At 36.0% G+C, this 144179-nt stretch overlaps 4 protein-coding genes across 7 annotated transcripts; all 4 read left to right on the top strand.

Moving 5' to 3' along the window:
• The first annotated feature begins 85676 nt into the window (after nucleotides 1–85676).
• LOC122723255 (zinc finger MYM-type protein 1-like) lies at nucleotides 85677–86972 on the top strand. Its single transcript, XM_043955037.1, has one exon. It carries the CDS (start codon nucleotides 85677–85679, stop codon nucleotides 86970–86972), a length of 1296 nt encoding a protein of 431 aa, XP_043810972.1.
• A 4-nt stretch (nucleotides 86973–86976) lies between these two features.
• Nucleotides 86977–88240, top strand: LOC110602063. Its single transcript, XM_043954708.1, has 2 exons — nucleotides 86977–87503; nucleotides 87588–88240. The coding sequence occupies exons 1-2, from the start codon at nucleotides 86979–86981 to the stop codon at nucleotides 88152–88154; spliced, it is 1092 nt and encodes a 363-aa protein (XP_043810643.1). The 5' UTR covers nucleotides 86977–86978; the 3' UTR covers nucleotides 88155–88240.
• A 14323-nt stretch (nucleotides 88241–102563) lies between these two features.
• On the top strand, nucleotides 102564–113808 carry LOC110626383 (transcriptional corepressor LEUNIG). 4 transcript variants are annotated; one of them, XM_021772229.2, is made up of 19 exons: nucleotides 102564–102722; nucleotides 102973–103079; nucleotides 103728–103825; nucleotides 103954–104063; nucleotides 105512–105940; nucleotides 106039–106124; nucleotides 106495–106573; nucleotides 106651–106726; nucleotides 106952–107001; nucleotides 107187–107498; nucleotides 107604–107813; nucleotides 108530–108760; nucleotides 108847–108988; nucleotides 109850–109959; nucleotides 110215–110364; nucleotides 111076–111231; nucleotides 112383–112499; nucleotides 113014–113220; nucleotides 113434–113808. In XM_021772229.2, exons 2-19 carry the CDS (start codon nucleotides 103048–103050, stop codon nucleotides 113575–113577), a joined length of 2739 nt encoding a protein of 912 aa, XP_021627921.2. In that variant the 5' UTR covers nucleotides 102564–102722; nucleotides 102973–103047; the 3' UTR covers nucleotides 113578–113808. The 4 variants fall into 4 exon arrangements, with proteins under 4 accessions (XP_021627921.2, XP_021627922.2, XP_021627920.2 ...); XM_021772230.2 differs by having other exon boundaries at nucleotides 108515–108760; nucleotides 108874–108988; XM_021772228.2 differs by having other exon boundaries at nucleotides 108515–108760.
• A 2342-nt stretch (nucleotides 113809–116150) lies between these two features.
• Nucleotides 116151–130852, top strand: LOC110625846 (coiled-coil domain-containing protein 93). Its single transcript, XM_043955141.1, has 9 exons — nucleotides 116151–116560; nucleotides 116650–116766; nucleotides 116863–117042; nucleotides 125803–125882; nucleotides 128242–128281; nucleotides 128396–128503; nucleotides 129671–129751; nucleotides 129939–130061; nucleotides 130615–130852. Exons 1-9 carry the CDS (start codon nucleotides 116423–116425, stop codon nucleotides 130660–130662), a joined length of 915 nt encoding a protein of 304 aa, XP_043811076.1. The 5' UTR covers nucleotides 116151–116422; the 3' UTR covers nucleotides 130663–130852.
• Nucleotides 130853–144179: the final 13327 nt, after the last annotated feature.

The raw sequence follows: 144179 nt of genomic DNA, 5'->3' as shown, positions 1-144179 counted from the left end.
GGAGGCTCATAATGCAAGATACAGCGTTCACCCCGGAGCCACCAAGTTGTATCAAGATCTGAAGAAGGTTTATTGGTGGCCAGCTATGAAGAAAGAAGTGGCACAGTTTGTGTCAGCCTGCGAAATATGTCAAAGGGTGAAGCTGGAACATCAGAAGCCGGCTGGAATGCTTAACCCGCTACCTATTCCAGAGTGAAAATGGGAGAATATAGCTATGGACTTCGTAGTGGGATTACTGGCAGCGTCCAACAGATTGGACTCCATATGGGTGATTGTGGACAGACTCACCAAATCTGCTCACTTCATTCCTGTCAGGAGTGGCTACTCTGTGGACAAGTTGGCGCAGGTATATGTGGATGAGATCGTCAGGCTGCATGGGGTTCCTGTTTCAATAGTGTCAGATAGAGGGCCCCAGTTCACCTCCAGGTTTTGGCGGAGTCTGCAGAATGCTATGGGTACTAGGTTGGATTTCAGTACTGCCTTCCACCCCCAGACGGACGGACAGTCCGAAAGGACCATCCAGACTATCGAGGATATGCTTAGAATGTGTGTGCTGGACTTTGGCGGTTCTTGGAGGCAGCATCTACCTTTGGTAGAGTTTGCCTACAATAACAGCCATCATGCTAGCATCGGGATGGCTCCATATGAAGCTTTATATGGGAGGAAGTGCAGGTCACCTGTTTGCTGGGAGGAAGTTGGAGAAAAGGCCTTGGCAGGGCCTGAGCTAGTAGAGATCACCAGCAGGGTGGTACCCATAATCAGAGAGAGAATCAAGACTGCTGCGAGCAAACAGAAGAGTTATGCAGACATCCGCAGAAGGCAGGTAGAGTTTCAGGAGGGGGATCTGGTATTGCTCAAGGTGTCTCCTATGAAGGGAGTGGTTCGCTTCGGGAAGAAAGGTAAACTAGCCCTACGATACATCGGACCCTTTGAAATCTTGCAAAAGATTGGGAATGTGTCGTACAAGCTAGATTTACCTGCTTCAATGGAAAGAATCCATCCTGTTTTCCATGTTTCCATGTTAAGAAAGTTCGTGTCAGATCCGAGCAAGGTTCTTAGTGAGCCTGATGTGGAGATCCAAGAAGATCTCACCTATGTTGAACAGCCAGTACGGATCATAGACACCCAGATCAGGAAGCTGAGAAACAAGGAAATTCCGATGGTGAATGTCCTATGGAACCACCACAATATGGAAGAATGCACTTGGGAGACACGGGAGTCCATGCTCCAGCAGTACCCTTATCTTTTCTGAGGTTAACCCCCTGTGAGTTTTATGTGTTTTGTATGTATGTTAGGTGTATGCCTTCCTATGTGCTAGTTCAGAAACATTCGGGGACGAATGTTCTTAAGGGGGGGAGAATGTAATACCCGGCTAGAATCCGGTATCGGAATTCCTACCGTCCGGTGGAATCTCGGATGTCGGAGACCTCTAGAAGGGTAAAACCATGTTTTCATAAAATATTTTAATGTGTTTTATGTTTTAAGCATGAACGGGAATGAGTTTTTGAATGAAAACAACCTTGGAGGAAAACACAGGTTCGGCCGCCGAAACTCAAAGTTCGGCGGCCGAACATGCATGCATTTCGGGTGTGCCTTAGGCCCTCGAAGGCATAAGTGAGGGAAGTCCAGGTTCGGCCGCCGAACCTCAAGTTCGGCCGCCGAACATGGCATGCATGCGGAGGCACGTTCGGCCCCCGAACGTGGCCTGGCCAGCCACTATAAAAGGGTCCCTTAGCCGAAAACGGGCGAGCTTTTCTCCCCATTGTCGGCCAAGGTGAGCTCTCCACCGTTCCTCACCAATCTTTGAATTTTTCCTTCAAATCTTTCACGATTTTCACAAGTTTTCATCTTATTTTGAAGATTTTCAAGTTTTGAGCAAGTTTTGGAGCTGTGAGGTTCAAGAACTCAAATCTCTCCCATCTCCGAGTTTAGGTCGTCTCTCTCTCGATCTTCAAGAGGTAAGAGCCGATCTTAAGCTCATTGCATGTTTTAAGTAAGTTTTATGTAAGATCTATGAGGTAGAATGCATGTTTAGCTTATGGTTAGGTTTATGAGCTTATGTTGTGATTTTGAGCAATGTGTTGTTGTTGTGTGTTGTAGTTGGGGTTTAAGATAGTTTGAAGCCCCTAGGAGCCAATGTATGTATATTTGCATGATTTGAATGAGTTATATGCATGTTGGAATGAGAAGGAGAGGTTTTGTGCAAAGGGAACCGAGTTTCTGCCCTTTGGCAGAAACCAGGTTCGACAGCCGAAGGACTTTGGGTCGCCGAACCTGCCTGGGAGGCAGGGCTTTCGGCTGCCGAAGTTACCCCCGAAAAGAGACTTTCATCTCTGTCTAGGACTTTCGGCCGCCGAAGGTGCCGCTGAACCTGCCTGGGTTTCGGCTCTGGAGGGACTTTCGGCCGCCGAAGGTGCCGCCGAACCTGCCCTGTTCAGCCTTCCTTTGCATGTTTTGCATGATTGTTTTAAGGTGTTTTAGGGGGTTTTTAGGGGATGTTTTTAGAGTTATGTTCTAGTTGTTTGGTCCCTCATTTGAGTCCACCTGTGTAGGTTCGGACCCGAGGAACCGAGGACCTCAGCAGTGAGTCAGCTGCTTCTGTCAGTGTCAGAGCTAGCCAGAGGTGAGTAGAACTAAATTAAGCCTTTTATCTTACGAAATCAAATGCTTAAAGCATACTCATGCATCATGTTTATATATAATAGGTTGATTGCATTAGTCACACGAATATGTTGCATTGCATAAAATGTTTTTGATGCGGATGAATGTTGAATGATCCATTAGCCCTCATATGTTATGACATGATGATATGATATGGAAGTCCAGGTGTGGCCTGCACTACGCCCCTGGCACTATGTAAGAGAAAGACCGGACGTGGCCTGCACTACGCCCCCGGCACCATGGATTATGTATGTTATGTTATGTATAAGAGAAAGACCAGGTGTGGCCTGCACTACGCCCCTGGCCTGATTGGAATATGTAGAGGGCTAAATGGTGACAAGTTCATCCTTGATATGATTAAGTTGTGATGCGATGCATTTCATGTTATCATATTTTTAACTGTTTTATTATTCTGCTCACTGGGCTCTTGTAGCTCACCCCTTTCCCAAATTCCCCAGGTTTTCAGGTACAGGGTAGACCAGGAGGTCAGCAAGAGTATTGAAGTCATTTGTATGTAATAGATGGAATGTGGACATGATAAAATGTAAAGTTATGAATAGTTATGTTATGTATAATGATATTGAGGTTTAGAAGTGTGCTTGACCATAGTTTATTGTAATCCCTTGTTGATACATGATCTTAATGTTTATTGATGATTATGTTTAACCAACTCAACACATGTTATGCCCCCATTGATGAGGTCCCACAGAGGGATCAATGTTTATAGTTATGTCTATGTTCAGTGCATGCACAGGTTGAGTTTGTTGTATGAGAGAATGAATGAAAGAAAAGTTTTAATTTTTATGTATGATTGTTGATCATGTATGGGATTAAACAGGTTTACAGGTGTAACGACCCGAAAATCGGACCGCTACCGGCGCTAGGATCCAGGTCGGCTTAAGGCCGCTGGGACCCGTAGCAAGCCTGACATGCAACCTGTAAACCTGTTTAATCCCATACATGATCAACAACATACATAAAAATTAAAACTTTTCTTTCATTCATTCTATCATACACCAAACTCAACCTGTGCATGCACTGAACATAGTCATAATCATAAACTTGACCCCTCTGTGGGGTCTCATCAATGCCCCCAATGGGTGGCATAACATGTGTTGAGTTGGTTAAACATAATCATCAATAAACATATAAGATCATGTATTAAAAGGGATAACAACATCTATAGGGTCAAGCACAACTTCAAATCCTCAATATCATTATACATAACATGACTATTCAACTTTACATCATCTTACAATTTTTCATGTCCACTTTCTAACTATTACAATTACAAGACTTTACTCTTCTTGACTTCTCTGTCTAGCCCGTACCTGCAATCCTGGGGGATTAGGGAAAAGGGGTGAGCTACTAGAGCCCAGTGAGCAGAATAATAGAAAACAACATTTAAAATCTCATGCCATCATGTAATGCAACACATCACAACAAATCACATCTCGGATGGTATTGTCACCAATAGTCCTCTACATTCCAAAGTGCCGGGACGTAGAATGGGTACAACCGGTCTTTCTCTTAACATAACATATCATACATACCAATGTGCCAGGGACGTAGAATGGGTACAACCTGGACTTTCTCTTACATAGTGCCAGGGACGTAGAATGGGTACAACATGGACTTCCATACTATATCATGCCGTAACATCATCATACCATATAAGGACTAAAGGATCATCCAATAACCAATCCACATCAACATCATAAATGCAATGCAACATATTCGTGATTTCTAATGCAAACAACCTAATTCATCACATGGCATTCATGATGCATGAACATGCTCAACTGTATAATTCATTTGCTTTAAAACATAAAGGTTTATTCTACTCACCTCTGGCTGAAGCTCTACTGACTCAGAAGCAGCTGAACTCACTGCTGGGGTCCTCGGTTCCTCGGGTCCGAACCTACACAGGTGGACTCAAATGAGGGACCAAACAACTAGAACATAACTCTAAAAACATCCCCCAAAAACCCCCTAAAACACCTCAAAACAATCATGCAAAAACATGCAAAGGAAGGCTGGACAGGGCAGGTTCGGCGGCACCTTCGGCGGCCAAAAGTCCCTCTAGAGCCGAAACCCAGGCAGGTTCGGCGGCACCTTCGGCGGCTGAAATTCCCAGACAGAGACGAAAGTCTCTTTTCGGGGGCAACTTCGGCAGCCGAAAGGCCTGCCTCCCAGGCAGGTTCGGCGGCCGAAAGTCCTTCGGCTGCCGAACCTGGTTTCTGCCAAAGGGCAGAAACTTGGTTCCCTTTGCACAAAAACCCCCCCTTCTCATTCCAACATGCATAAAACTCATTCAAATCATGCAAATATACATACATTGTCTCCTAGGGGCTTCAAACTATCTTAAACCCCAACTACAACACACAACAACAACACCTTGCTCAAAATCACAACATAAGCTCATAAACCTAACTATAAGCTAAACATGCATTCTACCTCATAGATCTTACATAAAACTTACTTAAAACATGCAATGAGCTTAAGATCGGCTCTTACCTCTTGAAGATCGAGAGAGAGACGACCTAAACTCGGAGATGGGAGAGATTTGAGTTCTTGGACCTCAAAGCTCCAAAACTTGCTCAAAACTTGAAAATCTTCAAAACAAGATGAAAACTTGTGAAAATCGTGAAAGATTTGAAGGAAAAGCTCAAAGATTGGTGAGGAACGGCGGAGAGCTCACCTTGGCCGACAATGGGGAGAAAAACTCGCCCGTTTTCGGCTAAGGGACCCTTTTATAGTGGCTGGCCAGGCCACGTTCGGGGGCCGAACGTGCCTCCGCATGCATGCCATGTTCGGCGGCCAAACTTGAGGTTCGGCGGCCGAACCTGGACTTCCCTCACTTATGCCTTCGGGGGCCTAAGGCACACCCGAAATGCATGCATGTTCGGCGGCCGAACTTTGAGTTTCGGCGGCCGAACCTGAGTTTTCCTCCAAGGTTGTTTTCATTCAAAAACTCATTTCCTCTTTACTGAAAATCATCAAAACACATTAAAACCTTTTATGAAAACATGGTTTTACCCTTTTAGAAGTCTCCGACACCAGAGATTCCACTGGACGGTAGGAATTCCGATACCGGAGTCTAGCCGGGTATTACAACAGGTTACATGTCAGGCTTGCTACGGGTCCCGGCGGCCTTAAGCCGACCTGGATCCTAGCGCCGGTAGCAGTCCGATTTTCGGGTCGTTACATTAATGTTTTACTATTCTGCTCACTGGGCTCTAGTAGCTCACCCCATTCCCTTAATCCCCCAGGTTTGCAGGTACGAGGCAGTCCAGGAAGTCAGCTAGAGTAGGAAGTTTTATGTATGTAATAGCTAGTAAGTGGACATGGGAAAGAATATGATGTAATGAATAGTATTGAACAGTCATGTAATGTAATGATGTTTATTGAGGTTTAGAGTTGTGCTTGACCCTAGCATGTATGGTTAATCCCTTTGCGTATACATGATCTATGTAATGTGTTAATGATGTTTATGTAAACCAAGCTTAATGTATGATAGGTTACCCCATTGGAGCATTTGATGAGGGCTCTAGTGTGGGGTTTAATGTTTATGATTATGAGTTGTGCATGCACAGGTTAAGTTTGGTGAATGAAAGAAAGAAAATTTAAAGTTTTTATGTAAATGTTGATCATGTATGGGATTAAACAGGTATACAGGATGTATGTTAGGATTGCTACGGGTCTCGGCGGCCTTAAGCCGATCTGGATCCTAGCGCCGGTAGCGGTCCGATTTTCGGGTCGTCACAGATTGGTATCAGAGCCCTAGGTTTATATGGTTGGACCTATAGTGTGTTGGGCTTATACAGGTTATAGAAGGGCAAGGACAATATGAAAATCATGTCCACTAGGATAGGATGTAGAGTCCTGTCTTGAATAATAATGTGAAATGCCATGATATTATGCATGCGCATTAATGATATGCTATGTATGTGATATATGTGATGCGGGTTCATGTGTTTCCACATGAACCAATTGATGCTAATGTTTTATGTGATGTGTGCTGTTTTTCAGTAAATAGGATGAGAGGAACTCGTCGATCTGCACGATTGACTGGAGTACCACCTCAGGATGAGAGCACGGATGCCCGTCCTCCTGTATTGCCTAGGGTAATGTCCTGCAGGTCTAGCAGGGAGAGAACGTCAAGGGACCCTAGAAGGTCTTTTGATATGAGCAGAAGAGGAACAGTTCAAGGTGGAATGTCAGAAGATGTGGAGGATGATATGGATGTGGATCAGAGGAGGGATGGCAGTCTTGGTGTGAGCATGTCTAAAGAGGGCATGGGAGAGTCTTAAGAAGGCACTCAGGCCTCGGGGTTTGTTCAACCACCCCAATACCCACCCTTTTCACAGAATCCTGGGTATTCGATGGGAGGTACATCGGATTACCCTAGTTTTAACCCTTACCCTTCTCACATGCCATACCCACCTTTCTACCCACCATACCCGCAGTACCCTATGTACCCACCCCCATCTTTCTATCCAGGTACAGCAAACCCCAACCCGGGGGATGTTGCACCTCCTCCACCACCAGCAGAACCTATGGTCCCAGAAACCCAAGCACCTAAGCCTAACTCTTTTGGAGGGAGCAAGGTCAAAATGACTGACTACTTGAAGTTGGATGCTCCTAAGTATAAAACAGGTGATGACCCGTTCGAGTACCTCAGGACGGTCAAGATGATTACAGATGAGTTAGGAGCTGATGATAGTAGAGCCATTCAAATGGCTGGGTTCACACTGAAGTGTAAGAAGGCCCGATAGTGGTTTAAAAATTATATGAACCCTAGGGTGGATAGTCTATCATGGGAGGAGTTTGCTAATGAGTTTGCTGGATGGGCTTTCCCTGATAGCTCAAGGGAGCTGAAAATGATCGAGTTTGAGCAGTTGAGGCAGACGGAGGAAATGAGTGTAGATGAGTACACATATAGGTTCTTGGAGCTGTTGCCGTTTGCATGGCAAAATCTGGATTCTGATCAGAAGAAGGCTAGGAGGTATATCATGAGGCTTCATTCCAGGTATTCCTCCTTGATCCAGTCAGCAGAGAGGGAGAGTTTCCATGCCATAGTGGATATGGCCCGGAGAATGGAGGCTAGTGCAATAATCGAAGGAAAAGTCAGGCAGTCAGTGGCACAGCCTTCTGGTTCCAAGACTCCCGGCGGGGGAAGGTTAGACTCCTCTTCTCTGAATGCAGCAGCTTCAGGTGAAAAGAAAAAGTGGGACAGAGGCCTCAGGAAGTCTAAGAAGAACAAGTTCTGGAACAAGATCAAGTCAGGTCTGGGATTAGGAGGTGGCTCGAGCTCAGGTGCAGACAGTGTAGTATGTATGAAGTGTGGGAAGCTGCACAAGGGAGTATGTCGGTTTGGGATGACAGCCTGCTTCAGATGTGGGCAGGAGGGACACATGGCACGGGAGTGTCCTAGAACAGCTTTTATGGCACAGTCCCAGCAGACAGCTTCTGGTAGTGTGGCTCAGCCAGCAGCTCCAGCCTCGACTCAAGCCAGTGGCAGAGGCAGAGGGAGAGGGGCAGCCTCTTCTTCAGTGGGTTTCAAGGGTGAAGGTCCTTCAGCTCCAGCGCGGATCTTCACCATGACACAACAGGAGGCAAATGCATCAAACACCGTGGTGTCAGGTAATCTCGTCATTGGTTGTTCAGATGTTTATGCCTTAATGGACCCTGGTGCATCTCATTCTTTTATTGCTCCGAGAGCCGTCGAGAGGTTGGGTTTGATGGTCTCTGGGTTAGAGAGTCCCCTATGGGTCAGTGGACCCAAGTGTGACCCGTCAGTGGCAGAGTCAGTCTGCCAGTGTAGTCCAGTTTTTATGGAGAGGAGATGCCTTTCAGCCGACCTTGTGGTTCTAGATTTGACAGATTTTGACGTCATTCTAGGGATGGATTGGCTATCTACCCATGGTGCTACCTTGGACTGCAGAGACAAGGTAGTCAGGTTCAGAGGTTAGGATGGGTCAGAGGTTGTCTTCAGAGGAGACCGGAGGGGTACACCTAGAGGTTTGATATCAGCCCTACAGGCTCGTAGGTTGCTCAGGAGGGGTTGTCAGGGTTTTCTAGCTCATGTGAGAGAGCTGGATAGTCATGTTAGAGAGCCCGCCTCAGTGCCCGTGGTCAGAGAGTTTTTAGATGTCTTCCCAGACGAGCTGCCAGGTTTACCACCTACTAGGGAGATAGAGTTCGAAATTGAATTGATGCCTGAAACCAGACCGATCTCTATCCCTCCCTACAGGATGGCACCAGCAGAATTGAAGGAGCTTAAAGAGCAGTTGTAAGAGCTGGTAGAAAAGGGCTTCATCCGACCGAGTACCTCGCCTTGGGGTGCTCCAGTTCTGTTTGTGAAAAAGAAGGATGGATCTCTTAGACTTTGTATCGACTACAGGCAGTTGAACAAAGTCACTACCAAGAATAAGTACCCGTTGCTGAGGATCGACGATCTATTTGATCAGCTAGCAGGAGCAGATTGTTTCTCCAAGATAGATCTGAGATCTGGGTACCATCAGCTGAGGATAAGAGAAGAGGATGTGCAGAAGACGGCGTTCAGAACCAGATATGGGCACTATGAGTTCCTTGTGTTGCCGTTCGGGTTAACCAATTGTAACAGCCCGGAAACCGGTACCCTCTCTGTAACGGCCCAAACTGCTCGGCACTAGGATCCAGATCGGCTTAAGGCCGCCTAGACCCGTAGTAAGCCTCTCCTGAACTCTGTGTATCTGTGAAAATCCCATACATGATCCGACTGGACTATTAACTGATAAAACTTTACTTTAAAACTACCAGACTTAACCTTTAAAACACTCTCTGTAGGTCCAATCATATGAACCAAAATGCTCAGATATACTAATCTGAACTAGCCCTCGGGCTATCTGTAATACACCAGTGATGCTCTACCAAGTAACCTCCATGCCCTATGCGCTGTGTCATATAACCCACTCTGTAAGGGTCAGCATATCATAAGTTAACTTGGCTACCACAGAGTCACAGGAATCAAACCTGGTCTTCTCTAATGGCCTCTCTCTGTGGATCACAGGAATCAAACCTGGTCTTTCCTATGCACTGGTCTTGGGTCAAGGGGATTAAACCCTATCTTCCCTCACAGTTATTATTCACTGGGTTTTCGAAACACAACAACATATAGTAAGTCTGGTCTGACTCATTTCTCATCAAGAAACTGTAAAACAGGATACATGCATACACTAGGGATTAACATACACTAGACAATAGGCAAAAGCACATTCTAACTCGTTTATACATTAACTGACTAACTAGTACATCACTTTTACATATATCTCTTTATATACATCATTATACATCATGTCCATACTAACTATTACACAAACATACTGGAGCCAACACTCTGATGCTTCTGACTTCCCAGCTAACCCTGTACCTGCAAAACTGGGATTAAGGGAAAGGGATGAGCTTCTAAAGCCCAGTGAGTAGAAATACTAAAACAGTTCATTCATACGCACTATATATGAAAATGCATCACCAAACAAACATCTCAATATATCTTTGATTAGACATGACCCCAAAACTCCCTCGGCGGGCTAGTGAAGTCGCCTTGGTCCAATCTCCACTAAGGTAGACATGACTCCAAAAATACCCTCTGTCAATACTGGCCCCCCCCAAAGGAGCTACACAGGGCAAACCAACATGTACTTGCCCAACTGACCTGACACAATGACAGGAGCCGAAGCTTAGGCTATTGGAGTCGTCTGGGTCCACCTAACCTCTGATCAAATAATCAACAATAATATGCAATGCTTCATATTCGTGAGTCTAATGCAATCACCCTAATACATAGCATAGCATTCATGATGCATGAACTATGCTAAAGCACTATGTTTCTTTAATAAAAGATTAAGTTTAGTTCTACTCACCTCTGCTCCTCAAGCAGAAACCTGACTGACTCTGCAACTGCTAAACCTGACGACCTCCCTGAACTGTCGGGTCCGATCCTACACAAAAGGACTCGATTGAGGTGTCAAATATACTCTTACAAACTCTTAAACATCTTCCCAAAACCCCTCTAAAAGCTCATAAAACAATCACTTGAACCATGCAAAGGAAAAGCTAGGCAGGACACCTTCGGCGGCACCTTCGGCGGCCGAATGTGCAGGACAGATCCGAAAGTCCATTCTTTTGGAGTCAACCTTAGGCAGCCGAAACTACCTTCACAAGGGGTTCGGCGGCCGAATCCTCCCTTCGGCGGCCGAACCTGAGTTCATCCAGAACTCAGCTTCGTGCACAACCATCTCCTGCCAAGCACCAACACCACCCCAACATGCATAACTCCTTTTTAACTTGCATATACTCTGGTATATGCACAAAGGGGTCCAAAACTACCTAGTAACCCCAACAAAACAGCAACTATAACACATAATCATGCTTACACCATTAAAGCATCAAAACTAAGCTTTAAAACCTAAACATGCAACTCTACCCTTAACCATTTTAAAAGCTGTGAAAACTCATTAAAACAAGCTTAAAGACTTCCCTTACCCTTTGAAAAACAGAAGAGGAACAGCCAACTCAACTCCTCCTCCAAAACTTCAAACCCTCACAACTCTTCTTTTCTCTCAAAACCGTTCCAACCCTGCACAAATGACCAAACCCTCTGCATAAGCTGATTAAAGCTTGCAGATGAGTCAAAGGGAGACGTGGCTTACCCTCAGATCATGATCTGGAGGTAAACACCTGGCCAAACCACGGACTGCGGAGTGTGCACAACGAACCGACCTCCTCAGCTTCGGCTGCCGAAACTGCATGCAAAACCATGCAGCTTTCGGGGGCCGAACATAACCTTCGGGGGCCGAACATTGGGCACTTTCGGCGGCCGAACTTAACATTCGGGGGCCGAACATGACAGAAACTCCTTTGGCCAATTCTCCACAAAACTCAACTCTTTTCTAAAACAACACTTTAAACACTTAAAAGCATTTTAGAAAACCTTCACTCTTACCCTTCTAGAACCTCTGACATCCCTGAATTCCACCGGACGGTAGGAATTCCGATGTCGGATTTAGCCGGGTATTACACCAATGCCCCTGCAGCATTCATAGACCTCATGAACAGAGTTTTCAGTCAGTATCTGGATCACTTTGTTATTGTCTTCATAGATGATATCTTAGTGTATTCCAGGAATGCAGAGGAGCATGCCCATCATCTGAGGTTAGTCTTGCAGACCTTGAGGGAACACGGCTTGTATGCCAAGTTCTCCAAGTGTGAGTTCTGGTTAAGGAGTATTTCATTCTTGGGGCATGTTGTGTCAGAAAATGGAATCGAAGTGGACCCCAAGAAGGTGAAAGTTGTAGCTAACTGGCTGATAGAGCATAATTTAGTCCATTTTATATTAATATTATTGATGAATATTTACATAATTTCTGCTTAATTTATTGCTTTTAATATTATTTTGCAGAAAATGGTATAAAAGGACAATTTGGAGAAAATCCCTCTAAAACTGCCTTATTTGGAGCAAAAGAGAGCAAGCGCTCCACTTGGGTCCACACATGGACCAAATTCAAGCGACTTTGCAATCATGGATCAAGCCCATTCTTGCATATGGCCCACCTTCGTCATCCACGCACTCGGACAGCCCACTCACGCAATAGACTCGCCAACGCATATGGACCAAGCAGCGCACACTCACACCGCTCATTGTGCTTCATCACCCATGCACATGGACTCCAACACATGGACCTGGCACTTGACACATGGACAGCCCATGGACCAAGCACTTCACAAGGGCCCGCCACTCATGCTCAACACTCACGCAGCCCATTCCCGCACTTCAACTCCAACGCACGGACGGCAAATTCAAGCGCACAAGGGCCCGTTCTTGCACGTGGACCTGCACCTTCACTCCTGCACATGGACCACACATTCACTCTCTCACGTGGCTAGCAATTTTCATCCTAGGGCGCACTCCTCTGCACTTATTTAAGGAGCCTTAAGTGGCCAGAAGAATTCAACTTCCAATTTCATCTCTCGGCAATTCCACAGCCCGACGCAAGGAAGAATTCGGTTCTTCTTTCTTTCTTTTTTTCTTTCTTTTATTTTTCTGTTTTTAATTCAGCCAATGAGTGGCTGATTTCTTTAGTCTAGTTGAATATTGGTTGAAGCTTTAGTTGATTAATGGGTTGTGAGACTTGATCAAATATTGTTTAACTTTTGGGAGTTTAATATTTATGCAATTTCATACTTAATTTTTATATTATTTTGTTATTGAGATCTACGTTGATTTTTAATTGCAAAATAATTATTTGTTAGTTTGAATGATTTAAGTCCGTAATTGCTTAGGTTATTCTTACATAAGAACACTTGGCATAAAAACCAAAGAAGTTGCATGATCTAGCGTTATCTCCATACGTTTGGGTAGCTAGGATTTGATCTCTCTATTTCTTAATGCAATTAACAGTTGTTTGTTGCCTAAAACCCAAGGACGTTCCTTGGCAACTTGTTGATTAGTAATTGATTAGAGGACGTTCCCTAATTAATTTAATAATAAGGAGAGACATAGTGGTGAGAAGCGTCTTCCATCTCCATAACTAATCTATTGGGTCAACCCAAAAGAATAAAGTGTCTGTGATCAATCCCAACAACTAAAGTGGATCCAATACTTCAACTAGAGCTTTCTCATTATTGATTACTTTTTATTTAATTATTTGCTTTCCATTATTATTCTCATTATTAGTTTACTACAATCAATCTCAAACCCCCCCTGTTATTTTGTTGACAGTTTTGATCCCAATTTTCAGTTTATCTCATTTGATCCCACTTTCAGTCTTTTATCTCGTTTTAGTTTATTTCTCTTTCAGTTTATATTTGGTTTCAGTTTTATCTCATTTCAGTTTTATCTCGTTTCAGTTTATCTCGTTTTCAGTTTTCTTCTTTTTCAGTTTATTTTTGTTTCAGTTTATTTTATTGGTCTTGATAAGGAAAATAGGTAAGTTCTCAATTCCCTGTGGATTCGATCCTTTCACCACTATCTGCAGTTGTAAATTGTTGAAACTGAAGAGAAGGGACAATAGGGTTTGCAGCAGCCACTTAAGGTGTCTTTTTATAGAGTTTAGATGCTGCCCTAGGTCATACTTGCTGCCCAAGTTGTGTAGAGGCTGCCCAAGGTGCTGCCCATGCAAGACTTGCTGCCAAAGTTGTGTCAGAAGAGGAAGGGCGCGCGGCTTATGCTTCAGAAGAGGAAGGAGGCGCGCGAGATGAACTGCAGAAGGGGAAAGATATTTTGTCCAGTCTTTCCTTTTTAGGTGAAGCCTTCGTTTGAATTTTGAATATTGAATGCAGAAGAGGCAAGTGCCTCTTTTTGAAATCTTGCTGCCTAAATAGGAAGATATGACTGCTGCAGTGTGTGCACATCATTGAACAAGAAAAGAAAGATCTGCATTTTGAATTTCAAATAATCTTCTGACTAAGCTTTCCTTATTTGCTTTTGCTTCTGTACTTTCCTTATTTGAAAACTTTCCTTTTCTAAAAACTTTCCTTATTTGAAAACTTTTATTTTTTGACACTTTTCATATTTAGCACTTTTTGGCAGTTTTAAGAGCATTTTCTCCAGATTGTCTCTTTACACCTAATATCTGCAAAACATGATTAAAATCACAAAATTAAGTAGAAAAGATGTAAATAAACATCAAGAACATAATGATAAAATGGGCTAAAATATGCTCTATCAAATACCCCCACACCTAGCCTTTTGCTTGTCCTCAAGCAAATAAACATAGTCAAACAAGCTTTCTTTGCTACTTGATTCTTTTTTCCACTTAAGATCTTACTCTAGATACCTATTTTGAATCATTGCAGTGAAGAATATATGCATCAAGATTACTCACCTTCTTTCCTTGTTTCCCTTTACTTACCATGGCTAGGATTTGTTTTACTCAAGAGAGAGATTACACATGCACATGTTCTTTGTGATACCTAAGATTTTTTCTAGCTTTCAGAGTGATTTGCCCTTACCTTGAAGTACTATATTCAGCCTTTTGCAATTAAGTTTTGCTTGAAAAAGTCACCAAGCTTTTGACGTGAAGATACATATTTGTGATACCTACCCCCAATTACTTAGTTGGTCACCTGTCCAAGTGGCTACTAGCTCTGTTCATAGTCTTTCAACCATTGGAACAGTTTTCAATTCATGAAGTCTAAGCCATTGCTGAATTTCTTTAATCAATGCATTGGGCAAATCAACACCAATTGCTAAAACAAGTCATGTTAAGTTCATTCAGATAACTTTCGATTCATTCTCTCTAATGAATGTCATCAATATATTTTTCACCATAGCAAGCTTAAAGATTCAATTCAAAAGGCAATTCTCAAACATGAATATAACTCACTGCAATTGATTCAAAATAAGTTTAAAGAGTCATCACATTAATGGGGTCATGGAAAGAAGAGCTCATTCAACATAGTCTATCAGTTTGAGTAGAGCAAATAAAAAAGAAGAAGATTGTGGTTGTGTGTGTTATTGAAAACATAAATGAAAACAAACTAAAAGAACTGAAGGGAAAAACGCAAATCTGAAAGGAAAAGAGAAATAATTTTTGCAATTTTGAAAGGAAAAAGAAAAATTTTCGCAGAAAACTGAAAGAAGAATGTAAATTCGCAGAACTGAAAGGAAAAAAAGAAGAAGGAGAAGAAGAAGAAAGAAGAAGAAGAGAAGAAGAAAGATATGCACCCCCACACCTAAATCATGCATTCTCCTCAATGTATAAGAAAATAAAAGAGCAAAGGAAACTGAGTACTCCCCTGGGGTGTGGTGTGCATGGTGTGATCCACTAGGCAGATTGAGATGGATAATATAGTGGAATTTTTTCCACCACTTGTACTACGAATCCTTCAAAGTAAGGTTTAAGGCGATGGCCATTCATCTTGAAGATTTTTCCAGTCTCTATGCTGCATATGTCTACAGCTCCATGGGGATAAGCATGCTCTACAATGAATGGTCCAATCCACCTAGATCGTAGCTTTTCTGGAAATAATTTTAAACGAGAGTCAAAGAGTAAGACTTTATCACCAACCTCAAATTATTTTCTTGAAATCTGACTGTCATGGGAGGCTTTGGTTTTTGCTTTGTAGTTCCAAGAGGTCTCATATGCATCTCGTCTTATTTCCTCTAGCTCTTGCAGTTGCAACTTGCGATGGTGTCCAGCTTCCTTAAGGTCCATGTTGCAATTCTTTACAGCCCAATATGCCTTGTGTTCAAGTTCAACTGGAAGGTGACAAGCTTTTCCATAGACCAATTGATCAAACATAAATTAGCCACATTTTTATTATCTTTATCATTGCTTATTTACACATTTTTCAGCTTAATTTATGATTTTTATCTTGTTTTTACAGAAAAGGAAGAAATTGGAAAATTGGAGAAAAAGTGCAGAAAAGGCTGAAAAAGTGATTGGGTCAAAGTGATTTGGCCAAATCACTCGCAGAGACTGGCCAAATCACTCGCAGAGACAGAAAGCTAAAAACTGGACTGACTAACAGAAAGCGATTGGGGCAAGTGATTTGCCCAAATCACCCGCCCCAATCACATTGACAGCAGAAACTGACAGCAGAGCGGAAAAAAGGGAAAAATCATATTTAAAAAGAAAATAAGTCCAAATCCACCTCAAACACCACCAGCTCAATTCCAAAAGTCATGAGGATGTCCTTCTACCAAGAGAATTCCATCTACAACAAAATTCAAAGACAAAAGAGGAATTAAAGACCACAAAGACCAAGTCAAAATAGGGATTCCAAACCCTAATTGAACTTAGACTCTCCAACTATAAGAAGGCAGCCTCCAGACCAGCAAAGGGGGCATCTCTCACCTTCGAAAATCTGCAGAATTCAGCAGGAAACCTGCGGCAGTCCCTTCTTCTCTTCTTTTCTCTTTTCTTTTGTGATTTTGTCCACCATGAGTGGCTAAATTCCATTCCTTTCTAGTTGAAATTGGGGAAATTCAGATTTGTGATGAATTGGGAGATTTAAAACTCCATTATTAAACTCCTATTTGCTTTCAATATTTATGCAACTTGATCTTTCTATAATTATTGCTTTGCTTTTGGATTCAATTTAGGCCTATTGCTTTTAATTGCTTGAGTAATATATTGTTTAAATGATTTAAGTCCGTAATTGCTTAGGTTGTTTAAACACAAGTGTAATCGGTTGTATAATCTAAACTTGACCACGTGGTTGGCAAGGTTAGAATTGGATTTCTCTAAGTCTTAATGCAGTCAACATTAGTTCGATACTAAAAGCCCCAAGGACGTTCCTTGGCAACTTGTTGACTAGTGTTTGATTAGCGAACGTTTCCTAATCAAACTAGAACTAAGGAGGAATTTGGTTGTGAGAAGCGTCTTCCACAACCAAAACTAATTTATTGAATTAAAATAGGAGTATTAAATAATCAATGATCAATTCTGAACAAACTGAAATAGATCCATATTTCAACAAGAATCTTTCCCCCATTGAAATTCTCACTTATTTAAATTATTGCTTTCTCTTGCTTTCTAGATTTAATCCATCAAAACAAAACCCCCTCTTTTATTTATTTGTTATTTGTTTGCCTTAGTCTAATATTAGGAAAATCTTTGGTGTCAAATCCCTGTGGTTCGACCCTATTGCCACTATCTACAAGTTAATTGTTGATTGTTTAATAGGTTTATTTTTTACGGCTTCGACAACCGCTATCACCAATCTGTAAGGAGACATACCTATGGGAGTCTTGTAGGTTGTTCTGTATGCCCATAAGGCATCTTTCAGGCGTGCACTCCAGTGCTTTCGGTTGGGGGACACTGTCTTCTTGAAATCTTGCTGACTAAATAGGAAGATATGACTGTTGCAGTGTGTGCACATCATTGAACAAGGAAAGAAAGATCTGCATTTTGAATTTCAAATAATCTTTTGACTAAACTTTCCTTATTTGCTTTTGCTTCTGCACTTTCCTTATTTGAAAACTTTCCTTATTTGAAAACTTTCCTTATTTGAAAACTTTCCTTTTCTGAAAACTTTCCTTATTTGAAAACTTTTCTTTTTTGGCACTTTCCATATTTAGCACTTTTTGGCAGTTTTAAGAGCATTTTCTCCAGATTGTCTCTTTACACCTAATATCTGCAAAACATTATTAAAATTGCAAAATTAAGTAGAAAAGATGTAAATAAACATCAAGAACATAATGATAAAATGGGCTAAAATATGCTCTATCAGTACTAGAAGGAGTAAGAGGAAAACTATGGCATGGACAATGCCTCGCCCTTATCAGAAGAAATCTTAGCATAAACTTTTCCAGCCAAGTTGAAGCTGACAAGCTTGGACAAATATGATGGAACAACAAATCCTAGAAGTCGTTTGGTGATCTTTAGGATAACCATGCAGCTTCAGGATGTCAACGACTTCATGTTATGCCGAGTGTTTATGTCAACACTCACAGGTTTGGCTCAGAAATGGTACCGGCATCTGAGATTGGGTAAACATCACTTAACCATTTTAGTTTAAAGAGTTGAACACTCCTGCGACTGATGAGAAAGAGTCTTTTCCCAAAGAGGAAAGAGGATTGTGAATGACACCCATGTATAGGTTATTGACATAGGATGACTTGTCGGCCGATGAGTTGTTGGCTAAACAGGTAATAAGAAAATCTTCTAAATATGTGTTAATTGATGGTTGGTTGTACAGGAGGTTCTCAACTCAACCATGGTTGTGCTATGTAATGAAAGAGGAGGGCTGAGAAATCTTAAAGGACATTCATGAAGATGGTTGCAAGAACCATGAAGGAGCTCGAATGATCGCCTTGAAAGCATTCAGACAATGATACTATTGGCCAATGATAATGCAAGATGTGAAGTAGCTTGTTTAGAAGTATTGAAGGTGTCAAGTACATGTGAGCATTCCAAGAACCCCGAGAGAGATGCCAGTAGCAATTAGAAGCCCCAGGCCTTAATTCGGGTGTTAGTCTCGCTAAACAAGGCATTTTATGCCAAAGCCACAAGACGGATTCCACCAGGCCATAATCCAGGTGTTAGTCCTACTAAATAAGGCATCTTATGCCAGGGCCACAAGGCGGGTTCCGCCAGGCTATAATCCGAGTGTTAATCCTGCTAAACAAGGCATTTGATGCTAAGGCCACAAGATGGGTTCTGCCAAGCTACAATCCGGGTGTTAGTCCCACTGAATAATGCATTTAATGCCAAGACCACAAGGCAGGTTCAGCCAAGCTACAATTCGAGTGTTAGTCCCACTAAACAAGGCATTTGATGCTAAGGCCACAAGGTGGATTCTGCCAGGCTAAAATCTGGGTGTTAGTCTCGCTAAAACAAGACATCTTATGCCAAGACCAGATGGCGAGTTCTGCATCTGGGTGTTAATCCTGCTAAACAAGGCATTTGATGCCAAGACCACAAGGTGAGTTCCGCCAAGCCATAATTTGGGCATTAGTCTCGCTAAACAAGACATCTTATACCAATAATCTAGGTGTTAGTTCCGTTAAAGGCATTTGATGCCAAGGTTATAAGGAGGATTCCGCCAGGCCATAATTCTGATGTTAGTCCCATATAAAAACTTCTAAGGTATTTTATGCCCAAACCCCAAGGCAAGTATCTGCCATGCTTAGTGGTTGAGTGTTTGTCCCATATAAAAATTTCTAAGGCATTTTATGCCCAAGCCATAAGGCGAGTGTCTGCCAGGTTCAATGACTGGGTATTAGTCCCATATGAAGGCATTTTATGCCCAAACCAGAAGGCGGGTATCTGTAAAGCTCAACAACCCGGTGTTAGTCCCATATAAAAATTTCTAAGACATTTAATGTCCAAGCCACGAGGTGGGTATTCGCTAGGCCATGGGACCAGGTGTTAGTCCCATGTTATAGAAATTTTTCTAAGGCATTTTATGCCTAGGTTGTAAGGCGGGTATCCACCAAGCCACATATCCGAATGTTGGTCCCATTTTGCAAATTTGCCAAGTCATTTATTTTGTGGCCACAAAGACGCAATAGTTAGACCAGAGATTGGGTGTTACATTAGTATGCTTATGTTGGATCATATTTTTTCAAAGGCAATATTTACCAGGTTTTTTGATTGGGTATTAACCTCTTAGCCAATTTTTCAATAATTGTTTAAGTCCTAATTGGACGAGGGTCCTGGACGAGTCAGTAAAGATAGTAGCAAGAATTGCAAAAAATATATTTCATTAACATAAGATTACATAGGAGGAGGATTATCTTCAGTTTCCTCCTCTCGAGTCTCTGTTACATCTACATTCTTTACATCTATTACATTTTCCATAGAGACTCGGTCAAGGTCTTCAATCATCTCCTCCTCTTGCTCGCTCGTGCCCTCTTCCTCTAGGAAGATGTCATCTATCCAAGCAAAATCCTTAGAAGGAACCTGCTTCACCAACTCGTTCTTGACCAAGTCTTGGCCCTCAATGAACATCTCTCCTTCTCAGGCTACAGTCTCCTAAAGTTCTACTTCTAGCTCAACAATCCTAGTAAAGGTAGCCAAAGCCCCTTCAACTTGAGACTGGAGCTCCTGAACTTGGCATTGAAGTATGGCCACTTAGTCCTCGACATTCTTTGCTCGATTTTCAAGGTCAAGCTTGGAAGCGTTGGCCTCATTCAAGTCCGCCTTGAGCTTGTCTACCGATTCTAGATTCTCCTTCATCACGCCCTCAACTTCGACAACCCAAGTCTTCAGCCTCAAGCACTCCTCCCATAGGAGATCTTTATCCATTTCTTATGCCTTGAAATCCCACCTCAGAGCCTTATTGCGCTCCTTGGCCATGTAGGCATAGAGAGCACTCTCTATGGCGGAATGCATAATGTTGTCATAGAGGTGATCAGTCTCGAACTCATTCAACCGGTAGCAATCCTCGAGCCTCAGAGCACTCTTGGTGATTAGAACAGATAGGCGGGGCTCCTTGAGAAGCAAAGTGGAACAAGTCAAAGACAATGCCAGGTGCTAGATACCCCAAGGCCATATGGCTCTAACATTAGCTTCTTGCGGAGCATCAGTGTGAGTGGGGATTGCAGGAGGACTACCCTTTTCAAAAGACTCGAGCTGAGTAGGAGCTGATTATTCAAATACATGAGGGGGAGGGGGAGGAGGAAGCAGGATGACCTCCTCGGTGCGACGAGTACGCTTAAGTGGAGGCGCAATCGCTCCAACAATGACATTGTCTTTTCGGTCAACACGTGCAACTTTGGCAAATCTGTTCCTTGACTCGGCTATATCTGCATAGAGCAAAAAGTGAGTAAGTAATGTAGTTTGAAGAACAAAAGAAGTTATAAAGAAAAATACCCTGCACAATAGCCAAGGAGGTGCTTTCCCTAAGGCTGAGTGGGTGAGGACCCCAAGCCTGGCTCGCCTAAAGATGGCTCTGTTAAGACAAAATGGCACTCCTCACCACCTTGTTGTGTCCTTTTTTTGAGATGTGGCCATCATTTGGAGGAAGTCTAGAGCCTCTTCCTCTTTCCTCCGGGACTGGACCTCGTCCTTTCTCAGCTCCACCCATAGGTTCTAGCTCATTCGAAGGGGACCAAAACCCCTAGATACCCAGTGGTGGAGGATAAAAACTTATTTTTCCATCATTGTAGGGAAGAAGATACCCAATCAAACAGTTTCTGGCACTTTCTCCCACTGAAAAATTAGAACTCTTGATTTCTTGGAGTGCTCAGCTGGTACAGCTAAGAGAAAAGGACCATGCTCAACTCAATGTTGTTATTGGAACAAATGAACCAAAAGGCCACCAAGATTCTCCAATTATTGGGGTGTAGCTGTGTGACTGAAAGCTTATGGAATCAAAGAACCTTAGTGAAAAACGGGTCCATAGGAAACCGAAGTCATACCTTCAGCTGCTCTTCGTAGGCTATGAGGGTATCCTCTGCAAGGATTTGGTCATATGCGCGAATGCTCGAGAATGGAGCAAAGACGTAGAAGGTTTCTCAAGAGATTTGGTATTTGTCGAGAAGACGATCCACATCTTTCTCTATTAACATGGATGGGATGTCGCTAATCAGGCTACCTTCGCTTTCGTGAGCCGTCCTCAGTGGAACGATTAGGAGTTGGCAGCAGATGGGGCCGTTGGAGGAGGAGCTTGAGGCAGAACTTTCACCAGAGGAAGAAGAAGAGTAGGAGGAAGTATTCCTATTCATTTTTAAAAGGAAAAGCAAATAGGGATTACCTTGAAAGCAAGGGAGTGTGAACGATAAAGAGGAGTGACTGAGTCTTTCCTGAAGCAAAGATATCAATTGTGAGCAAAAGTGATATTTGGAGAAGAAGAAGGGTTCTTATATGGCGGTCTTAACGGCAGGCTTTAAATGCGGCTCAAAAAATAGGGCAGTCATCATTGATGGGCAGGAGCAGGCGAAGCGAGTGAGCAGGAAAAGGCCAATCTCAACGTGCCACATGCCCTAGATCGTGAAGACAACTATCACCTTTAAACCTTAAGAATTGAAGACCAGTTGAGGGACCTCTGATGTAACACAATAATCGTCCAAAGTAAACCATGAGCTGTCACCATAAGACAGGGCCACGTGGCAAGAGTCTGGTAAGCCGATACGTGGTCTCACCTGCGAAAAGAAGGACCTGGAAACCGTAGCACCCGACTCTTCATCAAGACTCACCCTCCTTTGAAAATTTCGAGTCTTTATATAAAGTTATTGTTAGTAGACATAATCCAAGAGAGCTCCATTACGTCTGTAATTGCATGATCTCTGATCAATTAATCAGCACCCGCCGAATTCTCAAGAAGTACTATAATTAACTTTACTTTCTTACAGTATAAAAACTAATGACCACATAGACAAAGGTATATAATTCTTATACAACTACTCTTAAATTCTATACAATTTCTTAAATTCATCACATTCTTCAGTTTATTGACTTGAGGTCTGGAGTGACTGTCATACGCACTAACCACCTTACTTTCTCTTTCTTGTAGGATTGACCAATCGCAGCATAACTCTATTTCGAGCACATCACATATCAAACAAGAGCTATAAGAATTATTTTTGTTTAAAATATATTGAAACGAAAATCTAGGATGAGAATCTCTAAACCTAGCTCTCATAATCAAATAAAATAACTTATATACTTTTAATTATCATAATTTAGAGAATGTTATTCCAACTATATTCTAAAGTCTTAAAGTAATTAGATAATATATTTATACAACTAATCAATAAAAACTTAACCATTATGACAATTATATATATATCAAACTGATTTTTTTTTCTATATATCTTCCCCTCGTGAAACAACTGAAGTCCTTAATGAAGTTTTAATAATAATAATAATAACAAATGTAGAGAGTGTACTTCAAAATTGTGTTATTTTCCAAAGTCTAAAAGAAATTTGCCCTCTAAGGCCCATAATCAGGGAGCCCACAAATGCTAGATAGTGTTTTCATTTTTAATATATGTTATTTATAAATTTAGGGATGTATATTTAATGGACAGTGATTAGTGAAAATTATAATTTACACTGAGCACTAAATAAATTAAAAACTTGTCTTTTTTATTTAAAGAAAGTGAGATTCATGTACTTGTTAGAGAGAATGTGCTGTAACAATACCTACCCCCCATAATCCTTGATGATTACATCAGCTATTATTGATATGCCATTAGAATTTCATTAACGGCAATTATTACTTAAATTGATATGAATCTGTAATTTAAATACATACAATTTTATATAATTTTACTATAATTTTATATTTACAGATTTATATATATTTATTTTTTGATAATTACCATAATTTAAAATGTGATTTTTATCCTAATAAGCATTTAATTATTATTGAAATTTATTATTATTATTATTCATTATTATAATTAAATATTGAAAAGCAACGTAAAGAATTATTCCTGCAGGTCACTGCAACACCAATCTGCCAAGAAAGAAACTTCCAGGTGTATGCTCAGAAACTTTTCATGAGCACTTGCAAGACACACTTGCAATCTGACAGTTGCATGCTTCTATCTTTTTTTGTTTTAAAATAAAGAGACACATTTCCGGAGAGTGAATTTTAACCACAATTATTATAATAAATTTCACTAAAAAATAGGTGCTACTTTATTTATTTATTTATAAGATCTTCTGTATATAACATGCACAGTGTCGTTTATTTTAAGAAATGTTAACGGAAGGGCATGCAAATTCTTCTTCTACGTGATGATTACCGCGTGATTACAACGTGCGATCCTGGGGAAATTAGGCCCCAGCTTCTGATTCCCAGAGAATATTTTCTGGGACTTTGAGCTGTTCCTTAGATACTCTGGCCTGCCATGGCGATGAGGAATATGCTTTCTAATCGAATATTGATCAGTGAATAATGAATTCTTCTAGCCTAGACTCTCGTAGTTTTAGGTCTTTACACTACATGATCTCCTAGTGGCTGCAGCTTTCTTTGGTGCAATCGATACTGTGATTTATCATATCTACGAGACTATTGGGTCAATTATTACTATTATTTTCTTTATTCTCCTTATCATTATTCAAATATACTATCATAATAAATATTCTTGCAACAATCATTTGTGCACGTTTTATTGTCTACACCTCTTGAAAGAACCCACATGCAATGCAAGTTGCTTTGGTAATATTCTTGTTATTTCGAAATGAATATTCAAGTTGAAAAAGTGTAAAATATGCTTAAACATCAAACATCACCTAGCTTTGTTTTTATCACTCAGGCAAATTGCATCACATACATATCGACAAGCTTTCTTCTTATATATATATATATACACGTTTAAATGATTGGCTAAGTTTGGCTAAGTTTTCTTTTTTAGTCTTATTTTCATACATAATCAAATATTCAATAAAAACACTTTATTCTTTAATCCCGATCCAGTATAAACAGAAAATATATATATATATATTCAAATTTATTTTATGTGATTATTTTTTTATAATGAATGAATTTATATTCATCGTTTAAAAATTTATACATATTAAAGTATTAAGTTCATAATTTTGGTTTAATAAAAAACTATGATTTGCCTTGAGATTAAAAATAATCACAAATGAGAATTTCTTTTCGATAAAAAACTAAAATTTTCTTGTAAAATTTGCAAACAAAAACATTACCACAAACACAAGTAAACATCACCAATATTTCAACTATATTTAACCTAAAAGAACTATTAAACCCAACCCGCAAGTAAACTCAAAATATAGGATTACTAATAATACAAGTCCTGATTCTTCTAGTTCTCCTCGAGTGCACCATCACCCATTGAGTAACGAGATCCACCATCACCATAATAATGGTCTCCGCCTCCATCGTAACAACTACCACCAAAGCCACCTCCTTCACGGTTGTAACCTCCACCATCTACTATCACGTTGTCCAACACCTTAACTCCTCTCATTATTGCCATTACCACTATATCTATCCACTACATTTTATAGTTTAGATAGCACCATCTTAGTAAAAGTTGTAAAATTATTATTTTGATACTATTAAGGGCAGTAATTTGATAATAATTTAAAATTGATATAAAGAAAAATAAATTTTTTTACTATATATAATAATATATTTTAGTAAAAGAATTATAATTTTAATAATAGTTTTTATTTGTTATATATAAAAATAAAAATAAAACCGCTGTCTTATACTATATGACAATGGAAAAAGATGCAGTAACTTTTAAATCGTTGCTATTGATTTGTAGTTACAATAAAAATATATAAAATAACAATTTTATAATGATCGTATTAGACCGATTTTTATAGTAGTATCGTTATTCCTGCAGAATGAAGCTTCATTCATGGTAATGTGATAGTCATTAGGATTTTGATCTTTTAATCCCTCAGTAGCACCTCTCATTGACTTCCCATTGTTGAATGTATTAAATCGTCAATTGTAAGATTTACTAGTCTCCCATTCATTGATGATCTAGTTGAGGTTACTAACAAATTAGATTGGTATGCATGCACTTCAAATATCTTTATAGCTAGCTAAATGTTAAAATTAGAAGAATATGGTATAGGTACTCAATGTGTTGGGAAAATTTTGTGATACTTTAAGATCTCTTTTTTGCACATTTGAAATGCTACAAGACATGATAAGAGAGATAATATTTTCCAACAACTTTAAATGTAAGAACGTTGTAATATTCTTCAAGAATTCAATTAGCAAGACAAAGAATCATAATAATCCTAGAAGCATTCAAGTTATTCATGCTGAATATCACGTTTGGATGATAAGAAAAAGAAATGGGTTTATTTTTCTTAAAATTTGTGAATATAGTTTTAGCTATAATTAATTCACTTTTGAAAGCTCATATATGAGATATTTTAGTGTTTTGTTGTCTTTCATGATCCTATATAGACTATGAGTCAAATTGTTATCATTAACTAATAAAATTCTTCTATATGAAGAAAGATTTTAGCTTACTAAAAGAATGAACAAATTTTGCAGTCCTAAATCAAGTAGGAGACTTTCATTGTTTCATTACCATTTCAAAAGTGGCAGTTGTGGAATGAAGTGGATTTTTATTTATATTCTGGTTAGGTGATGATTTATTATTATTATTATTATCCTTTTATTAGTAGGATTAGATTTAATCTTTCTTATTCAAATAGGATTATTGATGTTGCAGAGATTATATTGATGACGTCGTCGGAATGGAGTTATGTTGTGATTGGTTAGACTTGTAAAGAAAAGAACATGAGGTAGTGGGTGCCCACGGTAGCAGGTGCCCACGGTAGCCACTCTGATTCTCAAGTCAGTATACTGAAGAAGAGAGTGAATGCAATAAATTACTTAGAGCTTTTGTGTAAGAGAATAGCATACATTTTCCTCTGTGATTATTCCCCTTTTATACTGTTAGAAGGTGGGAATAAATATAGCACTTCCCCATTATCCAGCAATAATGTGGCTGGCTACTTGATAAGGGATATCGACAGCTAATAAGTTAGTAATCCCGCGATTACAGGCGTAATGGGGATACACTAGACTGTGCCTGCTAATGGTAACTTCATGTCGAGACTCGCCCTATCGAGGGAAGGGCGATTCTTAATGATGAACAGGTGTTAAGGTGTCTAAACCTTCATTTCCTTAGATTGGACTACATTTTCCACTTATCAGGTCTTTGCCATGTAGCCCTGTCTTGTGGCAATAACTCATGGCTTACTTTGGGCGATTGTTATGTAGCATTGGTCTTCAATTCTTCATATTCGAAGGAGATAGCTGTTTTCGAGATCTGGGGCATGTGGCCTCCTGAAATTGGTCTTTTAGCTATCCACGTCATTTCGTCTATCTAGCCTCTCAATGATGACTGCAGTACTTATCGTGCCGCATTTAAGGCCTACCATCAAACCCATTCTATAAGAGCCCTTCTTCTTCCCAAATACCATTTTTTGTCTCTCTTGTGATTTTTTGCTTTTAGAAAGACTTGTTCACAACTTCTTTTCCATTTATACTTCTTACGGTAATTTTTGTTTCCTTCTTCTCTTCAATATGAATGGGAATACTTCTTCTTCTCTTTCCCCTAGTGGGGATTTTGCTTCAAGCTCCTCCTCCAATGGTCGCATCCGTGCCTCGGCTCTCATCGTTCCATTGAGGGAGGCTCTAGAAGCAAGGGTAGTTCTATTAGTGAAATCCCCTCTACTCTATCGGAGCACAATGTGAAACGCCTTATGATACATGTCGAATGCCTCGAGAGACCTTTTGCATCTTTGCCTCTTCTTTTTGTGTTCGTGTGAATGACTTGATTCCTACGGAAGACACTATTATAGTCTTCGAGGAGTAGCTAAAGGCGGGCCTTCGGTTCCCCATGGACCCATTTTTTATCGACATTCTGCAGTTCCATAAGCTTTCGGTTGCCTAGTTGCACCCCAATAGTTGGAGAATCTTGGTGGCTTTTCGGTTCATTTGCCTTAATAACAACATCAAATCGAGCGTAGCCCTCTTTTCCCAACTGTACCAACTAGGTACATTTAAAAATGAAAAATTTTGGTATTTTAGCGTGCGAAAACACCTAACCATGTTCAATCGGATACCTTCTTCATTGAAGCGGTGGAAAAACAAATTTTTTATCTTTCGTCACCAAACGCCTGGGGGTTTTGGGCACCTTCAAACAAGCTGGCACTTTTAGTGGAAATGAGAAAGGATGGGGTTCCACCAAGGAGGGAGGAGGATGAAGCTTTAACCTCTCTTTTGTCAATGGCTAAGTCTCTGAAGAAAATTGATATTACCAAGGCAATGAGGAACATCGTTTTGTCCTAGCAGAGTCATCTTTAGGTGAGCCAGACTCAGGATCCTCAACCGCACAGCCTCCCCAGCCTTGGGAAAGGCACCTCCCTGTCTAAAGATCAGAGTACTTCTCTTTCTGCCTTTTTTCAATTTCAAACTGTCTTGCTTACTTACTTTTCTCTTTTTGCAAATATGGTTGGTTCTGCAAATAAATTTGCTGAAGTGGCACGTGCTCCCAGTAAAGCCAAGGCTATTGTCGAGACTACGAGTCCCCTAACTAAGCACGCTCGCCCCAGGAAAGAAGTGATCATGCTTCCTCCTCCCTCGACCCAACCTACGATAGAAGAGTCATCCCATTTATAGCTAGAGTCTTTTGCCCTAGGCGCCTCTGCTTTTGCCCCAGCTTCTGAACTTCCTGCTGTTATCCCCACTCCTCCTGATCCCGCTTTTGCGAGCGTGGGTGTTGAATCCACATGGCCTCCGAGCATTCAATGTTTGGCATTGACACTAAATTGCGCGCCCTCATTCCTTGATGATCCTAACCTAGGCATGCTATTAATCAAAAGTGCCCTCAGGCCTACGGATCACTGCCATCTGAACAAGCTTGAGACAGATAAGCTTTTTGATAATGTCATTGACTTTGCCCTGGAGAATGCTCCCTATGCCTATGTGTCTAAGGAGCACCACCCTTAGGCGAGAGTTTGACCCTCGGGAAACAGACAAAAGGCTTTTGGTCAAAGAGTGCTTGAGGTTAAAGACTCGGGTCGATGAAGTTGAGGGAACCATGAAGGAGACCATGGAGTCAGTGGATAAGCTCTAGGCTTAGCTAAATAAGGCCAAAGCTTCCAAGCTGGTTCTTGAGAATCGGGTAAAAACTGCTGAGGATCAGGTGGTCTTGTTGCATCTCCAAGTCCTGGAGCTACAGGCTCAAGTTGAGGAGGCTCGGGCTACTTTAACCAGGGTTGCTGAGCTTGAGGTGGAGCTACAACAGATAGTGGCCTAAGGTGGGGAGATGTTTGTTCAAGGCCAAGACTCAAGAGGAGGTGCTGGTGAAGCGATTTCCTTCCGAAGACTTTTCTTGGATAGACGACATCTTCCCTGAGAGGAGAGAGCTTAAATTGAGGGGAAGGACGAGCTGAAGGCAGCCCCAATGACTGGGTCTTTACAAATAATGTAATAAATATAGAAAATGGTGATGTAATAGAGAATCGAGCAAAGGAACTTGAGGATATTCCTCCCCCTATGTAATATTTTATAACTTTTAATGAAAATAGTTTCTCATGTCATTACTTTCGTGGGTGTTTGTATAACCTATGCTTGTTTACAACCTTCTTCAAGACTTAAACAATTTCGTTTAAAGAATTGCCAAGGGTTAACATCCATCCATCATAGTAGTAATATCTTGAAAAATGGAGATAAAAGCCGGATACATGGCCTAGCGAATGCATGCTCCGGATTATCCTACAGGATTTCTTGCAACCTTGAGGCTAGTACTCGCCTATGGACATTCGTCTTTTAGCCTGAGCCCCGACTGTCTCGAAAACATTATGTGGGGCTATCACTCGATAGTTAAATCTGGCGAAGTCAGCCTCATGTCTTGGGATAGAGGCCTCGATTAGTGGGACTCTCACCCGTTCTTTTGGCCCGGTTTATACTCGTCCTATGGCCTTGGGCATGCCTTAGGTTTTTAAGGAATCAACACCTAGCAAGACCCACTTTATGGCCCCTTATGATCGTTTTTTGATGAGTTCGACCAATGCCCGGATGGTCTGGCAGAATCTGCCTTGTGACCTGGCCTGGCGAAACCCACCTTGTGGCCTTGCTCAGTAGGACCAATGCCCAGATGGTCTGGTAGAATCCATCTTGTGACCTAGCCTGGCTGAATCCGCCTGGTGGCCTTGCTCAGTGGGACCAACACCCGAATGGTTTGGCAAAATCCGCCTTGTGACCTGGCCTGGTGAAACTAGCCTGGTGAAACTCGCCTTGTGGACTTGCTCACTAGGACTAATGCCTAGATGGTCTGGTAGAATTCGCCTTGTGATTTGGCCTGGCAGAACCCACCTTTTGGCCTTGCTCAGTAGGACCAATGCCTTAATGGTCTAGTGGAATCAACCTTGTGACCTGATGATCAAACATAATTTCAACACATTTTTTATACTATTCTTAGCATTGAATTGAGTATTTTTTTGCCTAATTTTGTATTTTTAGTTATATTTCACAGAAAAGCAAAAAGAAAAGAAGATTTGAATAAAAGCGATTTAAAAGCACTGAAATTGACTTGACCAAACGATTTGGGCAAACCTTCCAGATGATGATACTGCATAGAAGCCAGGAATTGCCCAAACCCGCAGGCTGAGTTAACCATTTTCAGACGGTGGATTTTGACCAAGCGATTTGGACAAACCACTAGGGCAAATCAACAGATTGCATAGAATTAAACAGTGAGCGGAAAAAATCCATATTTGAAAATAAGAAGACCAGGTCTTCTTATTAAAAGCTGCAGGACCCACGCGATTTCTTCTCCTTTAGTGCGGCACCAAATCCTCCTCAAATCTAGGAGTTTTAACACTTGGAAGAAATATATTAAAGGAAGGATTCCTAATTCAAAGCAAAGAAGAATTTCTATTTCCAAAAGGACTTTACTAGGATTAAGCACCTATATAAGCCCATTATTGAGGATAGCCGCAGATATCATCTCTTTTCACCTGCATCGAATCTGCATCTTCTCTTTCCTTCTCTTTTGTATTTTCTTTAAAAGTCATGAGTTGCTAAATTCTTTATTTTTAGTTGAAGTTAGGGTGAAATTTGAGTTTATACATGAATTGGGAGATCTAAACTCAATTGTTCATCTTTTATTCTTTAATATTTATGCAAATTCTTCTCTTCATATTATTTTTGCTTTGTTATTTGATCAATAGGACCCATTGTTCTTAATTTCAAAGTAATATATTGTTAGTTTGAGTGCTTGAATTCCGTAATTATTTAGGTTATTCAACAAGTAACAATTAGTGTAACCACTAAGAAATTGTGTAATCTAACTCAAACTCACCACGCGGCTGGTTAGTTAGGATTAGGTCTCTCTAATGCTTAAAGCAATTGATAAATAAAATTCCAAAGACATTCTTTGGGCAATTTGTTGGCTAGAGTTAATTAGCAAACATTTCCTAATTAATTTAAACTTAAGGAGATATTAGTTATGTGGAGCATCTTCCATAACTATAACTAATTTATTGAAATGAATAAAATTATTTATGTATCGATGATTAATTCCCAAACTGAAATGGATCCTACACTTCAACTAGAACTTATTTGCATTGATTTATTTCTCTTTTAATTATCGCTTTCTTTAAATTGCTTTTTATTTTACTCATCATCAAAACCCTCCATTTTATTTTTATTGTTTATTTTCCTAGTTATTGTTTAGAAATTCTTAGTGTCAATTCCCTATGGATTCGATCCTATTCTCCCTATACACAATTTATAATTATTGATATTTAATAGGTTATTTTTTGCAGCTTCGACTCCCATAAAAAATTAGCGTCGTTGCCAGGAAATTAATTTAAACTAACGTATTTTATTTCATGACCAGGGCTGGACGTAAAGAAAATCTACTTTATGACCCAAAAATTGAACGTACTGCTAAGAACTTGAAAATAAAAGCAAGTACGAGGAACCAAGCCTTAAAATCGACTTCATCTGCAACTAGTGAAGAGACAGCAACAGCTCTGGATCCTACTACACAACCTGCTGCAGAGGTGACAGATCCAACTACAAATGATACACAAGCTGCTGCACCAGAAATGCCAAACAGAATATCTACAGTAGCCGAACCAGTAGCAGTTGAATTTGAAGCTGAAAACATTGCGGTAAGAGCTCCAATGGTACAAGAAAGAACTCTTCATGAATTGGCAACCCCTGTGGGAGATCAAGCACCATTATGCATCACATACCCACCTTTGACTGTCCCTTTTAAGCTTAAAACTAGATTAATTCACCTCCTTTCAAAATTCAGAGGTCTGGAAAATGAAGATCCACACAAACACCTCAAAGAATTTCACATTGTGTACTCAACAATGAGGCCTCGGGTTATATCCAAAGAACATTTAAACTAAGAGCCTTTCCCTTCTCATTTGATGATTTTGCCAAAGACTAGTTGTTCTACTTGCCACCCTGATCCATTACCTCATGGGCTAGAATGGTGAAGGCCTTCTTTAGTAAATACTTTCCAACCTTAAAAGCCATAAGCATCAGGAGAGAGATCAGTGGAATCAAGCAAAAGGATTCTAAAGAACTATATGAATATTGGGAAAGATTCAAACGATTATGCACAAGCTACCCTCAACATGACATCGCTGACAAATCCCTCATTGAATACTTCTACGGAGGATTTTTACCTTCAGAAAGGAGATTAATTAATGCAGCATGTGGAGGATCGATTGAGGACAAGACGCCTCAGGCCATAAGAGACCTAATCTCCACCATGGCAGCAGCCTCAAAATAATATGGAGATCAAAGCGAACTGTATAAGAGAGTTAATGAGGTAACTACATCTTCCTTGGCCTCACAGATTGTTGATTTAACAGCTGTTGTATGGAGTTTGATTGCAGATCAAGCTCAGCAAGTAAGACCCTATGGGATCTGTGCCACGGTAGGACATCCAACTAACCTATGTCCTTCTCTTCAAGAGGAAGAATAGCAAGTCAATACCATTGGGGGATTTAATGGATAGCAGAAATATGACCCATACTTTAACACCTACAACCCAAGTTGGAGGGAGCACTCGAATTTCAATTATGTTAGGGCAAACCAATTTCAAAATTATCAGCAAAGGAATTCTGCCCAAATAGCCCATCAAAAGCAAGGTATGCCTATTGAAGATATTGTTAATTCTCTTGCTAATTCTGTACAGAATTTGGAATGGCAGATAAGCCAAGTGGCCACACCTGTGAGTAGGCTAGAGTCACAAGGGAAATTGCCTTCACAAACAATGGTTAACCTAAAATAGAATATCAAACCTTGAGAAGCGGGAAAGTACTGTAGAATGACGGATTTGAGCAATGATTTGCCCGAACCTCTAGGCAAACCAGCGGAAAAGTACTTCAGAATGACGGATTTGAGTAGCAATTTACCCAAACCTCTGGACAAACCATCGGGAAAGTACTGCAGAATGACAGATTTAAGCAGCGATTTGCCCAAACCTCTGAGCAAACCATTGAGAAGAAGCTACAGAAAATCAAGAATAGCAAAAAGAGAATACGACAACTAAGAATACACAACAAGATCAATTCAAATTTCCTCCACCATTCTCAAAAAGTTAGCCAATAACAAAAAGGAAAAATAAGAAAAGGAAATTCTTAAAACTTTTCGCAAGGTTGAGGTAAACATTCCTTTACTTGATGTTATTAAGCAAATACCTAAATATGCAAAATTTTTGAAGGATTTTTATACCGAAAAGAAAAAGCTACCCGAGATTGAAAGGGTAATTGTGGGAGGAAAATATTTCTGCAGTTATTCAAAGAAAATTACCTCATTAATGTAATGATAGAGGTATATTTGCTATTTCTTACACCATTGGTAATCTTGGATTTAAGAAGGCTAATGTGATCTTAGAGCCTTAATTAAGTCATGTCGTTATCTATTTATAACTCATTGAATGCTGGTCCCTTAAAGAAAATAAGTGTTGTCATCCAACTTGCTGATAGATCCATTGTGTATCCCGAGGGGGTTTTGGAAGATGTCCTAGTCCAAGTTGATGGATTAATTTTTCTTGAAGATTTTACATCATTGACATGAAAGAGGATAAAGTGAATTTTACATCTGATATTTTTTGGTAGGCCTTTTCTTAGCACGACTAAAACTAAAATAGATGTGTATGATGGTACTCTCACTATAGAATTTGATGGGAGAAGCGATTAAATTTAATGTTTATGATTCTTTGAAATTTCCTAGTGATGTAACTAATGTTGATGGCATAAATATTCTTGATACTTTGAACCAAAATACATTTAAATTAAGTATTGATGTCAAGTTAAATAGTGCTCAATACAGGGGTGTGGACCTGGATAATTCAAAGCCATTAAATCAGCAAATTGTGGTTGATAAAAAGTTACAAGAGACTGTTCATGCTCTACACAGCATTCTGCCACTGTCCAGAACATATTTGCCCCGTGATTTACCCAAATCCAGTACTAGACTGCAGCCACCTGTTATGAAGGAACATAAATTGGAGTTCAAAGTGCTTCCCAATCACCTCAAAAATTCAAACCTAAGGGCTAGAGACGCACTTCACTTAAAAGAGGAGAAACTAATCATGTAACTTCATGAGTACATGGAAGAAATAGGATGGGTTATAACCAACACAAAAGGCGTGCTACACTTCTTATTTGATCATGTTGGGATCTCTTTTCCTCCACCAATTACTTGAGTCTTGCCTTATGCCTTATCCACATTAACTTGACCGGGGGAGTATTATTCTAACCCTCTTTATATCACTTTTTACTTTTTGCACACATTGAGGGTAATGTGTTGGTCAAGTGTGGGGGAGGAAAACTATATATGTTGTATTTTCTTATTCTTGTTTTATTATGCATTTTTTTTTTAATTTTCATGCATTTTATTTTATTTCTTTTTATGCATTTTGGTAGAAATTTTGACTAAGCATTGTAATTTGATTATTCCTTTCTCTTTTGAACTCTTTGAAATTTGGATTGAATTATAAACAATATGTTAGTACTTATGTTGGTGACTGTTTCAGTTTTCACATTGCTTGCAATAGTCTTTGATAATTTTCTTGAAGCATAAATAGTTGAGCTTGAATAAGATGTGTCTACTTGCATGATTAAGGCACTAGTGGAGTATAACTAGGATTTGCTAAAGTCATGAATTTTTAATTTTTCTGAAACTTTTGTCAAAGGAATAAGGTGTTCAAGGTACCAAAAAAAGGTACAAAATAAATCTACTCCACTGGTTAAGTAGCCATGAGTAGTGCTAGTAGCCACTTGTAATTGTGACCAATTGAGTAACCGGAGGTGGGTATCACAAATATGTACCTTCACATCAAAAGAGTGGTGACATTTCAAGCAAGAGATGAATAAGTGCTCATAAATAATAAAGAAAAAGTCTTGGATACTTTATTTTTAGACTTAAGAAGCAGCTTTGAACATCAATGAAATTGGCTAAAGGTCTAGTGACTACTCCATGAATGCTACTTGACTATTTATGTAATTAAGTGTGAATAGCTTGAGCTCTCCTATTTATGTCAAAAGATTTTTTAGGATTATTGTTTGCAATGTGAATCTTGAGATTATTAGTTATATGCATGTTGATATACTATTGTGCTTCAATCCAAAAGTCTAGATGAAAGAGTGGAGTTGATGATCTAAATTGTTTGAATGATCGAGGACAAGCATCGTTTAAGTGTGGGGGTATTTGATCGAACGTAATTTCAACACATTTTTCATGCTATTCTTAGCATTAAATTGAGTATTTTTCTGGCTAATTTTGTATTTTTGTCATATTTTGCAGAAAAGTAAAAAAGAGAAGAAGATTTGATAAAAAATGGTTTAAAAGCACTGAAACTAACTTGACCAAATGATTTGGGCAAACCTTTCGAATGATCATACTGCACAGAAGCTAGGAATTGCCCAGACCCGCAGGCTAAGTTAACCATTTTCAGACGGTGGATTTGACCAAGTGATTTGCCCAAACTACTAGGGCAAATTAATAGATTGCATAGAAATAAATAGTGAGCGGAAAAAATCCAGATTTCAAAATAAGAAGACCAGGTCTTCTTATTAAAAGTTGCGAGACTCACGCGATTTCTCCTCCTTCAGTGCGGCACCAAATCCTCCTCAAATCAAGGAGTTCTATCCTTGGAAGAAACATATTAAAGGAAGGATTCCTAATTTAAAGCAAAGAAGGATTCCTGATTCAAAGCAAAGAAGAATTCCTATTCCCAAAACGACTTTACTAGGATTAAGCATCTATATAAGCCCCTCATTGAGGACAACTGTAGATATCATCTCTTTTCACCAACACTGAATCTGCATCTTCTCTTCTCTTCTCTTCTCTTTTGTATTTTCTTTGAAAGCCATGAGTGGCTAAATTTTTTATTTCTAGTTGAAGTTAGGATGAAATTTCAGTTTATACATGAATTGGGAGATCTAAACTCAATTTTTCATCTTTTATTCTTCAATATTTATGCAAATTATGTTCTTCATATTATTATTGCTTTGTTATTTGATCAATAGGGCCCATTATTCTTAATTTTAAAGTAATATATTATTAGTTTGAATGCTTGAAATCCGTAATTGCTTAAGTTATTCAACAACAAATAACAATTAGCGTAACCACTAAGAAATTGCATAATCTAACTCAAACTCGCCACGCGGCTGGTCAGTTAGAATTAGGTCTCTCTAATGCTTAAAGCAGTTGATAAATAAAATTTCAAAGACATTCTTTGAGCTATTTGTTGGCTAGGGTTAATTAGTGAATGTTTTCTAATTAATTTAAACTTAAGGAGAGGTTGGTTATGTGGAGTATCTTCCATAACTATAACTAATTTATTGAAACGAATAAAAGTATTTATGTATTGATGGTCATTTCCCAAACTGAAATAGATCCTACACTTCAACTAGAACTTGTTTGCATTGATTTATTTCTCTTTTAATCATCGCTTTTTTTAAATTGCTTTTTATTTTGATTGTTTATTTTTTCTACTTATTATTTGGAAATTTTTAGTGTCAATTCCTTATGAATTCGATCCTATTCTCCCTATACACAATTTATAATTTTTGATATTTGATAGGTTATCTTTTGTGGCTTCGACTCTCATCACCTGGCCTAGCGGAACCTACCTTGTGGCCTTGTTTAGTAGGACCAATGCCCGGATGATATGGTGGAACCCGTCTCATGACCTGGCTTGGCATAACTCGGCTTTGTGGTCTTGTTTAGTGGGACCAACGCTTTGATAGTCTGGAACCCGCCTCGTGATCTGGCCTAGCAGAACCTGCCTTGTAGCCTTATTTAGTAGGACCAATGCCCGAATGGTCGGTGAAACTCGCCTTGTGATCTGGCCTGGCAGAACCCGCCTTTTGGCCTTGTTTAGTAGGAGTAATACTCGGATGGTCTAGTGGAATCCACCTCATGACTGGACCTGGCAGAACATGCCTTGTGGCCTTGTTTAATGGGATAAATGTGTAGATGGTTTGGCAGAACCCTCTTTGTGACTTGGCCTGGCATAACTCACCTTGTGGCCTCTTCTTATCTCCTTAATTTTTTTTTCTTTATGAGGAAAGCAATCCTATCGTTCTTTATCATTGAAGAACACAACACATGAGAATACTTCGTTATCTTTATTATTGAAATAATTTTCTTAGTTTACAAAGATATAAGGATTGGGGAATCACTTGGCTTTCTACCTCGGTCAGCTTATAAGAATTCTGAGCAAATGGCTTTTCAGACTTTTTAAAAGGTCTTTTTCCAACTTATCAGTCCAATAATTATATTTTTAGTCTGTTTACTTTTCCTAATCATCCCTAGGCCCTTCTCTTATTACATATATAACCCCTACAGGCTCTCGATTAGGGGTGGTTTCAAAAGTTGTTCTCTCAGTCTCAGGTCTCCTTTCTTCCCTGCCCTTCCTAATGAAGTTTCAAAGAGTATCGTCCCTAATCAGCCTCTCGATCTCATCCTTTAGTTGTCGACATTCTTCTATCGTATGACCATGATCTTTGTGAAAGCGACAGTACTTAGTCCTGTCTTATTTCTCTGCTTTCTCAGGGTTGAGCTTGGGCTACTACCTGATTTCTTCATCATTTTTCCTTATCCACATCAAAATATGAGTCTGTGAGTCATTCAATGGAGTATAACCCTTATACTTACTTTGATCCTCCCTCCTTCGAGAGATGGGATGACTCCTATGATCTCCTTCATGTTCTCGCCTCTCGGGCTTTTGAATTTGCTTTTGGTTTGCCCTTTTTTCCTCTTTTAATGCTTGGACTTCATCATCCAACCCAGAGAGAAAATTTTTTTAGGAGGTATGCAAGTAATAAATCTAGATTTAGATAACATAGCAAACTATGTAAAGTTTTGAATTAAACCTGGGCTTAAATGTTGGTATTATTTCTAAGCCAAACCTAAGAGCATTAATGGAAACACTCAGCACAACATAAAATCGTTGACATCCTAAAGTTGCATTATTGTTCTGAAGATTAACAGGTGGCTTTTGGGATCCGCTGATCCGTCGTACTTGTCCAAGCTAGGCAACTTGAACTTGGTTGGAAAGGTTTTTGCTAAGATTTCTTTCGAAAGAGGTGAGCACCATCTAGGCTTAAATCCTCCTCTTATTCCTTTGATACCTTTGCACGACCCGTACTAACTTCCAATCAATGTCTTTCGAAGTTTCGTCTGATTCATCTTTAGACTGTGCCTTCCCTCTAGGCTGCATTTTGACTGCTTCTTTCTAGGCCCTTGAGGTATCTATAGAAGCTTCCTCCCTTCTTGCAGGGGCCATGTTTGATGCCTCATTCCAAGCCTTATAATGCCCAAAAGAAGCCTGCAGCCTTTGGATGTATTGGAGCACTTGCTCGTTGTTTAAGTTATTGAGGTCTGCCTCATTGACTATTAGGGGCGTGTTTTATCCATTGGTGGCAATATTAGCAGCAGCTCACGAACTACCGACCATTTTGAAAGTGGAGCGAGAGACAGGTATTCTTCTATGAAAAAAAGAGTAGGAGACTGGTCGTAATCCAAGTGAACAGAGAGGATTCAAAGGATCTCCCAGAAGCGAAATCAAATGATGTTGCAGAGATTAGATTGATGGCATGGCTAGAATGGAACTATGCTGTAATTGGTTAGACCTGCAAAGAAAAGAACATGAGGTGGTGGTACCCACGGCAGCCACTCCGACGCTCAAATCAGTATATTGATGAAGAGAGTGAATGCAATGAATTGCTTAGAACTTTTGTGTAAGAGAATAGCATACCTTTTGCCTCTATGATTCTTCCCTTTTTATACTATTAGAAGGTTGGAATAAATGTAGCACTTCCTAATTGTCCAACGGTGATGTAGTCGGCTGCTTGATAAGGGGTATTGACAGCTAATAGATTGGTAATGTCGCGATTATAGGCGTAATGGGGATATGTTGAACTGTGCCTGCTAACGGTAACTTCATGTCGAGACTCGTTCTACTGAGGGAAGGGCGAGTCTTGATGATGAACCGGGTGTTAAGGTATCCGGATCTTCCTTTCCTTGGGCTGGACCATGTTTTCCACTTATCAAGTCTTTACCACGTGGCCCTATCTTATGGCTACAGCTCATAGCTTACTTTGGGCAATTGTTATGTAGCATCAATTATCTTAAATTTTTCTATTTCCATTAGGATTTATTTTATTTTTATATTTCAATGAGGAGTTATTTTATTTTTCTAGTTCAACTAGGATTAGAAGATTTTTTGTTATAAATAGAAGTTATTTTGTACATAAGTTAAAACAAGTTAAAAGTTGATATTTTTCTCCATAATGAGAACTTATTCTTAAAACTTTGGTTCTTCTTTTTATCTATTGCAAAGATGATTAATTCTTTGTGCCTTAATGTTTAACAATTTATCAAAGTTTAACCTTGTGGCATTCTAACTAAATTTCATTATTGCATGATTAGTAACTTATCAAGGATTTTTTCTTGTTGTGTTCTAATATAGTTCTTTGCTCCATAATCTTCATTCATAGTCGCATTGATTGATTAGAAGTGTGGTAGAGAAACTCCTGAAAATTATCTTTGCCTTGTTCATTGTCAAGTTGTGTGACAGGGTTCTTGATCATAGGTTGATCCGGGTTCCACATGAATTTGGTACCAGAGCACAGTCCTATTTATCTATTTATTTTTTTTCATAAGTTTTATAATTTTTTTGTTTAGTTTCATTTTAGCTTATTGTTTTATTATTTTAGTTTATTTTATAGTTTCTCATACAAAAAAGGATAAAAAAATAAAAATAAAAAAATTCAATTATATTTTTGTTGAAAAAAAAAGAGAGAAAGTTGTGTTTGTAAAAAAAGAAGAAGAAGAAGAAGGAAAAAACATGGCATATAGAAGAAGATCCAAGGAGTTATATCAGCTAGATCGATCAAAAAACATTAAATCCTTAAGCGAATGTTGTGTTCTCATCAAGATACAATTCTGAGAATTCCAAGAACAAGTGAAAGACTGGAGAAACTTATACTATAGTGGGTAAAGCAATCTCAATCGCCACCATGACAATATGATGATGTTGAGATACAAACTGGTTTAGGGAGAACTCTTCTGAAGAGGAGATCATCGATTAGGAATATATCGAGTCTAAATATAATGAAGATTATGAGCCTATATTCGATAAATATAATGAAAATAATTTTAAAGATATTGAACATAAGCAAAAGTTTGATATTTGCTCTAAATCTTATTCAAATAATTGTTCCATTGAAGAAATCTAAGCAATGGAAATAGAAGCTCTTTCAATATATGAAATCCATAACAATTAAGTTGCTTTAAGATTGTTGCTTAAGAACACAAGCCCAAAAATAAATACATATACATCGATTCTTTTCTTATCCATATGATTGCCGGATTCAAGGATGAATCATATTAAGGAGAGAGGAGATGATACGTGCATGAAGGGGTAATATTTTTCAATTACTTGATGTGCAAGATCGTTGTGGTATTTTTTGAGTATTCAATTAGAAAAACATGAAATCATAAGAATCTTATAGGCGTTCAGGTTATTCATATTGAATATCATATTTGGAAGACAAGGAAGAAAAAGAATAGGCTTTATTTTTCTTAAAATTCGTGAGTCAAGTTTCAACCATCATTAATTCACTTATGGAAACTCATATATGAGATATTTTAATGTATTTTGATACCTTTTATGATTTTATATAGATTATGAGTCAAATTGACATCATTGACTAATAAAACTCTCTCATATGAAGAAGGATTTTGGCTTGCTAAAAAAATAAATGAATTTCGCAGCTCTAAATCAAGTAGGAGACTTTTAATATTTCTTTATCGTTTTAGAAGTGACATTTATAGAAGTGAATTTTTATTTGTATTTTGGATAGGTTATGTTTTATTGTTATTATTCTTTTATTAGTAGGATTATATTTAGTTTTCTTTATTCAAAAAGGATTACCTTAAGATTTCCTATATTAACTCAGAGTTGTTTTATTTTCTATTTTAATTAAGAATTGTTTTATTTTTCTATTCCAACTAGAATTAGAAAAATTTTTGCTATAAATAGTCTTTATTCTGTATATAAGTTAAATAAATTTAAAGTTGATATTTTTCTCCACAATGAGAATTCATTCTTAAAATTTTGATTCTTCTTTTATCTATTATAAAGATTATTAATTCTTTATACCTCTATGTTTGGTAATTTATTGTGGTTTAATCTTGTGGTATTCTAAATTTGAATTTCATCATTATATGATTAGTAACTTATCAAGAATTTTTCCTTGTAGTGTTATAATATAATTTTTATTGCTCCATAATTTTCGTTTCTAGTCACATTGGTTGATTAGGAGTGTGGTAGAATAACTCTTGATATCTTTGCCTTATTTATTGTCAAGTTATGTGACAGAATTCTTGATCACTAGTTAATTTTAGATTCCACATCAGTTTGGTTCCGTTGCTAAGAAATGAACCCGAGTCTTTTGGGTGAGAATTTATCTAGGCTATACTCTGATACCAAACTAATATGGAATTTAGGATCAACGTGTAATAAAAAACCTCTGTCTCAAAACTTAATGGTGAAACACATCAAAAATATCTGCCAAGGTTATTGTACTACACCCCTAACTATTTGATATGATTAGAAATATAGATAATCAAGCGATAATTTTAACTAGTAAATGACAATAAATTCTTGATAAGTTAAGTAAGCATGGAGAAATACAAAGAATAATCATCTTTATAAAGTACAAAAGAAAAACATTTCTTGATCCATGATGAAAGAAATTATACATTCAAGATAGAGCCGAACATATAAAGTCCAAAATAAGGTTCTATGTCTTATTTATAATAGCCCACTTTTAATTTATTTTTTATAAATTAAAAATAATTGTAATACCCGGCTAGAGTCCGGCATCGGAATTCCTATCATCCGGTGGAATCCAGGATGTCGCAATTCTCTAGAAGGGTAAGATTTATGTTTTTCTAAAGTAATATAGCATGTTTTCATGTTTTCAAGTTGAAATGCAATGAGTTTTTGAAAGAAAAGAACCAAGGCAGAAAAGCCAGGTTCGGCCGCCGAAGTTGAGGTTCGGCCGCCGAAGTTGAGGTTCGGCCGCCGAACTTGCATGGCTTTCGGTTTCACGATAGGCCGCCGAAGGTGGTCTGGCCAGCCACCTATAAAAGGCCCTCAGTCGGTTGAAAGGATAAGTATTTTCGTTTCTTTCACTTTCTGAGGTGAGACCCTGTCCTTCTTCAGTTTTCTTCATGTTTTCATCAAATCATGCAAAGGTTTGATTGATTTTTATGTTATTTTGAAGGTTTTGAACTAAACACTTGAGATTTTGAAGTTTGGAGAGTTTGAAGGAGAGTTGCTCCAAAACTCCACGTTAGGATCGTTCATCTTCTTGGTTTCAAAAGGTAAGTGAAGATCCTGAACTTGTTTTTATGATTTATGGAAGCTTTTGAAGGTTTTGGGCGAGAGTTGCATGATTAGGTTAAAGAGAGTGTTTTTGATATTTTTGTGAGAACAGCTTGTATATGTGTTATATGTTTTGTGTTGTTGGGGTTTTAAGGTAGTTTCTGACCCCTTTGAGCATATACTTGGGTGTATGCATGTTGAGGAGTTGAGGTGTTTGAGTTGGAGGAAGATTGGTGCGTTTTGGCGTGAGGCAGAGCAAGGTTCTGCCTTGCTGATGAACTCAGTTTTGGCCGCCGAAGAATGGTTCGGCAGCCGAATGTGCTGAGGAGGTGGCTTCGATTGCCTAAGCTTGCCCTCGAGCCTTTGGACTTTCGGCTCTGGAGGGGAGATTCGGCCGCCGAAGGTGCCGCCGAAGGTTACAGACTTTCGTCTCTGGAGTGCCTTTCAGCCCCCGAAACTTGCCCCCGAAAGGGTTCGGCTGCCGAAAGTTGAGATTCGGCCGCCGAAGGTGCATGAGTTTCGGCTCTGGAGAGGACTTTCGGCTGCCGAACATGCTGCCGAAAGTGTCCTGTCCAGCCTTCCTTTGCATGTTTTGCATGAATGTATGAGTGAGTTTAAGGAGTTTCTTGGGGAGTTTAATCGAGTTGGTCATAAGCTAATTTGGTCCCTCATTTGAGTCCATCTGTGTAGGCACAGACCAGAGGAACCAGAGAGAGCAACAGTGAGTACTGCTCCAGAGTTTACAGAGCCTGCAGAGTCGGTCCAAATAGCCAGAGGTGAGTGGAACTAAACTTAATTCCTTTTAATTGAGAAATGAAATGCTTTTAGCATCATTCATACATCATGATTATGCAATAGGTTGATTGCATTACTTCCACAAAGATGTTGCATTGCATACTTATTTGTTGATGTGGGTGAATGCTGAATGATCCAATAGTTCCAGACAGGAAGTCCAGGACCCCATTCTACGGCCTGGCAAGTATAGGAAAGTCCAGGACCCCATTCTACGGCCTGGCAGGTATAGTAAAGACCAGGTGCCCAGTCTACGCCCTGGCAAATGGTAAGTACAGGTGTTATATACACATATACATATACAGTACAGGAAGACCAGGACCCCAGTCTACGGCCTGGCACGGAACAGTTACTGGGACTATGTGGTGACAGGTTTACCCTTGATGTGAATTGTCTGTGAAATGATGCATTCCATGAGATCATGTTTTAATGACTTGTTTTACTGTTCTACTCACTGGGCTATAGAGCTCATCCCACTCCCTTAACTCCAGTCTTGCAGGTTCAGTGTACAGTGTACAGGGGAAGTCCAGCAGAGTACAGGAAGAGAAGAGTTTTGTAATAGAATATTGTGGACATGTAATGTTAAAGAAATGTAACAGTTGTGTATAAAGTTAGAATTGTGCTTGACTTAGTTATGTTTGTGTTGTAAATCTTTTGTGTATATGGTCTGTTTAAATAACTGTTGTACAGAGTATGTGAAAACAACCAGGCTTAACAGGTATGAGTTCACCCATCTAGAGCAAGCTCTAGTCAGGGGTACAGAGTACAGAGATAGTGCATGCATAGGTTAAGTCTTGGTCCAGAGAAAAGTTTTGATTTTCACAGAAAACGTATGACCATGTATGAGATTTTACAGGTACTCAGAGAATATAGCAGGCTTGCTACGAGTTCTAGCGGCCTTAAGCCGATCTGAACGGTCCATTTTGGGGTCATTACAATAATTGAATTTCAAATCTTTTTTTTTTACCATGTAACTGCTCTAAGAGAGTGGTGGGTAGTTATATTCTCCTAACCGATGTTAACTAAAAGAAGCAGGTTCTCTCTCTGATTTCAGGAAGAAACGCTCATAAAAAATTCTCTTCTCTCTCTCAAAAGGCTTTATCAAAACAGGTAGAACAAAAAGTTTGTTCTCAATTTGTTTTTTCATGTTGGGCTATTATCCGGTGGATGTCGAGCTACCTCTTGTATGCATTAGGTAACCTTCTGTGTTCGCGTGGAATAACAGGGCTCGATTGTGGAATCTGAGGATATCCAGGTACTTGGATTCTTCGTGGAATACACTACAATTTCAGGTAACTCTTAGACTGTGAATTATATACATGGTTCATAGAAAATACGTGATTATGCATGAATTATGTGATATAAGGTGAACTGGTGTGTTGTTCAATTATTTCGATTCTGTAAAATTTATGGATTTTTCAACACATGAAAATTCTTATAATGAAGAAAAATATAAACTTTAACATTTTATTCTATAAATCCTAATTGAAATTGAAAAATAAAATAAATTTCCATTGAAAGAAAATTATAAGGTACTTATAATTGAACAATGAAAACTAAATCTATTACTACTAGTAGAAAGATAATAATAATAAATCATAAACTAACTAGAATATAAATAAAAATCTACTTCCATAATTTTCTCTTTTGAAAAGATAAGGAAATATTCAAAGTCATATACTCTTATTTATATAAAAGAATTTTATTAGTCAATTATGACAATTTGACTCCTAATCCATACAGGATCACAAAAGATATCAACACACACTAAAATATCTCATATATAAATTTTTAAAAATAAATTAATGATGAGTGAAACTGAACAGATCAATTTTAAGAAACATAAGCCCATTTCTTTTTTCAATTTTTTAAATGTATTATTCAACGTGAATAACTTAAACATTTCTAAAATTATTATGATTTCATATCTTGGTAATTGAAGAATATCACAACGTTCTTGCATTTCAAATTTTTCAAAAATATTACTCTTTTGTGCACATATCAAAACATCTTCCTTCTCCGACCTTCTAAGAGGAATATGAGGTAAGTGTCTCGACAAATTTGGAACATGTACTGCTAACGCTTATTGTCCTAAGCAGACAATATGGGATATATTTGGACATAGTCAACTAGTAGCTAGAGAGAGATAATCTAGGCCCATATAAGCTGTACCTAGTTAATCATAGAATCATACACTTTGTGTTAGCCAATAAGAGGGACACTCATCACAACCTGGTTCACATTTTCAAACACATTATTGATGTGCTTCCACATATTATATTCTATGCTTTATTCTCCTGATATTTTAAGCAGAAATTCAATATCCACCCGACACAAGTAGATCCCAAATTTATCATTCTTACTTATTATATTTCCCACCCTTTTCTTCAACTTTATTGTGAAACTTTGAAACAAGAAACATCTTCTTAGCCATAGTTTTCAAATTGAAATTCTGATATTGAATAATAATGCTCTGGTTTTTGGAAAATAAAATGTATTGAAAAATATTTTTCATGGAAATATTTTTTATAGAAAATTATTTTTGAAAAATTTATTTAATAAAATAAATTATTTTCTATTATTTAATTTTAATTTAAAATATAAAACATATTAAAAATTTATAGAGATCTTAAAAAATATTTTAAAATATAAAAAATGACTTCTGTTTTTGAAAAGAAAAAAATATTATTTTTAAAATAACTTTATTTTTTTGTTAAAAAAATATTTTCCTCTAACTAATTTTTTTAGTACCCAAGTATATTTTTTCCTGTGAAAACAAAGAGAACTTAATAATAACAAGTCAAAATTTATTAAAAGGATAAAATGTTGTAAAAAAAAAAGTAAAAGCTATCAATGATATATTTCGATAAATGCTTTTTATCATTTAGATTATTATAAATATGATTATAAATATACTTAATAATAAAACAATATATTTTTATTTATTATATAGTTTTATATTATAAATTATAAATTTTTAAATTATAAATAATAATTATCATTATATATACGTCATGTAACACAACAATCACTCAAAATAAGTTATAAATTGTCATCATAACACAGGGTCATATAGTAAAAGTCTGATAAGCTAATACGCAGCCCTACCAGTGGAAAGGAAGATTCTGACACCATAACATCCAGTTTTTCATCATGATTCACCCTCTCCTAAAAAGGATGAGTTTTCACATAAAGTTACCGTTGACAGACACAATCCAGCAAATCCCCATTATGCCTATAATCACAAGATTCCCGATCAATTAGCTGGTGGGTTCCCTTATCAATTAGCTGACACCAGCCAGATTTTCAGGAAATACTATAGTTAACTCTATCTTATTACAGTATAAAAACTAATGATCGCAAAGACAAAAATACACAATTCTTACACAACTACTCTTGAGTTCTAAACAATTTCTTACATTTGCCCTTTTCTTCAGTTTATGGACTTAAGGATCGGAGTGGCTCTATAGGCGCCAACCACCTCACGTTTTCTTTCTTGCTGATTTACTAATCACAATAGTTCCATTTTGGTTACATTATTTGGTTTCATTGCTGAAAAATCCATTGGTTTTTCCTGTTCATTTGGATTAAAACCAATCTCTTGTCTCATTTCTCTTAAAAAAAAAATTTTTTTCTTTCTTTTGAAATGGTTGGCAATTCACAAGCTGCTATTAAGGTTACTACAAATGAGGGTGCTATCATTTCTTCCGCTCCTAGCAGCGCATAAAACACACCCTCTATGGTCAACGAAGCAAATCTCAACAATCTAAATAATAAGTAAATGCTCCAATACATCAAAAGGTTGCAGGCAATTCTCGAGCAATACAAAACTCGGGAGGAGGTATCTTTCATGGCTCCAAGGGGAAGGGAGAAAGCCTCCGTTGATACCCCTAGGATCCGAACAGGGGCGATCCAAAGGCGGTCTAAAGGGAAGGCCAAATTCGAAGAAAAAGAGTCACTAGACGATACTCCAAAAGACATTAACTAGAAACTGATATGAGCTATTCAAAGGTATCAGAAGGAACAGGAGGAGAACTATGGCTTGGATAATGCATATCCCCTATTAGAAGAGATCATAGTAGAAACTTTCCAACAAAGTTCAAGCTGCCAAGATTGGGCAAATATGATAGAACATCATATCGTAGAAGTCACTTGGCGATCTTTAGGATGACCATGCAACTTCATGATGTCAATGACTTCGTGTTGTGCCAAGTGTTTCTGTCAACACTCACAAGTTTGGCTCAGAAATGGTACCAACATCTAAGTCCAATTTTAATTTAGAACTTTACGCAATTCACTATATTATTTAAATCCAAGTTCATTACTTGTATACCTCCTAAAAAGTTCTCTTCTGACTTGCAAAAGATCCGCCAAGGAGAGGGTGAGTCTTTAAGGAGTTTTATCTCATGGTTTAATACAGAAGCAATACAGATGGAGGAATTAAATCATGAGGTAACATGTGAAGCATTGAAAAAAGGGACATGCAACATCCAGTTCATGGATTCCCTAATCAAGAATCCAATCGCTACGTATCAACAGCTGATGGACAAAACTCAAAAATATATCAGACTGGATGATGAAGTCCAAGTATTGAGAGAGTACAAAAGGATGAGTCAAAAGCCAGAGAGGTGAGGATACGAAGGAGACAATAGAAGTTACCCAGTCTCCTAAAGGAGGGATGACCAAAGTAAGCATAAGAATTATACTCCATTGGATGACTCATAGACACGTATTCTAATGTGAATCAGGAAAAATGACAAGAAGGTCAAGTGGCCTTCTAAGCTCAACTCCGAGAGAGCTGAAAGGTGAGACAAAACCAAGTACTGTCACTTTCACGAAGACCATGGGCATACAATGGAGGAGTGCCAACAGTAGAAAGATGAGACCGAGAGGTTAATAAGGGACGAAACATTTTAAAAGTTTGCCAAAAGAAATAGAGAAGAGAGGAGGTCCAAACCTGAAGTAACAACTTCTGAAACTATCCCTGACAATGAACCTGTAGGAGTTATATATGTAATTGCAGGAAGACCCATCGATGATAAGGGAAAAATAAACTTGTCGTAGAAGACGCACTGTTAGTTGAGTGGGAACCATGGGCCAATAGGAAGTAAGATTCAGACCTGCAGACAAGGCGATAGGATTTTTTCAAAATGACTTGCTGATCATCAACATCCATCTAAACAGGTATGATGTGAGGCGAGTCTTAGTGGATACAGGTAGTTTTATTAATCTTCTCACCTTAGATATTTTTAATAAGCTAGGCTTAGATAAAAATGATCTTATCAAGGCCTCTTATCCGTTATGCAGTGCTAGGTACCATCGACCTCCCCCTTGTACTAGGGGATGAAAAGCATAAGCGGGAGCTATATATGGAGTTCGCAGTGATAGATATCTCACTCGCATACAATGCAATATTAGGTCGTCTAGTCCTAAACTGTCACAGTATAGTTATTAACATGGGTGCTATGTGTCTTAAGCTACCAACTCCAGGAGGATTGACAGTCATTCGAGATAACCAGAAGTCAACCTAAGATTGCTATAGGCACTCAACAAAAAGCCTCAGGAAAGCAACATTGCCCATCGATTTGTTGGAGAAACCTGATTCTCACATAAAACTAGAGCTAGCTCCCTGAAATCTAAAGAAACCCTGTAAAAATGCAGTTCAAACTGGATCAACCTAAGTTTTTATGAGAAAAGGCTGCAATCAGAATGGCAGCTTATAGGAACAAAATTTCCAAAATGTTTCAAAAGTAGAGTCAAGTCATGTGCTTTTAATGTGGAGAACTTAGTCCTTAAAAGAATAGATGTAACAGGCGGTAATATCGGGTCTGGTAAGTTGGGCGAAAACTGAAAAGAACCATTTAGAGTCTTGAAAGATATTTGTCCAGGGTCTTATTAGATGGTCGAGTCATTCCCCACTCCTAAAATATTTGTAATTTGATTAAATTTTATAAATAAAATTTAACGATGTATTTTTTCATGTGTTATGTTATTTAGTGACAAGGGACGATGGAATTGCCTTATTTAAAAATATTAAAGATCATGCATCAAAAGTCATAAGGTGAGTATCCGCTAGGCTCCATAATCTAAATGTTAGTCCCGCTAAAAAAGGAATCTTATGCCAGGCCACAAGGCAGATTTTACTAGGCCATAATCCGAATGTTAGTCCTGCTAAACAAAGCATCTTACACCATGCCACAAGGCGAATTTCGTCAGGCCATAATCTGGGTGTTAATCCCGCTAAATAAGGCATCTTATACTAGGCCACAAGGCTGATTCCGCCAGGCCATAATTCGAGTGTTAGTTCTGCGAAACAAGGCATCTTATGCCAAGCCATAATCCGGGTATTAGTCCCTCCAAACAAGGCATCTTATACCAGGCCACAAGCCGGGTTTCGCTAGGTCACCTAATCTGGGTGTTAGTCCCTCTAAATAAGGCATTTTATGCTAGGCCATAAGGTAAGTACCCGCCATGCCACACGACCGGATATTAGCCCCGCTTCACAAAAAGCTTCTAAGGCATTTTATATGTCGGCCACAAGGTGAGTGTAACGACCCAAAAACCGGACCGCTACCGGCGCTAGGATCCAGATCGACTTAAGGTCGCCGGAACCCGTAGCAAGCCTAACATACATCCTGTACCTGTTAAATCCCATACATGATCATACATATACATAAAACTTAAAACTTTTTCTTTCATTCACCAAGCTTAATCTGCTCATGCACAAACTCATAAACATAAAACCCCACACTGGAGCCCTCATCAAATGCTCCAATGGGGTAACATATCATACATTAAGCTTGGTTTACATAAACATCATTAAAACATTTCATAGATCATGTACAAAAGGGATTAACTATAACTCTAGGGTCAAGCACAATACTAATCCTCATAAACATAACTGTACAACATCTTACATCACAATATTACAATACATTATCTTTCATGTCCACTTCTAACTATTACATACAAGACTTCTTTACTCTTGCTAGCCTCCTGGTCTATCCCGAACCTGCAAACCTGGGGGGTTAAGGGAAATGGGGTGAGCTACTAGAGCCCAGTGAGCAGAATAGTAAAACATTATATTTAAAACATATGCTTTCATGGAATGCATCACATCACAAACAAATCACATCAAGGATGGACTTGTCACCAATAGCCCTCTACCATGTCCAATGTGCCAGGGGCGTAGAATGGGCCTCAACCTGGATTTTCTCTTAACATAACATAATCATAACATAACATTCCAATGTGCCAGAGGCGTAGAATGGGTCTCGACCTGGACTTTCTCTTACTCTGTGCCAGGGGCGTAGAATGGGCATCGACCTAGACTTCCGTACCATACCATATCATATCATATCGAGGACTAATGGGTCATCCAACATCCATCCACATCAACATCATAGTATGCAATGCAACATATTCGCGAATTCTAATGCAAACAACCTAGTATATATCATGGCATTCGTGATGCATGAACATGCTCAAAATTCATTTACTTTGAAACATAAAGATCCATTCTACTCACCTCAGGCTAGCTCTGAACAGACTCTGGAGCAGCTATCTCACTGCTGAGGTCCTCAGTTCCTCGGGTCTGTACCTACACAGATGGACTCAAATGAGGGACCAACATAGACTAACATGACTCTAAACAACTCCTCAAAAACCCCCTAAAACACCTTAAAATAATCATAGAAAACATGCAAAGGAAGGCTGAACAGGGCACTTTCGGCGGCAGGTTCAGCGGCCGAAAGTCCCTCCAGAGCCGAAACTCATGCACCTTCGGGGCCGAAAGTTCCTTCCAGAGCCGAAACTCATGCATGTTCGGCGGCACCTTCGGCGGCCGAAACTCCCCTCCAGAGCTGAAAGTCCAACTTTCGGGGGCAGGGTTCGGCGGCCGAACATGGCTTCGGCTGCCGAACCTGAGTTCTTCCAGAAATGGCAGAACTCAGCCTTCTATGCATAAATGCCTCCTAAACTTTCCAAACTCACATTCAACACTCTCACAACATGCATACACATATACATAAGCAAATAGGGGTCTCAACTATCCTATACCCCAACAACAACACATCTAGCAACACATATAACATACATTACCCATAAAACCAACATAAACCCTAACATTATGCATAAACTTTAAAACATACATCAACCCTCTTAAAACCCCTCAAAGCTTTCATAAAACATACAAGAAGGGTAGGATCTAAACTTATCTCTTGAAGATCGAGAGGAGAGACGATCCAAACTCGGAGATAGGGAGAAATCTAGCTCCGGTCTCCAAGTTCCAAAACTTTGTGTTTTTGCTCAAAAATCTTCAAAACCAAGCTAAAACTTGTTAAAACTTAGAAGATTTGAAGAAAATCATCAAAACCAACCATGGGAGGACATAGACTCACCTTTGACCGAAAATGGGGAAGAAAACTCGCCCATTTTCGGACATAGGGCCTTTTATAGGTGGCTGGCCAGACCACCTTCGAAAGCCAAAGGTGACTCCAAAACTCTACCATGTTCGGCGGCCGAACCTGGGTTTCCTTCCTTGGTCTTTTTCATTCAAAACTCAATTTCTTTCTTACTTAAAACAATAAAATATATGAAAACATTTTATAAAAACATGATTTTACCCTTCTAGAGAGTTCCGACATCCGAGATTCCACCGAACGGTAGAAATTTCGATACCGGAGTCTAGTCGGGTATTATAGTGAGTATCTGCTAGACCAAGCAACCGGGTGTTTATCCCGCCTCATAAAAAGTTAATAAGGCATTTTATGTCAAGACACAAGGATGGTATCTGTCAAGCCCCTATGACCGGGTGTTGGCCTCACATTTATAAGAAATTCTATAAGGCATTTTATGCTCAAGGCGCATATCCGTCAAGCCACATGCTCGGGTGTTGGTCCCATTCTACAAACTTTCCAAGTTATTTATTTTATGGCCACGAAGAAGGCACTAGTTAGGCTAGTTACTAGATGTTATGTCTTATTAGCGAGCCTAATTTAATCATTTTTAGCAAAGGCAATATTTACTAGGTTCTTTGGTTGGGTGTTAACCCTTTAACCAGCCTTTTAAAATGATTATTTATGTCTTAATTAGACGAGGGTCTTGGAGTCAGTAAAGATAATGGCAAGATACGCAAAAAATATATTTTCATTATAAAATATTACATAGAAGGAAGGATGTCTTCAGTTTCCTCCTCCCGAGCCTAGACTCTGTTACATTTTCATTCTCTACATCTATTGCATCATTTGTAGAGACCCGGTTGGTGGGATTGTCCTTAGCTTGTTCCTCCTCCTCCTGCTCATTCTCATCTCCCTCCTCCTTTAGGAAGATGTCATCTATCCAGGTAAAGTCTTCAGAAGGGAACCATTTCACCAGCTCCTTCTTGACTGAGTCTTGGCCCTCGACAAACATCTCCCTTCCCAGGCCACTGTCTCCTGAAGCTCAGCCTCTAATTCAGCAATTTTGTTAGAGGTAGCCTAGTTCTCTTCAACTTGGTACTGCAGCTCCTGGACTTGGTGTTAAAGCAGGGCCACTTGATCCTCGGACTTTTGCCCGATTTTCAAGGGCTAACTTTGAAGTATTTGCCTGATCCAGGTCCGCCTAGAGCTTTTCCATAAACTCCAGCATCTCTTTCATAGTCCCCTCAACTACATCAACTCAAGCCTTCAGCCTCGAGCACTCTTTTTGTAGGAGACTTTTGTCTATCTCCTGTGCCCCAAACTCTCGCCTCAGAGCCTTGTCCCGCTCCTTGGCTATGTATGCACATAGGCGCTCTCCATTGTGGAGTGGATGATGTTGTCGTAGAGATCATCTATCTCGACAGCATTTAGGCAATGACGATCTCCAGGCCGCAGGGCATTCTTAGCTATCAGGACAAACAACCGAGGCTCCTCGAGAAGAGAGGTTGTCCGAGTCAGAGTCAACGTTAGGTGCTGAATGCCCCGAGGCCACGAGACTTCCGCTTTAGCCTCTCCTTGTGAAGTTACGGCTTGGGCAGGAACTGCTTCAGGTTCGCCCCTTGTTGAAGACTCGGGTTGAGTGCAGGCTAGTTCCTCGGCTATAGGGGGAGGAGGAGGAAGAGTGATAATCTCCTCAGCGTGACGAGCACGCTTAGGCGGAGGCAAGGTCGCTCCAGCAATATCCTTGCTTTTCTGGGTAGCACGGGCAGCCTCGGTGAATTTGGCTTTTGATCTGACCATGTCTGCATAGAACAAAAAGTGAATAAGTAAGGTAGTTTGAAATACAAAAAGGGTTGGAAAGAGAAATACCCTACTTGCTGGCCAAAAAGGTGCGTTTCCTGAGGCAAGAAAGGTTGGGAAGGTGAGGACCCCGAGCTTGGCTCACTTGGAGTTGGCTCTGCCAAGACAAAATGACATTCCTTACCGCCTTGAGGATGTCCATCTTTTGGGACTCGACCATCATCTGGAGGAAGTCCAGAGCCTTTTCCTCATTCCTTCGCGATTGTACCCCATCCTTTCTTAGCTCCAGATACACATTCCAACTGGTACGAAGGGGACCAAAACCCTCGGACATCTGATGGCGGAGGATAAAAAATTTATTCTTCCATCACTTTAGGGAAGAAGGTATCCGATCAAATAGTGTCTGGCATTTCCTCCTACTGAAAAACCAGAACTCTTCATTTTTTTGAGTGCACAACTGGTACAATTAAGAGAAGAGGGCAACGCTCGGCTAAATGTGGTTATTGAAACAAACGAACCAGAAGGCCACTAAGATTCTCCAATTGTTATGGTGTAACTGAGCAACTAAAAGCTTATGGAATCGAAGGACCTCAGTGAAAAATGGGTCCATAGGTAACCGAAGACCCGCCTTCAGCTGCTCTTCATAGACTATAATGGTATCCTCCACAAGGATCTAGTCATCTGCGCGAACCTCAGAGATGGAGTAAAGATGCTAAAGATTTCTTGAGAGATGTGGTATTTGTCATGAAGACGATCTATATCTCTCTCCATTAGTATGGAAAGAATGTCGCTGATCAAACTGCCTTTAACTTCATGGACCACCCTCAGCAGAATTATGGGAGCTGGAGCACGAATGGGACCATCGGAGGAGGAACTTCAGGTAGAACTTCCACCAGAAGTAGAAGAAGAAGTGTTCCTACTCATTGCTATGAAACTAAAAGCGAATAGGAATTACCTTAAGTGTGCGAATAAGAGAAGTGGTCGAGACTTTTCTAAAGCACAAAAGTCAATTGTAAGCAAAAGTGGTATCTAAGGAGAAGTAGGATTTTTATATGATGGTTTCGACGACAGGTTTTGAATGCGGCTCGAAGAATAAGACAATCATCATTTATGGGCAGAAGCAAGTAAAGCGACGTGAACAGGAAAAGGCCAAGGTAAAGGAGCCACGTGCTCCAGATCGTGAAGACAACTGTTACCTTTGAATCTAAAAAATCGAAAACCAACGGGGGACCTCTAATGTAACACAATAATCATCAAAGTAAGATATGAGCTGTCATCATAAGACAGGGTCACGTGGCAAGAGTTTGATAAGCCGATACACGGTCCCACCAGTGGAAAGGAAGACCCGGACACTATAGCACCCGGTTCTTCATCAAGACTCACCCTCCCTTGAAGAGGACGAGTCTTCATATAAAGTTACTATTGCCAGGCACAATTCAGCAGATCCCCATTATACCTATAATCCCGGGATTCTCGATCAACTAACCGGTGAGTTCCCTTATCAATTAGCCGGCACCAGTCTGATTTTCAGGAAATACTATAGTTAACTCCATCGTCTTACAGTATAAAAGTTAATGATCGCAAAGATAAAGGTACACAATTCTTATACAACTACTCTTGAGTTATATACAATTCTTTATATTCCTCATTTTCTTTCAGTTTAGTGACTTAAGTATCGAAGTGACTATTATAGGTATCAACCACCTCACATTCTCTTTCTTGTAGATTTACCAATCGTAATACAGCTCTATTTTGACCACATCAATACTAAAACTCTCATTTAAATTTAATTAAATAATTAACTGATAAAAATAAATTAAATTAAAAAATTAGAATATGATAATTAAAGTATCATCATGTGGCGATTATAATTTGAGAAGTAAATAAAAGAAAAGAAAAAAAAAGGGAGAGGAAAGAATGACGGGTGGAAGAAAAAAAAAAGCTAGGAAAGATTTTTTTTTTTCAAGCACTTTTCATAGTAAAAACAATGTTATTAATAAAAATAAACTGAAATGTTAAAATTTGAAGCTATATTGTTAATAACAAAAAAATTATTTAAAGTAAAAAAAAAACTCCACCAAGAAAATAAATCAATAAATATATTTTTTTCTATAGAATATATTAAAATATATTTTCACATTTTTTTTAAAAAATACCATATAAGGTAAAAAGTGGTTCTTCCTCCTTTTTTCTTTTTTTTTTTTTGTATATTTATCATTTTCTTGGCTATATTCTTTTGCTATAAATTTCTGTACATGTAACTTCAGCGTCAGATATTTAGATAGAGATTTTCCTGTTTGACCATCTTCTGTTTTGTAGATCCCTTAAAAATTTTGTATTGTAGGACTTTACTTAGTTAACCAATACTTTGAAAAATCATCATCAATAGTCGAACAATTCTATAAGAAGAAAATTAATTAAATTAATATTCATTCAATTTATTATCAATTCTTCTAATTTTATCATTATTTAGGTATATTTACAATTCACTCTGTACATTTGAAACAGCTAGGACTCCACTAGCAATTTTTCAATGTTTTAGATTTTTTATTTATAGTTGCAATAGCTATTAATATCAAAAAAAAAAAAAAGTTGCTAAAACTATTTAATAACCATCTTGATTCGAATAGTATGTTAGAAAAATTCTAATAAAAGTATACACATTATAAATTCTAGAATGGAAATCAACCAAATTGAATAATATAAATTGAAGTAAGAATAATAAAATTTCATAAAATTAAATTACTCATATATATATATTCTCTGTTGTGATAATCTATTAATTCCACTTAATAAAAAATTTAAAAAGAAAAATAATTAATTAAATTGAATTGCTGAGAAATTGTTAATTTCAAATAAAAAGATAAAGAATTCATTAATGAGATAACGGAGTTGAAGCTGTTACTTCGAAAAGTCAAATGGGCAAGGTCAATTACATTAATTAAGAACAAGACATAGTTTGGGCTCAAAGCCGAGTAGCCACAGACGACTGCCAAATAGTTGAAGCCCAAGTTTTTGTGAATGAAAAAGATATGAAAGATTCATGAGCCCATACTCAAAAGATGAAGGCCTGTTCAAAAAGTTATTATAAGGTAGAAAGCGAATGCATTTTTTTATTAATAAAAGAGAAAAACAGCAGAATTATTTACATAGTTGCTTGGTATAAAAATAATACAAACTTATTATCAATTAAAAATAGCATTTTATTATATTTAATAAAAATGTTATTATATTTATATCTTAAAGTTTTAATAATTTTTAAACATATGTATATATATTAATTAAAAAATTACAAAAAATATTATGATATATAGTATATTTTCTATAATTGATTAAAAAAATAGATTCATTTTACAAAAGTAAAATATAAATTGTTTGTAAATTTTAATAATTTTAATAATAAAATAATAATTAACTTATTTTGAATAAAATAACTATAAAAAGATCCTACACTATAAAAATGTATGATACTATAATGAATTTTTTTATCACTAAAAGTTGAATTTTTGTATAGATTAGTAACGCTAAAAAATTTGTTGCTATTAATCTCGTCATTAATTTTTGTATAAGTCGGCATTAAATTTAGCAATGAGTTATCGATGGAAAAGTTATCGTCACTAAATTTAATGACAACTATATTTGTTGCAATTCTATCATAAATTTTCAACGAAAACTTTTATTAATTATAAACCTTTCATTTAATCTATTGTAAATTCGACATGAATCTATCACATCAATTACCATTATAATTAGTTAATTATTTTTTAGTGCATTTCATTATTTTTATAAAATTTTTAAAAAAATCAATAAAAATATAATAAATTAATTATGATATTTTAATCAATACATTTAAAATGCAAACATTAAAAAAATTAAAATATTCTCTACACGTTCATTAAAAAATTAATTCACAAAAGACTTAATACTTATAAAAAATTATATCATTCACAAATGAGTTCAGTATTAAATCTAAAAACAAATAACAATCAAGCATTGGGATTATTTTGTGCTGGTCTAGAGTATGATAAAGTTGACTATGAAATTGTTGGATATTGACTCGCAAATATAGACATGAACTCTTTTCGTACCTCCTCCAGTATTTGAACCCTCATTCTGCACTTGTTTTCATCTATTAGCTTTATTAGCTTTTGAACTTGCTCTAAAGATATCATAATTTCAGAAGATGATCCAATATGAGTTGATGAAGATGAGAAAAATGAATTGAAAAGTTGAGATTTGCAATGTTTAAATCTCCAAAACCATACACCCTTCCATTACTAAGACCATCAGAAACTTCTATCTATTCATCCACATCAAATGAAAGTTGAGATTTAGGAATAGAACCATATTTTTCTGTAACTACACATGAGAAAGCTCTTCAAACAAATGTATTAAATAATATTTTATCAACAAATTCACTTCATGAAATAATAAAATAAAGTACAATTATAATGAGCACAATTAACTTACATCAACCCATTGTGATTTATTATCAATGAGTATTCTATCATTGTCTTTTTTAATGTGAATTTCTCAAAATATTTTAATTTGAGTCCGTGGCCTACTAAAATTTTTTGTCTATAAAATAAAATTAATCTTATTATATAACTAATCAAAACAAGTATTAAAATTTATAAGTATTAAAATTTATAAGTATCAATAATATGAACAACTACAAATAAAATATTATTAATTTTAAAATATTAATCATTACAGCCTCATGAATCTCTAATTTTACTGACTACTAGAATATTTTGTGATATATCCATCTTTTTTAGTCATTCTATTAATTTTTCCAGAATGTGACTTCTTTTGCCACTTTGGAGTACTACGGTAAGCCACAAATTCATTCCACACCTCCTACCTCATCTAATCTGGTCCTAGATCAAACAAATATGCAGTATCACTTTTTTTGTGTCTTACCAACATTTCGTTTTGATTCTACTGAGAATTTCATGAAATGTACATTTTCCAATCTTATTCCAAATAAGACATTTATTATTATCTTTAGCCTTATTCCATATGTAACGACTCTACAAATTCAATTATAAAATATTATAAATAAATATAATAATATAACAACGTATATATGCACATATAATTCTAAGTAAAGTTCATCAGTATTTCCCTTTATTTCAAATATTTGACAATAAAGTTACACTGCAAATGGTAAAACACACTTCTATAATAGCTATTCACAATCTTTCCATCATATAAATTAAATACTTTAATTCATTCATCCTATAATTAATTTCATGTAGTTTTTTAAAAATTGATATCTTACATGAAAAAATCCAAACAACTCATCCTTTATCTTTTTAAGTACTTTTGCCTAAGTCTTCTATGGTTCCGCAAAGTGCATCTTGATGTCATTGCTGATTGAGAAAGATACAGTTACATTTAAGAAGCTATATCATGAATCACATATATAATAAAAATTTCTTAATTAAGATATTTTTTACACAAGTTTATTTAATTGTTAATTAAAAATGAGTTTTTGTTCTTAACATTAGTCGGTCAACTAGGTTTATTGGAGTTGGCTGCTAAAAGTTCAGATATATAGTGCAAACTAATGATGACGATGATGCTACTACTTGCCCTCCTGACTATAAAGAAGTAGGTGGAGATTAAGTTTCCACTGCCACCTATGGTGTTTAAAGTTCTATACTTTAAACTTTATCATGATCATTTCTTAGAGTTGGCACTCGTCCTCTACCTCTAGATGATTATACTCTACGAGATATCTTGTAAAATAAACATATCCATGAGGATCAAATTAGAATACATGAAATCAATACCTATATATGTATATAAATTAGAATGCATGAAATCAACACTTATATCTATATATTAATTAAAATAAGTAGTGAACTAGGTGCATGTATAATAAATTTTCAAATGAATATTCAAGTGATAATACATTTTATTTCTTAAATAACATATATGACCATCATTTATTATCATTGCAATCACTATCAACATCATCATCCTTATCCTCTTCTTCTTCTTCATTTTCATCTTTATCATCATGCTCTTCCTCCTCATCCTCCTCCCCTTCTTCTTCCTCCTCCTCTCTACTTGGTGTTTTAAATTTTGTAGCTCATCATCATTCAACTCTACTATATGATTAGGATTAAAGAGAAAATGAGGATCATCAAGTTCAATATTTGTTAAAATTTCCTTTGGTCGTGGGATATTATAATCTTGATAGGTAACCTTATTAGATTTATCATCATAAACTATGCTAACCACCTTGTGCAATTTATATATGTTTCCAACTTTGGTTTTGAATATTGCACACCAATTAGCCCTTAGTTTATTAATCTAGGATATTTAACATAGCACACTTGCTGAGTTTGTTGGGCTAAAATGAATGGATCATCATATGTAAGTCTAGATCTAAGATTGATTTTTAGAAGCCCATATTGAGGATTAACCCTTATTCCTTTATCAATATCAAACTATTCACATTTGAAAAGAGTTAACTTTTTATTCACTTCAAAATATTCCAACTCTAATATCGCATTTAATAAACCATAATAGTCACTTTCTTATTCATTGTAACTACGTTCTTTTACCCAAACACCGATATTTAATGTCATTTGATTACTCTGTAATAATGTGTATGCAATTTAAACCCATTCACAAAGTATATGATTGAACTCTTTGACCCATGTCTTGAGCTATTTGGCATATACAAATATCAACTTTGTTCTTTTCTACCTATTATGAATAATTTTAGAGCTGCAAAAAGATTTTTTATGCTATGAAAAAAATTAAAAAATAAAAAATAATAAAACCAAATAAAAATAATCTATTTAAGTAATAATATTAATTAATTAATTAATTAATTACATAATTAAATTAAAAAAAATTGAATTTAAAAATTCTGCTTCTCCTCCTCATCCTCTTATTATTATTATTATTATTATTATTATTATTATTATTATTATTATTATTATTATTACTATTTTCTTCATTTTTCTCTTTCTATTTAAATTCTTTTTTCTTCCTAAAAAAATTCAAATCAATAGTTTTTTTTTTTTCATTTTTCTTCATGGCAGTCACTTCTCACTCCTAACTCTCCAAATTCTCTCAATTTTTGCTTCAAAAAAAAATAAAAAAGGTCTCCCTCTTCGAGTTTTCAAACTAACTCCTTAGATTTATCTTCTTCTTTCTTTTTTATTTATTCTCAAGTTATAGAGACAAATTTGAAATTTGATTCTATTACATTGCAGTATCCCAAACTTCAAAGATCCATAACTTGACTTTTAGATTGCCAAATAATATTACAAGTTGTGCTGTGATATCCTAATTACGATGAGAATAACTCAAAAAATACAAATCATTTTGGCATCTTTTTTTTTTCCTCCTATGTGCAGGACATCCTCATAAAATTTCACAATTTTCTAAACATATCTGCTATTTTTCGTTGAATTTTCATTTTTTTGGTGCCAGAATTATCAACAACTAGATATGAATTTTTGATAGGTCCAATTTTTATGTTTTTGTATTTTTAGTTAATTGTTCTCCATTTTTGTGTTTTAATATTTGATTTCATGTTATTAAATTTTGTTTGAGCGTTAGAAAAGGCGGCTAAAATTTTCCTTTGATAGTTAGGGTTGTTGAGCCTTTCTTCCACGAGTGGAAAATTTGATTGCTCCTTTTTTTTATTCTCTTGGATTTATTTTTTTTAATTCAGATCTGAATATATCATTTAAATATTGTAACTCTCTTAATTCTTATTATTCCTAATCTTGATTAATTTATTTTTGCCATATTTTATTTTATTTTATTTTATTTTTGCATAATTTTCTTCCTTATCTAGTTTTATTGCTTGTCATGTTTGTGAATATCCCTTCCATATTAGAGTTAATTATTTTTTTTCCTTAATTAAAAATATTTCTTTCCATAACTAATTTATTATTTTCCATTTTTAAATTATTTCCTTTTTTGAATTATTTTCTTTCCTTATTTGAGTTTTTTTCCTTTTCTAAATTTATTTTCTTACTTTTTTAGTTTATTTATTTTCTCTTTTATCTTTTTCAATTATGTTAAGTTAGATTATTGTAAAAAAGTTTAAAAAAAGGAAAGGAGATCTCCTTCTCTTTTTTTTTTTTTCTACCTTGGCTAAATAGCACTTCTTCATTTAGTGAGTGAGCTTCTTTCTTTGTTGGAATTATGAAGCATATAATAAAAGCCTATTTGGACATAGAGGCCTATTAGAGTGTCTTGAAAGCTCTTTGCAAAAGGTAATGGACCAAAGGCCTTGTAATAGTTTAGGTTTAGTTAGTGAATTCTATTTTTTTTATGGATTTGTAAATTAATTTTTTTTCTCATCCGTCCTTTCTTATGACTATTGGGATTCATTCTATTCTCTTCCCTCTTTCTTTAGCTTAGGATTTGGACTTGGTTAATTCATTTCTCCTTCCCTTTCTTTGAATGGCTTTATATATCTCACCTAATATACATGTAATTAAATTAGTAATTTAAGTAATCTCACTTAGTAATTTAAAAGTAACTTTGGTATGATAAAGACATGGTTATATATACTTAAGAGATGATTTATGCTTTGACATGAAAATGACTAAGTAATAATGATCTTAGGGTAAGATGATATAAAATTGGACTTTAAGGATGAATGCTAGAAACCTAGTGAGAACTTTTTTGCTATGTGCTAAATATAAACTTAGAAATTATGCATGATAAGATTTCCCTCTTTTATACAAATTGGTCAATAGCATGAAATGAGCATAGGAATATGATTAATTACGGTAACTTGGTAACTCCTTCACATTAAGTTAAGTAGAAACTTGACATGTTTAAGTTAATGGATGCATGCAAAATGAGTAACTTGGTAATTCCTTCACTTTATCTCTCAAATGGATAAATCCAACGATATTAAACTGGTCCATCCACTCTGGCCTCATAGATAATGTGAATAGGTAAATTCTCCATTGAGTTAAAGAAACCGGGTGGAAAGATCTTCTTTAACTTGCAAATAGTTTCAACTATGTAGTTTTCAATATTCTCTAAGATGTGTGATAATGTCTTTGAAAAAATGATTTAACTCTATTATGCATCTCACACTGCTTCAAGTAATACATAAGGAAATGCAAGTGGAATCAACCTTTGCATGAATATGTGGTAATCATGACTTTTTAATCCATGAAACTTGCAATCCTCCACACTTATAGATCACACAATGTTGGAAGCATAACCATTAGGCAACCTTAATTCCTTTAGCCACTAACAGATTGATTCCTTTTGTTCCTTATTCAAAGTATATGAAGCTTTAGGTTTATAAAATCAATCATTATATTGCACTAGTTCTAATTCAGGCTACTTGCAATGAATCTTTAGGTCCTCTCTTACTTTAGAGTTGTCCTTTGTTTTTCCTTTAACATTTATAACTGTGTAGAATATAGTGTCAAACACATTCTTCTTTATATGCATCACGTCCAAATTGTGTTGTATTAAATTTGAATGCCAATACCGAAGCTCCTAGAAGATGTATTCCTTTTGATCCAAATATGGTTTACCCTAAATCTATGTATTGTTTGCTTCCTACTAATAGTCCCAAAAGTTATATTAGGTAATGAATTCACCCGATGTTTCATAGCATCACCTAACAAATGAGAAGCAAGAGGACTCCTTTCTATGCCGATGTTTCATAGCATCACCTTAACACTTTAAATGATATGTTCTTTTTTCGGCGGCTTTGTAATTACTTAGTGATACGGTGAAATTTTACATAATTATGTATATATTTTCAGAACCATATACATATAATTTAATTGATTTTCCTTATACTTGTTAGGTTTTTATGTTCAATTTTAGAATTCTTAGTTTTATTCTATTATTTGATGTTTTTACTTAATTTTTAGTATTTTTATAGGTCAAAAAAAGTCAAGAAATGAAGGAGGTACTTTGGCGAGAAATCTAAGAAAAGTTTTGGAGAGATTCTAAAGAAACAGACAAAAACAAGGAGTAGTCCCTATTTTTGTCTCTGCCCCGTTTTGGCTTTCTACTCCATGTTTTCACTGGACGAATTTTTAAAGCCTGAATAGCACAGTGAAAAACACGAGGTATACCCGTTTTTTCATGGTCTATCCCGTATTTCACTCTTTTTCTTGCGTAACGTCCCATATTTTTACCAGAAATCCTAATTCTCTAAGTTTTCTCTTAAGACACAGGTTAAGACTCTCAAGCGGATATACATACATCATAATTAAGAGACTAAAGTACTTTTTGCTTACTTTTAAACAAATATACACGACGAAAATTGCAAGGAACTTAAGGAGGAAGATTTGGAAGACTAGAAGGAGAAATCCACAAATCCAGAATTTTTCTTTCTTCTCATATTATTCTTTTAATTTATTTTTTTATGATTATTTTAGGATGATTTTGGGTAATTTCTCAATTGAGTTTATTCTTGAATTCTTGAACATGAACAACTAAATTCATTTGCTAGGAGACTTAGATGTAACTTGGATTATTAACTTGGATTATTAATTCTCACGAATTCTGCCTTATTGAGTGTTTAATTTTATTATTTTATTTTATTTTAATTTTACAATCATCCTTCACTATTGGTAATCTAGATAATAATTAGATTTATAAATATTTTGATACTTAATTTTCAGTCCCTGTAAATATGACACTCTACTCACTTTTTATTACTTGACATTATTCTATACACTTGTAGATATCGCACAGCTTATCAAGTTTTTAACATTGTTGCCAGAAACTGATAACATTAATATCAGAATAGTAAATTTATTATTAGTTTAGACACTTTCTTTTCTTTTCTTTTTCTTTTTCTCTTCATTTATTTTTTTAAAATTATTTTTATGTTAAATTTCCTTGTTTTATTGTGAGGTATTTATGTCTTATCAACATATCTTTATAAATTTTATTCAACAACACTTCAAACCACTTTATGCTACTTGGGATAAATTTAATAAATTGGTTGCATAATTTTTCAATCACAATATTTCAAATAAGTCTCTTACATTTTACTTTTATATAAAATTGGATTTTGAAATAAGAAGCTCAGATGATGATAGAGCTTCGGCCACTTATGGATATCTTTTAATTAGAAGCCATGAGGATGCAATTTACCTACTGGATGACATGACAGATTTTGACTACCACTGCCATCAGGTCACTGCAGGATTGGAGTCATTAATGTCCTCCATATATCTCCTATCCAATATAAGCAAACCAACCATTTAACCAAGAAGAGAAGGAATCAAAGGCAAGAAGAATTAATTACATCAATTTCTAAGATCACTGCAAAATTCATAGGAGAAACTAGAAACTTCATGAAAGCAACTAAAACTAACCTCTAAAATCAATAAGCTGTTATAAAGAATTTAGAGATACAGTTTGAGCAGTTGGGTAATGCATTGATTAATATGGAGACAAAGTGCTTTCTTGAAGGTGAGTCGACAACAACAATGGTAAGTGAATAAATATGTGCAATAAACAATATGAAGAAAGAATGCTTATCTGAAGAGGATGTAACAATAGCAATAGTAGATGAAGAATTAGAAGAATATTTTGAGCAACTCCTCGATATAGTCATCAATATAGAGAGAGATTATTTATTTGAAGAGAATGTAACGATACCATTGGTGGATGAAGAAATATGCGAGATTATCAATTTGAGCTCATTGATGATTGTATCATATATACCATCTGAAGATCTTTGTTTTCCAATAACATTATCTTGATTTTATAATATTCTTCAAGAGTCGAAATAGAAATTGAATTTCTTTTCCCAAGCTCATTGTTCAAAACCGAGTATTATTTATGCTATTTGTAAAATTGTTGCAAATGTTATCAATCTTGAGAACATCATAAATTAAGATCCATATGTAGTGTTATTTGACACTTTTTATAGACGAAAGCCGCTCTTTGCTGAGAAATTAAGTGCTTTTTGGGAGGAAACCCAAGTTTTAATTTTGTTTTATTTATTTTTTTGTTCTTATTTCTTTATTTTTTTCATTTAATCTCCTAAACTTATTTTGACAATTGTTATTTCTTAGTAGGTAGGATTCAAGATCAATGGAGATGAATAAAGAGCAAAGCATGCTTCAAAGGAAAATATTCCTAATTCTTCTACTTTACCTTCATTACTTATGTGTTTAGTTATTTATCTTGATGACATTGAGGACAATGTCAAATAATTTTGGGAGTATAGCTTTGCATCTTGGTTTATTTTTTTTATGCATTTTTTTTCTTTTTCAACAATATAATAAATCTTGTACATCTGATTAAATTTAATGATTGTGTTAGAATTTTTTTTCTTTTTCTAAATCATTATAGTTGTGCATTCTTATTTAGCTTATTTTATTCATTGCTTTCAATTATGTATCCATACGTAGATTATATAGCATTTATTATGTACCCATTAGTATGTATGGATACACTTGATATATAGACTGCCTCACCAGTTCTAAGTTAGTTTCAATAAAATTTAAATAAACAGTGCTCACATCAGGGAAAAATGATATTGACATTTTTTGTTTTAACCATTAGACCTTAGCCACCCTTTTAGTATTATTCTTTGCTCACTATTTTGACACTTTATCATTTAGCCTGTTTTCCTTTAGGTATATTTTTTAGTTAATTAATTTAATCTTAATTGGGAGAGATAATCAATTATCTTAAAACTATTTACTCTAAATTTGGTAATTAAAGTTGAATTGTTAACCAAATCAATTAATTGAATCAAATCCAAGTGAAATTGAGTACCCTAGTACTTAATATTAATTGTTTCACAAGTTCTATTTTGTTGAGTATTTAATTTTATTATTTTATTTTATTTTAATTTTACAATCATCCTTCACAATTAGTAACCTAAATAATAATTAGATTTATAAATATTTTAGTACTTAATTTCTAATCCATGTGGATATGATGCCCTACTCACCTTGAGATGATTCCATACACTTGTGAATATCACACAGCTTATCACTTAGGTTTATATACATGAAGTTTTGTTGATATTTTCAATACAATATACATCTATGTTGATATTTTCATTGTAATACAATACACAGATGTTGATGCACACATGGATCTTTGGATAACCAAACCCAAGAGTTGACATCATATTTTTCGTGTTGTAGAAGTTGCTTGGCAAAAGATTTTCTTCTCGTAGCATACTCCTTATCATGGACATAAGCTTATCAAAATTATTATCACTAGTATGAAACTCTGACATACAATTCAATAATTGAGATATAGTAGATAATCTTATATGATTGCGGCAAACTTCCAATAAGGGTGCATTTGCATCATGTAAGCATCCGTAGAATTTTAAAACCTCTAGATTTGGTTTCTCAAGTTCAACACCAGCCTCATAATTATCTACTCCAATTGTATCACAATTCATATCTATAGCTTCCATAACCGTGCTTTTAGAATTACTTATATAATTTGTTGGGTTCATACAATCAATTGAACAACTCTAAATTGGTTCTGAATTTTATTTCTGTGTAAAAGGTTCATCGTGTGCAACCCACTTAATATATGTTCCAATAAATCCATTTTTGTAAGGTGATAAGTGACATCATCTCTACCCAGAAATCTCCTATTCTGACATTTAGAATATGGACAACAAATCTTATCATTTGAGACAATTAATTTGTGCATATGCGAAATTCAAAAAATTGTCTATGCCAACTTCAATCTCAGGACTAAGAAAGTCATTTATATCAAATCGCTGATACATCCAACTACTATCAATATACTGGATAAATAAAGCAATAAAATATATACAAGATGGTAGATAAAAACTGAAAACATATAACAAAGTAAACTAAGAATTAATCATCTATACTTGATTGCAATCAAATCACAGTAAATGGTTAGTGTTAAAACAATTCAGGTCAAAATATGCACATTATTGGATGTTGACTTAATTAAGGTAATTTGCACAGAGGATAAGGAGAAGAAAACATTAATTTCTAAAGTCAATATAACTTCTTTTGTTTAAAGCTTCAATTCATTTTAAAAAAAAAAGTTTTAAAGGAAGACAAAATCTTAAGTGCAAGTACAAACCTTATTCCTACTACTACTGTAAGTACAAACCTTAATATCTTGGTTATTTATTAATAAAAATAAATTTATTAATAAATTTTTTATTAACCATTTCTACAATAATATTAAATTTTGAAATATTTTTAAAGATATCTGATTCGTCATAATATAAATTATATAAAAATAAATAAATAGAATGATATGATTTCAAATCATATATAATTAGAATTAGTAATGGTAGACTTTTTTTTCTTTTGTTTTTTATTCCAATATTATGGAGAATTACATTGAATATTAATATTATTTAATATGAGGTTGTTTGAAAATATTATTAAAGCCATGAAAATGGTTTTAATATTTGTACATTTCTGTAATAATCATGACAAAATTGGTGAAGTATTCATCGTGTTAAAATTCTAACTTTAAGAAAGCTGAAACTGTGGTGATTTACAAATATGTCTATATTATATGTATTTGCTTTTGTTTCCTTTTGTTTATTTATTTTGTCAAAAGCTTTTGTTTCCTTAAGGAACTTATTTTGAGAGAATCTATTATATATCTGTGGAGCATCAAAAACTTGCTATATACTTGATATTCTTCAAAAAGACTTTGTACATTAGCTAGTTTTTACATGGGAAGCTGTACTCATGGAACCATCAAAATCAAGTTGTTTTCAACTTTCCAACTATGGTCAAAGCATATGTAATCTTTCCTTATGAAAAAAAAAACCAACAGAAAATATAGAGAATTCAACTAATATTGATTAACTACACACAAAATATGGGTCTTAGCAACGAGTAATAAGTAACCACTTGGTGCATTCTTTAGAAACTTATCCGACAACAGTTGGAAGTTGTTGAGCATGAAAATTTTTTTTATACAGTTATTAGAGTTATCAAAGCTCAATCTCATTAAAAATAAAAAGCTTTACAAGAGTTAGATACAAAAATCTCAAAATAAATATATGATTCAATGCTTATAAATCTCCTTTCTCAGTGATCAAGCATAATTTAGCCACATTTTTAGTATATTTATTATTGTTTAATTACACATTTTTCTAGCTTAATTTATGTTTTTGTTATATTTTTGTAGAAAAAGGAAGAAATTGGAAAACTGGAGAAAAAGTGCAGAAAATGACAGAAAAGTGATTGGGTCAGTAACTTGGCCAAATCACTGCCCAGATCAAGCTAAAGCAGAAACCTGAACTATCTCACAGGAGACTGATTGGGTCAATGAATTGGTCAAGTCACCCGCAGGAAACAGAAACCCGGAGGCAATACGCAGAAATGATTTGGGCATGACGATTTGCCCAAATCACTGCTCAAATCAAGCGGAGGAAACAGAGACATAAAGCTAAAAACTGGACTGACTCACAGAAAGCGATTGGGGCAGTGATCTGCCCAAATCACCACCCCAATCACATTGACAGCAGAAAATACAGCAGAAGCGGGAAAGTGCAGAAATTCAAGATTTAAAATAAAGAAGTCCTAACCCCTCTCAAACACTTCAAGATCAGTCTTAGGGCATCTCAAAGAGTCACTCTCAAGATAGACCTCCTCAAGAAGAAGATTTATTCACAATTAAAGAAGAGATCAAAGACAAAGACCAATCCAATTTAGGATTCCAAAACCTAATTGGATTAGGATTCCTCACCTATAAAAGGAGGCAGCCCACATCATCTCAGCATGCTCTCAGCTTCGGAAATTCTCCAGCTACACAGCAGATTCTCTTCCTTCTTTCTTTTGTGTATTTTTGTCCACCATGAGTGGCTAAACACTTCCTTTTCTAGTTGAAATTGAGGAAATTCAGATTTGTGATGAATTGAGAGATTTAAAACTCCATTGTTAAACTTTTATTTGCTTTCAATATTTATGCAACTTGATCTTTTCTATAATTATTACTTTGCTTTTAGAATCAATAAGGGCCCATTGCTTTTAAATTGCTTGAGTAATAAATTGTTTGAATGATCTAAGTCCGTAATTGCTATATTGTTTGAACTCAAATATAATCAGTTGCATAATCTAGACTTGACCACGCGGTTGGCAAGGATAGAATTGGGTTTCTCTAAGTCTTAATGCAGTCAACAGTTGTTCGATGCTAAATGCCCCAAGGACGTTCCTTGGCAACTTGTTGATTAGTGTTTGATTGGCGAACGTTTCCTAATCAAACTAGAACTAAGGAGGAATTTGGTTGTGAGAAGCGTCTTCCACAATCAAAACTAATTTATTGAAATAAAATAGGAGTCTTAAATAGTCAATGATCAATTCTGAACAAGCTGAATTAAACTCATATTTCAACTAGAACCTCTTTCCCATTGAAATTCTCGTTTACTTAAATTGTTGCTTTCTCTTGCTTTCTAGAATTAATTCATCAAAACAAAACCCCCCTCTTTTATTTATTTGTCATTTATTCGCCTAGTCATTATTAGGAAAATCTTTGGTGTCAATTCCCTGTGGTTCGACCCTATTGCCACTATCTGCAAGTTAATTGTTGATTGTTTAATAGGTTTATTTTTTACGGCTTCGACAACCGCTATCAAAAATTGGCGCCGTTGCCGGGGACTTGATTTAAACTAACGTATTTTTCCTTTATGACTAGGTCTGGCCGTAAAGACACTCTTCTTTACGACCTGGAGATTGAAAAAACTGCCAAGAGCTTAAGAAAGCAAGCAAACTTGAGGAACCAAGCCTCGAAGTCATCTACATCAGCCACAAATCTGGTGCCTATCTTCGGCCTACTGCAAAAATTATTGCACCAGCAGAAACTGCCTCCACCGCACCTGCTACTGCTGTATTTGCACCAGAAACTGAATTTCTGATTATGGCAGAAAATCCAGCAATGGCAGAACCACCTGCTGCACGTGAAGAAGCTGAAAATCAAGTTGGAAACTTGCTTATCCAAGCACCACAGCCACGGGAGAGAACTCTCGGAGAGCTAGTTGAACCAGCAGGAGACCAACCACCCTTATGCATTGCATACCCCCCATTGACAGCACCTTTTGAATTAAAGACAAGCCTGATTCATCTCCTTCCCAAATTTAAAGGCCTAGAAAATGAAGATCCTCATAAGCACTTGAAGGAATTCCACATTGTGTGCTCCACCATGACACCTTAAGGTATTACTGAAGAATATATTAAGCTTAGAGCCTTCCCTTTTTCCCTTGATCACTATGCCAAAGAATGGCTATTCTACTTACCACCCGGATCCATCACATCATGGGCTGGTATGGTGATAGCATTCTTGAGAAAATTCTTTCCTACCTCAAAAGCCATAGGTATTCGTCGAGAAATAAGTGGCATAAGGCAAAAGCACTCTGAAGGCTTGTATGAGTACTGGGAAAGGTTCAAAAGGTTGTGCACAAGCTGCCCCCAGCATGATATTTCTGACCAATCTCTCATTGAGTATTTCTATGGAGGTCTGCTACCCTCAGAAAGAAAATTTATTGATGCAGCCTGTGGAGGATCAATTGAAAGAAAATCACCTCGAGAGATGAGGGATTTAATTTCCACCATGGCTGCAACTTCTCAGCAATTTGGAGATCAAGAGCAACCACCAAGGAGTGTAAATGAGGTGAGTACATCTATTTTAGCATCCCAAATTTCTGATCTCACCAATGCTGTCCGTAGCCTTGTTGTGGGTCAAACCCAACAAGTCCAGCAGATTCAGCAGCCCAAGCCATGTGGAATATGTGCCAACAACCACCCAACTGATCTATGTCCTTCCCTTCAAGAGGAGGACCAGCAAGTCAATGCTGTTGGAGGCTTTAATGGGCAAAGAAGGTATGATCCCTATGCAAATACTTATAATCCAGGTTGGAGGGACCATCCAAATTTCAGTTATGCAAGGGGAAATCAATATCCAAGCTACCAGCAAAGGAACCAAGCTCAAACTGTACCTCAGAACTCCAATGCACCTCTTGAAGAGATTGTAAAGACTTTAGCAAATACTGTGCAAAATCTAGAGAAACAAGTGAGTCAAATGGCCACTTCAATAAGCAAATTTGAGTCTCAAGGGAAGCTACCCTCCCAAACTGAGATAAATCCAAGGCAAAATGCTAGTGCCATCACATTGAGGAGTGGAAAGGAGTTGCAAGACAGTAGAACTGACAAATTGCAAAAACAGGCCATGGAAGAAAATCTGCCAGAAAGTGATCAGGGCAGTCGATTTGCCCAAATCACTGACCCAATCGTTAGGCAGACTGAGCTGCCCAGCAGTGATCTACCCAAAGCACCAGAGAAGGCAGAGATCGATCTGCCCAAATCAACAGATCAAGCAGAGTCAAGTCAAAGGCAGAATCAGCAACCAGCAGAAAAATTCAAGGTACCTCCTCCCTTTCCCAAAAGATTTGCAAGATCTCAGAAAGAAAAAGAGGAAAAAGAGATACTTGAGATACTCCGCAAGGTAGAAATCAACATTCCCCTATTAGATGTTGTGAAGCAAATTCCAAGGTATGCCAAGTTTCTCAAAGAGCTATGCACCAACCGAAGGAAACTTGCTGAACGTGAAAAGTTAAGTGTGGGGGAGTGTGTCTCAGCTGTCATTCAAAGAAAACTTCCAACCAAATGCAAGGATAGAGGAATGTTCGCTGTTTCATGCAAAATAGGCAATGTGGGAATAAAGAAGGCCATGTGTGACCTTGGAGCTTCAATCAATGTCATGCCCCTTTCCATTTTTAACTTGTTGAATGCAGGTACACTCAAGGGCACCAGCATTATAATCCAATTGGCTGACCGATCTGTTGTCTACCCCAAGGGAGTGTTAGAGGATGTGTTGGTGCAAGTTGACCAACTAGTTTTCCCAGCGGATTTTTATGTAATTGACATGGAGGAGGATAAGAGCAACACAACCTCTGATATCCTACTTGGAAGGCCATTCTTGAGCACAGCAAGAACCAAAATTGATATGCATGATGGCACATTAACCATGGAGTTTGAAGGGAAAGTTATCAAGTTTAATGTTTATGATGCCATGAAATTCCCCAATGATGTTTCTCCTGTTTATGGCCTTGATGTTATTGATGATTTAAGTCAAGAAATTTTTGATTTTGATCAAGAAAACTTACTTTATGATGTCTTTGTAGGAAGGAAGAAATGGACAGCAGCTGTACCCAGACAGAATAAGTGAAGACAGCAGACTGCTGTACATTGCTGGTGGCGGATGATCTGTCCAAATCACCAGACAATCTGCCCAAATCACTGGAGCAGACAGACTTGACAGAGAGTGATCTGCCCAGATCACCAGATAAACTGCCCAAATCAGACAGCAAACAGCAGAAATCAGATCAGACAGCAGATACACCAGATCTGAAACCCTTGCCAAGGCACCTCAAATATGCCTACTTGGGGGCTGAAAATACACTTCCAGTTATTATTTCTAACCAGCTCAGTCCACAGGAAGAAGAAAAACTCCTAGAAGTGTTGAGGAAACACAAGAAGGCAATTGGGTGGACCTTGGAGGACATCAAAGGCATATCACCCTCAACATGCATGCATCGGATATTTATGGAGGATGAGTGCAAACCTGTCCGGGAAGCACAAAGAAGGTTGAATCCACCAATGATGGAGGTTGTGAAGAAGGAGATAGTGAAACTCTTAGATATTGGGGTAATCTACCCCATTTCTGACAGTAAGTGGGTGAGTCCCATTCATGTGGTACCAAAGAAAACTGGGATTACCATTGTCCCTAATTCTGAAGGAGAGCTAGTACCCACTCGTGTGCAAAATGGGTGGAGAGTTTGTATGGATTATAGGAAGCTCAACACAGCCACAAGAAAGGACCACTTTCCCTTGCCCTTCATGGACCAGATGTTTGAGAGACTTGCTGGAAAAAGCCATTATTGCTGCCTTGATGGATATTCGGGATTTTACCAAATTCCCATTGCACCTGAAGACCAAGAGAAGACCACTTTCACATGCCCATTTGGCACCTTCGCATTTAGGAGGATGCCCTTCGGTCTTTGCAATGCACTAGCCACTTTCCAAAGGTGCATGATGAGCATTTTTTCTGATCATGTGGAGAAGATTATTGAAGTCTTCATGGATGACTTTACGGTATATGGCAACTCTTTCAATGAATGCCTTGCCAACTTGGAGAAGATACTTCAAAGGTGTTTGGAGACAAATTTAGTTCTCAACTACGAAAAGTGCCACTTTATGGTCAGCCATGGCTTAATCTTAGGCCATATTGTTTCAGTAAAAGGGATTGAGGTGGACAAAGCCAAAATTGACACCATCAAAAATCTGCCCTACCCAACCAGCATTAGGGAGATTTGATCATTCCTTGGACATGCTGGTTTTTACAGGAGGTTCATCAAGGATTTTTCCAAAATAACTCAGCCTTTGTGCAGGTTGTTACAGCAGGATGTGCCATTCGACTTTGATGACAGCTGCAAAACAGCTTTTGATTTGGTAAAATCACTGCTGATTTCTGCCCCAATCATCCAGCCTCCTGACTGGACCCTTCCATTTGAAATCATGTGCGACGCCAGCAACTTTGCTATAGGTGCAGTGTTGGGACAGTGTGTAGGTAACTCTCCTCATGTCATTCACTATGCCTCACGCACTTTAGATGCAGCACAATGCAATTATTCCACAACGGAAAAAGAGTTATTGGCCGTAGTGTTTGCATTGGAGAAATTTCGATCCTATCTACTTAGGACAAAGGTAATTATTTATTCAGACCATGCTGTATTGAGGTATTTAATCAAGAAAAAGGAGTCCAAACCACGGCTGGTACGATGGATATTGCTGTTGCAAGAGTTTGACTTGGAAATCCGCGACAAGAAGGGAAAGGAGAACCTCGTGGCTGACCACCTCAGCAGAATTCTTTCAGAAATGGAGCCATGCCCCATCAATGAGACCTTCCCTGATGAGCACCTCTTTGCTGTCCAAGAAGAGGAACCATGGTATGCTGATATTGTTAATTTCCTCGCCACAGGTGATTTGCCTACTGATTTGCCCAAACACATGAGAGACAAGATCAAGAAAGAGGCAAGGTATTATGTGTGGGATGAGCCTTACCTATGGAAGCATTGTGCAGACCAAGTGATCCGAAGATGCATCCCTAACCATGAGATTTCTTCTGTCCTAACTTTCTGCCACTCTTACAGCTGTGGATGACACTTTGGGCCACGCAAGACATCCTTGAAAATTCTTGAAAGTGGGTTATTTTGGCCTAACTTATTTAGAGATGCTTATTTATTTTGTAGGTCATGTGCAAGATGCCAACAAATGGGAAACCTTGGAAACCGAAGTGAAATGCCCCAAGCCCCCATCATGGTGTGTGAAATCTTTGACATATGGGGCATTGACTTCATGGGGCCATTCCCACCTTCCTTTGGCAATACCTACATACTTTTGACTGTGGATTATGTGTCTAAGTGGATTGAGGCCAAGGCAACAAGGGCTGATGATGCAAAAACAGTTTGTGACTTTGTAAAATCCCACATTTTCTCAACATTTGGTCTGTCCAAGGCCATAATCAGTGACCGAGGCACCCATTTTTGCAACAAGGTAGTAGAAACTCTCCTCAATAAGCACCATGTCATCCATAGAACCTCCACGGCCTATCATCCTCAAACAAATGGGCTGGCCGAAGTGTCAAATAGGGAGATCAAGTCCATCTTAGAGAAAACGGTCTGCCCAAATCGCAAGGACTGGAGTGTGTGCCTCAATGATGCCTTATGGGCATATAGAACAGCATATAAAACTCCAATTGGGATGTCTCCATATAGGCTAATTTATGGGAAAGCTTGCCATCTACCTGTGGAACTTGAACAAAAAGCCTATTGGGCTGTGAAGAGCTACAATCTTGATGAAAAAGAAGCTGGAACCAACAGAAGATTGCAACTTCAAGAGCTTGAAGAGATTCAGTGTGATGCATATGAAGCTTCATGGGATTACAAAGCGAAGACCAAAGCCTTCCATGATAAAAATATCTCCAGAAAATACTTCCAGGTTGGTGATAAAGTCTTGCTTTTTGATTCAAGGTTCAAATTATTCCCTGGGAAGCTTCGGTCTAGGTGGATTGGGCCATTCTTGGTTGAGCATGTCTATCCACATGGAGCTGTTGACATACGGAGTCCACAAACAAGCAAAGTTTTCAAAGTTAATGGACATCATTTGAAGAAATTTTATGAAGGATTTACTGTTCATCTTGTGGAAGAAATCCCCTTGGATTCCCCTTTCTTAACCTACTGATCAAGGCAGATAGTCCAACCCAAGACAAAAAACAGGGCACTACTGGGAGGCAGCCCAGATGTGGTGATTTGCCCAAATCACTGGGGCAGATCACCTGACTGTAGCATAGTAACAAGTGATTGGGGCAGTGATTTGCCCAAATCGACAGGCCACATCGACAGGGTTCATCTCAGACGGAATAAGATCAACCAAGCAGTTGCACCAAAGAAGTGATTTGCCCAGATGATTTGACCAAGTCACTAGCCAAATTGCCAAATCAGCACATCATCAGAAGAGGCGTGAATAGTCACGTAAACAGTACCAGCCAAGCAACCGCAAGGAAGAAAGCGATCTGGCCAAATGATTTGCCCAAATCACTGGCCAAATGATTTGCCCAAATCACTGGCCAAATCACCCTGTCAAGAATCCAGAGAGCCAGCATTTAATGATCAGGGCTGTAACGACCCAAAAATCGGACCGCTACCGGCGCTAGGATCCAGATCGACTTAAGGCCGCCGGGACCCGTAGCAAGCCAACATTCAACCTGTGAACCTGTTTAATCCCATACATGATCAACAACATACATAAAAATTTGAACTTTTCTTTCCATTCAGTCATTCTTTCATTCATTTACCAAACTCAACCTATGCATGCACTATACATAAACATAGTCATAAACATTAACTCCTCTTTGGAGTCTCATCATTGCCCCAATGGGGTGACATAACATGTATTGAGTTTGGTTTACAATAATCATCATTAAACATTAAGATCATGTACTAGAAAGGGATTAACATAATACTATGGTCAAGCACAACTCTAAACTTTCATAAGCATCATTACATAACATTTCTATATCATACTTTTACATGACTGTACTCAACATAACATATCAACAATTATCATGTCCACTCTAGCTATTACATGACCATGACTTCATTACTCTTGCTGACCTCCTGGTCTACCCTGTACCTGCAAACCTGGGGGTTAAGGGAGAGGGGTGAGCTACTAGAGCCCAGTGAGCAGAATAGTAAAAACATATATTAACATTCATGCTTTCATGAAATGCGTCATATCACAGACAATTCACATCAAGGGTAAACCTGTCACCAAATAGTCTCAGCATCATATCCGTGCCAGGCCGTAGAATGGGGTCCTGGTCTTCCTGTCATATCATAACATTACTTACCATTTCCCCAAGGCCTCATCTGGGCACCTAGTCTTTGCGTTCCATACCGTGCCAGGCCGTAGAATGGGGTCCTGGTCTTTCATACCGTGCCAAGCCGTAGAATGGGGTCCTGGTCTTTCCTCAGGGACTAATTGTATCATACAGCATTCACCCACATCCACAACAAAGAATGCAGTGCAACATATTCGTGGATTCTAATGCAACAACCTATTATATCACATGGCATTCGTGATGCATGAATCATGCTGAATCATTTATTATTTACTTTAAAACGTAAAGAGTTATTCCACTCACCTCTGGTTAGCTCAGACCAGACACTGGGGCAGCTGACTCACTGCTGGGGTCCTCGGTTCCTCGGGTCCAAACCTACACAGGTGGACTCAAATGAGGGACCAAACATCTATGAACATGACTCTAAAAATACTCCCCAAAAACTCCCTAAAACACCTTAAAACATCCATAGAAAACATGCAAAGGAGGGCTGAACAGGGCACTTTCGGCGGCAGGTTCGGCGGCCGAAAGGCCCTCTAGAGCCGAAAGTCATGCACCTTCGGCGGCACTTTCGACGGCCGAAGGTTCCCTCTAGAGACGAAACTCATGCATGTTCGGCGGCACCTTCGGCGGCCAAAAGTCCCTTCCAGAGCCGAAAGTCATCTTTCGGGGGCAGGGTTCGGCAGTCGATTCATGCTACCACAGGCAGGTTCGGCGGCCGAAAGAACCTTCGGCTGCCGAACCTGGTTTCTCCCAGAAGGGCAGAAACTCAGCTCAACATGCAGAAACACCTCCCAACACATTTAATCATGCATTTTCCTATTCTACTACATGCATACTCAAGCATACAAGCTCCTAGGGGCTTCAAACTATCCTAAACCCCATCTACAACACATCAAACAACCCACATTGTTCATAAACATACAAAAACCCATAAACATAACAATAACCTATCATGCATTTCTACCCCATAGATCTTCATAAAAACTAGTTTAAAACATGCAAGAAAGGTTGGATCTAAGCTTACCTCTTAAAGATCGAGAGGAAAGACGATCGTAGCTTGGAGGTAGGGAGAAATCCACTCTTTGGTCTCCAAGCTTCCAAACTTGCTCTTTTTGCTCAAATCTCTTCAAATCAACATAAAACTTGTTAAAACGTGAGAGATCGGAGGAAAAACATCAAAAACGAACCAAAGGGGAGCATGAACTCACCGTGGCCGAAAATGGGGAGAAAACTCGCCCGTTTCGGCCATGGAGCTCTTATATAGGGCTGGCAGACCACCTTTCGGCAGCCGAACGTGCCCCCACATCTCATGCAAGTTCGGCGGTCGAACATGAGGTTCGGCGGCCGAACCTTTGAGATTTCGGAAGCCTAACTTGCCCCCCTAAACCATCCAATGTTCGGCGGCCGAACTTGAGGTTCGGCGGCCGAACCTGAAAATGCCTCCTTGGTCTTTTTCATACAAAACTCAATTCCCTTCTTACTTAAAAACATAAAATACATTAAAATATTTTATAAAAACATGATTTTACCCTTCTAGAGGTTTCCGACATCCGAGATTCCACCGGACGGTAGGAATTCCGATACCGGAGTCTAGCCGGGTATTATAAGGGCAGTTCAACTACCCAAATCACTTTAAGTAACTTCTCTTTTATTTTTTTTATTTTCTCACTCTATCTTTTCTGTTTCATCTCGCTCTTCTCTTTCTTCTTCTCCGACGCTCAACTTCACCGACAACCACCACCAGCCACCATGGTCAGAATCAAAATGAAGGCTACCGGCGGGCCAGGCGTGTGGCGGCGACTAGGGCTACCGAGACCCGTTCCCTCTGACAGCGATGACGAAGCATGGGACGCCCCTCCAGCAGTCCCAACCAGCACCGAAATGCCACCGGCTACTGGAACAGCGACCGGACGCCCCGACTCATCGGACGTCCAGACGTATCGCCGGCGAAACAAAGCAATAAGGATTGCCCCACCATCCACCTCCCCAACAGCTCCGACGGCAAACCCTAAAGGCGAAACGCCACCAGAAGCCACCACTTCCACCGGCCATGGGCAGAAGCGGCTGAGAACACCTTCACCACCACCATCGAGCCTGGAGCAACAACCAGAGGCACTCTTGGACACACCTCCCACAGGCTACGAAGATAGCGATATGCCCAGCGATATGCCCAGGGACTTGCCCAGTGATATGCCCAGTGATCTGCCCAGCGATTTGCCCAAACCATCATGCCCAGATCACATCACTCAAGCCCTGGCATTCAACAAGGCTTCTGAGCGCACCAGGCTGGACAAAATTTCATCTCTGCCCTATCACCCGGGTAAGTACATACACTTTGGCACCCTTAGCGCATTGAGACTCCATAACCAGGTACACTCCCTCATCTCTGCTATTGGTTGGGACAAATTTTTCTTCCTGCACATGCCCCCTTTCATTGAACTCACACACGAGTTTTTCACCACGTTTTATTTTGACAAACCAGCCATGCACAACCTGCACACACCAGACACAGTGGGGTTCAGGCTATTGGGACAGCGATTTCGCCTGTCCCTGCAGAAATTTGGCACTGCCATGGGCTATGAATGCCCTGAGTCTACTTGGGACTTCCCTACTGAATTTAATCCAAGTTCTGCATATCTGGAATTGTGTGATAATCCCCCAGACACATATTCGCCCACCCGGTCCAAGGACCTCTACCTCAGAAACCCCAGCCTCAAATACATTCATAGGTTCTTAGCCTATACATTTTCGGGGAGGAAGGATGCTCCCAACATCCTAACCAGAACTGAGCTATACATACTATGGTGCATGCACACACACAGGAAGATCCATCTTTGATATTGGGTTGCCACCCAATTATCCAGCATCATGCAGTATCACAGGCCCCTGATTTTAGGCCATCTGATCACTGCCATTCCAGTGAATCTTAAATTGTTACACCCAGCATACACTGACCTTACCCCCACCCACAAACCAACCCTCTTGGACCTACGCACATTAGATGATATGGGGTTGCTTTGCAAAGTGGGGGATATTTTTTCCATTGCACCTGCAGGTCCCATCACACCACGCCATGAGCGTATTTTCAGAAGAAGGACAGCCAACCAGCTCACCACCACCCAGCAGACAGCCCCCACAGATGCCCCAGCAGGTGAGACAATGGGGAACATAGGACAGGAACCACCAAATGGAGTACCTCCAGCAGCCCCCCAGCAGGATGCCCATCAGCCACCTGAAGACGCAGCCCCCAATCAGACAGTAGAGGCTCGTCTCAGGAGAATTGAGGACAGAATGCACAGGATGGAGCACCTGTTGAACCTACTGGTAGACCATTTTCTGCCTCAGCACCATGACCGACAGTGATTTGGCGAGTGATTTGCCCAAATCACCCACAGATCAGGCAGTCCCTTTCCTTCTCCTTATTAATTTTTTCCATATAAATGTTTAACCATTGAGGACAATGTTTGGGATAGGTGTGGGGGTATTTACTGTTAGGTTATATTTTTTTCGTTTATATTATCTTTTTGCTTTCTTTTTGTTTCTTTTTGCATCTTTTTGCCCCATAAACACACACCAAAATTTTTCACACATTTTTCACTTTTTGCACACACACACACAGAATTTTGACTTAGCTTTTGCTCTACTCAGCATAGATAACAAGGTTAAAAGAGTTTCCTATCTCATGACCCCATTGATTTTCCACCCCTTTAATTGAATCAATTATAGTGTGCTACCTTCACTTTTGAAGTTCTTTTCTTGAATTGAATCTCTAAATTTGCATTGGTCAAGGGAAATAAAAATATAAATACATGCAAATAAAAAGTTAGTGTAACTCCCTATGAGGTGATTTGCCCAAACTGTCATGAAAAGAAAAGAAAAAGAAAAAACCAGCACAAAGCACAAATCATAAACCTGTTCCAATGGCCAAACAAGCTATGAACAGAACTAGTAGCCACTTGAACAAGTGACTAACTGAGTAACCGGGGGTGGGTATCACCAATATGCACCTTCGCGTAAAAAGGTTAGTGATTTTTTCAGGCAAGAATAAAAAGTGCTGCTGAATAAAATAAAAAGCTCAAGGGAGGGCAAGTCACTCTTAGAGGTTGCATTGAGCTTACACAAATAGAATAAGCATGATTGAATCAAAAACCTTTCCTTTGACCATGGTAGGTGAAGGGAAACAAGGAAAAGAGAGAACAACCTTAGTGCATGTACTCTATACTGTAATACTTCAATTTAGGAGTCTAGGGGGGCTGATCAAGTGGTACTTAGGCTCTAAAGAAAAGGGGCTTGATTGACTAAGTTGTTTGTTACTTGAGGACAAGCAAAAAGCTAGGTGTGGGGGTATTTAATCAAGCATAATTTAGCCACATTTTTAGTATATTTATTACTGTTTAATTACACATTTTTTTAGCTTAATTTATGTTTTTGTTATGTTTTTGTAGAAAAAGGAAGAAATTGGAAAACTGAAGAAAAAGTGCAGAAAATGACAAAAAAGTGATTGGGTCAGTAACTTGGCCAAATCACTACCCAGATCAAGCTAAAGCAGAAACCTGAACCATCTCACAGGAGATTGATTGGGTCAATGAATTGGCCAAGTCACCCGCAGGAAACAGAAACTCGGAGGCAATACGCAGAAATGATTTGGGTATGACGATTTGCCCAAATCACTGCCCAAATCAAGCGGAGGAAACAGAGACAGAAAGCTAAAAACTGGACTGACTCACAGAAAGCGATTGGGCCAGTGATCTGCCCAAATCACCGCCCCAATCACATTGACAGCAGAAAATACAGCAGAAGCGGGAAAGTACAGAAATTCAATATTTAAAATAAAGAAGTCCTAACCCCTCTCAAACACTTCAAGATCAGTTCTAGGGCATCTCAAAGAGTCACTCTCAAGATAGACCTCCTCAAGAAGAAGATTTATTCACAATTAAAGAAGAGATCAAAGACAAAGACCAATCCAATTTAGGATTCCAAAATCTAATTGGATTAGGATTCCTCACCTATAAAAGGAGGCAGCCCACATCATCTCAGCATGCTCTCAGCTTCGGAAATTCTCCAGCTACACAGCAGATTCTCTTCCTTCTTTCTTTTGTGTATTTTTTTCCACCATGAGTGACTAAACACTTCCTTTTCTAGTTGAAATTGAGGAAATTCAAATTTGTGATGAATTGGAAGATTTAAAACTCCATTGTTAAACTCTTATTTGCTTTCAATATTTATGCAACTTGATTTTTTTATAATTGTTACTTTGCTTTTAGAATCAATAAGGGCCCATTGCTTTTAAATTGCTTGAGTAATAAATTGTTTGAACGATCTAAGTCCGTAATTGCTTATATTGTTTGAACTCAAATATAATCAGTTGCATAATCTAGACTTGACCACGCGGTTGACAATGATAGAATTGGGTTTCTCTAAGTCTTAATGCAGTCAACAGTTGTTCGATGCTAAATGCCCCAAGGACGTTCCTTGGCAACTTGTTGATTAGTGTTTGATTGGCGAACGTTTCCTAATCAAACTAGAACTAAGGAGGAATTTGGTTGTGAGAAGCGTCTTCCAAAACCAAAACTAATTTATTGAAATAAAATATGAGTCTTAAATAGTCAATGATCAATTCTGAACAAGCTGAATTAAACTCATATTTCAACTAGAACCTCTTTCCCATTGAAATTCTCGTTTACTTAAATTGTTGCTTTCTCTTGCTTTCTAGAATTAATTCATCAAAACAAAACCCCCCTCTTTTATTTATTTGTCATTTATTCGCCTAGTCATTATTAGAAAAATCTTTGGTGTCAATTCCCTGTGGTTCGACCCTATTGCCATTATCTGCAAGTTAATTGTTGATTGTTTAATAAGTTTATTTTTTACGGCTTCGACAACCGCTATCACTCAGATATAATAACCCCACTATCACATTCAAGTAGAAATGCAAAGCCAAAAAATCATGACATGGCTATTCATATCAAAATGCGGGCCAAATGCCAAACATTAAATACACCAGGGAAATGTTAATGATATAGGCAATTACACCAAGCACAAGATAAGCATAACACTAAGACATCATATCTGTTGGCCAGCATATAAGTTCAGCAAGTTTAACATTTATAAGAGTTGAAATTACACATTTTAGGAATAATCAACACAATACAAGGAATGATACAGGTAAGTCCAGCAAGTTTGAGATTTACATAAAGTTGAAATTTGGTATCCAAGTTGCATAACCCTGCCTCCACTAACTCTTCTCATGACACCACAAGCACCCAAAGCCAACAAATAAGAGAGAATGCAATCCAATTGCTCACTCTACTCTCTTTCCATGTTTTTCCAGGAGGTGATAACCAATAGGGGGATGAAGCGAGTAGTGACAGGAATGTGAGTATTGAGTTATATCTCCACTGTCACCATTGCAATTCCACCCATTGGGCCTATTTTTTCTATACTCATCTACGGAACTAATGATCATACATGTGGTTCTATAATGCAAAAACAAATCAATTTAAACAGTATAGAGCCAAATTAAATCAAGCAATATTGAGCCGACTAGTAATTTCAACTCTCACAAAGGACAAGAATGCTAGATTAGGATGAAAAACACAAAGCTACTATTTTAAATCACAACAAAATTAAAAAATCACACATGTTTCACACATGGTAGCAAATAGAATAAAACAACTGTTACAAGGATGACAACCTACTTGTAGAGATAATGAAGAAGATTTTGTCAATAGGAGAGAACAACGTTGGACTCGATTGCAAGGGAGAGAGGAACTATACTTAAGGCTGTACAATGGCACACTTACAGATCGCAATGGAGACTGGAATGGCAATTGAGACTGATGCACAGTGGGATCAATGGAAAAAGGAGAGGATGAATGGCAATGGAACAATGAATGGCAAGGAGAAAGGATAAAATTGCTAACGATGGATTACTAAAGGAGACAGTAAAGTTCAGTGAAAGATGTTTGGGAAACGATCAGTAAAGGGTTTTTTTTTTTTAAAAAAAAAAGAGATAATAATAGGCCTTTTTCTAATTTTATTTTTTTTTGGCACATTTTTAGGTTTAAGTCAGAAACCCCTTTAAGAATTTGTAACGGATTTCAATTTTGTTAGAAAATTTGTCACAATGCTCTGACAATACCGGTAATTAATATGTTAATTTTTATTCCGTAACTATTTTGTCACAATGATACCAATTTTTAATAATCCTGATTCGTTAGCGGAAACCCCATCTCTCGAAAGCTAGATTAAAAATCTAAAGACTGCTAAATCAAAATTTCGTCTAGGAATTCCTACCTGCTATCTGCGTTTCAATACCTGCTTTTGTCATCTCCTTCTCTTGCCTTCCTCATGTTCACAACACGTTAACCCACCATCTTTCCTGTATCCATACCCCTCCTTTACTCTACCCAACTATCATGTCCAGCACGACTCAAGAAGTAAATGAGCTCTCATTAAAAGAGCACAAACTTTAAACTGTTTTGAACTCATCCTTCAACTCACCACTGACAATGATCAAAGCCAACAGACCCATTCAAAAATCCTAGTTGGTAAACTTATTTCAGACAGAGCTTCAATGTGTAAATTATTAAAAATATTCTCACAAAGTCTTGGAATCCAAGAAGAGAATTTACAGTGGTCCCTAAGCGGAACAACACGTACATTTTATCTTTCGGTCATGAAGCGGATGTGAGGCATGTTTTAGACAACAGACCTTGGTCAATCAACAATCAACTCTTGGCTATGAGAGCAGGGGCGGAGGGACGGTACGGCAAGGGGGGGCACGTGCCGTACCGGCGACCGGAAAATGCTTTGAAGGGGGATGAAGGTGCCGCACCGGCGCAGCCGGTGGTGCCGCAGCAGTGCAGTTGCAGCGTCCCCCCTTTGGAGGATGAAGAAGAAGGAAGGCGGCTGGCTGGAAATAATAGAAGTTTGAAAGTTTTATTTTTTTTTTTTAGGGTTCTTCAAAACGACGTCGTTTTGAAGATTTTATTTTAAAAAAAAATAAATTAAACGGCGCCGTTTTGTAGCCTTAAATAGGAAAAAAAATAAAAGTTAAAACTTATATATACATATGTAGAACAGCAGAAGCCTAAGTTCAACGCCACAACACAAGGCCACAACTCAGCCTGCCTCTGCCAGTCTGCCTGCCTGTCTCCTCGCCTGTGCTACTGTGCCGCCGGAATCCGCTGCCGGTCAGGTGAGTCTGCTTTTTTTTTTGTTTTGTTATTTGTTTAATTAATTAAATGTTCAATTTATTAGGGTTTATTCAATTACAATTAGTGATTAATTATCAATTTGTTGAATAAATTAGTTACAATCATATTATAATTGTTGTGTGTTTTACATACTTTTGAAATTGATGTTAAATTGTTTAAATTTGTTCAATTAATTGAGTATTTAATTTAGGGTTTATTAAATTAAAATTAGGGATTAATCATGAATGTGTTGAATAAATTAGTTACCAATCATATTGTTTAATGTTTATGTGTTTTACATACTCTTGAAATTGATGTTAAATTGTTAATTATGATACTAATTATGTATGTTTGTGTGTTATACATAAATTTAGGTTTTATTTAAATTTAGATATTGAAAAATTTAAATTGAATTTTATACACAAACTATGTTACCCATTTGAATTTTATACCAAAAACAAATCACTGACGAATTTATGTCAAGTACATAAGAAACTTAAATAGTTAAATTGATAGTCTTTGATGAATGTGTAATTGATTTTGATATTTTATTTGTTTATTTAAATAGGAATTACAATAATGATCGATAAATATTTTACCAAACTACCAAAAAATTCAGAACCTTTAAATTCAAAGCCAAAGGAGAAAGTTGCTTTTGTTGAGAAAGAAAGTCTTGCATCAGATGATGATATTATTGGTGATCCTGGACTGCGAAAACCAATTGATAGTTACCCATTTGAAATTAGAGATTCATTGAGGAGAAGATACTTAGCTAAAGGCCCTTGTCAACCAGTTGGGCATGAATTTCCATTCACTCTTATTCGCGAAAAGAATCGAAGGTTTCAAGTTGCTTGGTTCAAGGATTATGAATGGTTAGAGTATAGTGTATCTAAAGACAAAGCTTATTGTTTATATTGTTATTTGTTTGCAAATAACAATAGAAGTGGGGGAAATGTTTTTACTGAGATTGGTTTTAATAACTGGAAAGATGGAAGACGTGCATTTGTCAATCATGAAGGAAGTCCTGGTAGCTCACATAGTGGTTGTAGAATGAAGGTCGAGCAATATCGTAATCAAAGAGGGAATGTGAATCAGCTATTGGCAAGACAAACTGCTGCTATGGAAGATGATTATCGCACTCGATTGTCAACGGTTGTAAGTGTTGCTCGAATACTTTTAGAGGAAGGTTTGCCTTTTAGAGGACATGATGAATCTGCAGAGTCACTCCACAAAGGTAATTTTCTAGAACATATTAGTTGGGTATGCAAGCGAGAAGAAAATGTAAATAAAGTGATGGGAAAGAATGCTCCAGGAAATAATCAATTGACTTCTCCTACGATTCAAAGGGATATTATTGAATGTTGTGCAATGGAAACGAGAAAGATCATATTGAATGAGATAGGGGAGAAGAAGTTTGCTCTTTTGGTTGATGAAGCCCGAGATTGTTCAGTAAAGGAGCAAATGTCTTTGGTGTTGAGATTTGTTAATGACAAAGGAATGGTTTTGGAACGTTTTCTTGGATTGGTTCATGTGAATGAGACTTCTGCAAAAGTTCTAAAAAATGTTATTGATACTTTTTTTGCCAAGCATGATTTATCACTTGCAAAACTCAGAGGGCAAGGTTACGATGGAGCTGCAAACATGAGCGGTGAATTTAATGGGTTAAAAACACTCATTCTAAAAGAAAACAAAAATGCACATTATATTCATTGTTTTGCCCACCAACTTCAGTTAGTTGTTGTGACTGCTTCACATGAATCAGAGAGTGTAGGTGATTTCTTTGAAACATTGTCAATGATAGTGAATACAATTGGAGCTTCGTGCAAAAGAAAGGATACTCTTCGAGAAATACACAATGAGGAAGTGTTGAATTAAGTGGAGATGGGTGAGATTTCAACTGGAAGAGGTCAGAATCAAGAAATAAGTTTAGCTCGGCCTGGTGATACACGTTGGGGTTCTCACTACACAACAATAGTTAGACTTTTTGACATGTGGAATTCAGTTGAAAGAGTGTTGTTGGCAATAAACAAACTAGGTGAAAGTCTTAAAATCCGACAGTCTGCTGGGGGTGTATTTGATAAGATGGATTGTTTTCAATTTGTTTTCATTGGAAAGTTCATGATGAAGATTTTGGGAATTACAAATACCCTATCAAAGATTCTGCAAGCAAGAGATCAAAATATAGGATATGCACTCAATATGATTAATGTTGTGAAAAATAAGTTGCAAGAATTGAGGGAAGATGGTTGGGATAATTTATTGAAGGAAGTAACTGAATTTTGTGAAGGACATTCTATTGATGTGCCTAATATGGAGAATTTTGTTCATGGTCGATCTCGAAAAAGGCTTAAGGGTGGAGAACCAATGACATATCTTCATCATTTTCGGATCGATATCTTCATAAAGGTATTTACTTTTACCTTATTTTAAAAGCATTGATAATTATTTAATTATATAATATAATTCAACCTTTAATTTATATGATATTAGGTAATTGATGTTATTGCAATGGAAATGGATAAACACTTCACTGAGGCAAATACAGAGCTACTTAGATGTGTGATGTGTTTGGATCCTTCAAATTCTTTTGCAAATTTTGATCATGTCCGCTTATTGCAACTAGCTAAGTTGTATTCAGATGATTTTAGTTCCACTGATATAATTGAGCTTGACCATCAACTTCAAAATTATATCTGTGATATGAGATCAAATGAGATATTCTCAAATATTTCCAATCTTGGAGATCTTGCAAAGAAGATGGTGGAGATAAATTACCACACTTATTTCCCTTTAGTCTACCGACTAATCGAGTTAGCTTTGATATTGCCGGTTGGAACAGCTAGTGTGGAAAGAACTTTTTCAGCGATGAATGTGGTGAAGACTGATTTACGCAACCGATTAGGAGATGACTTACTATCAGACTGTTTGGTGTGTTACTTTGAGAAAGAAATTTTTAGAAGTATCGATGATGAAGTGATTATGCAATCTTTTCAAAACTTGGCGTCTAGAAGAAACCAATTGCGACCACTAAAAATTCGTCGACCAAATCCTTGTTAGATGTATAAATAATAGATTTATTTTGTTCGGTGAAAAATATTGGATTTGTTATCTATAAAATTATATTGGATCTATTGTGTTGGATAAACATGTTAAATTATTTGGAAAATGTCCATATTTTAGGGATGTTTTGCTAAAATTTCGATAAATTATTAATGTCGCGCTAAGCCAGTGATGCCCTACCAAAGGGAAGCTCCTGGCTGCGCCACTGAATGAGAGAATGGCCACCTGAGATTCCATTTGATGAGCTCAACTTCTTATCCACACCCATTTGGACTCAAGTCCATGGTTTGCCTCCCAATCAGCTAAACATGCTGAATGCCCAAATAATTGGTAACTTCATAGGGATTTTTCTGGAAGTTGATTTGGCACAGGAAGGTTGTATTGGTATACCTCTGTTCTTGAGGCTTCGAGTCTCTTTGGACCTAAGCAAACCTTTACCAACAGGTTTTCAAAACAAAAGACTCGATGGCACAACACACTGGGTTTCCTTTCGCTTCGAGAAGCTCCCGGATTTCTGCTATTCTTGTGAAATCATCGGTTATTTGAAGAAAAATTGCCACCAGAAAATGTTGCTTGACGAAGGAGAGACAACCAGAGGAGGGCAAACACTTTTTTGGACCTCGGCTCGAAGCACCCATCTTATTCAAAAATCAAAATGCTACTTTAAAGCAAACCAACAAATCTACTGTTAACCCCACACCTCACACTCCAATCGAACGGCGGAGCTCGCCACCTCCAACCAATACTGCCATTATTGTAAATTCTGCTGTTATTGAACCGGTTTTCAGGCCAAACCCACAGAAAAACCGCTCATTCCAAACCCTTTCTGTCACCCCAAAAGCACTTACTAAACAACTCTGACACAAGCACTCCCTAGTCTTCCACATTACCGTTTGCGTCAACTTCGAGCCCATTGCCCCTTTCAGATTTCAACGGCTCTCTACAAGCTCCCATATTTCCAGATCATATCAAGATATTATTTCAAGAATATCTTTCCACTCAATGCAAAAATCAAATTAATTCTAACCTCCTTTTTGACAGTTTTCCATTTTTGATGCCTGCAAATAGAAGCATTTAATGCTGGAGTATTGGGAAAGAAGGTGATTGAGACTGAACAAAATTTAATCTCCGACAAAGATGTGGAGAGGGGCTCGAGTTCTTTGGGCCGGGCCTTGAATGAACCAAACCTACATCTTGATTCAAAGCTGGAGAACCCAACCTCGTTTGTTTTCTCAGCCCAACGTTCTATGGACCTCACTCATAAGAAAAATTGTGGCTCACAACAAGACCAACCAGGAGGATCATGGGCTTAAATTAAAACGGCAAGCTCTTCTTAATTAAGACCAAAGGTGACGGGACCAAATTCACCAAGCCCAATCAAAATCCTTGGGTAAGCTATTTACAGGACAGAAATTTTCTGTGTGACGACAAAGAAGAAATTCTTATGCATCACGATGCACTCCTCTTGCCATCCCGCCTAGGAAGCTTGACATTCAATCTTGGATGTCTTTTGAAGACCAAATCAAGCTGGCCATGATTCTCTTCCCTCGAACAAAAATTCACACAACCCAGGAAGGAAAGAGATCTAATATTGATAATGTTGAGACTTCCTTTCAGCCTCAAGCATGCCATCTACGTAATTGGAAAGGCGAGTCAGAAATGTTCGAGGAACAGACTCAGCTATCATAATCGAGGAGATTCCTCCAGACCAATAACTGAATGAGACCAAAGCCCAAAAACTAATTTCATTTCCGGAAGGAAACATAACAGAGAGGAAGAAGGAAGCTCAGACAATAGCAAGAAAGTGTTTTTGAATGATACAAATTACCTGAGGGTGGAGGAAGCCAGTTCAAAATGGCCCCAGTATCCAAATGAAATTTTTGAGCTGGAATTGTCAGTGTATGGAATCCCTGACAATCCATAACCTCAAAGGGATGTGTAAATCCCATTTCCGGATCTTGTCTTCCTCATGGAGACAAAAAATAATGTTAAGGCTGTTAAAAAATGGATTCACAGATGTGGCTTCTATAATGTAATTTTGGTCGATCTGATCGGTATAGTTGGAGGGCTGTGTCTTGCTTGGAGGAACCACTGCTCCGTTTCGGTCATTAAGTGGACACATTTTATAATAGATGCCACGGTGCTTGACAACCAAAATAGGGTGAAATCAGCTTCTTTTTGTTTTAAATTATGCTAAGAACATTTCTGATGTACACCTTCTCATGGGTGACTTTAATGCTTTTCTCCATAGTATGAGAAGCTGGGTGGCAATCCCTACATTGATTCTAAAATGCTTTTCTTTCGTAATTTTGTTAACCAGCTAAAACTTTTTTATCTGCATTTTATAGCCCTATTATGACTTGGAACAATCATAGAGCTGGATTAAAGAATATTCAAGAAAGAATTGATAAATTTCTTTTCTCTCATAACTGGCTGCTAAATTATCCAGAAGCACAGGTGCATCATCTGGAGGATTTAGATTCAGACCATAGACCTATCTTACTCATCTTGAACTCGAATTTTTCTAAAGCGAAGAGGATGTTTCGTTTTGATAGTAGATGGTGTAACAAAGAAAATTTTGAGCAACTCGTTGCTTCTTCCTAGAAATCAGTGCCTCTCGATAATGGTACGTCTCATATGCTTACCAATTTAAAACTTTGTAGACATGCTATTGTTCATTGGAATGTGTCTCATCATCACAATTCGAGAATTAGAATTAATTCTCTTCAGGAAGAGCTCTCTACTATCAAACAAGCCTCTTGTTGGGATGCTGAAAATATTCGTCGGGTTGAGAAAGAGTTGGTCTTAGAAATCCAGAATGAAGAAGCTTTTTAGGCTCAAAAAGCCAGAATTAATTGGCTTCAGCAGGGAGAGTATAACATAAGCTTCTTTCATGCTAAGGTTATCCAGAGAAGGAAAAGAAATTTCATAGTGGGCCTACTTGATTCTTCGGGATGTTGGAGAACTTCTCTTCAGGATATTCAATCTATTGCTCTTGATTACTTCACTCATATTTACTCTTCACAGAACCCAACGGCGCTTCATGAGTTTACTGCAGGTTTCCAAAATAGGGTCTTTGAGGACATGAATATTCAGTTGATTAAACCGGTATTGCTAGATGAAATCAAAGGAGCAACCTTTGCCATATATCCTTCTAAAGCTCTAGAGAAGATGTTTTACTAGTATGTTCTTTCAAAAGTATTGGCACATAGTTGGAAGCGATGTTTGTCAGGCAGTCCAACATTCCTTTGCCAATGGTTTTATGCATAGGAATATGAACCACACACTGATCTCTTTGATTCCTAAAGTTAAGCAGGTCCAAAAGATGAGAGATCTAAGACCAATTGCCTTGTGCAACGTAATTTATAAAATTATTTCCAAGGTTCTTGCATCTCGGCTACAACCTATCATGGACTCCATTATCAAGGAAGAGTAGAGTGCTTTCACTAAAAACAGATTGATCTTGGACAACATCCTTATCAATAATGAGGTCATGCATTTCCTAAAGTTGAGAAGTAAATATAAAAACTATGGGATGGCTCTCAAACTTGATGTTAGCAAGGCCTATGAGTATGTGGAATGGGATTTTCTAGAGCATATGCTTCATTGCTTTGACTTCCATGACACTCGGATTAAATGGATTATGACTTGTGTCACTATAACGTTGTACTCTATACAGATTAATGGGCATAAAACTGGCTACTTCCATCCTTCAAGAGGGATTAGACAAGAGGGATTAGACAAAGGAATCCTTGGATCCACTTCAGTTGTTGGGATTGATCATTGATACTTAGGTTCCTTTGTTTAATTCAATAAATTAGTTATAGAGATGGAAAACGCTTCTCATCACCATATCTCTCCTTAAACATAAATTAATTAGGGAACATCCTCTAACCAATCACTAATCAACAAATTGCTAAGGAATGTCCTTGGGACTTAGACAAGACACTTCTCACCACCATATCTCTCCTTAAGCATAAATTAATTAGGGAACATCCTCTAACCAATCACTAATCAACAAGTTACCAAGGAACGTCCTTGGGCCTTAGACATCTAACAACTGTCAATTGTATTAAGAAATAGAGAGACCTAATTCTAGCTATCCAAACGCATGGTGATATCGCTAGATCATGCAATTTTCTTAGTTTTTACACCAAGAGTTACTTGTGTTTGAACAATCCAAGCAATTACAGACTTAAAACTATCCAAACTAACAAATTATTACCTTGCAATCAAGAATCAATTGGCCATATTGATCAAAATAACAAAGCAACAATGGAATTAAGCATGAGATTGCATGAATATTGAAAAACAAAAGTTAAACAATGTGTGTTCAGATCTCCCAATCCATAAAACAACTAAAGTATCAATCAATTTTCAACTAGAAATAAGAGTTTCAGCCACTCATGGCTGAAACAAAACAAGAAAATAAAAGAAAGAGATGAAGAAGAGAAGGAGTGGCCGGTGGCCTTGGAAGGAGAAGAGACTTGTGTGGCCGAATAGTGGAGAAGGGAGAGATGAGAGAGTTGCACCAAATGGAGAAGAAAGGCATATATAGGGTGTGCGGCACTTGAAGATAGGATGGAGTGTTGCCCCAAGTTTTACTTGGTGAGGTGGAACCTTCTTTTGAATTTTAAATTTTGAATCTTGAATGTGTAAGACTTGAGAGGCAAGTATATCTTCTTGAGATTTGGCTTCCTTAACAAGCTGAATTTTGAATTTCAAATTTTGAATGTGCATCTTCTTGAGATTTGGCTTCCTCAATAAGGAAAGGGATTCTTGAAGATTTGAAATTTGAATTTCAAATTGCTCTGCTGACTGCACTTTCCTTATTTGCCACTTTCCTTATTTATCTTCACTTCAGTTGCAACTTGACTGGAGCAAACAACTTGTTCTCTTTCATCCTCTTTTAGGCAGTTTTAAGAGTATTTTCTCCAAATTACCTCTTTACACCGTTTTCTGCAAAATAAGATCAAAACCATAAAATTAGACAAAAAAAGTGTAAATTAACATTAATAACAATATGATAAAATGCTTTAAATTTGGACTGATTATTAGAGTAATCCGATGAACCACCCATCGAGTACTCGGGTCTCTATGGGTAAGGCTAGTAATGAGGTGGATAGGCGGATCTTGAGGCTTGAGAGCCTCTTATTCCTCCTTCAAACTCTCCCACACCCTCTCTTTCAAAGCTCATACCCAAACTTTCATCTCTCCTCTAATTATCACCCACTGATTCTCTGACATCTACAGATATCCTACCTGGATCTGTTCTTCTTCTGTTTACATCAAAAGATCTTCTAGGGTCCCTTGACACTTCTCCCCTGTTCCTTCTACTTGTCCATGCTCTTGATGGAGCAGTAGGAGGAAGGGCATCTATATCCTTATTTTTAGGTGGAACTCTGGTCAATCATGCAGATCGACTTGATCCACGCATCCTATCGTCTGAAAAACAACATTAAACATATAAACATTAGCATCATATTGTAACGACCCGAAAATCGGACCGCTACCGGCGCTAGGATCCGGGTCGGCTTAAGGCCGCCAAGACCCGTAGCAAGCCTGACATACAACCTGAAAACTTGTTTAATCCCATACATGATCAACAACATACATAAAAATTTAAAACTTTTCTTTCATTCATTCCATCATACACCAAACTCAACCTGTGCATGCACTGAACATATCAAAATCATAAATATGACCCCTCAGTGGGATCTCCACAATGCCCCAATGGGCAAAACATTATACGTTGAGTTGGTGTACAAAAATATCATAAAAAGATTTAAGATCATGCATTAAAAGGGATACCTTACACATAGGTCAAGCACAACCTCTAATCCTCAATATCATTACATCACATAATACTCCTAACTTTTACATCATTTTACAAATCATCATGTCCACATTCTATCTATCACAAACACGAAACTTCATTACTCTTGTAAACCTCCTGGTCTACCCTGTACCTGCAATCCTGGGGAAATTGGGAGAGGGGTGAGTTACTAGAGCCCAGTGAGCAGAATAATAAAAACATTTAAATCATATGGCATCATGGAATGCATCACATCACAGCTAATCACATCAAGGATGAACTTGTCACCAATAGCCCTCTACATAGTCCAACTGTGCCAGAACGTAGAATGGGTCCTGGTCTTTCTCTTACATAACATAGCATAACATAACAGTCCAACTGTGCCATAACGTAGAATGGGTCCTGGTCTTTCCCTTACATGGTGCCAGCGAACGTAGAATGGGTCCCACTGGTCTTACATTCCGTACTGTACATATCACATCGCCACATCATAGATTGAGGGCTATGGATCATCCAACGTTCATCCACATCAATCAACAATAAAGTATGCAATGCAACATATTCGTGGATTCTAATGCAAACAACCTAGTACATCTCATGGCATTCATGATGCGTGAAACATGCTAAAAAGTCCATTATTTGCTTTAAAACGTAATGAGTTATTCCACTCACCTCTGGATAGCTCTGACCAGACACTGGAGCAGCTGACTCACTGCTGGGGTCCTCGGTTCCTCGGGTCCGAACCTACACAGGTGGACTCAAATGAGGGACTAAACAAACATGAACATAACTCTAAACTACTCCCCAAAAACCCCCTAAAACATCATGAAACAATCATAGAAAAACATGCAAGAGAGGGCTGGACAGGGCACTTTCGGCGGCAGATTCGGCGGCCGAAAGTCCCTCCAGAGCCGAAAGTCAGGCAGGTTCGGCGGCACTTTCGGCGGCCGAAACTCTCAGACAGAGACGAAAGTCTCCTTTCGGGGGCAAGCTTCGGTAGCCGAAGGCTGCCTCCACAAGCATGTTCAGCGGCCGAAAGTTCCTTCGGCTGCCGAACCTGGTTTCTCCCTTAGTGGCAGAAACTCAGCTCTTCTATGCACATTTGCCTCCAAAACTATCCAATCATGCATAAACCTATTCTACAACATTCCCAATCATACACAAGCAAACATACATGTTCCTAGGGGCATCAAACCATCAAAAACCCCAACTACAACACATCCAGCAACTCACATTGTTCATAAACACATATAAAACCCATAAACCTAACCATGAGCTAAACATGCATTCTAACCCATAGATCTACTTAAAACTCACTTAAAACATGCAATGAGCTTAAGATCGGCTCTTACCTCGTGGAGATCGAGAGAGAGACGACCTAAACTCGGAGATGGGAGGGGTTGAGTTCCCTTGAACCTCAAAGCTCCAAAACTTTGCTCAAAGCTCCAAAACTTTGCTCAAAGCTTGAAAATCTTCAAAACAAAGTAAAAACTCATGAAAATCGAGTAGGATTGGAAGGAAAGAACTCAAGATCGGTGAGGGACGGCGGAGAGCTCACCTTGGCCGAAAATGGGGAAAAAGCTCGCCCGTTTTCGGCTAAGGGACCCTTTTATAGTGGCTGGTCAGGCCACGTTCGGGGGTCGAACGTGCCTCCGCATGCATGCCATGTTCGGCGGCCGAACTTGAGGTTCGGCGGCCGAACCTGGACTTTCCTCACTTATGCTTTCGGGGGCCTAAAAGTGCTCCCGAAGGCATGCCTGTTCGGCGGCCGAACCTGAGTTTTCCTCCAAGGTTGTTTTTATGCAAAAACTCATTTCCATTTTACTTAAAACCATGAAATACCTTAAAACATTTCATGAAAACATGTTTCTACCCTACTAGAGGCTTCCGACATCCAAGATTCCACCGGACGGTAGGAATTCCGATACCGGAGTCTAGCCGGGTATTACACATATAGTTCATATGGATACACATGGACCCACAACATACATATCATAACATTAATGCACATGCATATAGTCAAGACATTACACATAAGCATACATACATCAAGATAAGACTCTACATCCTATCCCTAGTGGACATGAATTTTCCTAATTTTGCTTGCCCTCTATAACATCTATGAGTCCAACATTCTAGGTTCGACCATATAAATCTAGGGCTCTGATACCATTCTGTAACGACCTAAAAATTGAACCGCTACCGACGCTAGAGTTCAGATCAAATTAAGATTGCTGGAACCTATAGCAAGCCTATTATACATCCTGTTACGTCTTATATAATCCAAAACATGATCTTAAAAGTATACAAAAATATTTTCATCTCATGAACCAAAACTCGACATATGCATGCAAAATATTTGAAAACATAAACCCATACTAGAGCTTTTATCAAATGTTCCAGTATGGTCATCATTACATGCCTCAGTTTGGTTCAAACATAGCTTAAACTTAAAAATTTTACAACAAATGAGATCATAAACAAGGGATCATAAAAGAAAATTTGGATAAAGCACAATTCTAAACCATAATATATTACATGTCTGCAACTATATCATTACATCAGAATTATACTATAAAATATTGCTGACTTCCCGAGCTAACTTTGGTCCTACAAATATGGGGTTAAGGGAAAGGGATAACCACTAGAGCCTACTGAGCAGAAACATAATTATAAAAAGGTTTAATAAAACATATGATCATATGAACGCATCATAACATAAACAATTCATATTAAAATGGACTTATCATCGTAATCCTCCATAATTTCAATAGTGTCCGGCCTACAACAGGTGCTCCTCAGGACTTTCTCTTAAACATAACATAACATATCAATAGTATTAGGAGCGTAGAATAGACACTATGGTCTTTCTCTTATATAGTGCCAAGAGCGTAGAATGGGTCTCGACCTGAATTTCCATATCTATCATACATAACATAACATACTCAAGAGCTAGTGGATCATTCAACATCCATCCATAATAATTATTAATTTTGCAATGCATCATATTCATGAATTCTAATGCAAAACAACCTAATGTACATATATGGCATTCGTGATGCATGAGTATGCTTAAAACATTTGATTTCTTTAAAATAATAGTTTACCTTAATTCTACTCACCTTTGGCTGATGCAAGCCTAGCTCTAAAGCGTTATCTCACTACCGGACTCTACAGTCTCCCAAATCTGATCTTATACAGATGGACTTAAATAAGGAACCAAATATAACTTTTATAACTCTTAAAACTACCCCAAGAAACTCCTAAAAGTATATAAAAAAATATGTAGAAAACAAGTTGAAAACGGCTAGACAAGGGACTTTCGGCGACAGATTCAGCTGCCTAAAGTTCCCTTATATATCCAAAAGTTAAACTTTCGAAGGCAGGTTAGGCAGCTTGAAGGGCAGTCTAGGTTTTTGGCAATACAGAACCTGATTTTGCCTCAGCCAATAACCCTCAAAATGCAAACAAACTAAAATATAGGCTTATAAAACTATTAAAAAACACAACTAGGGTCTCAAAACAGCTTAGAAACAATGAAAGAAAGTACATGCATTTATTAAACATTGAAGATTCAGCTTTCATAGAACTTAGTCAACATTAAAAAGATAAAAACTCTCATGTAAGAATTTGGAAGCTCACTCCCTCACATACAAGCCTAAAAATAGATTCTCTATCCTTTGAAACAAAGAAACTTGAAGGTAGAATCCTTACCTTTTGAGGGATTCAACCCAAATTTACACTTTGAAAAGAAAGAGTAGAGGAAGCTTTGAAAAGAATTCAACCTCCAAAACCCAACCTTGATCTTCAAAACCCAAAAACATAAGGAGAAGTGAGGGGATTGGCTGAAGAAAATTTGAAAGCATAAAAGGAAGTGTTTTGGCTCACCTCTGCCTGAAAATGGAGAAAAATTTCTCTCCTTTTCGAGCTGAAGTCCTTTTATAGGTGAGTTGTAGAGGCCACCTTTGGCGACCAAACCTTAAAACTTTTCTAAAACATTTTTTTAATATATTTTTAAAATACTTAAAATTTATTGTTTTTAATTTTGAGATTTCAAATTTCAATAGAGATTCTGTTAGAAAATTGAAATTCCGACACTAGAGTTTAGCTACGTATTACACTAGCGTTCTTATTATTTTGCAGATCTAAATCCCAACAAGGAACTGATGTAATATCAAGTAGTTTAAACTATATGATCGTTCTTGTTATTTTATAGATCCAGATCCAAAGAAGGAACTGATGCCATATCAAATAGTTTAAATTATATGATTTAGTGAATTTAAATTTGAGTTTTTTTTGACATTCCTGCTCAAAATAATGTGTAAAAATATAAATTATTTTAATAATTGAACTTCCATAATGCAATAAATAAATATAAATATATATAAATAGTATGATTGTTAAAATCGAATCGGACTAACCAGATAAACCAATTTAACAGAAAATTAGATCATGATCGGGTTCGTTTTAAGTTAAAATTTTTTTTTTTCCATTTGAATTGATATAGATGAATCGACTGAATATTGATTAAACTAAAAATTTAGATATTTTGATTTCAATTTTTAAATCGAATCAATCTATTTTAAATAAAAAATAAGTTTCTTTTCGGTAGCGGATCCATAAATCTTACTCATACGATACAATTTATTTTATCATACTTCTAATTCTATTCACTTCTTAAAAAAATGTATATACATATAAAAAGAAAATTCTTAAATTAAAAAATCAAATTTAAATAGAACAATTAAAAAAATATTTAAAAGAAATTTACAAATTAATCATTTTGTGAAGTCAATATATATGGAGTCTTTAGAATTTTTTATTTTATAATTTTAATAGTTTAATTTATAATCCATAAAAATAATAATTTTATTTATATTCTAAATATTTTAAATTTAAATAATTTAAGTCATTATCTATTAAACTCATATTTTATAAATTTATAATTTATATTCTTAAATTTAAATAGTTTATGAAATTTATTGAATTATTTAATTATTAAATATTCATAAAAATTTAAAAATTTAAAATTTATATTCTTAAATTTAAATAGTCTAACATATAATTTCAATTACATAAATAAAGATAAATAAAAATAATAACTTATTAATGATAAAAAAATAGTGCATGAAAATAAATAAATAAATAATTTATCTTATACATATTTTGAAAATAATAAAAAAATTTGAAGTTAAAATCTTAAAGATTATAAATAAATATTTTAATTTTCTAAATTAGAAAAGAATAAAAAAATATGAATAATGTTGTAAAAATAGTATTTGGAGAGGGGATTTATTTATATAAAATTCTTTGAGTTTTTTAAAATTTAACCGTTCGTTTTTATATTAAAATCACTTAATTAAAGTGTATCTATGTAATTTTGATTAAATATATTAAATAGTTTAAATTTTAAATTTGTAAAAACTAAATAATATATATAATAAAAATTATAGTGAATAAATAATATAAATATTTAAAATATGTTAATATATTTTTAAATAGAAAGAATAATTTGAGTTTGTAAAATATAAAGGTATTTTATAGTTGGTTAGTTTTAAAATAGGTATGAATTAATAAATTTTTAAAAATTTTAAATATTTATATTAATTATTTTTTATTTATTTAAAATTTTTAAAAATAGTTATTTGAATAATTATAAATAATTTTGGTTCTGTCAAGTAAAAAACTTGAAAAATAAAAGTAGATGATTAAAATAAAATTTTATAGATGAAAAAATGATGAAAGAAAATGAGATAAAAAAGTGTGAATGATTTAGTGTGAAATTACACTATTGCTCTTAACTTTTTTTTATAAAATTTCAAGGAGATCTCTGGCTCTCCTCTCGCTAATATCTCTTGTTATGTAATTAAGAGGTTTGCTCTAAACTAGATTTCACACATATCATAGTAAAATAATAAATAATTATTTTAAAGAAAAAAATAAAAAAAAACTATAATTTCAATAATTAATATTTTTAATAATTTTTTTATCAAATTATTATATTATTTTATTATCTTATAAAGTTAAATAGAACGTAAATTTTTATATTAATTGTTTTATATTGTTTTAACATAATAAATTATTTTTCACTTATTATTATAAAATTTTAATTTTAAGTTTTTCTCTTATTATTTTTTAAAATATTTGAATCTTAAAATTTAAGTATACTTGTTTTTATAATCATTTATGTATAAAATAAAAAATAGTTATAATAAAAATATTATTATTAATTTTATAATATTTATTTATTAATATACAAATTAAATACTTACAGACTAAGTAAATCTGAGAAATTTTAATTTTACTCTCAAATTCTCAATTTTTATTAAAAAAATATATATATATATAAATTAAATCACAATTATCTTTGAATGTTGATTGGCCACATCTTCTTGAAGATCCAATGGCATGCTAAGAATTTAACATCCCTTTTGTCTATTTAAATTTGCACAGAAACCCTCCAGCTACTTTTAATTTATTTATAATACATTTTTAAATGAATATTAATTTGAATTGTCATATTTGTAAGAAATAAATAATCTAAATCACAAGTTTAATTCTAAATCATCACTATATTTGAATATACAAAATAAGAGAATAAGAAAATGAGTATAAAAAGTACTAAGTAAAATTTTTTTGAAAAAAAAAAATAGATAATTGATGCTATAGAGTAATCGTTCAAAATAAACTGTGAGTTATCATTATTAAATAAATTCACATAATAAAGATTTAGCAGGTGAAAAAAATAATTTAGCTCAAAAGAAGAAAAATCTAGACACCGTAATGTTCGGTGCACTCTCAAAACTCGCTTTTTTTTTTTCGATAGGGTGAATCTTAGTACAAAATTACCGTTAATAAGTATAGTCCAATATATTTTCATTATACATATAATCACGGGATTGTCAATTTATTAGCTGACAATATCTCTTATCAATCAGCGTGCCACATTATTCCCGAATAATCGAGAGAAATTATATTTATTTTTATTTTTTTACGATATAAAAAAATAAAAAATATAAAGATAAATGTATGGTATTATTGAACACTATTAAATTTTAAATCATTTAATGCATTCTCTTTATTCACGTCATCAATCTAATCTCTACCATATTAACGGCTAAAGTGATTTTAATTTAAGGAAATAAATTTAAAAAAATGCTAAAATTTAAAAATCACACTATTTAAATAAAATTATAAATATATCCATACATAATTTAAATTTAAATTTATAAAATTTAAATATAGAATAGTGATTAAAATATAATATTTTATTTCTTTTCATATTTTTAACTGTTCAACAAATAAATAAAATTATGAATAAATAAAAATCACCTTTATTTTCTTCTTCCCATCAAAATTTCCAAACATAGTATAACAAAAAGAATTTATTAAATAAGTATACAAAATAAGAAACAAACACATAATATTTTTAAGGTAACCAGTAGTTTTATCTTAAATATATTTTATTTTTCATTTAATATTATTTTATCAAGAAAATAATAAAATATTTAATTATTTATTGCTCTAACGCTTCAAAATAAATCATGAATTATGATCTTAAAATAGAGATATATGATAAAAATCTGATAAGTCAAGTTTCATCCATAAAAAAAATCTGAATATCAAAACACTCAATTTTTTATTAAGGCTCGTTATCTCTCGAATAACTCGAGTTTTTACATAAAATTACCTTTCTAATTCAACACATTACTATTACAGTTGTAACTATAAAATTCTAAATTAATTAGCTAATAAAATCCCCAATTAATTGATTAATACTAGCCAAATTTTTTAAAAAATACTATAATTAATTCCATTATTTTAGTATAAAAGTTAATAATCGCAAAAACTAAAATATGTATTCTTATAAAATTATTTTTCGAGTACCGGACAACTCTTTAAATTTGTTATTTTTTTCGAATTACGGTCGGAATAATAATAGTAGATGTTAACTATTTTTTTTTTCTTATAAATTAACCGACCGCGATAATATAAATATCTAAAAAATACTCTATGTTGTTATAAATATATGTTTTTTTTTTATTTTCCATCTTTCTTGTAAATTATAAATCTAAAGTAAAAAATTTATTTATCAGTTTATTAATATTTCTCATTTAAGATTCATTAAAAATAAAACTTATTAATTCTAAAATTGTTTAATTCATTATTTTAATTATATTTATTTAAACTATATAAGATAACAATGAACCTATTTCTCTGTAGTGGGTGATACGTTCTTATAAAATCTCCATCTCATTGCTTTAGGGTAGAAATTTCGGACCACCGACCAGATGCGAACAAATTTAATACTATAGAGAAGAAAATTGATAAAGTTTTGGGTAGTCTTTACAAAATCTAAGAATTGATGGTTGATTCATAAATAAGGAAACATTCAAGTGCTTTCAGAGAAAAGCCATTGGAAAAATAGAGAAACGCGGAGTCAAATATAACCCCTCCCAGCAGAGCTAATTCACGATGAATTCAAAAGAGCTTATAGTAATTAAATGAAAGTGGAGGGCTATTTTAGTCATTTAGCAAAAAAGTAGTCCATGTTGAAGTGGTTCAGAGTAAAAATTTGACAAGATCCAAGGGCTTTTATTGTAAATTTAGCAACCAAAGCCATTATGATATCTCTGCAACAGCAACGCAAATCACCAAAAGCTAAAGATATAAAATTAGTCTAAAAGATTCTTAAAAAGAAAAGGAAATTTTAGAAATTCTCGAACAGATGAATGTTTATGGGTTTGCAGGTATCTCTTGTTTTTTTTTTTTTCTAGATTTTTTCTTTCTTAATTTATTTAATTAAGAAACTTCTTTTACTTTCTTTATTTTCATTTTGCTAAGATGACAAGCTCAGCTTCTGTTCATGAACATAGATTCTTCAGCTTTCTCTATCAACAGTGTGTTTTTGTCTCTTTGTTTCTGGGTTCTATTAGTGAATGATGTTATATTTTGAAGCTGAAATACCATAACCTCTTTATTTCTGTGTTGCAATTTCAGAGGTTAACAAAGAGCTCTACAAACTAGTTCTGACATTATTATAAACTGTTTTTGTGAGCTCCTTGATTCGGTAAAATGTCTCAAACCAACTGGGAAGCTGATAAAATGTAAGTTCTATTGATATATTTTCATTTTTACTTATCATTATTGCAGTTTTCATTATTTTTTGGTAATGCTCACGCTTTCATGTTCTCCTCCCGATTTCTATTCTGGGTAGCTGGGATTTTCTTGATTTTGCCTCCTCTGTTAGTTTCTGGAATCAAGTTTTGTTGTTCCAAGTCCTCTTATGATGTCTTCGTTTGCATTGTTATTCTAGGGTTTATATTCTTGTACGTTGTCTTGTTTCTTTTGGTGGTTTGAACTTAGTTCCTAGTGGTTGCAGTTAGTGGGTTTGTTGATTGTTTGATTTAGTATTTGAATCCATGCTTTAATTGGCTGGACATTTGTTGTCCGTTCGCAGGTATCGTTCTTTATTTGGATAAGCTAGGATTCTGTAGTTGTAGGTCTTTGTTACTGTTTACTTCCCCTTTTTATTTTTTGGCTTTCTTTCTTTTTTAAGGGCTATATATCATTTGGTTGGATTTTCTCCTTTCACCAAAACATTCTTCGCTAGAATTTTATTTGGGTCAAAATTTTGGGGTCTTTTGCATTTGTAAATTTGTTTGCTGCTATTGTACTAGGTGAAGTTTTCTTCTTTTGTTGTGGCTTCCCCCGAGGAACTGACACGCGTTGTTTATTTTCGTGATGAACAACAGGTTAGATGTGTATATCTATGATTATCTAGTGAAAAGAGATTTGAAGGCTTCTGCTCAGGCTTTTCAGACCGAGGGAAAAGTATCATCTGATCCTGTAGGTGGGTGTATAAGGTTATAATTCAGGGGAAGAGATAGACATTTGGAAAAAAAGCTTCATATTCTTGTTTTTTTAGATTTTGCTTTTGACCTTTTTTATTGGTTTTAAGTTTTGGCCTTGAATTTTCAGCTATTGATGCTCCTGGAGGCTTTCTGTTTGAATGGTGGTCAGTTTTCTGGGATATTTTTATTGCTAGGACAAATGAGAAGCACTCAGAGGTTGCTGCATCTTATATTGAGGTTGGTTTGAGAATCCTTTTGCTCCACGATTTGTTTATTGTTCTTTAGGCTTTATTATACACTTTTGAGAGTGCTAGTGTGTGCAAGGAGAGTGGTATATTCACACAATTAATGGCAAATTAATGACTTAGAATCTCGTCTGAAGCATCCAAGTGTTTCCTCCAAATGTTTATCAAGTAAAATTAATATGTTGAAGGTTGCTAGTTGCACATTTGTAAAGAATGATTTCCCCTTGGTTTATACTCTCTTTTTTATTGTTCATTTACTGCTCCTTGTTTGCTGAAAGCCGGGAACAACTGAAAACTGTTATATCAGCAGTCCTTTTAAACGTAACCCATAAAAATCAATGGTTTATAATTTAGTAATTAAGAAGAAAATTTGCCTTTTAGATACTTTTTGAGGTCCCCTATAGTTTTGTTTCCTGTTACTGGTAATTTCAATCGTTCATTTTAACGCAGTATTTCTTGGGTTGATAGATTGATAGCTAGTGAGTATTGAGGAATCTCAAGCCATGCCACCTCACTGGCATTGTTCAATCTATGGTTTGCAAGAGGCATTAACAAGGCTTCCACTTTGTAAAAGAAATTCTTAGAAAAACCCAGATGATTAAATTTTAGTTTTTGTTTGTTGCACTTTAGATTTGCTATAGCCTTTTTTTTATGTGAATGACTGAAATCATTTAAAAGGCTACCCTTTTCTTGTTTTCCCATATTTTTAAGATTTTACATGTATGCATATGTGCAAATTAGTGCATGGACCTGCCTGCTTGTTTGATATTTGGCCTGTAGTGACAGTCCTCCTCCCACTTGTACTACACTCTTCCCATCCCTTCCTCTTGATGAAACATAAAAGAGAGGAAGTGCTTGGACCTTTTCCCCTAAAGTTCCCTTTCCATGCCCTAACATCTGATTTTATAAATGTGATGTAGAGTCTTTTTCTATCTCTCAGTAGACGCATATGCTACTGGATGTCCTTCAAATTTATTTTGTCCTTAAATTCTTTGGTGGGTTTAGATTTACACGGATCTTAGTACCCTTCTGTTTCTTAGATGTGGTAAAACCTTTTCAAATCGGAAACACAGATTTAATTCTTTTTTTTAAACCCAGATCTAGTTCTTTCTTCCGAGGCTGCTTATGAATTGTTGTCATTTTATATTAATTCACATCTGCCAAAAGTTTCCTCATGTGTTTGACGTGCTGTCAAAAAGTGCATCATAATCTTAACTAGTGGTTGGAATCTATAGCAGGATGAAAAGAAACCTAACCCATTACAAGCATGCTGGCATATGCAGTCAACTGTCCAACGATTGCTGTTAGAGTTTTGTTATGGTTCTAGGCATTTAAAATATTGACAGAACTTTGGAAGCCTTAAGCTTCACAAGGACCTAATTGAAGTCCTTGAATGTTAAATAACACCGACTGTAACATTGTGGCATATTGAAATCTCAGACTCAGTTCATTAAAGCGCGGGAACAACAGCAGCAACAACAGCAACAAGCTCAACCACCTCAGCATCAACAGCAGCAGCAGCAGCAGCAGCAGCAGCAACTACAGATGCAACAGCTCATATTGCAGAGGCATGCTCAGCAACAGCAGCAGCAGCAGCAACAGCAGCAACAGCAACAACAGCAGCAGCAACAGCAGCATCAACAACAACAGCAACAACAACAGCAACCACAGCAACAGCCTCCCCAGCAACAGCAACAGCAGCGAAGGGATGGTGCTCACCTCCTAAATGGTACTACAAATGGGCTTGTGGGAAATGATCCTCTATTGCGCCAAAACCCTGGAACTGCAAATGCCTTGGCCACAAAGATGTATGAGGAAAGATTAAAACTACCAATTCAGAGGGATTCTTTGGATGATGCTGCAATGAAGGTAGGTGGATTGCCTTTTTTTAGCCTCTTTGCATGACTTCTTTTTATATTTTGAGGTTTGGTGGAATACTTGGCTTACCATCTTCCGAACTTTTACAGCAACGATTCGGTGATAATGTAGGCCAGCTTTTAGATCCAAATCATGCCTCAATTTTGAAGTCTGCAGCCACTGGCCAGCCTACAGGGTGAGTTTCTCCTTCATTTGACCTTTAATGCCCAGACAAAAAACAAAATTATTTGCTGCACTGTTTGAAAAACTCCGTTTTGGAAATCTATCTAAAAGGTATACTGGTATAGGTTTTACAAGAATGCTATTTCAAATTAATTATAGGATTTTGGGCTGTGACTCAAACCTCCTCTTTTTTTTTTTTTCTGGTTTTGTCTCTCCATGTAATTAATGGATGTTAATCTGGAGTTGCAGTTTCTAAGTGCTACGAAACAGTTGAGATTTATATTAAATTCTAATGTCCAAATCAGCTCAAAACCATTTTGGGAATTATTTCTATATGGTTAACGCTATAATTAATGCAAGCTTATTGTTGTGCTAAATTTCAGCCAAGTGTTACATGGTGCAGCTGGTGGAATGTCCTCACAGGTTCAAGCTCGAAGTCAACAACTTCCAGGGTCCACACCAGTATGGATCTCACATAAGTGATCTCATAGTTTTCCTTTCCTGTTATTTATTTTGATATAAGTTTTTTCTGGAATCAGGACATAAAGCCTGAGATCAACCCAGTAATAAATCCCAGAGCTGCTGGTCCAGAAGCATCATTATTAGGAATTCCTGGTATTCTTCTCATGATTTTTTCCTGCGCTAGCAACTTTGAATAACTTGTGTTGATTTTGGAAAACAATTGATCATTTACAGTACAAATGAGCCTGAATTTGGCATCATCATCATTTATTTCTTCAATTTGAGATTGAGAGCCTGAAATTATAACTTCATCTCTTGGTTATTGTTTGCACAGCTTAGATATTTCTTAGGTTAACATGGAAGCTTTTGCACTTTCAGGATCAAATCAAGGTGGTAATAATTTGACCTTAAAGGGGTGGCCGCTGACTGTAAGTCTCTGCTGTCCATTTATTCCTTTTCGCCCTTCATAATCACAGTTGTAATAAATTGATTATGGATGCATAAGATAATGCTGTTATTACGAAAATGGTTGCTTCAGTTGTTTTGTTGGTGCATGTATATATATGTATATGCTTGAGAATTTGAATGGTTTAACTTCTTGTGCCTTTATTAGGGACTGGATCAACTTCGCTCTGGGCTGCTTCAGCAGCAAAAACCTTTCATACAGGCTCCTCAGCCATTTCATCAACTTCAAATGTTGACACCACAACACCAGCAACAGCTTATGCTTGCACAGCAAAACCTAACATCACCATCTGCTAGTGATGAAACGAGAAGATTGAGAATGCTTTGGAACAATCGGAATGTGGGGCTTGGAAAGGATGGCCTTTCAAATCCTGTTGGTGATGTGATTCCAAATGTTGGATCTCCTTTACAAGCTGGTGGCTCTCTTTTGCCTCGTGGGGATACAGATATGCTGATTAAGGTTCCGTGGTTCTGCCAGTTTCCTTTAGTCTGTGGTTGCATCTATCTTTATTTCCCACTAGACATTTTAATAGTCATTGATTTTCTGAAAATTTTCCTTTTGTAGTTAAAAATGGCTCAAATGCAGCAGCAGCAACAGCAGCAGCAGCATCAGAATGCTAATCCGCAGCAGCAGCAGCAGCTTCAGCAACATTCTCTTTCAAATCAGCAGTCACAGAGTTCAAATCACAATCTTCATCAGCAAGATAAGATGGGGGGTGCTGGTAGTGTCACCGTAGATGGTAGCATGTCCAACTCTTTTCGAGGAAATGATCAGGTCTGTCTTTTTTGGTTACCTCTTTTATACATTTGTATTTGGATGATCTTTCCATGTAGCACCATCTTGCTGTTGATTTTCTAGAGAGGTTAACAGAACTTAATTTTGATATAGTGTCTTTCTCAGTCCTCCTGCACTTAATTCTGTAATTTTACAAGAGTAGTTTTCTTTAGAAAATAGTACAGAAATTATAATAAGTTTTGTACTGAAGTCCTCATGTATTCAGTAGATCAAGGCCCTGTTTTTGGAATTGAGTTTTATTGTAAAAAAAGGTAGTTATTTAGTAAAGTACCATTTTACTTGCTGTTGAACAAAACAGTTTGAAAAAGAGCTGTTTTATTATTTTAGTATTCTTATGGGTAACACAGCAAATTTAATACTCCCTAACTAATATTTAAGAGAAATGCATTTCTCATCAATAGCTCTAACATCATGCCAAACAGACTAAAAGTCTCAAGTATCAAAACAGCACATTGAAATATAAAACCACACGCACAAACACACACAAAATTGATGTTGGTTTCCTAGAAAGTTACTCAGTTTAGGATGGAGGCAATATATATATATATATATATATATATATATATTTTATCAATGCTTCCTCTCGTCCTCAATCCGTTTGGAAGCTTGTTGAGTCTTGATGTATTACGGAAGGCCAACTTGGATAGATTTCTAACATGGTTTTTGTGTTCCATTTTAAGGTTTCAAAAAACCAGACAGGAAGAAAGAGAAAACAGCCAGTATCATCTTCAGGTCCTGCCAATAGCTCTGGAACTGCAAATACTGCAGGACCATCCCCAAGTTCAGCACCCTCAACTCCTTCAACTCACACACCTGGAGATGTGATCTCGATGCCTTCTTTACCACATAATAGTAGTTCTTCAAAGCCTCTAGTGATGTTTGGAACTGATGGCACAGGCACTCTAACGTCTCCGGCAAATCAATTGGTGAGTGCGTTGCTTTTATCTTGTTGTATTGGTAAAGGAATTGAAAATTCCTTGCTTGAATTCTCATTGGAATTCCATTTTGGCAGTGGGATGATAAGGATCTTGAATTGCAGGCTGATATGGATCGTTTTGTGGAGGATGGATCCCTTGAGGATAATGTTGATTCTTTTTTATCTCATGATGATACTGATCCTAGAGATACAGTTCCTCGTATGGATGTCAGCAAAGGTGTAAATGCTAATTGAAAACTGATTCTTTTTTTTTTCTTTTTTGATGAAGATTTTTCATAACTTCGTTTATTGAGATGATTTTCTTGAATATGATGCAGTAGTAAGAAAATTGTTTTCAGATGTTTCAATATCATTGGTTACTGAATATTGATAATGATATCTCCTAAACACATGCACACATAACCCCTCCCACTATTTTTAGTAGTCAAATTATTTCTATTTTTTAAAAAATAACATGTCCTTTGTTATGTCAATAATGTGCGAATAATTGTATACCAGTTTGATAAATAAATATTTCTTAAACTTCATATTTCAAATTTGAAAAGCCATCAATTATTATTGTAAAATATTAGCAATGAGCATACTACATAATACATATCTTTGTAAATAAATAAATGAGATCAGCTCATTCACCACCATCACTATAATATAGGGATTTGCATTTGCCTGATTGTTAAATTAGCACGTATATAGTAGGTATTACATGATTATTATAGTTGCAAATAAATGGTAGTTATTTAGTACTATTTAATAGCAGTGAAGTAGGATCTGATATTTAAAACTTAAAACCTGGAAGATGATGTCAAAAGTAAATGATAATGATTTTCATACATGAAAAAGGCAATATTGTAACTATAAACTTTCGAATAGATAAAATTGTAAGCTCTTAAAAAAGTACTACTTTGATGTCATTTAACTTTATTTTCCTTGATACTGAGTTCGTATGCGTTTTGAATTGTTTACAGGTTTCTCTGGTAAATTGTAAAAGTGAACTTCTGTTGATATATATTATATATAAATGAAATTTACTGTGTATACCATGTTGCACTAAAAGCATAGAGTTTACATTTCATCTCAGGGTTTACATTTACTGAAGTAACTTCTGTTAGAGCGAGCACAAGCAAAGTAATCTGTTGCCACTTCTCATCAGATGGAAAATTGCTAGCTAGTGGTGGCCATGATAAAAAGGCAAGTGTGATGCTAACTTTTTAAAATGTTAAAATTCAAGGCAAGAACAATGCCAATTTCTCATGAATACGTTTCTTGAGTTCCTTTTTATTTATTTATTTTAATTTCAAGTTTGATTTAATTGTCCAAATATGTGGCTTTGTTGCCTGCTTTGTTTTGTACTGAAAAGGAAAAGACATGATGTTCAGTAGTTTGCTTGATCTTTACTTGCTAAAAATTGAATGTAAATTCTTTCCTTGATGATCTATGATACAGGCTGTGTTGTGGTACACGGATAATTTAAAGCCAAAAACTACACTTGAAGAACATTCATCATTGATTACAGATGTTCGTTTCAGTCCAAGTATGCCACGCCTTGCAACATCTTCATTTGACAAAACTGTCAGGGTTTGGGATGCTGACAATGTTAGTACACAAATTCTTCCATTTTGACCATTTTAATTTTTTCTGCCAATTCTTGCCTTTCCTCCCTTCTGTTGTTTGGAGAATTTAAGATGCTTTTCCTGCAAAATATATACACTAAAAGCACATATACATATTTATGTAAATGCATGCATACAGCAATTGATTTCTTAAGGATTATATGATCAGGAAAAATCAATTGCAATTCCCCCTGCCCCACCTTCAATTGCAATTCATGAATGTTGTATGTTTGATTGCTAGCATGTAATTGTAAATGTACAAAGGCTATTATAGATCATTCTTAATGTGGACAGTAGATGCTAGATATTTCATAGTTGAAGCTAGAATCACGTGGACGTGAGAGACGGCATACTTTGAAGGTAGAATAAAACCTATATCCCTTTTTAGTTATCATTGGAATCAACTAGATATTGGTAGGAATCTTGGGGTGATGGACATGCATAATAAAGTAGCAAGCATGAAGCAATCTTGGGGAATTGATTATCTAGTTGTAGTAGGGAAACAGGTTTACATGACTCATGGACTACTAGTATTAATTTCTTAGATGCACCAGTTATGATTATATAGTGATATCATGCTATGTGTTGTTGCTCCTTAGAATTTTCTCATTATCAAGATTTGCTAATTGCATAGATTATACTGTGTAACATTATCTTTTGCATGCTTGCCTTGTTCTGCGGAATGATTTTACAGCCTAGTTATTCATTACGCACTTTTACGGGACATTCTGCCTCTGTCATGTCACTGGATTTCCACCCTAGTAAGGATGATCTCATATGCTCTTGTGATGGTGATGGTGAAATACGTTACTGGAGTATTAACAATGGTAGTTGTTCAAGAGTATTCAAGGTAAATTCTTGTAGACTGTTGTTTGACTTGTAATATCATGGTCTTTGGTTGTATTTTTTCCTCTCTTTTTACCAACTGTCCCTCAACTTGAGAGATTATTTTATTTTATTTTTTTAATTTCAATATATTAAAATAAAATCATTCAACTTTAATATGAGTTGGAGAACTTATTTAAATCGAATTTAGCATGTTTCCCGATTACTATGCATGTAAGGTTTACTCACTATCCCTCAACTTAAAAGGTTATTTCAATTTCACACTGTAGTTTTACTTTGTTATAATAAAATGACAACCTTTTACTTACAAATAATAATATTTTATGTTTTAAGTTTGAGTTATGTTTTTATTGGCAGATGCATTATGTGTCTTTATCATTCTTAATCAATGATTTTTTGAATAATTATATTTTTATTTATTTAAATTAATTTTCAATTTATATTTGTTATTTTTTACAAGCCAATTGTACATTGGCAATAACTACTTGTCTATAATAAGTTCACTAGAAAAGCATAATTAAGATAATTATATAATAAGAGAGTAGCTTCAAATATCACATAATTATATATTGCCTCTGATATATAGCAATTTTGAGACTAATTAATATATAGCAAAACACATAAAAATACATCAATTAAACTAAGAAAAGGATACTCACCAATGAGAGTGTTGGAGTCGTCTATGGGATGGTTGGTTGGTTATTGAGTTATATTATTTAATGTTAAGGTTATTATTATTATGTTAAACAAAATTTACATTTAGAAATTAAAGATTACTTAATGTTATACGTATTACAAGAATAAATTCTTTTATTTTTCTTACTAATTTGACATTTTTTGCAACTTAAATTAAAACTGAGAGATTTCATGGTAACAAAATGAAGTTAAGCAATGGAATTGAAACCCCCAATGAGGAACAATAGTTACAGTTATTTTTCTAAAATTCAAAATTAAATTACAATGATTTTATTATAACAAATTGAAGTTAAGAAATAGAAATGAAATAAACCCTAGCGTTGATGGACAATGGGTAAAAATTACCCAGTAGTAAGCTGGACTTCATAGTTTAGATTAGATTACATAGTGTTGTTTTTTTTTAAATTATAAAATAATAGAAAACTTGACAATCACTGATTTTATTTATTTATGGATTAGGGTGGTACGGCCCAAATGAGATTTCAACCCCGTTTGGGGAGGTATCTTGCAGCAGCTGCTGAGAATGTTGTATCTATACTGGATGTTGAGACACAAGCTTGCCGGCATTCATTACAGGTTAGTTTAAATTCTTGTCATCCATGTTGATTGAACCTGACATATGATAATGTGTTTTCTATATAATATTGATTCATGGACAGCATTGCTGTTGCTATCCTGCTTGTAGTCCTTAAAACATTAACATGTCATAAATCACTACAAGATTGTGCAAAATTATGCTTGCTATTTGCTCAGAAAATATCTGCTGAATGTCCGGTGTTGCTATTTGCTCAGAGAATACATTGCTACTGCCATGTATATTGGCATTTGAAAAATAAATGAGAATCTATAAAGAAACATAATTATTGATTCTTTTTTATTTTTGGTTAATTTTATTGATATAGATGTCACTGATGAGGAAAACTTGGTTAACCTTAGTTGTACTGATGACAGATTTAGTATTCTTTTAGATGGTAATAATAACCTTGATTGGCTGTTTGATGTTTTTGCCCGAGTTAATCCAGATTCCTTCAATTTTTTTCTCATATTGTCTCAGGTTTTCCATTTTTCCTGTGTCTGCTTAACCATGCAGGGACATACCAAGGCAATCCACTCTGTTTGCTGGGATCCTTCTGGTGAGTTTCTAGCATCAGTCAGTGAAGACTCTGTCAAAGTCTGGAGACTTGGATCAGGGAGTGAGGGGGACTGTGTTCATGACTTGAGCTGTAACGGCAACAAATTTCATTCATGTGTTTTCCATCCTACATACCCGTCATTACTAGTTATTGGTTGTTACCAGGCAAGTGACTGAGTTTCATGATTTCCAGTTTGGTGGTGGTGGTGGTTTTATGCCGCTTTTTCTTTCTAGTTCTCCTTGCCCTTCCCCCTCCCTCCACGCTATTTTAAATCACGAGGGAAATCTTGTTTAAGTATCTAAGTTTAGTTTGGTTTTATTATATTCCTCATTTGCTTTGAAAATTCTCTCATTTCCTAACGCGGGCATTTGTTGCAGTCTTTGGAGCTATGGAACATGAGTGAGAACAAGACAATGACTCTACCAGCTCATGAAGGACTAATTGCTGCCCTTGCCGTATCGCCTGTGACAGGGTTGGTTGCATCTGCTAGTCATGATAAGTTTGTGAAGCTGTGGAAGTAATGTGATTGTTTCTCCAGTCCAGGCGTTTAACCATTCCCAATTTAAATGCTTTTGTTTGATTATTCTGGTAACTTGATCTGGCCTATTTTGTGTTGTATTCAATTTCAGGTCCTCAACACCAGAAACTAACCTTTTCCTTTTGTTGTATCTGTAACATGACACCTCTGTTCAAGCTTCTTGGACAGTCATGTAATGTTTTGTATTCTACTAAGTATATGCTTTTCATCCATAGATTACCTGTGTGATCAAATTCTTGTTCATATCTGACCATGTTAGGAAGACTTTAAATTAGTTTGCTTTTCCAAATTTTTTTCCTAAACGTTTGTGGCATCTACTGATTATTGTGAACAATGGTATCCACTAATTTTTTTTTTATTTTTTATTTTTTTATTTTTTTATTTTTTTTTTTATCTTTGCTTAATGCCCATAATTGTTAATATCATTCAAGACCATGTGGCCAAAATGGGCCAGTTACTCTCGGATGCTGTGTTGAGAGTTTAGGGATCTGGAATCATTCAATTGGAATGATATATAATAAAAATCAAGCCGAAAATACGGTTTGGTTTATCGATTAACCAAAGTTATTGCAAAGAGTTCATTCTACCATCAAAATAAGCTACCAAATCAGAATAAAAAGTTAAGAGTCAAAATATAAATCAAAATCTCAATTTTCCCAGGAATATGTTAATGATGAAAAACTAAGTAAATTTGAACCTTAACTTCAATTATCTTAATTTTCAATATATATATATATAAATTGACTTAGTATATTTAAATAGGGTATAAAGAGAAAAAGAAAGTATGTATATTTTTTAGCAAAATCCTAAATCTCTTGGTCAATGTGGTCTGGATAAATAGTAGCAGAGTTACCGGTAGACTTTAGAGAAGTAATCAACTAACCATGGATGTGACTGTTATATTTAGATATTGGTAAAATTTATTTTGATCTTTATTACTTTTATTTTACTTTTCTTGAGTAAAGCTTGATGAAAATTGAGCATCTCTCTGAACAATCACTTTTCTTTTGCTATTTATATCACAAATACAATCAAATTTTGTTGGGAATTTTTGAGATCTCTGCCACATTTAAGTTTAACTTTTCCTTCTGTGCTAAAGAATGAGCTCTACAGTAGAATGAATAGAATGTTTTAGAATGACATTCTACTTAGAATGAATAGAATGTTCTCATTCTAGGAGCTTTCATTTGATAGGGGTTCATCCTTCAAGTATTTTCCGGTCGCCGGTACGGCACGTGTCCCTTGCCGTACCTTCCCTCTGCCCCTGATCATAAGGGATGTTATTAGAAAGATGAAGCCAAGTGTTATAATTTAATGGGTAGTAAAATAATAGAAACAATTCTCAAGTTTTAAGATTTTAGGTGCCTTCTCTCACTGTAACCCTCGTTTAGAAGCAAAAAAATATAGAAAATTCATCAAGAAAATAAAGAAGAATAAATTCTAGAGTGTTATGAAGTCTAATTTGGGTATGAGCAATGATTTTTATTTGGTTCAGATAGTTCTATATGTTTCAAATATAGGAAGCAGCCTACAAAAACCCTCTGTAAACATCAAACCTATTGAACCATTGCCACCCATATAACTAGAATAAGAAACTCCATCCTACGAAACCTTTATAAACCCAAAATCTTGAGATCTAAAACTATAAGGAGAGGGACCTTCAACCATTGATCAAATTTATCCAAAACAAGTCATTAAATTCATCATACGTTGGCTGAATCTAGGGATTGAATTTGGAGGAAAAGTAAGGTTGATGGTAATGGGGATGAAGATATCTAGAGGAGCTGAATGAAGATTAAGAGATTAAAAAGAGTCAAATGAGGGTGGAGAAGAAGAAAAAGAAGACTAAAGGCACTCCAGATGCATAATGAATGAAGATTGAAGGAGGAGAAAGGATAGGATTAATTGAAATGTGAAAGAGATGAGAGGGAATTTGGATTGTGGTTAGAGCTAGGTATCTGATATAGAGGGTTGGTTTGATTTAACATAGTTTAATCGGTTTGATTTTTAGTTTAAAACTAAAATTGTTTAGTCATAATTAAATTTCTCAATTAAGAAGGACATTTAATTGATAAAAAAAATAAGATGGTTCAATTTTAAGATAGCCAGGGATGTTTTAAAGGAAAATTATTAATTTTTATAATATAGAAAAACTTATTAGTTGGTTCTATAATTTTGAAAAATACATTAATAAATTAGTTTAGATTCAAAATTTTTTTAATCTAGACTTGTCTGATTCTATCTACAATCCTATTTATACTCCAAAATTGAATCGAAATTGAACTAGCCAAATTTAAAATCATATCGATTAATTTATTTTCGTTATTGAACTGAATATTGAAGAGAGCAATAAAAAAAATTAGGATTGGAATCATAAATCAATAATTGAGTCAAATTAAAATTTTAATTTTATTTTAATTTATATTAGTTTATTCGGTTGTTTTTAATTTTTTGAATATACATAAGTAAATAATATATTATAAATTTATGTATTGTAATATATAAAATATCAGTATTGCTATACTTAAAAAAAATAAAATAAATATTGAACCAGAACCAGAACACGAACTATTTAGAACGGAAAACTTTTTCAAACTATAACCGTTTTCAACCGAAACTGTTTTGAACCAAAATGCCTATGAACCAGCAATTTCAGCCCGAAACCGGACTGGAACCAGCCTGTGGCCGCTCGTAGACCCGCCTGAACACGTAGGATTCGACGTCGTTTATTGCCTCATCGTTTTACTAAATTTTGTTATTTGCCTGAATATTTTCGGTTGGCCGACGCCTTCTTCAGTATTTCCCGCATCCAAATTCTTAAATTGTTAATGGCGTTCCCGCAATTGCAAGGAGAGAGCACGTTCGATGAGTTTACTTCCACTGAATCCTCAATTGAAGAGCAGAAAGAGGAAATGTTCAATGCGAGAGCCTCAATAGAGGAATTGGGTGCCAATTTGGATAAACAGGTGAGCGACATCTATTTTATAATTTTTGCAATTGTAATTAGGGATTATTTGATGATGATCTTCGATCTTAACTGCGTTAAGATTTATAGAATGAGAAAAAGGCCAATCTTTTGATTGATTTGCAACATTTACGCCGAAGAATCGAGGAGAAGGAAGGTGCCAATGGCAGAGTGCAGAAATTGCTTCCTCTTTTGTACTCACTCAAGGTGCTGTACTGCTAAATAGTATTTTCTGGCTTGAATAGTGTGAGTTTTAATGCGAAATTTTTTAACTTCAACTATTATCTTGTTAGTGTATTAAAGGCTCTGGAAAGGCAAGAATCTATTTTGCAAGCTAATTACGACGACAATCGCTCTCAGTTGCTAGCTGAGGTTGACGAATTGGAGGATAAGTTAGCGGCTGCCTGGAACATCGAGACTCTCACTGAGGATATCGATCGCTTATTGTCAGAGTCACTGGAGAAGCTTAACTCGGTTAAGAAGGTAAGATGGGATATTACATTGTGATGGGATGACTTCCAATTTTCAGTCAGAACAAATTATCAAAATTTAATGCTTACATAGTGTTTGGTTCAATTTTATGATTAGAATTATAGGGAATTCAATTGGATTCCAAATAGAATTCAATTGGATTCCAAATAGAATTCATTTGAATTCCAGATAGAATTCATTTGAAATGAATTCCACTGTTTTGATACAACTTATTCAATTGAATTACATATAATTTCTGTTTGGTTTAATTTCAGAATTAAAATTTATTTACTCTTAATTCCTAAATTTCCCTTAAAAGTAAAGTGTATATATATATATATATATAATTTTCTACTATAGAAAAAATCTTATTCACAATACATGTATAATAATTAACCAATAATATTAATAATAATAACAAAATTAATAAAATATAAATCTACTAATAATATATTGATAAAATCAAAGTAAATTAACATGAGAGTTGATATTAACCTATACTCTTATGTAACAAAGTTTTCATTCCATTCAACCAATTCAAGAGACTTTGAAAGTTTAAGATAGATGGCGGATTGTTTAGTAGTATATATTACTTTTATTTAATATTTATAAAACATTATAAAAATTAGTAAAGTATAATTATTTATTAAAATAATTTTTAATCGTTTATTTTGGAATCATTAATTTAGGAATTGGAATTGATGCAAACATAATGTTAAATTTCTTGGTGGCTTTGAACCGGAAAAATATGAAATGAAAACCAAAATGGTGATTATTAATTTTTCTTTTTCTTTTATGATAATTTTCATTCTGGAACAAATTTTTGTACTTTATCATTAGCATCTTTTCGTGAGATTTTCCATGAACATTTGGGAATTGGGACTTCTCGGGTTTTATATAGTATTATGGTTTCAATAAACACTGTCAAAGGCATAGTTATTAAAGACTCAAGATGCACCAAGGCGCCAAAGGGTCTTAGACCCTAGGTTGGCGCAGGCGCACGCATGGTGAAGCAAGACACAAAAATAATAAACAAATAAAAATATGAATAAATTATTAAAATTAAAGAAATATGAGATAATTACTTAAGTTTATCTACTTTCATAATTATAGAAATTTTCAAATTTGATGATATATAAAATTTGTAATTACAAATTATATTTATTTACTTGTGATATATCTTTAATATCATAAATAATATAATAGTTAATTTAATGGCAGTAAGAAATTATATAAATTTAATATTGTACAATAGTGTATAATTTTCTTTGATAATATAATGGTATCAACAAGGAATTTTTGTTATAAAAGTAATTCAAAATACCTAAAATTTTTTATCACATTAAAAATAAATTATGCTTAATTTTTAATATTAAAGAAAAGCATGAGATAAAAACATGCATGAAGATTTGAGATTGTTGACTCATTTGTTTATTTCTAGTGATATGATTTGATTTGATTACAGATTCTATGCATAAATTACAATCCTTAATTATCTCTGTAATTATTTGATTATTTGCTTTATGTTTATTCATAATTCTTTGTGTATAAATAGTCATATAAATCATTAAGAATGAAATAAAAGAATACTCTAAAATTCTCCAAAATTTTTCATGGTATCAGAGTTTTTTTTTTTCTGATTTTAGAGTTAAATTCAATTGTTCCTCTTTAGGATTTCTAAAATCTTAGATCTACCTTTTTGGTACTGCCCTATCTAGAAGCCTTTTTTCGTCTCACCGCCGCCACCAGCGGGGTCACCAAATTGTGCTGGCTAGCCATCCAACTCCGATGCCGGAAATCCGGGCATGTGAGGCTCACGCGCCTTTCCTTCTCGGCGCGTGAGGTTCTGTCCGACGCTGCTAAGCTGCCTAGTCCACTCCGGCGCCGTTTCTGACCTCTTTCCGGCCATTCCGTGCTGCTACCTGGTCTCTTGGTGATTTGGTTGGGCTCTCTTGTGTATACAACCTTGGATACCACCTATTTTTTCACGGTTCATTTGATTTTATCATAGCAGAAGGTAAAAAGGTCTCGGTTCCAAACTTTGATAACCCTTTTTTGCAAATTAGTGTCGTAAAACTTATTGGAACCAATTATCTTACTTGATCAATATCTTGTTTATCGTTTATCAAGGCTAGAGGACTGCAGGGTTGTGTCACTGGTAATAAGAAGCAATCGAATGAGAATGATCAAGATTTTCCTCAATGGGACTCGGATAATTGTCTTGTTATGGCATAGTTATTTAACTCTATGCAATCTCATATCTTTAAGTCCTATTTGTTACTTGATACTGCTGCAAAGATATGGAAGGTTTTGTCCTTGATTTATTTCAAGATTGGGTATGATGCTTAAATTTATGATATTCGGAATAAGATCTATAGTACTAACTAAGAACGAATGACTATCTCCCAATTTTATTCTAAGCTATGTGGCTTATAGCAGGAGCTTCATTGCTATGAGCACTTGCAGACTGTATTGGAGATGCAGTCAAATTTTAGAAAATGATTGAAAAGGAGCGGGTTTATGATTTTCTTACAGGGTTAAATAACGAATATGATCCAGTTCGGGTCCAAGTGTTGGGGAAAAACCCTTTTCCTTCCCTAGAAGAGGCCATGCCCATGTTTAAAAAGAGGAAAGTCGTCGACATGTTATGCTCTATACTGCACAAGTTGAAAAGGCTGGGTTGGCTGTTAGTTTGAGCACACTGCAGCCTCCTAATTCTGAGAAAGATCACCCGCATTGTGACTATTATGGGAAATCGAGGTATACCAAGGAAACTTGCTAGAAGTTACATGGTCATCCCACTAGAGGCCGTGGGAGGAAACGAGGTACCTCTAGAGCTCAAGCTAATTTATCAGAAACTATAGAGGAGCCCTTTAAGGAGACAACAACTGCTGAGTTCCTTTCTCCTAATGAAATTCAGAGTGTCAAGTGTCTCTCCTATCTCATATTGACACATCTTCCTTCTCTGATGCCACATCTAACTTTGTGAAGCCAGATAATGCTTTTTCTCTTGATATTGTTCCATGGATTATTGATTCTGGTATGAATAGATACATGATAGACTCTTCTAAAGGTTTTCTCAATTATTTTCTTTCTCTAACTAAAGACAGTGTCAGAATTGCTGATAGTTCTTTTACTCCCATATCCGAAACAGGTTCTATTATTTGTGCACCCAATATTAAATTATCATCTGCCCTTCATATTTTCCATTTTCCTGTCAACCTTTTATTTATCGGTGCTATCACAAATACTCTTAACTGTAAAATTAAATTCTTTTGTGATTATTATGCTATTCGGGATCTTCTCACAAGGAAGAGGATTAGCAATGGTAGACTGTATGATAGTTTATACATGTTGGAAGGTGATCCAAGTTTTTCGATATCTCAAGCTTGTTTTAGAGACAATAAGAATGTCAATTAAGAAATAATATAGTGACACAAGTGGTTAGGGCATCCATAATTTTGTCTCAGAAAAATTTTATTCTAGTTTGTTTGCTAGAACTCAGTTTGGTTCTTTATTTTGTGATGCTTGTGAGTATGCTGAGCATACTAGAACCTCATATTTTTTGAGTTATAATAAAAATCAAATTCCTTTTGTGACTATTCATTCTGATGTTTGGAGGTCTACTCAAACTATCTTCTCATATGATAATCGATGGTTTGTCACTTTTATTAATTGTTGCACTCGAATGACTTGTGTGTATTTGATTAGAACTAAAAGTAATGTCTTTTCTTATTTTTAATCCTTTCACAAGATGATTTGTAATTGAAAAATTTGAGAACTGATAATGGAAGAGAATATATGGATAGTAGATTTTCTGCTTATTTGGAGTCCAATAGGATAGTACACCAGACAAGTTGTGCACCATGAACTTATCCAAAACATATTGGGGAGATGCAGTCTTTGTATCTGCTTATCTTATCAATCGAATGCCCCTCAAGGCCTTTGACTTTATGTGTCATTTGGAGGTTCTACAAGGAAGAAATTCATACATTGTTCTACCAAAAGTATTTGGGTGTATTTGCTCTATCCATACTAGGACGAGAGGAAAGTTGGGCCCCAAGGCTCTTAAATGTGTGTTTATTGAGTATTTTCCAACACAGAAGGGATACAGGTGTTATCACCCTCCATCTAGGAAATACTTTGTCAGTATGGATATTACCTTCAGAGAAACTGAACCCTACTTCAGTACCACCCACTCACCTTTTCAGGGGGAGAATAATGAGCAAGAAGCGGTGGTCCCGAATTTTTTGATTCTGAATGATATGGTTTAGAGGGAGAGTTTTAGTAGACAGGGGGAGATGGAGAGAATTGGACGTTTGGACGAACCAGATTTGAGGAGGTATTCGAAGAGAGACAAGGCAGAAGAAGCCATTATGCAGCCTACTCAGAGTCAAAAATCTTCTTCTGGTGAGTTACCCTTAACTCTTGAATGCTCCAATGATTTAGATAAACCTATTACACAAAGAAAAAGTGTCAGATCTTATACCAAACACCCTATTTCTAACTTTGTTTCTTATGAATCCTTGTCTCTATCCTACAGAGCCTTTTGCCTTGTCTATTTTCTTTGTATCTAATCCACAGGATTGGAAAGAAACTCTCGCAGATCTTAAATGGAAGGGAGCAAATTATTGAACAGATAAAAGCACTAACAAAAAATGAGACATGGGAGCTTGTCTCTCTCCCACCTGGAAAGAAACTTGTTAGCTGTAAGTGGGTATTCACAGTGAAACATAAAGTTGATGGCACAAATGAACGGTTTAAGGTTAGATTGATTGCTAAAGGTTTCATCCAAACCTATGGAGTGGATTATTAAGAGACATTTGTCCCAGTTGCAAAAATAATCTCAATCAGAGTCCTATTATCTTCTGTAGCCAACTTGAACCGGAACTTACAGCAGTTTGATGTGAAGAATGCATTTCTCCATGGAGATTTAGAGGAAGAGCTTGGTTTGACAGGTTTAGTAGAGTCATGATGTCCTTTGATTATCAACAGAGCAATACTGATCACACTCTGTTTATTAAACATCATAAGAGTAGGATCACCTTTTTTTATTGTATATTGTATATGTTGATGATATAGTGGTGATAGGTGATGACAAAGAGGAAATGACTCAACTAAAAAGTTTGTTGACTCAAGAATTTGAAATTAAAGATTTAGGAAAAGCTTCAATATTTCCTAGGCATTGAGGTGGCCAGATAAGAAAAATGAATCTTTTATCTCTCAAAGAAAGTATATTCTGAATTTTTTGGAAAAAACTGATATGTTGGTATATAAACCAGCAGAATCTCCCATTGAAAGTAATTACAAGATGCAAAGTGAGTCCGTAGATATTGAAAGATACTGGAGATTGGTAGGGAGGTTCATTTATCTCTCATGCACTCGACCGGATATAGCCTATGCTGTTAGCTCAGTCAGTCAATTCATGCATGACCCTCGCGAGATTCATATGCAGGCCGTCCTTTGTATCTTGAAATACCTAAAGTTTGCGCCAGGGAAAAGGCTTCTTTACTCAAAACATGGTCACCTCAAAGTTGAAGTTTTTACAGAGTTGTGGGAAGGAGGTCTCCACCTCTAGCTACTACACAGTTGTAGGAAGCAACCTTGTCACCTGGAAGAGCAAAAAACAAAGTGTTGTTGCTCGGTCAAGTGCTGAAGTAGAATACAAAGCAATGGCTCAAGGCGTATGTGAATTTTTATGGTTACAAAAATTATTGGAAGAGCTGAGATAAGATAACTTTGTATTATGACCACAAAGTTGCCATCAGTATAGCACAAAATCCATTTCAACGTGACCGAACAAAGCACATTGAGATTGATCGACACTTCATTAAAGAAAAATTAATAGATGGTGTCTTGAGCTTAGTTCATGTGACTTCTATCGGACAACTTGCGGATGTGTTTTCTAAAGAGCTCAACAATAAACCTACCATAATCTGATTTGTAAGTTGCGCATGTGCGGTATCTATGTATCAACTTGAGGGGGAGTATTGACTTATTTGCTGATTTCTAGTGATATGTTTGATTACGGATTCTAGACATATATTAGGATCCTTAAATATCTCTATAATTATTTAATTATTTGCTTCCTATTTAGTTATAATTCTTTGTGTATAAATAGTCATATAAATTATTTGTAAAAATTAAGAGTTAAATACAAGAATATTCTAAAATTCTCCAGAGATCATTAGTGTTGGCAATTAAAGTAAAATTAGGCAGCATAACAACATAGAAAAGAGAGATTAGAGAATCCAGAAGAAGAATCTAAAAGAAGAAAGAGAGGAGGAGGAGGAGGAGAATTCAAAAGAAAGAATAAAGAAAGGAGGAGTAGAAGAAGAAGATGAAGGATAAAAAGCAATTGATTTGTAGGAGCACATAAAGGTAAGTACATGTTCTTTCTCCTCCTTTGTTCTTCGCATTTGCTCCTCCTTCCTCTTTCTTCTTCTCCTCCTCCTTATTTTCCTCTTTACTTGGAGTGTGAAAAAAGCCAGCCAGCCATCTCTAAATAGGGTGCTTGGATTGCCGAGGCAAGCCTAGGCGCAGGGTGCGCCTCTTTGAATCATCGCCTACCTGGGGGGTGTCAAGGTGCTGACCTCTGAGCCTTGTGCACTTGGAGCCTTCAGGTGCGCCTTCCTATTTCTGCATTGCTGTTGGAATTTTAGGTAGTGAAGGAGTATTACCAAGGCAAGAGGCGATAGAATCCCCTATCGCGTTTAGTGAGGGGCGAGGCAACAAAAAGGCGCCAAAGTAAATTTTTTACATATTTTCATATATATATATATATACATATACATACAAACACATCAATGAACACCCATGTTCAAAGAAAAAAAAACATCTTCAAATGAAAAAGAAAAAAACATATCACTTGCAACAATATAAGAGAATAAAAAGTAGCGCATAATTGAAATTCTAGTGTAAGTATAAAATTAAGTTGAGACTTGACACTGTAAAGTAGAATCAGAATAAGTAATAAAATAATACAAATAATAATAAAATTATTGAATAGAACTACTCTTCATCTAGATTTCTAAAAATATAACTTTAATAAATATAAATATGTCATCTATGGACCATCTATTGTAATAAACACATGATGTTATGAATCATGACATAACTCTTAAGTCCTCACTATAAGCAAAAAATTTTTCATAATCATCATCATCAAGGTTACCCAAATTAATCTTCATTCTCAATTGCATTCATCACAAATTCTTCTTCCTTTTCATCATCATCAACTACTCGTGGAGTTTCAATTGGTGTTGATCTTCCACCTTTCTTTGAACTTATTGCGGAGTTTCAACTGGAGTTAATTTTGCAATTGACCTCGATTCATAATGAGGTTTAGAAACGGTAGCTGCTCCGGTAACATCACCCTAACGCATCATCTGCGTCAACAAGAGCGTCCTCATCATCTTCCTCCTCATTGTCTTTGTCTATTTCACCGGTCAACCACCTATAACTTTCATTAGTATTGGCCAAATCTATGGTGTGATTTTATCCCCAAATGTGTATTTGTGTCGCAATGACCTATTGTACTTGACATACACCCATCATTCAGGCATTCTTGAGCTAGCTGATTCTTTCTTTTCTTTTTTTTTTTTTACTATGAAGCTGTCATTGAATTTGAGAGAACAACTGTGTTAAAACTGTAAAGTTCATAAGAAAATAAATTAAAATAAATAACACCCATTAAGAAAGCAATATAAATTTCTAAAATTATTCACTTACAAGCAATAAGTCACATGAATACATAAAGTAATAAACTAAAGTTACAGAAAAAAAGAAAAGAACAAGCTTCTGGCCTGCTGTGTGCTGTCACATATTTGGGGAAAGGATAGAAAATAATGGATTTGTGGAAGATCGAAGATGAGAAGGAGAGGAGAGAAAAGGAGGAAGAGAGAAGGGGAAAACAAAAAAAAAAAGTAGTGGTGCTACAGGCTGGCGCAGGGCAGCAGTGAAGGGGAGAAGAGAAGATACCTGGTAGAAGGAGAGACACTCTTTGGTTGCTCACGAAGTCTTCAGTCTCTTGGCTTCTGGCTGGGTATGTTTAATGATTTAACTATAGGGTTTTAAAGTTGAAGGCGAGGCAAGGTGCACCTTGCTTGGTGCCTAGGAGTGCCTTTAACAACACTGCTTCCTCCTAGAATACTCTATAACAAATTAGATTCTCCTTCCAGCTTTGTGCTTCTTTAATGTCATATTCTCCTTCTACTACAGAGTCTTAACACAACTGGGCCTTTGTTTTTACCTGCTGAACCCTTCTTCATAGCTAGATTCATATCATACTTAGTGGAGTATGTAATGCTAGGAAGACACTTTGCTGACATCAATAACTATGTTTACCATATCCAAATCCAAGGAGTCAGGAGGGGAGAGTGCATATGGAATACTAGATTTAAAGCAAGGAATACAAGATGGACTATGGGAGGAGTGTTCAAATGGAATTCATATGTCAATCTCAATTCAGGTCAAGGGTTTTGAAAATTGGAAATCCATGACCCTACATAATATGAACTTCTTTTCAAACTTCAATTTTGGCGGATGAAAATAGAATTGTAAAAGATTTATTTCTTTTACTAATGAAAATTCCTGCTAACATTTTATCTAAAAATTATTAGCAACAATAATTTCTAACATTTTCTTAGTCTCTTCATATTGCTGAGGCATTGTGGGAAGTAGCTTAAATATGTGTTGCAAGCTTTGAATTATGTTTCTGATTTAGATATATGCAGTTCTTTGTAGATGAAAATTGTGAATATTGTTGTGTAGGAACAAGGGGCACAACTAAGAGCAACGTTGACAGTAAAGCAACAGATTGATGACATTCCAACCCAATCAGAACTCATCCAGTATGCTGCTTCATTTCTTTGCTATACATTTTCATTTAGCTTTTTGGGTTCAATTTCAAGTTGCAACTTAACCGTTGTCAATCTACTAACCTGAGATGTTTCGATTTCTCCAAATAGTGCACTTGTCATAATATCACAGAGTTTATGTATATTTTCTCATGATATCGTCTTCTACATGTTAATTGTCAAGAATCAAGTCTACCTAATTCTCATGGTAGTAAACTTTGGAATTTTCCAGTACAAGGAGTTTATGGTATTTTTTTTCTTTTTTAATTTATGCTACTTGAGAGTACTTGAGAGAAATATTAGGTTGGCAAAACTGATTGTCATATTATTGTGGAGCTATTTCTGTCTAACTGCATTAATGCATTGAAAATAGAATAATAGGAACAGAATTTTGTGGAACAATTGCTTGATTATTCCTTCAAACTATTGGGTGTATATACACACATTTTTGAAACCCTATAAGGGAAAAAAAAATATACGAAATAAAGCTAATCAAGGAATCCCCTAATGATAGGGATTCATTGTCCACTTCTCCTAAATTTATAGCCATATGTCTACATTCCAAGTCTAACACTCCCTCTCAAGCTACTTACATGTTGTACACTCCTGGCTTGTTACAAATATGCCCAATCCTTAACTGGTAGTGAGCCAGAAGCCAGACAGCTGGCACCATAATTCTAGCCATTAGACTCATGCAATGCCGCATTCATTCCAGTGCCATTACTTGCGCTCAAATACATTCCTATTCTAACTATGGCTTTTTAAATCATGGCCATTTGCAATCGCAGTTGTTGGTAATGGAAACAGGCGTGTAACGGTTATAACATAAAGGTAACGGCCTATTGCGGGCGCAAATTTCTTTGAAAAATTTGTCAAGTTCTATTTGAAGATATAATCAAAACTAAGTTATACAACTTAATAGTAAGTACAAATAATAAACACAAAATCCATAAATTTTAAATGTTAGATATAGTAACGAATCTCAGTTACCACTAGAATAAACGTTTGGCAGGTTTTTGAGTTAGATCCACTTTGATTTTGAGATTGGGAGTTTTGATCTTGAAGATATTGATAATATTGTGATGGATCAAAACTGACGAATAAACCCATAATAAATGGATCACTAGGATTAGATTGTGTTTGGATTTTGGAGAATGATTGTTTTGATGAAAACAAATCAGAATACACCAGAAAAGGTTGATATGGATATGTATATGGATTTGAGTATGCCTATTGAGAATGTCCTTCATATTCATAATCAATAGTGGAGTTGGCTTCCATTGAAGAGACACTTGTAGCATAAGTTCCATATCTATATTTATATTTTGCATCCAAAGAACACTCTCCACATGCAACATTTTTTTAATGTATCACTACCACCACTAGAATCATAGGATCTATGTATGTTGCAAAGATGGAGATAGAGATGGGCTATGTCTTTGATACGAAGAAGGATCTTCATGTGATTGAAACAAACTAGTAGCTCCTACCATGATTTTAAATAATGACCGTTAGATAACATAACAATTGTTATTTACAGGTTTTGGAAGAGGCCATGGCCGTTAAGGCCAATATCTAATGGCAAGAAAAAATTGTTTAATGGTTTTTTTATAGGTTTTTGGAAGAGGCTATGGCCATTACACTACGGTCACGGCTTCTTTTCTCTGTAGGAATCTGCAGAAAATGCTGGCTTCCTGCAGGATACTGCCTTCTTCACATGAGGTTTGAATAATTGAAGGGTTGAAGACCCTCTTTTCAGCCTCATTACTCAAACAATTTTTTCTTCCAATTAAATATCAGCCATAACAGCTACAGCCTCTTCCAAAACCTATAAAAAACATAACAGCCATTATTTAAAACCATGATTCTCATAATGCACAAAGTCAGTGAAATACAGCCTTTAAGAACCTCCCTACCATTTTCATGTGCAGCTTCATGAATATCCATATCTAGATTAAATTCCTGGAAACATTGTCCTTTTGCATTGTCTTCATGCTTATTGTTTGTGATCTCCCTTCTGTCTTAGAATTGCACTGAAGTCGCTAAGTTCTATTAGTCATTTTGTCTCACGATGTCTTATCTTCACCTCAAATCATGCCAGTTTAGGTTATCACAGTATTTTCCGTTTCTTATTGACATCATATCTTCTAATCCAGGTTCTTAGCTTTTGTTTTAGAAGTTGCATCTTTACGAGGTTCATCATACTTTATAGAATTAGCTCCACTTCAATCTCTCATTAATAAAAATAATTGACCAATAAAAACATAATCATAATGTTACATTTCTGTATTTGCACTGTTGCTATCTAATTCAACTGTGCAAGTGGGATACTGATCTGAAGCTTTATTTTCAGGTATGAACGCCGGTTTTCTGAGCTGAATGCTCATATCCAGGTTTTACATGCCATGTGTGATTTATTGGCCTCATGTTCATAGTTTATGCTGAAGCTATATTTGCTTAGTTCCTTTAATAACAAGACCTTGTATTCTCACTTCATTAATGTACAGGAAAAACATCGTCAAACCCGCAAATATTATGCAACCTATAATGCTCTTTTGGAGATTAAAGAACTGATGCTAAAGGAAACCTCCTTGTTGAACTCAATAAGTTCACAGGTATGACTCCAATAAGAAACTTCATTAACTTTTTGTAACAATCTCTTATTACTGGTGTGGTTTTACTAGGGCATGCATCTAGTAATCCTTTGTTAATTTCCTTGGTCCCTTTTTCTTGTTTTTCTTGTTATTTGGTAAGCGCTGCTCTAAGGGTGTATATGAAACAACCAAGCTAAGATTTGAAGAGTTCAAGTTTGGTTTGTAAAATTTTTTTGATTTACTCATCTTGAATTCGGACCGGATATCAAGAGTTCAAACTTAGTTCGTTTAACAATAGAGCAAGAAAGAGCCGAGCTTTTATCGACCCAAATTTCAAATAATCCATGAACAGATTTATTTACAATTCTAATAAATTTTAGTTTAAAATTAATAAATCTAAAACAATATAATTTTAATAAATAAACATAAACGAGATAGAACCTATAACTAAAGTACTAAACAAGCTCTCGAATCTAACGAGTCAAATATGTGTAAGCTCTAGGGGTGTAATCGAACTAATTGAAGCCAACATTTGTAGGGCTCACCCGCTGAGGCTAGACTCATTAAAATTTATGCAGACTCGAGTTTAAACTCGACTGGAGCTCTAATATTAGAGCTTGAGCTTGGTTCTCCTATGACATTAAGCTCAACCTGCTCAATTAGTATATTCACAAGCCTACTCAATGAGTTAGCTTGCAGGTATGCTTATGAACTTGAAAATGAGCCGAGTTCACATGCCTTAATGAGCCGAATACCATTGAGTTCAAGCTCGGCCTCTTTGCTATACAAGCCTAAAGATTAAGCTTAGTTTTTATCAGCCGAGTCTTGAATAGCTCATTGCTAGCCTGATTCATTTACACCCCTATATTGTTCCAACATAGGTTTTGTTTCCCTCACTAATTAGTCTCTGATTTGGTTGGTAACTGGAATGATTTGGTTGGTAACTGGAATGACATAATACTGACATCATAATTAACATAAAATGGTCTATAAGTTCGTATGAATTGCATGAACTCATTCTAGTGTTCATTCCATCCGTCCTGGCTACCTGCCTTTACTTGAGATATTGGACCATAACATTAGCTGGCTTGAACAACTTCAGCCATATGCTAAATACATGTATATGTGATTGTCCATGACTAATTAATTCTCACTGATGATGACTTCCTTTGCCAATTAATTTTCCAGTTTCAGGATGCCATTACAAGTGCTGATGGTCGCATGAAGCTGATTGGTTCCATGGAAGGGATTGTAAAGGGCAGCCAACAGGTAACTGATTAATTGTGATATTTTCTCATATATGACTTGAAGAAATGTCAACACCAGTAGTGTACATTTTACTTTGAACCTGAGGTAGGATGTTCATATTGCTATGACTGGCAGTTCATATCTGCATACCGTTGAACATGTTTTAAATTGTTTGAAATGGATAATTGCTGCTGAATCCATCTTACAGAAGCTACAAAAGGTGCAACAAGGGCTTCTGGAAGAGCAGAAGGCTTGTGATTCTCTTAAGAAGAGGTATGCCACAGCAATGGCAGAGCAAAGGCGCTGCTATTCTCTTTTAAAAGATTTTCAGGTAATCCTTGTTTTCTTCATTCTATAACAGATATGGTAGGCTTACTCCAAATTCCAAAACATAACATAGTGTAGGATTTACTAAAACCTTTGAAAACAAAGTGCTATATACAACTGGAAACCACTGATATGGATCCTTGGGTGTTATTCTAGTTCACTAGGAAATTTTACTTTGTTATATTTAAAAACCTTACTTCTTGTCCATTGGTTTCGTTTCAACCTTGATGTATGAATGTTATTGAAGAAGTTAGTTGTCCATGATAAACAATGTTGGTTGTGTAGAATACCTTTGGAAACCTTTTTTTTTTTTTTTAATTTAGAGTTCACCATAAGTAATTCATGTAACATGCGTAGCAAAGAGTAGAAATTGATTTGTATTTAATTATTATTTCAATAAATTTGCTTGGAAAGTAAGAACTGATCTCATTTCCTTGTGAAGAGGCTTGTAGGATAAAAGGAAAATTCTGTAGGACATTAAGTTTGAATTATATGCATATATAACTCTATTGTTGCAGCTTTTCTTAGTTTGTATTAATAGAGCTCCCTATTTCTAGGAGGAATGCACAAAGAATGAGAGACTTCAGAGCCAAAAATCTGTCTAAAACAACACGGTTACCTTGCAGGAAGTCATGTTATTTATGCATCACAAATGAATCAATCATGCATTCTGACCTGTTAATTCGGAGAGTAGCAATGGAAATTTTGTTCCACTGAACATTGACTTTTACTGCTGCTCTTTTGGCCTTTGTGACTTCTGTTTTCATTTGTAAAATTGTCTGCTGCTTTTTGACCTCTGTGACTTTCTGATTTTTCATCTTTCAGATGATGATTAATTATGCCTACTTTGAGAAACTAAATAATAGAGCATTCAATGACAAAGATTTTCTAAACTGTAACTTCTCTCTTACCCAATGTTAGTGCACAAAATATATCCAAGAAAAGCTTATCATTTGTTAGAACTCACTTGCGAGGAGGAACCTCTTTACGTATTACGATCAAGACTTGCACTCAGAAAAATGAGTATCTAACCATGAAGAACAGTAGTGAATAATTTTTAACGATCTAGCAAAGCCCTCTGCACTAAAATGTAAATAATTAGCGTGTTCTATGAGTTTTCATGTCTCGATAAAATCGCCATAGTTTTATCAAGAGGTGTGTTCTGTTTTTGAGCTCTGGATGCATGTGTCTACCCTGCATTCAAACCCTGGAAGAGAAGACAAAGAAACAAGTTGGCAGTTTATGCATTTTTAAGCACTGTATCAAGAACTGGTCCTTGCAAGGATCAGAGGGATCGAAACAGGTTTAGGGATATTAACACGATCCGATAGAGTTCCTTGACATTGGTTTGGTCTCAAATTCGTTTGGGATTCAGATTTAATATAGTCGCAGTTCATTTTTTATTTTGATGACTCTTGGCCAGCTCTAACTGCGTCTGCTGACTGATTAAAGGAAGGGTATGAACTGTGCCTCAGATACAGAATCCTGATGCTTCCCATTTGACTCCCATGGAAATGGAACTCCATGACAGAAACTTGAATGAGCCGTGGACGTAGCCTAACCTATCCTCAAATCAGAAAACCCTTTAGACGACAAACTATATTTTGTTTTTCCCCGTTAATTTGTCTCTTAATGTTGGTTCATTCGATGGATCGAACGTATGACGGAGTTCAAGCAAAATATAACCCCAAAAAAAAAACGAAGAAAAATTTTTTTTGAATTCTGTACAAATTCATATAAATTCTAAGTTTCATTGAGATATGCAGTAACTGGTCTTGAGGGTTTTGCATGCATATGCGTAAACACCAACAAGTGCTGTAGGGCAAATGGAGATCGGTCCAAAGAGCATTTCTGGTCTCGTAACCGCCGCTGTTTACAAGTTGAGAGGATAAAAATCAATAAAGGATTCAGAACATTTAAGCCTCGCTGTACAAAAACCTTAAGACTATGAACGGATTTTTTCATCGGTAATTCTATAAAAATCCGTTAGTAAAAGAATTATTAATAGATTATAATATTGATAATTTTTTATCAATAATTTTTAAGTTCGTAGATTTATTAATAAAATTTTTTTTATTATTATTAACGGATTTTAAATTCGTTAATAAATTAAAAAAATAATAATTTATTAACACATTTGAAATTCGTTAATAAATTATAAATAGATTGAAATTCATTAATAGATTTATTGGAAGTTTAAATAATTTTAAAATAATTATTATTTTGATTAAATAATAAATTTTGTTATTAATATTATTTTTTATTAATTCAATAAGATTTAAAATTATATTATTATTATTACTAAAATTTTAATTTATGTTCAATATTTATTAGAAATATATAAAAAATGGAAATAAGAGAAAAACAAATGAGAGAAAATGATAAAAAAGAAAGAAAAAAAGAGAAAAAGAAAAAAATGATAGAAAAATAAAAATTATAAAAAAGAAGGAAGAATGAGAGTATATTAAAAGGATGATTAGAAAAATGAGAAAAAAAGAGAAAATGATTAGAGAAGAAAATAAATGAAGAGAAAATAATAGAAAAAAATATAGATAGAAAGAAAATGATAGAAGAAAATAATATGAGAGAAAATAATATGAATAATAATTATAGAGAAAATGAAGAATAAGAGAAGAAAGTGAAGAAAATAATGAAAAAGAAAAATTATGAAGAAAATAAAGAAAATAATAGAAGAGTGAGAGAATGAGATAAAAAAGGATATGAGATGAAAGGAAAATAATAGAAAAAAGTATGAGATGAAAGTGAAATGAAAGAAAGTAATAGAAAATGAAAGAAAATGAGAAAAAAAGGAAAGAAAATGAAAGAAATGAAAATAATAAAATGGATGATAAAAGGAGAAGAGATAGTGTTATATTTATAAGATGAGATAATGTTAATTTATAAACGCGGGTTACTAACAGATTTATTAACGGATTTGCAATCCGTTATTAAATATTTAAAAAAAAAAGACTTTTTCTCTTTAAAAATTATCGACGGATTTAGAACCTATTAGCAAATTCGATGGTTATTGAAAAATGTGAGTTTTTAAAAAAAAAGTGAAAATTTTATGTGGGATGTCCTTTTAAATTTACCAACAGATTTACTAACAGATATCGTCTATCGATAAATTCAACACTTTTTTTTACTTATTAATTTAATGATAAAATTTAATAATAAATTTTCAAATGCATTAATAATTTTTTAAACACATTACTAATAGATTTAAATTACGTTAGTAATTTAAATACTTTTCTAAATTTACTAATTTGTTAGTGAATTATTAACAGATTTACTAATAAATTTGAAATTTGTTAGTAAATTTCAATACAAATTATCTTATATATTTATAAATTACCAACTAATTTTGAAATCCATTAGTAATACCAATAGATTACCAAAGAATTTGAAATCCGTTGGTAAATTTTTACACAAAATTTTGTATATTAAGATTTATTAATAAATTTTCAAATTCGTTAGTTAATTTGTTAAAATTATTAACAGATTAAAATTTATTAGTAAAATTCATTGGTAATTCAAAATTTTTTTGTAGTGTCTTAAATTACTTACAAACACAATCTTTACGCTTAGCATGTTAAGTTTACATTTAATAAGTTTAAATTTAACATAATTATATTAAATTAATTTTAATTTAGTTAGTGATGACCGTCGGACTTCCTCTACACTGGGCGAGGCCGGGTCCAAGAGGAGAATAATAGCTCAAAGCCCATCAAACCCTCCTTAGGCTGACCAACTCAGCATCTCAGGCCTCGATCCAGACATGCCGGGTCAGATGGGTTGCCCGCGAGTCCAGACCCAGCAGGAAGAAGCCCAGCCCGGTGATGTGATGTGATGTGATGGAGAGGAGCTGGTCCAGACATAGACAGGTAGCACAATAGCAGGAACAGAAGGGGCAGGTAAAAAGGGGGGTCTTCTCTTTCCTGCTCCTTCCGGCTTCTTCCTCGGCTCTATTCTTTTTACTTTATTTTTCTCTGCAACTCTTACCTATCCATACTACACTAGTTCATGAACGTCAGAGGGTCTCCACCGGAGGCATTCCCGGTAGACCCCTGATCATTTTTCCTTATTTTGCAGGTCCTTTAATCAAATCGAACATTGAAAAACCCATATGATGGAGCAAAAAGAAAACCAGATCTATCATGGAGTAAGAGGAAGATCAAATTTATCAAATGGCGTCGTCTGTGGGAACGAAAGAGATTTTTACTATCTCTAAAGTTCCTAAATTTACCCATTGAGATCCACATGAAGGTATGAAAGTTTATACAAAAAGGAAGCTGGAGGTTTACAATAACTCAGCTGAAGGTTTACAATAACTCAGCTGAAAAGAAATATTCATTATGTTCAGGAATATTTTGATAGTCTTTCATATAGTTTATTTTAATATTTATTGAATTTTATTACTACTAATTTTTTCTTTGAAACCTGGTGAAGTGAAACTTCAGATCAAAATACTTATTTATGAGTATAAAATTTTAATATTTTCTATAGAAAGAAAAAAAAAGTGATGTATATATTTATTGAAATTGTGAGGTCGGCCGTATATATGTTGTAAAGGTTAGATGGGCAGGTCGGCTATAGGGTCCTAAGTTAGTAAATTAGAGAGAAAATTAATAAATAAAAAAAAGAAGGATCTGCGAGAAAAAAAATACAGCAGGTTAGGTAGATCGGACAGCTCTCTGACTAGACAACAAATAGGCGAGGTCGGACTGCACAACAAATGATGAAAAATAGATCGGCGGAAGAGCTCAGGTGAAAAGACTCCAACTGTTCAAAATTGTCTCTTGCTGTGTATGCTTATTATTTTGGTTTAGAATTTCAAGACTGCCTTTAGTTACTGGCAATTATTTTTGATTAATTATTATTGAATACAAAGGATTTAATAGATTATTAAAAGATATGTTTTGCATGTAAATAATAATGCTAAATTTAATTAAAGTATACTTCTCTGAGTTTAAATATCTTGATAATTGCTTACATAACATTAAAATTCAAGTATTGTCATGACAATTTTATTATTAGTGTTAGCACAGACATTTCTAAGAAAAAGATCATGTATTTTATAGATTGAAAAATCTTGAAGAAATTTACACATGCAAAATATTATTTATTGAACCTCTAAATAGTATGAGTTAAGATTGTTAGTTAGAGCTAATATTTACATTTATCTGAAATATGAAACTAAGTGACATGTGCGACATATTATTTATTGATGAATATTATTGAATTAACAACGAGCATCCTCGTTATATACGCTCGTTATCAGCAATGCCTTCTTATTGCTAATAACTACAATTTTACCATAAAATACTTGATTTTATAATAACAGTATAAACAAATCATATATAATTATTATAAATTTATAGCAATAATTTTTATAATTTTGATAGCAAAAACTTTTTATTACTAATTTTAACATTTCTCATTGGGTGAATTACTCTATTGCTACTACTATTAAAAAGTTATATAAATTAAATTAATAATTTTAGAATTAATATTAATTAATAGTAGTTATCAAATTAAAAATTAACTAGAATTTTAAAATTATTACATAATTAATCATAAAAGAAATTAAGCAAAATTACTTCCATTAACCATATTTGATCCTTATTAGAAATGGCGTTTGGTTGCTCTTGATCTCTATAGAGGACACAATTACAAACGGATAAACTTAGCTGCTTTTTTTTTTTTTTTTTTTCTGAAATTGGATGAACTTAGCTAAATATACTGAATTTATGAGACAGATGTTGAATAATATTAGAATGATTCGGAGACAATATGCTAAATAAATAAAATTGTTAAATTTTCTAAGGAACTAATTTATGAGACAGATTTTAATCGGTGAGATGTGATTTTCAAGTATATTTTATTTTATATATATTTTTTTAAATGGAATTGAGGGTTGAGAGAGTAAAATTTGATATTTTTTATATTTACTCAGATATATTTAATATCAGGTTAAATCTGTGTGTATCTTATTTATGTTAAATTCTGTTTTAAATCTCTATTCTATTTGTAAAAAAAATAAATAAAATTGCTAAATTTTGCAAGGAGGCAGATATCCCTTAATAAATTTATAGCCTTATTTGGCTCTTGCGATGGCTATCTTTAATTACTACCAAATCTACTGTCAGATTTTTTTTAACAATTTAAGAAAGAAGTAATATTAACATAAAAAAATTATTATTTAATTTGAAAAAATTTATTAATTAATTTTTTATTTTAAAAAATAAAGCGTTTGAAAAGTCTATTTATTAATTTTTTTATTAATTTTCATCGTTTTATTTTTAACTTTTTAATTACACATTAATTTTTATTAAATCAATAAAATTATTATTAATAATATATAATTTAAATTAAATATTAATAGATAGTTAAAATTCTTATTTAAAAAAAAATAACGAATAACTGATTGTGTTGAAAAAAAAAGATTATAATAATATATTTATATATTATTCATAATTGAAAAGTGTATAATATTTTGGAGACAAAATTTAAGAAACTTACAGAGAATTTTTAAAATTTAGACAAATTTTTCCATAACTTATAAAAAATTATAGTATCGATTATCGTATTGAAATTTAGGTTATGTTTGGTAATGATATTTAATAGTAGTGTTTAGTTTTAATATTTAGATTGAATCAAAACACTGGTTATTATTCTTTATTATTATTGTTGGGTAATTGCTATTTTATAATAGTGTTTGATTGTTGAACTAGTTTATATTGAAAAATTACTCTGTTAAGTGGTTCACGATCACTAGTTATTTTTCTTTGACACTTATATTATTTATTTTTTATAAATTTAGGTATTTATTTATATATTTTATTATTATTATTTTATATTTAATAGCTAATCTAATATTTATTTTATATTAAATACTTCTACTTGAAATAATAAAAAACAATTAACCGCTGATGGCTAATATCTAATAACCGCTAACTGCTGCTAAATCCACTAATATAACCAATATGGCCTTTTACCAATATTGTTGTAGATGACAGAAAATAGCTGGCCGGGCAGCAAACAATTCATTGCCAAGTGCCTTGGTTTTTTTAGGTATTCTAAAACAGACAAGTTATTTTTTTAAAAGAATTTATTATTTAATCTCTATATTATAAAAAAATTTATTAGTTGATTTTTTTATTTTAAAAATTTAGTAATTAGTTTATCCTTTAATTTTAATCTCTAATAATTATAAAAAATTTTAGATACTATCAATTTAGAGGAATTAATTAATAGACTTTTTATAAAATTAAAGAATAGATTTTTTATTTTATAATACATGCATTAAATAGTAAAATATTTAATAACTAAAATTAACAAAAAAACTAATTAGTAGATTTTTTAAAACGTTAGAGATGGTTTAAAGTATTTATCAAAACTAAGATATTAACTAATAAATTTTTCTATAATATAGTGACTAAATAATAAATTTTCTTTTTTCTTGAGTTCTTACAAGAATTTTATAATGGAGGATTTTGAGTAAATGATCCAAAAGTATATAATTCACTAAGGGAATAAATTGAGTTTTCAAGGGTAAGCAATTTTTGGATATGGGTTTGATAGGAAAAGTATAATTATGTGGCTAAAATGAAGTTGCACCGTGATTAGTCACTCTGCAAGAAAGAAAACATGAGGTGGTTGGAGCCGATGACAGTTATTTCAACGCTCAAGTCAGTAAACTGAATATAAGAACGAATTTAAGAAATTGTTTAGAATTCAAGAGTATTTGTGTGAGAATCCGTATCTTGGTTTCTGTGATCATTAGCTTTTATACTGTGAGAAGATAGAGTTAATTATCGCATATCTCCTGAAAATCTGGTTGGTACCGGCTAATTCATTGGGGATCCTGTGATTATAAATATAATGGGGATCTGCTAGATTGCGTTCTTTAATTATAACTTCCCGTGGAGCCTCGCCCCATAGTTGAGAGGTGAGTTTTGGTGAAGAGCTAAGACCTAAAGTGTCTGGATCTTCTTTTCCCTCCGTGGGATCGAGTATCTTCTGATTAGACTTTTGTCACGTGACCCTGTCTTCGAGTGCCAGCAAATGGCCTATATTGGGCAATTATTATGCTATATCAAAAGTCTCCCTGGTGGTCTTTAATTCTTTAGATTTGAAGGTGACAGTTGTCTTCACAATCTTGAACACGTGGCCTGTTTAGATTGGTCTTCCGTGCTCGCATCTTTGTCTGCTCCTATCCATAAATGACGAATAGTTGTGTTCACAATCTAGAGCACGTGGCCTGTTTAGATTGGCCTTCCGTGCTCGCATCTTTGTCTGCTCCTACCCATAAATGACAATTGCCCTATTTTGTAATTTTTCATTTTTAATAAGGAATCTTTCCTTCTATACTTTTTGTCATTATTTTCGCTAAGTGTCTATATGCTCGGTATTTGACCATAACTCTCATCCAATTATTGTCAACAAGACTTAAATGGTCTCTTTAAAAGATTGTTAAGGATTATCACCCAACCATAACACCCGGTTATTGACCTAACTAGCGACCATAAAATAAATAACTTGAAAAATTTGTAGAATGGGATTAACATCCAAACATGTAGTCTGGCAAATACCCGTCTTGTGTCTTGGGCATAAAATGCCTTAGAAAATTATAAGTAGGGAAAACATCCGGTCATGTGGCCTGTTAAATACCTGCCTTGTGACGATTTTTGGCATAAACTCGCCTCTGTCTTCTGGGACTAACACCCAAAGACTCCTTAGCGGTTGCTCGCCTTGTGGCGATTTTCGACATAAAACTTATCTTTGTCTTTTGGGACTAATACTCGAAGACTCACCTAGCGGTTATCCATCTTGTGGCACTTTTTGGTAGAAATTTACCTTAGTTAATGGGACTAAGCACCCGGTCATGTGGCCTGTGCATAAAATATCTTATAAACTTTTTATGTGACGGGACTAACACCCGGTTGTGTGGCCTGACGAATACCCACCTTGTGACTTGACGAATACCGGTCTTGTGGCCTAGGTATAAAATGCCTTAGAAACTTTTTGAGAAACGGGACTAACACTCGGTTGCAGGGCCTAGTAGATACCCGCTTTTTGGCTTGGCATAAAATACCTTGGTTAGCGGGACTAACACATGGTCATTAGCCTGGCGAATACTCGCCTTGTGGCGTGGCATAAAATGCCTTGTTTAGCGGGACTAATACCCAGACTATGCGCTAGCGGATACTAACTTTGTGGCCTTAGCATAAAATATCTTGTTTAGCAGGACTAAAACTCAAATTATGGTCTGGCGGATACCCACCTTATGACCTAGCATAAAATGCCTTGTTTAAGGGACTAATACCCATATTATGGCCTGGCGAATACCCGCCTTGTGACCTGGTATAAAATGTCAAGTTTAACAGAACTAACATCCGGATTATGGCCTAGTGGATACTTGCCATGTCTTGTTTAGTGGGACTAACACCCGGATTATGGCCTGGCGGATACCCACCTAGTGGCCTGATATAAAATGCCTTATTTAATGAGACTAACACCTGGATTATGGCTTGGCAGATATCCACCTTGTGGCCGTGACATAAAATGCCGTTAGCGAGACTAACACCCAGATTATGGCCTGATGAATACCCGCCTTACACCCGGATTATGTGGCTTGGTGGATACCCGCCTTGTGGTTGTGGCATAAAATATCTTTAGCGGGACAAACACCAGGATTATGTTGCCTAGCGGATACCCGCCTTGTGGCTGTGGCATAAAATATTGTTAGCGGGACTAACACCCGGATTATGTGACCTGGCGGATACCCGCATTGTAGCCTAGCATAAAATGCCTTGTTTAGCAGGACTAACACTCGGATTATAGTCTGGCAGATATCCGCCTTGTGGCCTGATATAAAATGACTTGTTTAGCGGGACTAACACCCGGATTATGGCCTGGCGAATACCCGCCTTGTGACCTTGTTCTTGTCTCTATGCTTTCATCCATATACTCGCCTCTCTAGCCTTTGGTTTGGCTTTTGACCTGTCCTTTTGTCCTCTTTCAACACTTGGACTTCATCATCCAGTCTGATGTACTTCTAGACTTTGTCCATTAGCTGTTAGTACGTCGCGGCTGGGTTCTTGATTAAGAAATCCATGAACTTGATGTTACACATTTCTCTTTTTAACGCTTCACATGCTATCTCATGATTTAATTCTTTCACCTGTATTGCTTCTATGTCAAAATGTGAGATAAAACTCCTTAAAGACTCGCCCTCTTCTTGATGGATCTTTCGCAAATCAAATGAGCGCTTTTTAGGAGGTATGCAATTAATAAACCTAGACTTAAACAACATAGCAAACTGTGTAAAGTAGTGAGTTGAATCTGAACTCAAATGTTAGAACCATTTATGAGCCAAACTTGTGAAGGAGGACGATAACACTTGGCACAACACAAAATTGTTAATGTCCTGAAGTTGCATTGTTGTTCTAAAGATCGCCAGGTGACTCATAGGATCTGTTGTCCCGTCATATTTGTCTAAACTTAGGAGTTTAAACTTGGCAGTAAAAGTCTCTGCTAGGATTTCTTCTGATAGAGGCGAAGCATCATCCAGGCCAAAGTCTTCTATCTACTCCTTCTGGTACATTTAAATAGCCCATACCAACTTCCAGTCGACGTCTTTTGGAGCATCGTATGATGACTCTTCTTCCTCGAACTTGGCCTTCCCTTTGGACCGCGTCTAGATCGCTTCTGTCTGAGTCCTTGGGGTATCAACGGAGGCTTCCTCCCTTCCCCTGGGAGCCATGAATGATGCCTCCCCCCGATCCTTGTATTGCTCGAGAGTAGCCTGTAACCTTTTGAGGTATTGGAGCATTTACTCATTATTCAGATTATTGAGATCTACTTCATTGACCATATAGGGGATATTTTGTCCATTACCAGGAGCGAAAAAAAATATGATAGAGCTCTCATTAGTAGCAATCTTAGCAGCAGCTCATGAACTACCGGCCATTTTGAGAGCGAGAAAAGAAAATTTTCTTTTTAAGAGAAAGGGAATAAGAGACTAGTTTTAATACAAACGGACAGAGAAATTTCAATGGATATTCCCAGTAACAGAACCAAACGATGTGGCTGAAATGAAGCTGTGCTGCAATTGGTCACTCTACAAGAAAGAGAATGTGAGGTGGTTGGCGCCTATGGCAGCCACTCTGACGCTCAAGTTGGTAAACTGAAGACAAGGGCAAATGTAAGGAATTGCTTAGAACTCAAGAATATTTGTGTAAAAATACGTACATTGGTTTCTGCGATCATTAGCTTTTATACTGTAAAAAAATGGAGTTAATTATTGCATCTCCTAAAAGTCCGGTTGATACCAATTAATTGATAGGGGTTCCCGTGATTATAGGTGTAATGAGGATCTGTTGGATTGCATTTTCTAACAGTAACTTCCCGTGGAGTCTCGCCCCATAGTTGAGACCTGAAGTGTCTGCATCTACTTTTCCCTCGATGGGATCAAATATTTTCTAGTCAGATTCTTGCGGTGTGACTCTGTTTTCTGATGCTAGCACATTACTTATATTGAGCAATTATTATGCTATATCTTATCATGACTGGAGGTGGCAGAAGAGGAAGTCATGATAAATGGATGCAAAGAGAATAAAAAACAAAATAATTAATTGATAGGCGATGGTGCCATGTTTAAATGAAGTTTTTTTTTTTTTTTCATGGATTACAACTGCATTGAAGAATACAATATTTACAGCATACTTATGAATAAGATAAACATTGATCTATAAGGATCGATCAAAAAATAACTTGATTTGCTTCCTGATTAGTCTTTTTTCATTTTTAAAATATAAAAAATGTTGAAATTTTGAGTTTGAGTATTTTTAATTACCGGCGAGCATTCGGTCGATTCAGTTTAAAATTGAATCGAATCGAATAAATTGAAAATTGAAATTTTAGTATTTATGAAAACTAAATCGAGTTGATTTTGGATGGAAAGTGAATCGAACTGATATGATTCGGTTCTATTCGATTTGATCGGTTAGACTTTTTAGTGGACATTTTATTTTTTACAACTTATTTTTAATATTCTAAAATTTAATTGAAATATTTCAATTTTGATTATACTCTAATCTCTATATTATTAAAAATAATATATTATTATCACTAATAAATTCAGTTTGATTTTTTTAATTTTTTTATTAAAATTAAACCGAGCCGAAATAATTAAACTTTTTAAAATTAAAAATCAAATCAAACCAAAATAAATAAAAAATAAACTAAAATTTTGAATTTATTCGATTTAATCAATTTTTTCGATTTGAACCGAATATTACTCACCCATATTTCCTGCAAGATAGACTTTCAAATGCTTTTTAAGCAAAAAAAACATTTTATCTTTAAAAAAATAGTTAAATAAACACCTTTTTCTATTAGTAAAAAAAATAAAAAAAATAAAAATATATGAATTTAAATTTTGAAATTCAGACTTAATATTTGAAATCCAAATTTCAATTTTTAAATTCATCCATCCAAACCCCTTCTCACATATTTTACAGAAAATTCATCCATCTAAATGCTATCTCACATGTATAATTTTATAAAAGTTTTATGTAAATTTTTTTTTGCAAAATAAATTACTGTCAAACGGATAAATTATTGTCAACTGTGCATTAATATTTCTAAATTGTTTGGATTTAGTTTTTTTTTTTTCACGTCATTCACTCTTTAAGTTCATTCACACAACTTTCAATTATTCTCTCTAATGAGGTCTTTGCCTTTGCTGAATTTTCTTTCTCTCAATGATTTGAGCAAATCAACACCAATTGCTAAATCAAGTCATGTTAAGTTCATTCACACAACTTTCAATTATTCTCTCTAATGAGGGTCATCAATATATTTTTCACCATGGCAAATGTAATACCCGGCTAGAATCCGGCACCAGAATTTCTGTTGTCTGGTGGAATCCGGGGTGTTGGGATTCTATATTAGGGTAGGAGTTATGTTTTCTCAGTGTTATGATGTGTTTTATGGTTTTACAGTTCGATAGTTTTGAGTTGAAATGAACCAAGGCAGAGGAGCCAAGTTCGGCCGCCGAAGGTAAGTTCGGCCGCCGAAAGTGCCCAATATTCGGCTTCCGAATTCAGGTTCGGCCCCCAAATGATGCATGGTTTTGCATGCGATTCGGCAGCCGAAGCTGAGTTGCTTAGCCAGCAGTTTTGTATTCCTGAGTCAGCATGTTGGACAGGTGTGATCACCAGATCATGTCCAATTTGTTGCCAGAAGTTTGGCCACGTCTCCCCTGGTTTATTTGTTGAGTTTGAGCAGCTCATGCAGAGTGTTTTGCTAGTTCACAAGGTTTTGAATGTTTTGAAGCAAAAAGCTCCGTTTGTGCGAGTTTGAGAGTTTGAGGAGAGTTGGTCCGTTTTCCTTAGTTCAGAGTGTTCAGCTTCTTGTTACAGGAGGTAAGTAATGCTCTTGAACCTGTTTATGTGTTTTCTGAAGGTTTTATGGAAGTTACGGGAGAGAGATGCATGTTTAAGTGAGAAGTAGTGGTTTTGATGAGTTATGCATGTATACATGTTTCTGTGTTATGTTTGATTTGTTGTTTGGGGTTATTAGATCGTTTTGGACCCCTGTGATCATATACGTGAGTATATGTGTGGTGAGGAGTTGGAGGATATATAGTTTGAGTGGTTGAAGGGAAGGAGAAGATGGTTTGCCGTTGAAGCTGAGTTCTGGATGAACTCAGGTTCGGCAGCCGAAGGTTCCTTCGGCCGCCGAACCTCTTGCATGGTGGCTTAGGCTGCCACAGCTTGCCCCCGCGAGTTTTGCATGTTCGGCTCTGTTTGGGGGATTCGGCCGCCGAAGGTGCCGCTGAAGGTGTTTGAGTTTCGTCTCTGGAGAGGACTTTCGGCCGCCGAACCTGCCGCCGAAAGTGTCCTGTCCAGCTTTCTTTTGCATGCTTTGCATGGCTAGTTGAGTGAGTTTAAGGGGATTCTTGGGGAAGTTAAGAGAGTTATTTTTACGCTTATTTGGTCCCTCATTTGAGTCCATCTGTATAGGTACAGACCAGAGGAACCAGAGAGAGCAGCAGTGAGTACTGCTGTAACGCCCCGGAAATCCGGACCGCTACCGGCGCTAGGATCCAGAT

This window comes from Manihot esculenta, chromosome 3, assembly GCF_001659605.2.
Source record: "Manihot esculenta cultivar AM560-2 chromosome 3, M.esculenta_v8, whole genome shotgun sequence".
Lineage (NCBI taxonomy): Eukaryota > Viridiplantae > Streptophyta > Magnoliopsida > Malpighiales > Euphorbiaceae > Manihot > Manihot esculenta.
Note: the sequence above shows the minus strand (reverse complement) of the source record. Positions and strands in the feature narration are given on the sequence as shown.

Coding starts and splice junctions, on each gene's coding strand:
- LOC110602063 (XM_043954708.1), top strand. CDS start 86,979: ATGGGTGAGATTTCAACTGGAAGAGGTCAGAATCAAGAAATAAGTTTA. Junction 87,504..87,587: donor GGATCGATATCTTCATAAAG/GTATTTACTTTT, acceptor ATATGATATTAG/GTAATTGATGTTATTGCAAT.
- LOC110625846 (XM_043955141.1), top strand. CDS start 116,423: ATGGCGTTCCCGCAATTGCAAGGAGAGAGCACGTTCGATGAGTTTACT. Junction 116,561..116,649: donor GTGCCAATTTGGATAAACAG/GTGAGCGACATC, acceptor TAAGATTTATAG/AATGAGAAAAAGGCCAATCT. Junction 128,504..129,670: donor TGAACTCAATAAGTTCACAG/GTATGACTCCAA, acceptor TTAATTTTCCAG/TTTCAGGATGCCATTACAAG.
- LOC110626383 (XM_021772228.2), top strand. CDS start 103,048: ATGTCTCAAACCAACTGGGAAGCTGATAAAAT. Junction 106,727..106,951: donor ATCATTATTAGGAATTCCTG/GTATTCTTCTCA, acceptor TTGCACTTTCAG/GATCAAATCAAGGTGGTAAT. Junction 111,232..112,382: donor GTTGTTCAAGAGTATTCAAG/GTAAATTCTTGT, acceptor TTTATGGATTAG/GGTGGTACGGCCCAAATGAG.
- LOC122723255 (XM_043955037.1), top strand. CDS start 85,677: ATGATCGATAAATATTTTACCAAACTACCAAAAAATTCAGAACCTTTA.